Below are 143,721 nucleotides of genomic sequence, written 5' to 3'. Positions count from 1 at the left end.
TCTCCTCAGGATCTCACCTCTGACACCTGGCTCATCTGCAGCCTGCAGTCCATCACACTGAGGGGATCTGAGGGGGTCATACAACTAAGTGATGGGTGGGTCTGGAGGGGGTGACACGAGGCCATCAGGGGGCTGAAGTGTGTCGCCTGGCAGCCAAAAGGCTGATTCTGAATGGGTAGGCAGGAGATCTGGCAAAGCTCCTTGGAAAATCCCATTAGGTCCCCCCAAAACCCAAAAAAGGCACTTGTTGCCTTGGCTGAGCCCCCCCCCCCCCCCCCCCTTACAAAACCCCCCCTTGTGCCCCCGGCTACATCTCTGTCTCTTTGTCCAGTGTGTCTTTTTCTGAGATTTTATCACATTAGTTCCACTGGGAGCTGGAAATCGCCTGTAATTGCAAGTTCTGTGATGCTGGCGGGCCAAAAGGAGGGAGGGTGGGGGCAAAAAGCCAAAGGAGAAGAAGGTGAGGGGCAGAAGAGGGGAGACAGAGGGGAGAGAGAAGAGGTTGTGTTTGGCAATGAACAAAATGGGATGTGTGATTTTAGACGACTTGTGTTTTTCTGCCTCTGAATGAAACTCCACATTCTGTGTCTGTATTCAGATTATTAATACATAATAAGCTACACGATTTTAAACATTAACTGTTCGACTGAACAGACCTGGCTGAGCTGAGGGGACCTATGATTTAAACAAGCCTTAAAGAAGAAAAATATCATGACTCCGATTTTAAAGCTGTTGAGTTAGTCAAATCAGCAAGCAAACTCCTGAGATTTAGAGAAACTTTTTAAAGTTTTCTCTAGTGAATTATCAGAAAACAAATCAAAAATCAAACAAGATTAAAAGTGATTCTGTTACTGTTTCTCTATTCATCAAATACACTGGTGCAGTTCACTGAAACTACGGAAATTCTACAGGGTCTGGTGGGACATAATATATTAAAACGAAAAAAGCCAATGATGAAGAGTGCTGTGCTGAAGACGCTCTGAGGTGCAGCAGCAGGGACGGCGTGAATATGAAAGAGGCGGCTGGAGATGATCGACGAGGCATCACTTTGCATCTTTAAACGCTCTTCTTTTCTTTCTCCTTCATCACTAACAGAATCATTTGAAAGTCAGTTGTTTTAAGGGCAGCATGGTGCTGCAGGGAGCTTCCTCCCACAGCTGGAGGACAAGCAGGGGATCTTTAAATGTGAGTCAACACTTTCACTGGTTTTAGATTGGTTTATTTAGAAATCCCAGTTAATATTGAACAAAACTAAGTAGAAAAAGATAAAGAAACTGCATCAGTACAAAAAAGACCTCGTGCATGTTGACTAGAGCATGAAAAACGAATATTTCCTTTATTACTGTGGTTTTATCATTTTATAAAAGCAACAACATAATATTACAGTTCAGTAAAGTTAAAAGTACCAAATAATTCAAAGTAAACCTCTTCAGAGCACGTGCTGAAACACCTTTTGTAACGCTCGTTGTCTTATTCATACTTAGTAGATGGTGTCGCCTTTATTTTAAGTATATTCTCCTTCTCCAGTTTTTTTTTTGCTCAGGTAAAGGTGTGCTGTGTTAGATGTTTTAAACGTCTAATGAACTATGTCATCAGAACTGAGCAGCAGCTCAAAATGAAGGTGAAGCGAGCTGGATGCAGAATTTATGCCTGACAGGTGAGCCAAATTCTCCCGCTGGCTCCACCCCCACGACCCCGTGGGGAGCCGCCAATGAAACGAGCCTTTTTGTTTTTATAGATGGTGAGTTATTAGACTCCGGTGGTAATGATGACCTACAAGGACAACAACAACAACAAAAACTTTCCCTCCTTTCATGGTCATTGTGGGGCGGGCAGGAATATTTCTTCCACAGGCTGCTGCGACCTCCGACCTCTGACCTTTTCACTGTTGGTGGCCTAAGCAATGAGGCTCATTTTACTGTTTAAGGGCTTCAGTGAGAGGCCGTTTCAGAGTGTGTTGTCTTGATATTTGAGCAACAGAGGAGGCAAAAAATACTGAAGGACAGAGGGAAAGTGTGCCACTGATTAGCACTCATGGAAGAAAACAAGGATTCACAAAACTGAATTCATCAAAATAAATTAAATAAGCAGGAAAAATGTCTTTAACTGTTCTCAAGGATATGATCTGTCAGACAGTTTCTAAACGACTCAAGTTTTAAACAGCGGTTTTCACAAAATTACGTTTATATGTCCTAATTATCACAGTGTATGCATGTATTCATGTTACTCCTGCTCGACACATTTAAACTGCCTGGAATACCAGGATTATCAACAGTGGTGTGAAAAAGTGTTCACCCCCAATTTTCTTTCTTCTTTTTTTTTTTTGTATGTTTGTCAAACATAAATGTTTTAGATCATTAAAAAATGTAAATATTAGACAGGTATACATTTCAGAGCATTTCAGATGTTTAGTCTGCTCAGGGTCTTTTATTTTGGAAATATACCAGATCCTGTCTGCGAAGGTTCTTACTCGTCCAGGTCATCCGAGAAGCTGCAAAACACAAATTCAGAATCAGCAGGTGACATCACATTAGCTAGTCGTTATGTCTATGCTGATGTCACCATAAGGGCGTTTGTTAGCTATGGTTAGTGTAGGGACTGTCGCGTTATTAGGTAACGCGTTACAGTAACTACATTATTATTGTGGTAACGAGCACGGTAACTAGTTATTATGCCAAAATCAGGAATGCGTTAATCGTTACTGGGATTTAGATAGGCTTGTTATTCGTTACTTCATGTGGTGGCTATCGCGGAGCTTCCACAGATTCAGTAACATTAGCAAGTGGTGGAAGCTTTCAGGTGGATGAGGGAAAAGGGAGGCAGGAGGAGGAGAGACCCGAGGCAGCTACCGGTCCGAGAGTGTCAGGTGAACTGAACTTCAGGTAAGAAGTTATGACCTGCAGTCCATCTGGGTCAGATATAAACCAAGTCTAGGTGGAGTTTATTTTCGTTGTGCTGACTTTTTCGTACTGCGTACTAGCTAGCATGACAGAGTTTCTATACAGTTGGGTGGGTGCTATGATGTTACTGATAGTGAACTTTATTTTGTTCATACGGTTAGTTATTAGAGTTGCCAACCGTCCCGTAAAAAACGTAATCGTCTCGTATTCAGAGAAAATATTACACGTTTCGTATTGAGCTGAAAAGGAACAGTTTGTCCCGGACTTTAGCTAGAATGATAAAAGACACAAAACTGGATTTATTCTGTCTTTACGCTGTCAGCTGTCTCTTTTCCTCTCATTCTCTCCCCCTACCTCTCCTGTTGCTACTTCAATCATGAAACTGATCAATGATCAGCTGATCGGCTTTTCTCTCTTGTTTTTTTATCGCCCACTTTGCGCCAGAAAGAAGAAACCAGTGGATGTAGCACTAAACAACAGCAGCACGTTTAAGCTTGATCAGCTGTTGTTAGAATTTATTTAACATTAATATCTAGTATCAGCTGATGTTTGCTGGAGCCACAGCTGTAAAGCTGCTGGTCATGATATGGTTTGGTTATCTGGTGAGAGGGAAACATGAAGATGAAACCAGGAGATGTCCTTACTGAATCATCAGAGCTGAACAGGTGATGGAGAAACAGGTTTACCTTTTAGGTGACATGAATGAGTTGAAGGGAAGTTATGAACTGTTTCTGAGAGACAAATAACCCCAGGATCCTTTTTTTAGGTAGCTGACAGCTGGTAACTGTGCAGGGGCGGGTCTAGTAAAGTGTTGCCAGGGGGGGCAGGTAGGGCATTAACAGGGAAAGGGGGGCACAAAGAAATACTTTTCTTTCTTATTCTCATTTAAAATGTCTCGCTTTTAAAAAAAAATTATCTGAATCTTACAACAAACAATTGATAGACTGATGCATATATACCATCAAGACAGTGTACATCACTGTCACAACAGTGTTTGTTTTCATTCAAAGGCTTTATGATTTTTCCTATAATGGCGGCTGTTCTCTAGACAAAATGCCCGGGCTGACAAAACGCCCAGTCCAGCCCTGTATGCAGCTCATCTGCAGTCTGGTGTTACCTACATCTTCCTATTCAGAAGGCAGAATTTCCGAGCTCTGAGTACAATTGAAAGCACCACGACTGCAGTTTTCGTGTTGGATGTAAAAAGCGCACATGACGCTGTGACGTAGGCTAGAATCATGGCGGCGGTCAACGACGGTCCAGGCGTGGGATTTCTGTCATGGAAATACGCACATTATTTTTTCCTTTCTGTTGGTAGGTGGCACAGTGCACTTGTGGCAGGATAGTGCTAACATGTAAGCAAGCTAGAAGACTGGCACTCTTGCTGGGTATTCAGTTACGGAAGCAACACATTAACAAGAGAATTCTGAGTAAAACCAAAGTTACTTTCCTTAGTAACTAGTTACTTTGAAAGTTACGAGTAACTTGAAGTAACTGAGTTACTTTGGATAGAAGTAACTAGTAATGTAACTAAGTTACTAATTTAAAGTAACTTACCCAACACTGGCTATGGTAAAGCTAATTACACAAAATAATGACATAGAACCATTAAAAAAAACACCTCATGTATAAACATGATTAATTAACAGCAAATGACCACCTAATAAAGTTTAACTATGACTTCAAAATGTATTGGTCATAAAGTGTTGCTACAAAAAGCATCATTAAGGTGGTCCCTCGTTTGTTGTGGGAGTTACGTTCTAAAAATCACCTGCGATAGGTGAAATCTGCAAAGGAGCCAACTTCATTTTTTACAAATTAAGGCCATAAAACCCCTCACTACACACTTTATACACTTTTTGCAGACAGGCATGCACATTTTCACACTTCTCTCTTTTGTTTAAACACCCTCAAAGTTCAGACCTTCGTAGAAAATAAATTCAGTCTTAAAGAATGAAACCAAAGATCAAATCCTTTTTTCAGTTCCAGAACATGGGACTAGAGCAGCTGCAAGAGAATTCAACATTAATGAATCAATGGTACGGAAGTGGAGGAAGCAAGAAGAATGAGTTGAGTAAAGTTTGACTTATCTGACTGTTTTGTTTCACTTAATGTGCCTTATAATCCGAAAAATACAGTAACTTCTACCTTCCTTAAGGATGTCAGGAAGTCCAATGGCAGGAGAGTGATTGACAATGGTCTACAGCCAATCAGGACACAGAACACAATAAAAAAGGTTTAAAAAAAGCATGCAAGCATGCAGCGAGGCCGTGAAGGGTTAACTGCATTATAACGAGGGGTAACTGTACAGATCAAACTCATTAAAATCAAATTATTTAAATGAGCTCTTACTTTTTAATGGTTTTTGATCTTCCTGAAGGAAAGCTTCTGGAATATCTCATTGATTTAAAAAGATCTGTAGAAAAAAAAGGCTCCATTACATGTCATCTGTGTGTCTTTGAGCCGTTATTAATTGTTTTAAAATAAAAACATGTGGCCAAAGAACAAGAGCATATGAATGATTCTGCTATCCGTGTGCATAAATCAAATGAAAGCCAACATGCTGAGGTGTAAATCTGATTCCCCCCCTCCGTCCTCAGTCCTCTCTAATTGGTCCTGTGAAAACAGACACAGAATAAAAAGCAGGTCTGAAATGTCCTGCGAGGCGACCCCCCATTCAGCCCAATATGTAACTCGAGCCCGCCGTATTATTATCGAACCTGGACAACTCAAACTGCTAGTTAGAGCCCAGCCTCTGAGGTGCCACCTTCACACCGGCTCCATTGTGTGGACGCTCCAAGGCTGAGATTATGTCGTCAGGTTAGAAAACAAGAGAAAGAGCCCCCCGCCCTCCAATCCTCCCACCCCCGCGCTTTAAATGGGCTCTATACAACGACGGGAGATGGTTTTACACATTAGGGAGCAGCTCAGTGAGCTGGTCAGGTTGCTGTGGTCACCTGGAGCTGGTGCCACCCAGCGGGACTCAGTTCTTTCATCCTTTGTGGCACTGAGCAGGAAGGGGAGGGGCTTTGATTTTGCCATGCAGCTGGCAGAGCCTCCCCCTCCTCCCCCAACAATTCAGGATTACACCCAGGACAAGAAGACCAGGACACGCCTTTAGGTCTTCATCCTCCTCTGAACTTCACCTCACTTCACATCATCATCATCATCATCATCAGTGCTGTGGGGATGAGAGTGGTTACTGGACTAACTTCAGTTCAGTTCAGTTTTTTCTGTCTCGCTGGTTTACGTAACCTGCACTGGAGATTAACAGGCATGTCACTGCTGCCTGATTCGCTGGAAAACTCCTCCTCCTCTGTCCTCCTGGAAGAGCCTTCAGCCTCAGTGTGCAAATGGCATGAGGGCACAAGTTTTTAAAGACTCTGACATTCACTAAGGAGCTTAATTAAGAAACTTTATTCCCGCATTTGTTTCCTGTTTGCTTTCAACAACCCTTAAAATCTTATTTGTCTGTGTCATGGTTTGCTGTGCGGCAGGCAGGCAGGATGCAGTATCCAAACGCAGGAATCACACACAGGAAATTTAACTGAAAGCGGAAGCTTTATTGCTGGAAATATCTACTACGAATACAAAACAAAACTCAAAACTTAAACTAAGACACTAGAAGACAAACCACGAACTGGGAACTAGGAATTACATAGAAAAAGGAGGGAAGAAACATAGCAGAGTAAGGGTATGACACAACAACTAACAGAGAGAATCACAGGCCTTAAATACATTAGCAGGACATCGAGAGGATGGGGAACAGGTAGTAACACAGCTGGGACAAATCAGACCTAACGAGACAAGAGAAGCAAAACCAGACAGTGCACACAGGACATGGATTATCAAAGTAAAACAGGAAACACAGACGGAAACTCAGGACACACAAGCTTAACACAGTAACTGGGAAGACGTAGGAACATAGGTGACTAGACATGAAACTTGTTGAAGATTTCCACGTCCCTGTTATGAGGCTGTGAGACCGAAAGCTTTAATGTTTAAATGGGTCCAGTTTAAAGTTTGAGAGCACTGAAGTGCAACCATCATGTTAGAAAGGTAGAGAGTGAACTCAGGGATTAATTAACTGGAGTTAAAATGTTTATTTTGCAGCTGTTTGTGCAAAATCGACAAATTATTAATTTTTTTATGCTTAATGCATTTTTATTATCTTATTTGCAACAGTGCTGCATTTTACTTTATTTATTTATTTTTTTAAATAGAGTTTAGTCACAATTTTATCATTATCATCTGACTGTGTCTCTGATTGGAGTAGGTGGCACTCATAGGGATCGTGAAACACTCTCTTTTATGTGAGTGTGCACCGAGCCTGAAGCAGAGAACCTGGGTTAACAGAAAGTTAATAACCACCATTGTGATACCGTTATCTCTGACTGGGGCTTCAGGTTTTGTTGAGCCAGGTAATACAAAGAAAGCCCTGTTGTTTTAAACTTCATTTGTTCCACACAACTCGGGCCAAATTAACTCTGTATGTTTCTTAGGACTGTCAGCATGTGATCGTTCATCGTTTTATGTTTCCTATAATTTCCTATAATTTCTAAACTTACAGGTTAGCATGGAAAAATATTTTTCTGACTTTTTAACTTGTTGATGATACATTTTCTTTCTCTTTTCTCTAAATTATTTTATGCGAATAGTTAAATACTCTACTGATTTTCCCTACGTGGTTAAAAACTTCCAGAAATTTTTCCCACAGGCTGTGAGAAAAATAGAAGAAGACACAGCAGCATAATTTGAACATTTATTGTGAAAACTTTGATTTAAAACAGAAACATTATTTTAAATATAACGTGTTTGTGTGTAATAGCAGCGGTGTAAATGTGGGTGTGTTAGCATTGTGAAGGTTGTTTGGGAGGATAAACTTAAGTAAACTCAACAAAGGGATGTAGCATCTTGGGTGTAGTTGAATGTGGCCATCGTGCCTTAAATACCAGTTAGTCTGATCATCCCACACCAGCAGGTGTAGCTCTAAGGCCTCAATTATACACTAAAAACAGGCAGGCACATGGACATCCGCAGACTTGCAGATGCTGGAAAGTATAATCCTGGCCTGAGCTGAAGGTGTTGGGGATACTGTGTTGAGAGCTCAGAGTCTATCGGAGATGAGCGTCCTTCTGTTCATCCCTGCTTTTATAACATTGCTGCTCAATTTGGGACAATCCAAAATTACCCTCAAGCCACCAGGAAATGTCCTGATTGGCCAGCCTGCCACTGAAGATGACTTACCTGTTTGAATTTTTCATGTTCCCAACGGTTACTTGGCTTGCCAGCTCTTGAAGTCGCTAAACTTCACTGACGTGTCACAGTCTCTGGTTGCATCACTGCCGATCGTTTCTTCCTGACCACAGAAGGTCTCGTTTTTTGAAAGTCTCTTTTCCTGTCACAAATCCATCCACTGAAAGCATCACAGCTACAATCCAAAAGTGTTTTTTAATTTTAAGTGTTTAAGCTCTCTGGATTTTTGTTTCCTTTGTAAAGCTTCGACCCATCCACATTGATCAACTTTCATATTAATGCACTTGTAGCTAGATTTAGAAATAAAGACTTGAGTTATAGAGAGGATAACATCCTTCATGCAACTGCCTGACTAACGAGGAAAAACTGTCCTGGTAGTGCAGGACCCAGGTGGGAAGACAGGTGAACAGGTGGATGGATTTCTGGTTTCTGTGCAGTGAATTGTAGGATTTTCTTTGGATTGGATTCTTTGCATAATTAGCAGGTGTTTTTAACTTTGCACTCCATCTTGTTGTGGACATGGTCACTTCTGCCTTAAAAAAGAAAGCAGTTCAGAGGTGGCCAACGTCACAATTCAAGCTTCACAAACCAATGGATGGCTTCATCCATCTTTTATATACAGTCTGTGCTCATGACCCCTTCTTTCCCTCTTGTGATTCCTTGTCCTTTTAATGCTTCCCTAAAGTTCTTCTTCCTCTCACAGGGACAGTAACGATGCCATTAAGATGCATTTTAATGGTGGGAGTGATTGTTAAATTGAGGATTTAAATGAGCTAACATGTTAGTTACATGGGTGCGTATCCTCCTCCTCCTCCTCGGTCTGTAAACCGCTCTGACTCTGCTTCTCGTCCTCTAACAGCCAGTTAAAAAGCTTCGACACACTTGAAGCTTCTCAGTATCCTCAGTGAGGAGTTAACAAGCTGACCCCCCACCCTCCTCGGCCTGAAAGGAGGAGAGTCTGTCGGTTCGAGTGCTCCCTCTTTATCCTCCGTCCTTCCACTGATCACTGGAGTGTGATGTCAGCAGGACGTCGCCTGCGCTCATTGTGTGGGACACTTTTTTTTATTGGATAAGTGGAGCGGCTTCCTTTGTGCCTTGGAGCCTGAGGTGGCCTGTTGGGCTCTTAATCACCGGCCCTCTGAGGTGCGCTGCGTTCAGGGGGCAGCAGATAAAGGAGTGCCGCCTCATTCAGGCCGAGCTGTTGATCTACCAGCTCATTGTCCTCTCCTCCACACCTCGGCCGGCCAAAGGTAAACAAATGGCAAACAAAAGGCGGAGCTTCAGAGCCCAGCCGCCGCTGAGGGAGCCCCCCATGGCTACGAGTTCCCTTGAGTCTACTTTCAGAAGTTCTGTTTCTCTCCTTTGTTCATTTTGAATCCTTTTAAAGGTAGAAAACACAAAGCTCAACGGCCGTCTTTGGATTCCTGCTTATCGAGTCTTTGTTGTGAAGCCGAGCAGCGCTCTGATGTCAGCACAACCTCCACTTAGCACGTTCTGCTAAAACAGTCCTGTTTGCAGGAAAGACTTAAGCCTTCAAACTGCCTCTGCATCACCTCTTCTGGACTTTGACTATCAGAGTCACACATGTTTAACTGATATCACTTTGAAATGAGGTGAGGAGGTCTCAGTTGGTTAAAATGCCTGTTGCCTCATCTCCTCTCTTCTCGTGGCTCGTCCTCCTTTCAGATCTTTAGGAGGAACAAACGTGAAGAGAGGAGGCAAGGACACAAATGGAGGATGTATGAACTGAGAAATGAGAGAAACTAGCTACAGTTACAGAGAGGGAGAGAAGAGGCAGACCAGCTCTGCGGGAAAGCACCTGATGCCCACCTGATGAATCTCCTTAGTGACACCTCTCTGTCTTTACCCCCCAAACCTTCTCCTCCATCTGTCTGCCTTACTCTTCCTGGCAACAATAACACACTCAGAGCTTAACTTCATTATAAATCAATGTTTCGTTCATACATTGTTACTACAAACCAGTTTGTTGTAGACACTTTAGATTCAAAGTTCACAAAATAGTTTCTAATTCAATGAAAACATTTAGACTTAAATTTAATTTTTAATTACCAGGCATTCAGCTTCTCACAGTGTTTCAACCAAAGGGTTACGACTCAACTTGGGGTCAGCTGATAAACAAAAAGGGTCCTGCCTGCTTTCTAGTATGTTGATAGCTGCTTTAAAAACTTGAACCTGTCACTTTGGTTTGGGCTTTTTCTCGTTTTTAATCATCATTTGACCCCTGGGATTATTGTGGGACCTTCAGGGGGGTCCTGACCCCAAAGCTGGGATCCATGGATCTAAAGAGTTTGAGAGGATTAACTCAAATCCTGGCAAGACTTTATCTCCTTTTTCTCTCTCCTTCTGTCTTTTTTGTTGTTTTCCTGCTTTTCTTTGTTTACTTCTTCACCTGCTCATTAAAAAAATATTTAACATGTTGAACTAACCAGTCTCTCTGTGGACTTTGCTTCACCTGAGCACATTTTACAGCATCTTTAGTTTAGTTTTTACATTTTTTTCTCATTCGTTGCATCTTTTTTTCCCTGTTGAATCTTTCCAAACTTTCCCAGACATCTAATTTCTTTCTCATTCTGTGTATTTAAAACCAGATTCGCCCCCCTCACCCTCTCTTCTCACCCCTACATGCCTTTAATCCCCTCTCTATAGTCTCCCCACACTCCCTCTCTTTAACTCTATTCTTTCTCAGCCTCGCTTACTCTTTGGGGATCGGATCAGATTAGCGGTGTGATGATGAGCCATCGCTGCCGTCGTGTGACCAAACTGCAGCTTTGCTGTCGGATCGTGTGTTTAATTCAACAAGTCACATTTCTATGTTTGAAAGGTTAAAGACATTTAAAGTATCCTGATTCGACACCTTCACCTTCTGTAGCCAACAGAATACATTTTCTTTCATTGAGTAATTGCTGACTTTTGGGTCTTGCTGCTGGGAACTATTTATTGTAACTCTGATTAATTTGGAAGAGGAAAGTTTCATTTATGTGTGCTGGGATTAATCACATTTTCATCAAACGTGACTTCACTTTCAAAGAATGTAAAGTAGCAGAAATATTGATGAAAATTATCTGGCAATTCAAATATTAGTTGTCGTGTTGTTTGTAACTGGAGGAAACTATTTGTCTCAAATGTATGTGCTTGTCTTGTGTGATTGTTTTTCTTCACAGCTGTGACACTGACTTTTGTAACACAAACTAGTATTTCCTCCCCCCCGTCTCACTTCTGTACAGATGTGATATTTGATGTTTATTATTGTTGGTTTGTGTCACAGTATGCAGAAGCAGACTGTATGAATTGTGAATAGTAGACCCAAATGCAGACACAAAAGAATGAGGCAGCATGAGGTAATGAGGCAGATTTTTAAAAAGTGCAAACAAAAGGCAAGCAAACTGACGCAAAACTAAACATTAACCTAAACTGGGAGAACTAAAAAAACAATATGAAGAACCTGGACGAACCTGGACATGAAACTTGGAAACATGGCAAGAAACAACAGACAACCTGACAAGGAATGAATGAAAACAAACAGACTAAATACAGTGGGGCAAAAAAGTATTTAGTCAGCCACCGATTGTGCAAGTTCCCCCACTTAAAATGATGACAGAGGTCAGTAATTTGCACCAGAGGTACACTTCAACTGTGAGAGACAGAATGTGGAAAAAAAAATCCATGAATCCACATGGTAGGATTTGTAAAGAATTTATTCGTAAATTAGGGTGGAAAATAAGTATTTGGTCACCTCAAACAAGGAAAATCTCTGGCTCTCACAGACCTGTAACGTCTTCTGTAAGAAGCTTTTCTGTCCCCCACTCGTTACCTGTATGAATGGCACCTGTTTGAACTCATCATCTGTATAAAAGACACCTGTCCACAGCCTCAAACAGTCAGACTCCAAACTCCGCCATGGCCAAGACCAAAGAGCTTTCGAAGGACACCAGGAAAAGTATTGTAGACCTGCACCAGACTGGGAAGAGTGAATCTACAATAGGCAAGCAGCTTGGTGTGAAAAAAATCAACTGTGGGAGCAATCATCAGAAAATGGAAGACATACAAGACCACTGATAATCTCCCTCGATCTGGGGCTCCACGCAAGATCTCATCCCGTGGGGTCAAAATGATCATGAGAACGGTGAGCAAAGATCCCAGAACCACACGGGGGGACCTGGTGAATGACCTGCAGAGAGCTGGGACCAAAGTAACAAAGGTCACCATCAGTAACACACTACAACGGCAGGGAATCAAATCCCGCAGTGCCAGACGTGTTCCGCTGCTGAAGCCAGTGCATGTCCAGGCCCGTCTGAAGTTTGCCAGAGAGCACATGGATGATACAGCAGAGGATTGGGAGAATGTCATGTGGTCAGATGAAACCAAAGTAGAACTTTTTGGTATAAACTCAACTCGTCGTGTTTGGAGGAAGAAGAATACTGAGTTGCATCCCAAGAACACCATACCTACTGTGAAGCATGGGGGTGGAAACATCATGCTATGGGGCTGTTTTTCTGCCAAGGGGACAGGACGACTGATCCGTGTTAAGGACAGAATGAATGGGGCCATGTATCGTGAGATTTTGAGCCAAAACCTCCTTCCATCAGTGAGAACTTTGAAGATGAAACGAGGCTGGGTCTTCCAACATGACAATGATCCAAAACACACCGCCCGGGCAACAAAGGAGTGGCTCCGTAAGAAGCATTTGAAAGTCCTGGAGTGGCCTAGCCAGTCTCCAGACCTCAACCCCATAGAAAATCTGTGGCGGGAGTTGAAAGTCCGTGTTGCTCGGCGACAGCCCCAAAGCATCACTGCTCTCGAGAAGATCTGCATGGAGGAATGGGCCAAAATACCAGCTACTGTGTGTGCAAACCTGGTAAAGACCTATAGTAAACGTTTGACCTCTGTTATTGCCAACAAAGGTTATGTTACAAAGTATTGAGTTGTATTTTTGTTATTGACCAAATACTTATTTTCCACCCTGATTTACGAATAAATTCTTTACAAATCCTACCATGTGGATTCATGGATTTTTTTTTTTCACATTCTGTCTCTCACAGTTGAAGTGTACCTCTGGTGCAAATTACTGACCTCTGTCATCATTTTAAGTGGGGGAACTTGCACAATCGGTGGCTGACTAAATACTTTTTTGCCCCACTGTACACACAGGAGGTGATCAGCGGAAGTAGAAACACATGGTGAAACAGCTGACACAAATGAACATGAAAACGTCACCGGGGAAGAGTAAAACTAAACACAGAAACACAAGACTTTCAAAATATAACAGGAAACATGGAGCGATGAAGACACGACAAACAAGTTTGATAACATGAAACACGCAGACAAGAAACACGACATATTGACACTGAGAAGACAAGAGAAAGACTTATAAATCAGGAGTTATAAAAGTAGTAAAATTAGAATGAAACTAACAGTGGCAACACAAGAACTCAACATATTTCCAACAATATCAGGAAACAGAAATACAAAACAAACTGAAACTGCTGTGTCCCAGCCCCTGACAGATTTGTGTCTGCTGAATAAAATTAACTGCAGATAAACATGTTTGGAAAAAAGACAAAGAAATATATTTAAAAAAAAAAAACAGATTTAAAGACATTCACATGAGGCACGTCAGGCAGCTGGTGAGTGCTGAGACTCTTTCAGAGTCATCGGGTAGAACAGCAATGGAAATAACTATTTCACATTTCACTGCATGTATCTCTTGGGTATTAATGTCTCAGTTTTAGATGGGAGTTGTTTCAAAACCAGGTGTATTCCAAACTAATAGTATGTGGCACCTATGATGAATTAAAACAAAGATAATAATGACCAAAAATGATTCCCACACTCATGATTATGTAAGCTATTGTATGTGGAATATACATAATGTGCCTAAATCAAAGACAGGTAAACAAATATAAGCTTGTGACACGAACATTTCAGTGGTTTGTGTCCAAATGATGAGTTTCTGATCTCTTAATTCATCACAGAGTACATACTAGAGATGGACCGATCCGATATTACGTATCGGTATGGGTCCGATACTGACCTAAATTACTGGATCGGATATCGGAGAAAAATAAAAAATGTAATCCGATCCATTAAATATCACGAAAGCACCTCACAAAACTTGCAACACGCCGTAACTCGCCTCAGAACGTTAGCACGTTGGAGCAGTATGCATCACGTGATAGAGCGGCTGTGGTATGCGGGACCTGTCGGTGGTCTGGATAGCATGTGGAGCTTCGCTAGCAGCCCGGCATTTCATCTCCGACAAAGTTATCCCGAGAGAAGTAAAGCAAGTGTGTAAGTCCATCTCTGAATGTTTGTAAAGCATTCCTGCGTTAAGCTTAACAAACGATATATGGAGCGACTGCCTCTTCTTGCAGCTACTTCAATCATGAAACTGCTTGATGATCAGCTGATCGGCTTTTCTGTCGCGAGTCCGTCTGTCTTGTTTGTTTTTGGCCCACTTTGCACCAGAAAGAGGAAACCAGTGGATAAACAACAGCAGCACGTTTAAGCTTGATAAGCTGTTATTAGCATTTATTTAATATTAATTTCTACACCAGGATCTTTTTCTACGTAGCTGACGCTGGTAACTGTGCAGGGGCGGATCTAGCAAAGTTTAGCCAGGGGGGCCGATAGGGCATTAACAGGGAAAAGGGGGCACAAAGACATACTTTTCTTTCTTATTCTCATTTAAAATGTCTAGCTTTTAATAAATAATTATCTGACACCCAAAGTTTTAATTTGATGTAAAATATATAGAAGTCCATTACTGTATATAGTAACTATTAAGTCTAATATATATACCCTAGTAAGCTATAGTACTTTTTCCTTTGGGAAGGTACCATCTGTGCAGTCTGCAATTTTGTTGAAGAAAGATGTTGAATCTATTTAATATTTTAATATATTGAAAAATAATTGATTTCTGTGCATTTTTTTTCACACTGCATCAAATTAAGGTTGATTACGTCGATTAAGCATCATGAGGTGGAGCGTGAGGGGTGGTTCCCTATTTTTTATTTATTTATTTTTGTTGCTGGGAGTTGGAACCCTATTAGTTAGGTTGCTTAATATTTACGCTAAGTACTCTTTAAAATACCAGAATAGGGAGGATGGTGTAGGTTTGAGTTTATTAGATTGATCAGTATTGCTGAACTATGAAAATTTTTTTTGCATACAGGTATAACAGAATAGCTTTAGTGTAGTTGTTGTTTTAAACTTGAGTATGAACTTATACAAAATGCAGCAAGATATTTAAAAAACAGTTTTGTTGATTAAAAAAACACTATATCGGATTCATATCGGTATCGGCAGATATCCAAATTTATGATATCGGTATCGGACATAAAAAAGTGGTATCGTGCCATCTCTAATACATACTATTGAAAGTTAACTGGTACATTTATATTATTTGGCTAATAACAACAACAAAACTGCATTAATACTGTGTAAAAAATGTTTTATGAGCACCTTTGTCCTGCAGCTGTTATTCTGTTACACTAAGTGAACTTTAGACAACATTCATTCATCTTCAGGCTCAGAACATTCAGTCAAAACAAAACAGAGATTACACCAAAGAACTGTTTCAATTCAGCACTTGCATGAATGCAGAAGAGTACAATAATATTGAATGGGTTGCATTGTTGTATTTTGTCATGTTTCTCAGGTCTTTGTCTGAATTTCTACGAACATTATTGCTAAGGATTGTCTTATTGCATTGGAGTCACACTGGGTTAAATATGTACACTTGGGTTTTAAGGGGTATTTATTATTTTCTTCTTTTTTTGGGGTTGTATGGAAGCCCCAAACGCAATTTCATTGTTCTTGACAATGACAATAAATAAATAAATACTAATACTGTCATGCGGCGGCTGTGTGAAGGCAAGAGAGGACCCAAATGCACGGCTCTAGACACACGGGGATGAACTCAAAGGCCGGTCTTTATTAACAGGAACATAAGAAGTCATACAAAACTATACTGGGAGCAACTAAAAGCTGAGGCGCTGGGAAGACACGGAAAATGCACACAACCTAGAGGGACGACGCAACACAGAACAAAGGGACACTCTGACATAAATACACAGAAGGTAACGAGGGAAGTGGGAACACACGGGGAACACAGCTGAAGACAATTACTCATGGCCGAGCAGGGAGGACACGAAACTGACGATACTGACACCAAGATGTGGACCTTAAACACAACACAGTACACAGAGATGAGCACGGAGAGAGAGAGGCAGAGAGAGAGGCAGAGAAGAAGGATGAATACGAGGGGATGAGGAGAACACAGAACACATAGGATGGGAACACGGTACCAGAGCAAACACCACAATAAAAACATGGACACAGGGGGAATCCAAATACCAAACCAAACAATCCAATGGACATAAGAAACAAAATACAAAACTACAGAAAAACTAAGAACACTGGGTCAAAATGACCCAGGACCATGACAAATACTAAATACTAAGAGTCATGTACGGACAAGAAAGTGTCATCTCCAAAAAAGGCCACTCTCATATTTAATCGGAAATTGAAGACCTGCCATTAAAAATAACATCAATATATGTTATAATCAGCTGAGTTTATTTTTTGCATACTGCAGCTTGGTGTTGCTTTCAGCGGACAGTATGGAGATATTTCATAATGATGCATTCATGGTTCAGGTGTAAATAAAGTTTTTTAAGTTTACTGTGATCCACTATGTTGGACTGGTGCAGAGCAGACATGGTGTCCATGGTCAGTGTTAGGTTACACCAGGGGTAACACACATCAGTTTACAATGAAGCTCATGATGCTGATTAGCTTTACTCACCAAAGTCTTCCTTTTATCCTTTTTTTAAGCCAGCCGTGACAGTTTTTTCTATTTCTATTTCTTGGCGATTCTTTTCTCCACAATGCACCGTAACACTTGATCCTATGGGTTCCCTCATCTCCCACTTTAACCCCTGTAATCTACAGAAGCCATCATGTTGAGCTGCGCCGAGTCGATGTTTCACTTCTGCAGGATGTTCTGATTAAGACATGGAATAAGTGCTTTAAGTTGAAGAAGTTTGTGTTGATGTGAGGATATTATAATTACAGACCGACTTCAGGACTCTTCATGTTATCAAAGGCGTATGAAACTGAAATGCAAATCCAAAGTGCATGTGACACAAAAATTAAAGATTCAAACCACAATTAATGTATTTTTATTTTTAAAACATTGATGTAATTAACTCTAATTATCAAATGGGCTCTGTGATTTTGTTGTTTTTTAATAATCCTTGAGTGCTGTACTTTTTTTCTTTATCCTTCGTTTTCATTCAAGAGAACATTTCCTATGATTAAAATCATGTGACCTGCTGGGGTTCACCCCCTCCCATTTGCACATGTTGCACATTCATTTAACTGTGTCTGCTTTAATCCATAATGGGGCATTTATACGTCTAGATGAGGTGTGAATGACAGTTTAAGTGATGCTCTGTCTGATGTGTTGTTTCTCTGCAGCAGAGTTGAGTCAATGCTGCAGAGTAATGAGCAGTGAGCATGTTTTGTTCAATAGATTTAACCAGAGAATTATCACAACAAATGAATGGTTACACACACACACACACACACACACACACACACACACACACACACACACACACACACACACACACACACACACACACGACCTGAAAAACACCATGATGACAAACTGCACACACTGAGCCATCTGCCGCTCAGATACATCAGCACTGTTTCCAAATGTGGTCGGAGGGCCACACGAGGCCCCGCTGAGGGCTGCCTGGGGTCCTTCACACAACAAAACACACAACGGTGATGCTGAAATACAAAACCGCATGAGAGAATCATTCGAAGAAGAATTAATAGCCTTGTTGGAAAGAGACTTCCTTTGTTTTGGCTGAGTGAATTTAAGAAAGAACCAAAAACACAAAAAGACTCATTTTCAGTCATGAGCAGATTAGAAATGTCATCATCATAACAAAAACTGATATAAAAAACAGTAACAATAACAAACACACAAAAGGTTTAAAACTGCCTCCACACCAAGCCCTGGACCAGAAGGACATGTGGACCCAGATTAGTTTGTAATATTTTCAGTTTTTCTCATAAAATTGTTTTGTACTTATGAAGATGTGATGCAAATTTTGCCTGGTCTTAAAACAGTAAACAGACATTCTTCCTGACATTCCTGGACCCAGATCTGGACTGACTTCCAAGGTTGTGCCAAGCCCCACCCCTGGGAGCATTTTCATGCAAATCTGTCCTTATGTTGTAGATAAATGTTAACAAACAGGCAACCAACAGAACAAATCACAAAACTTAAAGTTAAATATAAGTTTCAGCTCGATACATCACAATTAAATATGAAACAAAACCATAGACACCACCCAGTAGTTTCTCTCCTCTGCATTTTTAAGCCTATGCCTTAGTGTTTTGATACAAACACGACTAAATTCACAGCCCAAGAAAACGGCTTTATTTATCTCTAACTAGCATAAGCTTTTCTGAGATTTCTGATCAGCAACTCAACACAATGGAAAACTGAATGCACTGAATGCCTTGTTGATACCAGCTCCAAGTTTGTATATAATAAAGTTTCAATTGACACTTTGCGCCAGCGCCTCTGTTCCTGACTGTCTGCATGGCTTCTCAATGAGATTTAGATATCGAGGAAGTTTTAAAAAGCTAGTTAAGTGCTATTCAGCTGCCCTCAAAGGGAAAGCATTGAAAAAGCCAAAACGAGAGTGTAAAGAGCGTCGCGGCGGGGGTTTGTGGAGAAGCGAAACATCGGCATTATGGCACGGATGCCATCTCCTGAGCCGCACAGAAAGCCCTCCCCAGCTGGCAGCGCAGAGTCCGTCGGCTGAAGGCTTTCACTCTGGGACAAAAGCTATCTAATTGAGAACAAACTGTCAGTGAAAGAGACGAGACCGTGACCGGAGAGGGGGCCGCTCCGGGCCGCAGGCCAGCTCCGGAGGCCCCGGGCTCAGTCTATCGCCGGGCCTCGGCCCCTTCGGGCTCCTCGGACCTCTTGTGACTGACACAAGAGGCCACGGAGGATAACACGCGCAGCGGCCCGACACAAAGGCCTTTCAGAGCAGACACAGTCCAAACTCAGCCGACTGTCAAGCGTGAAGAGGAGGAGGAGGAGGAGAGGCTGAAAGGACGTGGATACAGATAAGTGTGAGGTCTTAGGAAAAGGAGGGAGCACGCATCTCTGCAGGGTCCTGAAATCAGAGCGACTCTGCACATCTGCAGCTCATCCTCATTAAAGGAAGTAGTTTCAAGTCGATAGTGAAGGTCATACATGAAAAACCCTCAGTGATTTTTAGAGCCTGCCATAGTTTTTGTTTGAACGTTGTCCAAGAACAAAATAACTCTGGATTTTAAAAAACAAAAACACAAGGTGGTTTTATTTTGATGATTTTTTCCTCGACTGGGAGTGTGCTGAAAATAAAACAGTTTTCTGGAATGTGTGTCCAGAATAATTTGGGTTCCTGAAATTAAATATGACTCTTTTTGAACCTTAAAAACACATTTGTAATTGTATAGAGAATATTTGTAGCTCTGAAAATAACAATATTGAATTTAATGCCTGAATCGGAATCATGATAAATTGTTGTTTTAGCTCTTTTACAAACTAGACTCAACATCAAGGGTATCTGGCTAATTCTTCTTACTGTTCATTTGGGGAAAAGGGTAAATTTAACCTGTGTTTGGACACTTGTGTGACTGCAGGATTGTATTATTCAACAGGTGAATGTTCCACAGGTTTGATTCCCTGCAGTCTTGCGGTGACCCTTCTGCATTTTTACCCGTTCCTCTCCAGCTCCTTGCTGTCCTTTTACCCATGTTTTTGTGGAGGATCTTCTCTCTAGCCTCATGCTCCACTGCTGCAATGTTTGGCGTGTGAGATGAAAAGCCGCTCCACCACCAACAGAGCTGAATGGTCATTGTGAGGTTCACAAAGGCGGCTGCAGGGGAACACAAGACTCACTCGTCTCAATGGTTCACTTTGGGAGCTCAGACAAAGGCGTAAAAAACACAGATAGAGGCTCCAAAAGAGAAGCACCACTCGAATCTGAGGGACTCATCTGGGATTGTGCTCTCTGTTAAAGACGCCATCAATCACCCCATCAGTCGTGCTCCGGCTGACTTGATTTACATGTTCACACAGAAGCATCAATCATCCCAAACCTGCAGAAGTGTTCCCAAAAAGCTGAGAGGGAAAGTTTACCTCACCTGACCTGCCACCTTCACTTAGCATCATGAGGTTGTGGTGCGTTTAGGCGCTAAAATGTTGTCAGGAGCGAAGCGGACATGTCGTTCAGGATGAAAACAAATCCCACACTTTGAGTCTTGGTCAGTGTTTGCAGGAGACGGCTTGGTTAGACCTGTTGTGCATGAAAATTACAAATCTGACAGGATAAATGACAGTATTTTAAAAAAAATACAATCACAATAGATAAGGGTGGTATTTCTTATCTCCTTATGTTTTCCAGCAGAGCCCTGATGACTTCATAAGCACAGGAGACATGCACATGGAAATTTCAGGGCTGAAGAACACATTTAAGCTCCGTTTGAAACTCAAACCAAATCAATTTTACACCCACTCCAAGTCGTCTTCTTCTTCTGTTGGCTACTCTCTTTAGAGGTCGCTACAGTGGGTCATCCAGCTCACCATATCCCAGCATCCTCCTCTGTCACTCAGGCTTTAAAGCTTTTTTTAAACAATCAGCTCTGAGTGTCAGTATTACAGGATCTATCATAGCTTCAGTTAAATGCTCCAGTTTAATGTCTGTGGTGTCGTTGAACAGAAACAAACATTGATATCCTGCAAGTTTGATCTGTTTCTGATCGTTCTCTGAAGAAAACTTTAAAAAGTGCATTTTGGGTAAATTTTCAAGGCTCGTATTATCATGTTGCATAAGTAGTTGCCCACAAGAGGTTAGAGCATATGAAAGGCCTCCCTTTCACCTACATTTAGACACCAAGATCATCTAAATCCTTCTAGCTCAAAGCAATTTTCTAATAGAGTCGTTTTATGGATCATTCAGTGTCTGAGTTTGACCTATGAAAGTTGACCAAAAAGTTACATGTTTCTGCATGTGTTTGAACCCAGACTGAGATGAGATATCCCTGCTTTGGGTAGATCTCTAATGCAGTGGCTTTCATTTTATTTCCGGAGAAGTCCCACTCAAAAAGCTGACATGATGAGTGGAGAGCGAGCAGGCAGAGGAGGGGCTGGGTGGAAACCTGCAGACAGACAAACGAGGAGCACGAGTAGAGCCAGGAGGAAAGAAAAGTGTTGCCTGTGTTCAGTGAGCACATGTGCCGATCTTCAAATACTGCAGGTAAAAGACACGCCTCACAAACACAGAGGAAGCTAACCTGTGACACACTGGCCGACAGTCAAAGAAAAGTGGTTCAGGAATAAACTTTTAAAAGAAAATGTCCAGTTAAACTAAAGAAGAATCTTAAAATTTTAAATTCAGCTAAATTTTGGCTAAGTTACATGAAATTTGTGAATTAATTGGTGACACTTAAATCCCACATGCTTTGGTCTGTTAGTTTTGTTAGTTTGCTACTGGAGCTGTGTCTGTTAAGTGATGTGAAGCCAAGCGCACTTTAACCGAGCGCATGGTTCACTATTGAAGTTCAAACATTTGACCGGTGTGCTGTGGTGAGACCAACTCGACCATGTTGTGCTGAAGTTAGTGTGAAAATGGTGCAAAACGTTTTTCCAGGTTTTACTACGTTTCATGTGGCATGCAACAACCCGTGAGCTACACTTTTCTCTTCTTCTGTGGTGTATGTAAACTTACATTAATTAGGCGTTGTATGTATGACATCCTATCCACAATTATAATATATTTGAAAACAGAAAAGAATTTAAAGTTTTTATTTATTTATTTTGCTTTAGTTGTGAAGGCACCATGTGACTATCCTCCTCACTGCTGCTGATATAATGATGCTTTGCAGTGAGACTTACTGAACACATCCATGTGGTTTCAGTCCTGAACAGGTGAATCAGGTTTTGAATATTAATCAGACACTGATAATTATAATAATAAAAAATGTGAACATTTCTGAGTAGCCTTGTGACAAACCCGTCATACCGAAGACTGGAATGAATATAAAGTAAAACTAATAAACTAAGACATATTAGTAAAAACACACTGAGGAGTAAATTGAGGACAGAGGACTAAATAGAAATTATAAACAGAGACACAGGCGCACATCGATCCAACAGACAGGAAGTAAAAACTGAAAGAAGATGCACAAGAGAAAACCAACTTTGAGAGTATAACAAGTAATAGAAGCACAGAGACAGAGGGACACTGGGTAGAGGAGAGAATAAGATCCCAAAACTCAAAGCCAGGAAAAAAAAGAGTAAAATCAAAACCAGGACCACATTTTAAATTTTTAACAAAAACCCAGAAACTCATTCGTAAAGAGGTCAGACCATGAGTCGGCATGAGGGAATGAGAGTGTGTGATAAACCTGCAAACACAGGCACAGCAAAACGCATGGATAAGACCTGAGAGATCATTTTAGTTCAGCACAAAACGTTTTGTGTGTAATTATCTGAAAGAACGCGAATCTGAGGGACTCTTGGAGATTGCTCTGCTCCAGCCTGAAGTATGTTGATGTCCACCGCTTGCAGAAGCAGCGGTCGTTTGTTTTGGAAACAAACAGCACATTTTTCTTGTGCGTCCTGTCAGCAAGGACGGACGGACGGAGGAGAAGGACGAAGCAGTGATTATTCCTCCCTCAGAGTCCTCCCATCTGTCCCCGTTTCTGCTGGCCTCAGCCTCTTTCACTGCGACTGACAGGAGGGGGGTCCACCTCACCTCTCTTCCACCCCCCCCTCCCCCCCATACACACACAAACACACACACACGCATATACACACCTCATCCCACCAAACCCCACCCCGCAGACCCCCGATTGTGTTCCTGTGCACCAAAGCACTCTTCTATAGCTTTTTGATTGGCTTTCAATCCCCACACCACTGACAAGGTTCTGTATGGGAGGAGTGTGTGTGTGTGTGTGTGTGTGTGTGTGTGTGTGTGTGTGTGTGTGTGTGTGTGTGTGGTGGGCTTACTAAGGAGATTTAGTGAAGGGCAAGGGGGGCACAGAGGTGATTTTTCAGGGGGAGGAGGAGGACGAAAGTAAAAACTGGGACAGATGGGGCTGATTGTTGCTCTTTACGCAAATTAAGGAGCGAGACATCTGCAGAGAGACGGAGTGGCCGACCAAGGCAATTAAGACAGAGGAGAGAGAGTCCGTTCCACAAGTGAGAATACGTTCAGTTCACAGTCAAACCCTGAAACAAGAAAACAGCAAATTTATGCAAAAATTTAAAAAACAGCCCTGACAATTCTGAAAATGCCTTATTTGAGAGTGACTCTGAGCTTAGCTGCCTTTGACCCTTCGCAGTTTTCCTCGCTGTCCAAATAACTCATTTAGCAAAGTCTGAAATGGAATTCATTAGTGTGTGTGCAGCTTTCTTCTTCAAAGAGTCCAGAATAAAAAGAGTTTAGAGTAAAAAGTCCAACTAATGGGAAAACTTCAGAGATCACCTTAAACGACTTCCTTCAGATCACACACTTTTTTATGTGGCATCGTCCTTTTCATCACATCTAACAATCTTTTAATCATTTGTGTATCATTTTTAAAAGTTTCTTGTATAATTTTTCACTTTTAATTGCATTAAATTTAATAACCATGAAACTTGAAACTCAGATTTTAAAGGTGCTTTATGATTAAATGTATTATTATAATAACTCGATCATTTTGATATTAGATGCAATGCTTTTCTGCCCCTTTGTGTTCTTGGTGCGTGCGCACACACACACACACTCCTCCATTGTAATGTGAGCCTGATTGAATCTCTGCATCTCTCACACTTGTTGACGTTGTTCTTGCGTAATGTCTGCATGTCCTTTTTTTAAACCACAGCAACAGAAAATCCTGCTCTGTGATTGGCCGGGAGCAACAGCATCTCCTCCAGCTCAATCCAGTGAAAGGATTCAGATTCATTCATTTCATTTCAGTTTTCACAAACACACAAGCTTTGCTTCCAAGAAGAAAGCATCACAAGCTGAAATCTTGAGTTACATTTTATAAATCTTGAATGTATAAACGTGTGAAACCATGGCACCTTTTGAGCAGATTTGATAAATTAAAAACCTGCAGGAGGTTTAAGCTCAGCGTAAATCCGCAACCAAGTCGGTCTCTAAAAAGAAATTCTCAGAGCGTACAGCAGGAAATTTGTGAAAACTTTCCTTTTAACTTTTTCTGAAGCTCTGATCTCAAATTTGGGGTAAAGCTGGTGAAAACAGGATGTCCACTGAGAGATACAAAGTTGCAGCTGGCCTCAGAGCCTTCTGGAGGTGCATCTAAAGATGACCTTGATGAGGTATGATTATAATTCATAATTTTAAAGGACCTTAAAATAACTTTCAAGTTAACTCTATCACCCAGAAAATAAATGGAGTAAAATAAGTGGTCAAAAAAAACAAGCTGGAAGTGGTGGAGAGCGGAACTCCAGAAGACAATGGGAGACGAGAAAAAGGGAAGCAAGGAAAGTGATACACCAAAGCACCTGGCAAAAATGAAACACAAGACAACACAAGAAAAGAATTACTAAAAATAAAAATACCAATCAAATCTCAACGACAAGACCTTGAGATCACAGTGACTACAGAAGTTTGTCTGCTGTGTGTCAGGTGTGAGACAGGAAAACCGCCACAATGCTGTCCAGCAACAGAGTTAACATTTTTAACCGTGCTAAGTAGCATCCCAATAAAATCCCAGAATTTCAACCACAAAAACTGGAGCTCAGACTTTTTGAATGATTTGTCAATACAATTAACCTCCCAGCAGCCGTATTACTGGTCAGATAAAAGGCTCCAACAGCACAAAGGGGTCCAGAGGTCCAGTTCAGGGACTGCAATTAGCTGAGGTGAAGCCAGCAGACAGCTAGCAGCTACAGCTGGCTGTCAGTCAAAGAGGCCACGCCCCTAATATTGCAACCATTAATTGGACTCTTCCAGCTACAGTAAGTGCAGCAGAGCTGAAGCAGGAAGTTAGTGATGGTTTAATTTCCCTTTAAAGTCATGTGGTTAGACCTGCTGGTTTGTTCCTGACCTTCTTGTGAGTTCTTGTGACTCTTTCCTGTTGAACTTCCTGTTTTGTGTCAGAAAAGATGACCAAACTACTAAAAAAAGAGCTGCAAAGCTAAATGAATCAACCTGCATGTCTTGTGAAAAGAAAAGCAGAAGAGGCAGGAGGAGAGTGATGGAAGAGAGGAGCAGCTCAGCTCTCTGCAGCGATCAGTCGCAGCATAGGCGAGCAGTGTGCTGGATTTAATGTGAGCTTTCTTCCCTTTTTGTCTCTGCTTGTTTTGTTTGTTCCACTGGCGCACACACTTGGAGACCTTGTGTGACAAAGCAAGGTCATCGGCAGGATTACAGCCGTCGGACACTGCTCTTATTAGACCGTTTGGAGCTGCAGCAGCAGCGGAAGAAGAAGAAAACCTTAGCCATAGGGTAATCTTCAAAATAAAGTTTAAGCCATCAGTTATTCTGCGTGTTTTGTAATGACACTGTTTTTGTTGTAAAGTGGGTCCGACAGTCTGAACTCATGAATTCTCCTTTGTTTCATATGTAGGTTTGCAGACTGACACACGAGCGTGAACAAAGACTGAATCTCTGCTGCTGAATCGTTAATCCCAAACAAGGCCTGAGCCTCTTCATTCACTGTCAGCAGAGCAACAATACAACAGCCCCCTCCACCCCCAGAATGTCTAAACACGCACACACACTCACTTCTAAAAACACTGTAAATCATCAACTACAGCATGCCCCAGCTTTATTAGGTGCTGAGTTTTCACAATGTTGCTCTCCTAATGGGATTTTTACCATCAATCTGAACATGTAATCTAGTTACACTGGCTGTAAGGGTCACATTTTGAATGACTCTTTGACTTTTCATTTTTAACATGGCCTGTAAGTGTGATATAGACTCTCTGCTGCAGGAAGCATGCTATATTTGCAACCTGTTGCCCTTCATTTTATTAAAACAACCAAATGAAGCCCAGCTGTGAAGTTACGGCATCTCAAAATGCCTCATTCTGTTGAGGAAATCTGAACGCATTCAGATGGTGATGCACAAAAATCGGGTTATAATCGGCTGCTAACTCATATGTAGTCAGTAAATGTTTTTTCTTTTTAATCCAGTAACAAATTGAAGCAATTTCCCCGTCTCCTTCATTAGATCATCAAACAGTGACAGAGCTGAATGTAACGAGAGTCACAAACTGCAGTGTGTTTGGATTGTGAGATAAGAAAGAGACAAAGTGCAGGACGGACCGTTTCCAAAAAAGAAGAGCCAGACATAAATCTGATAAGCAAAGATTCAAAGACACGAGGAAGCCAGAAACACTACCGTATCCCTGTAGTGTACCCCAATGATAGGTGACAATCCATAAGTAAAAACCATGTTTTTTACATTATTTTTAAATATTTTAAACCATTAAACCCCTCCCACATTCTTGTAAACCCTCTCTGCACTCTTAAACACTTTTGAGACACATCCTTATGAAAAGTTATCATCCAAGTCAAGAGCCTCGACCAGGTTTCTGCTCATCACTGATTCAGATGAACCGTGGCTTTAGTTTTTGTTCGCGCTCCTGCCACCCATGCACATACCCAACGGCCCCATCTTTGCCACAATACCCTCCCGGGGAGCTCTGCTTTACCCTCAAACTCTGTTATCTGTAACTGTCACATACAGAGTAGCCCAAAGCTTTCAGTTGTTGATCAGACACAAGTGAAATGTGAAAATGGTGCATGATACTCTGCCATTCGTACTTCCTGAAAAGGCTGCAGCTGGAAAGTGATGAATGTTTGCAGATATCCAGAACTTCCTTCGCATGATCTGGATCACGATACCAAGCGCCCCCCTTCTCTCTTCCAATCTGGTGGCTTGAGCACCTCGTCTGACACATCTTTTCCCAGCAGGTCAGTCACCTCCGAGCGTGGGGACACAAAACACAAACCCTGGAGTCAAAAGGGTGTCGAGAGAGACAGAAAGAAAGGAGAGAATTCCTCCTCAGTCCAGAGATAAGAGCCCTTTGTTATCTCCGTGTTGCCTCACAGGAAGCTTTTGTGAACGGACTCAGAGGTGATATTAACTCTCCGAGCTAGGATCACTTCTCTCTCCAGACACTGTGCCATTAATCCAGAATCACAGAGAAAGATCTGGAATAAGAGCGAGCCGAGTGCAACCAAATCCGGTGGTTCACTTCTGAGTTCAGGAAACACATGAGCCCCGAATGCCTTTAACCTTTTTATTAGTTACACCTGTGAGTTTGATAGTGCAGCAGGTAATGAAAAATCATCTGCTAACACAAATTAAAAGGCTTCATTCCTGTTTACGATTAAATCTCATTGCTAAATATTTCAGTCCAGCACCGGATGCACTCAGTAATTAGCTTACTTCATGGTGATTGATAATCTATCCACTAAATAAATAATTTCAACAGATTAAACTACAAAATGTTTGTATTCTGCTGTAGATTTCTCAGTGCTTAAATAGTTTGCTAGATTTCTTAATACATTTTTTAATGCTAGACTTATTGATTAATAAAAAATACAAAATTCTTGATAGATTCAATTGACTGATTTATTAAAAAACTTCATAGACTCCTTGATCAATACACTTAAATAGATTTCTTCATAGGTGATTTTACAACAGGTTTTTTAACTAGCTTGATTTGACAATAGATCCCTTCATGCATCTTGATAGACATCTCGATCTTGATAGATTTCTTCATCGCCTTCTCGGTCGATTTCTTGATAATTAAACTTTTTGATGAACTAATTGATCAACTGGTTTCTTTGTGTGTTTATTCTTTATTTGATATTTGATAAATCAGTCTACCTATATATAAATGGATGCTTTTATATGTTAACTCTCTGAAGGTCAGTTTTTTATACTGATCCCTAAGTTTCAGTTTTTTTAAACTTTACACCTCATTCTTCTACCTGTATTGAGAACAAACCTTTTCCATTTTCAATTCTCAAAGCATTTTTTTCGTCATATGAACAAAGCTTTTGCCCCAAATTAACTGTAAATTACCAGTTTGACATGTTAAAGCCCGGGAGAGGAAAACTGATAAACCAAGCAGGTGTTTTACCACCAACGAGGTCTCTGCAGAAATGTGCTGTGGTTTAAAGAGATGAGGGGACTTTCTGGAAGCTAAATCAGCTTCACTCTGCTCAGCAGCAGCTTTAATGAATCCTTCTGGGATCCTTTCACACTTGTAAAGGAGCCGGTGGGAGCGAGGAGGTTTTAACAAGCTCTGTTTGTTCATGAAGGAGGCTCCGGCGTGATGATCTGCTCTCAGCTCGGAGATAATACCGAGGGCAAACGGCACACAGAAAGGACCGGCCTGATTGGGAGTGAAGAGCTGTTAATGAGATGGAGGCTGCTGGTGGAGAGTCGGCGTATTGTGCTGAAGGGTGGTCCGAGGACACGGAGCCGGGTTCAAGAGGCCAAGACCGTCTCACTGAGAAACCATTTTTTTTATGACCAGGAAAAACTGAACAGGTTCTACAGCAGAGACAAAGAGTAGCATCACGTCGAAGCAAAACTCTGATGGCTTAAAGAACATTTTCAAAGTCATGCTCCTCAGACGGCAAACAGCTGAGGTCACTGACGAGCTTCAGGTGCTTGGACAACTGATGGAATCAAAGAAAGAAAGACATTTACCAGAAAACCAAATAACATTAAGATAAGAAATGATTCAGGTTTACGTATATTTGATCTTCATTTAGCTCATTCTTGGAGGATTTTTGAAATCACAGAAATCTGGTGTGTAGCAGACGAGAACATGAAGAAAAATAAAGACAAATAAACCTCAAATCCATCAGAAAGCAAAGACACTGCTGATGAACTTTAAGCACTCGCACTGATCCTACTTTTAAAGACAGTGAATACATTATAATTACATTCTAAATATGTTGTTATATAACGGAGGAGTGGCCTCTTTGGCTGACAGCTGGATGGTCACGCAAGCGGCTGTAGCTGCTTGGCTTCAACTAAGCCAATTGGAGTCCCTGAACTGGACCTCTGAACCGTGTTTGTGCTGTTGGAGCCTTTTGATGCGATTATCTGACCAATAATGTGCCTGCTGGGCAGTTAATTGTACAAATAAACGTTTAAGAAGTCTGGGCTCCAGTTTTGGTGAAATTCCAGGATTTTACTTGGAGGTTACTCAGCACTTAGCATGGTGTAAAATGGTAACGCTAAGGCTAAAAATATAGAAAAATAGTGGATGGTGTTATGGTGGCTACATAGGTATTCAAATGACTACTTTTGGGATATTTTCACAGTTTTCCTTTCTCACATGTGACACACAGCACAGAAAGTCTGTAGCTGTCACAGTTTTGGGTTCTTTGGTAGAGTTTATAGAGAAATTTATTTAGATTTTAGATTTTAATTAATATTCTTTCTCGTGTTTCCTTGTTCATTTTTTCCTGGTACCTCTGGTATTTCCCTGTTTGCCTCCCACTATTTTCCATATTTCTGCCTTTTACCCCTCCACCACCTCCAGCTTGATTTTCTCACCACTTGCTTTGGTGAGTGAAATTCTAGGATTTTATTTGGATGTTACTGACGCTTAGTAACAGCATCACTCCACCCTTGCATCACTTCTGACAACAAAAATCTTACATGGTGATGTCACAAGCTCCATAGTCAAGGGTTCTGAATGTGAAGTGTCCATCTTTGATATACAGTCTGTGGGAACAGTGCACCTACTTTTTCTGGTTCTGGTTGAAATTTTGAGTTATGGATGGCAAAAACATGTTTTTTTTTTTCAGAGGTGGAAACAAGTTTCCATACTTTTCTCCCATATAAGAGTAGAGCAGAAGGTCCGGTAGCGCTTCTCCATCTTCAGTGAACCTGCTGCAAACTCTGCTGAACCTGTGAACGCAGCCGGGTGTGGACGTGAAGACGAAGCAGATTCAGTTTCAGTTTTGGCTGCAGTCTGACGCCTCAGGATGTTTCAGGGTTCACTGGACTGGATCTCTCTCTCTCTCTCTCACACACACACACACACACACACACACACACACACACACGAGTGCAGGATCTCCATCCTTATGAGGTCTTTCCATTGACTGGGCTCAGTCCTGAGGCCCCCCCCCCCCCCACGTATGTGTGTGTTTGAATTAATGTGCGCGTGAGCGAAGTGTGTTTGTGCAGATGCTTTTTCATTCAGGCTGGCAGTGAGAATGAACTTAATCCTCTAAGCTCTTGTCGGGGCTTGTCCTCGTTCTCTTCAATAAAGCAAGAAGAGAAAAAAAAACTAAAGCAGTGAAACTTTAAAAACAAAATCCCCAAAACATTTCCACAACTTTCTGAGTTACAGGCTGTTTACTGAAGGCGTGAAAGAAGACTCGAAAAGGAAATGTTGCACCTTCAGTAGCACTGAACTTAAAGTTATGGATGTCCACAAAGTCCTGTTTGGCAGCCATCTTGGAACAAATCCAGGAGGTTATTTTGAAGCCTCAGTTTAAATGCAAGCAAGTTAAGTGCAAAGTGGTTCATACTTATAGTAATAACACTCTAACACCTTGTAAAGGCTGTAACCCTGTTACTGCTGGTTTGGTTAGAAAGAGATCAGCTTTTGCTTTAATGCAAATGTAATTTCATCTCTTTGGACTCTTCTGGAGAAAAATAAACCACTACCATCCAGTGGCGTGTCTAGAAAATTTTTGTTGGGGGGGCCAGGTAGGGGCACAGATTTGGAGAAGGGTGGCAGATGTAATTGGCAGATAATGTTTAAAAAAAAAATTCTACCAACCGTTAACCATAATTCAATAATCCTATAAACCTAATAACCAAATGCACTTTTAACTCTTATTAGAATGAGATTTTAACCACTACGGTGCAAAGTTTTTAGATACTGCGTTGATAAAGTACAAGAGATACAATCAGTGCTTTGTCAGTGTTTACTCAGCAGTCAAGGACATCAATATTTGCATAGTATTTTTACTGACATATAGTGCACATATGTTTTGGGCAAAAACATTTTTGAAAATTAAAATACGAACATTTGTAACAAACAATTGACAAATTAGCCAATGCCAATGCAAAACTTTATCTGCCTGTTAAAAAAAGAAGATAATCTTCTCACAAACTGGTGTTTGATTTTGAAACAGGAAAAAAGTGGGGAAACAACTGAAAAGACTAACATTTGAATAAAACCTGAAAGCAAGTAAATACTTTCTATGCTGCCTTATGGTAAACTTTGGTAATATTGATAAAGAACAACACTGGCTGATGATAAAATACAGTCAGCTGGCATGGTGACACTGCCAGTATTAACCTGCAGGGCTGGACTGGGACAGAAAATCTGGCATTTTGACTACAGACCGACCCACCAGGTATTAAAGCCATAAAGACTTTGAATGAAAACAAATGCTGTTGTGACAGTGATGTACAGTCTTTTTGGTATATGTATGATTTCTATACATTTTACGTCAGATAAAAACTTTGGTTGTAAGATTTAGATAATTATTTAATAAAAGCGAGATATTTTAAATGAGAATAAGAAAGAAAAGTATTTCTTTGTGCCCACCTTTCCCTGTTAATGCCCTACCTGGCCCCCTGGCAAAACTTTCCTAGACCCGCCCCTGCACAGTTACCAGCTGTCAGCTACATAAAAAAGGATCCTGGTGTTATTTGTCTCTCAGAAACAGTTCATAACTTCCCTTCAACTCATTCATGTCACCTAAAAGGTAAACCTGTTTCTCCATCACCTGTTCAGCTCTGATGATTCAGTAAGGACATCTCCTGGTTTCATCTTCATGTTTCCCTCTCACCACATATCTAAACAGACATCATGACCAGCAGCTTTACAGCTGTGGCTCCAGCAAACATCAGCTGATACTAGAAATTAATATTAAATACATTCTAACAACAGCTGATCAAGCTTAAACGTGCTGCTGTTGTTTAGCGCGACATCTGCAGGTTTCCTCTTTCTGGCGCAAAGTGAGTGATAAACAAACAAGAGAGAAAAGCCGATCAGCTGATCATTGATCAGTTTTATGATTGAAGTAGAAACAGGAGAGGGAGGGGGAGAGAATGAGAGAAGAGGCAGCTGTGCAGCATAAAGACAGAATAAATCCAGCTTTGTGTCTTTTTTCCATTATAGCTAAAGTCCGGGACAAACTGCGTCTCTTCTCAGCTCAATACGAAACGTGTAATATTTTCTCTGAATGAGGGACCATCCCATTTTTTTAAGGAGCCGTTGGCAACTCTACTAACCTTATGAATAAAATAAAGTTCACTATCAGTAACATCACCCACCTAAAAACTCCATCAAGCTGGCTAGAACGCAGTACGAGTTATTGCAACTGACAGTAAAAAGTCAGCAACATGAAAATAAACTCCACCTAAACTTGGTTTATATCTGACCCAGAGAGACTGCAGGTCATAACTTCTTACCTGAAGTTCAGTTCACCTGACACTCGGACTGGCGGCTGCTTCGGGGCTCTCCTCCTGCCTCCCCTTCCCTCATCCACCTGCTGGCCTCTGTGGAAGCCCCGCCATAGACACCACCAAACAACTGAGTTATTTTTACACATCTGCCAGCATCTGGCCAGCCCACCACCTGTCATTGTTCATGCCATTACAAAAAAAATTTAAAAAAAATAAGCCACCGGGCATATGCCCGGTATGCCCGATGGCCAGTCCAGCAATGTTAACCTGCAACCAAATCTGCAGCTCCATACAGCAATGTTACGACTTAGATGATATCTTATAACTCATGACTCTTATGTTAGCTGCCCTCAGTAGCATACTGTCTGAAATATACGACGGCTGCAATAATTCTTTAAGTGTTATTTTCTCCTTGGGATTCTAATTTCACCGAAGTTTACTAAACTCAACAAACTTAATATTACTTACCGGGACATTTATTCTGTCCTCATTTTCTTTCACCGAAAAATTGTTTCCTGCAGTGCCGTCTTTCGCGCTTGGCTCTCCTACCTTTGCTAACGTGATGCGCATAGCGCAGAAGCCGATGCTGCATTCACTTACACTCGGATATCTGAGCTTCACCGTGAAAACATAATCGTACATTTGATTGAATTTTATTGTTTTACCTTTGGGGTGGCACCTGGGGTGGCCAGTCTGGTTGGGGGGGTGGCCTGTGCCCCCCCAGGCCACCCCGCTGGACACGCCATTGCTACCATCCTCCCTGAACCCAAACAAGACCTGCTGGAGTCTGAGCAGAGCCAGGAAAACTGGTCCAGAGAGGTGCAGAAGTGGCGGTTCCTCTGCAACCCCCATCATAGGGGCAGACCGTGTTTGTCCAGTACTGATCGTCTGGTAACTTCAGCATACACTAAAATCTAAAGATCAAATTAATGTTTTACCTGTTTTATTTTTGTATTTGCCCAAATACACAATGTCTTCCGATCCTACAACTTTAAATCTAGGAGAAACAGTGCAGATTTTAACTCTTTTGGTCCTCAAAAACAAAGGCATTATCACTTTTAGGTTCTTAGGAGGTACATTTAACTAACTACCTGCGGGGATAGAAATGTGTAGCACATGTGTGCCTGTGTTTCTGAGACCTGTTAGCTGATTTCCAGGATCTGATTAGAAGGGAAAACTAATGAAGCACACTGTCAGTAAAAATTTCACACATTCATTCATTAAATATGTTCTTCCTCACTTTTGGAGAAAAGACACAAAGCTTTGAATTTTTACCTACATTTATAAACCAGGATCATCTTCAAGAGCTAAAATGTCAGTCCTGAAAATGACACGCATACATCTCAAGGCTAAAAAAATGATGGAAAAATGATTTGAGTTAAAAAACTCTAAATTAACGTTGTTACTGTTGAAATTACTGAAAGTGTGGTGGAAACATTTATTGTATGGTTTCATTAAATTTACTACTCAGCTGACTGTGAGGGGGTCTGGTGGGTGGCACTGAGTTCTGATGGACCACCATTGGTTTCCCAACATGTCCTTACTCTGTTTTAGTCTCGTAAAAGCTGAAACTCAGTCTGTCTGTGTTTGACATTTGAAATGAAAAGCCTGTAAACGTGCGTTCCAGCCTCCTGACTTTGCTGACACTCGGTCATCATACTTGCTCTTGGACTTGTGTTGAACTCGACTGAGGTGGTCTGATCAGACACAGCGCTGCTCTTCGCTGCAGCTGTCCACACATCACAGACAAAGTCAGGAGTGTTTCTACCTCATCCAGCTGCCTCACAGTGTGTGTGTGTGTCACCTCAGGGCATTTTGTCACTTAAGAGTGGGACATTTGGCTGATCGGTTTTCCTCCCCCTGAAGTGCACGCTTCAAAGGCCGGATGAGCAGATTAGAGGTCAGGATGGGCTCAGGACTAACTGATTTAGGAAGGTTTAGGCTTCAGTCCGAAATCCATCCTCTTTGTTTGGCCTCATCGCCCCGCCGGCTCTGTTCCTGTTGGCAGCTTCTTCTCGCCTCTTTAATTCGTTTTTCTCTGCTTCAGTAAGCTACAGGGGCCTACACGGGACAATAATTGATCCTCATGTTCGCATGAGATCAGTAAATACATGCAGCGAAGCCCAGAGGACACAGGTAACCAATACAGGAGACTTTTCCTGCCCTGCAGAGAGAAAGTTGATTTCTTCAGTTTTACTTCTTGTTGGGGTTTTTGTTTTTACTGTGAAGATTTTAGATGTTTGACTTTTAATTCTCATACTCCTGTTTAAAGTACTGAGGTTGTTATTCTTGCACCTGTGGACAGGATCGTCTGTTGTTCTGGAGAAGCAAACCTAAAGACGCTCTGCAGAGAAACGTAAAAGTCTGCTGCCACCTGTTGTTCACTCAGAGCATCGCATCCTGTAATATCTCTTACAGGGAGATGTCATGGTTTCACAACATATAAATAACCGTTAATACAAAACAGTTATCACTAAATGGTTGTATGTTTAGTTTAGTTTCCAGAATGAGTTTTAGTTCAGTTTTTATTTGTTTCTTTATTTGTTTTATTTGTTTGTTACGAGTTTAAGTGTTCTGTAAAAACATTTGAGACAACGTAAAATCCCATTCTTAAAAATCCTTACATTTTCTTTTTTCTATTTTATTTAAGTTAATTGAAGATTTTCACACTGTTTTATAATAATGGGTTGTATTTATATAGCACTTTTCAGGACCCTCAAAGCGCTTTACAATTCCACTATTCATTCCCTCTCACATTGGTGGAGGCTACAGTTGTAGCCACAGCTGCCCAGGGGCAGACTGACAGAAGTGAGGCTGCCATATCGCGCCATCAGCCAACACCAGTAGGCTGTAGGCGAAGTGTCTTGCCCAAGGACACAATGACCAAGACAGACAGAGTTGGGGATCAAACCGGCAACCTTCCGGTTACAAGATGAGCATCCCAAGCCCCTGAACCATGGTCGCCCTTAGTGCAATTTTAAATTACTTTTCATCCATTCATCCATTCGCTACCGCTTATCCTTTTCAGGGTCGCGGGGGGTGCTGGAGCCAATCCCAGCTGTCATGGGGCGAGAGGCAGGGTACACCCTGGACAGGTCGCCAGTCTGTCGCAGGGCTAACACACAAGGACAGACAACCATTCATACTCACATTCACTCGCACATTCACACCTAGTGGCAATTTGGATTATCCAATTAACCTGTCCCCACAAGCTGCATGTCTTTGGATGGTGGGAGGAAGCCGGAGTACCCGGAGGGAACCCACACAAACACGGGGAGAACATGCAAACTCCACACAGAAAGACCCCGGCCTGATGGTGGAATTGAACTCAGGACCTTCTTGCTGTGCGGCAACAGTGCTAACCACCGTGCCACCGTGCTGCCGAATTACTTTTCATTTGTTAGAAAATCAGGTAATTCCATCATAACTACAAAAGCACAGGAGATAGCTCTATTAAAAACTACAGCCAAACTTATTTGAAGCAAATCCAAATGATCCATGCCCTTCAAGTAGTTGGAAAACATTCTTGCATGCAAAGGTTGTTTGATCAATATGATCTGTCCAGAATATTATACAGAACATGTGAATATCTCTGGTGTTTCTCTGTTTCACAATAATAATAAGATTTGCATGTATCTAGAAAAGGGTGGAGTGCCCCAAGTGGAGAAGTTTAAGAATCTCAGGGTCTTGTTCACAAGTGACGGGAGAAGGGAGCGGGAGATCAACAGACAGATTGGTGCAGCGGCTGCAGTGAGGCAGACGCTGTACCGGTCTGTTATGGTGAAGAGAGAGCAGAGTGTAAAAGCAAAGCTCTCAATTTACCAGTTGATCTACGTCCCTACCCTCACCTATGGTCACGAGCTGTGGGTAGTGACCAAAAGAATGAGATCACGGATACAAGAGGCAGAAATGGCTTCCTCCAAAGGATGGCTAGCCTCTCCCTTAGAGATAGGGTGAGTTCAGCCATCCGGGAGGGGCTCAGAGTAGAGCCGCTGCTCCTTCACATCGAAAGGAGCCAGTTGAGGTGGTTCAGGCATCTGACAAGGATGACTCCTGGGTGAAGTGTTCCGGGCATGTCCCACAGGACACGGTGGAGAGCATCTCTCGGCTGGCCTGGGAACGCCTTGGTGTTCCCCCAGACAAACTGAAGGAGGTGGCCGGGAAGAAGGAGGTCTGCGCTTCTCTGCTTAGGCTGCTGCCCCCACGACCTGGCCCCGCATAAGCAGACGAAGATGGATGGATGAAAATATGACTCAGAGCTAAAAGATAATCCTCGTGTAAAAAGGAGACCCATCATATGCTCTGACTTGTTTTGAGCTGCCATATATCTCACATGTTGATATGAGCATAGAACATTTACCTGAAAATGCACTTTCTGAAGTTTTCTTCAGTAAATCATCAGAAAATAGATCAAACATCTGGAGTACAGAGTACAGAAAAAGTGAGCATTTTGTCTTGGAATGAATGCAAAATTTACTTTCTTGCTGATTTTTAATAAAAAATAATTATGTTTTCATGTAAAATGAAGATAAAGGTAAAATTTTGTATGTCTTCATTAAATTTCTAATGCTACTGAAACAAAATTGTAGTTTGTTACTCTTGATTTTCCTGATGTAGGTGTGTTAATGTGGCGCTGTTCAGACTGAAATCAGAATCCTGTCTCAGAGTGATGCTGCAAAACCAGCTCATGCATCACTTGGACTACAGTAATTAGTTTTATGACAAAGGCAGTAAAATGCATGAGGGAGGACGTGACAAAGAACAGAGCGAGACACAGACGGAGACTAGAGCAGAATGGACGCACCTGGGAGCACAGCTGAACACAACTAACTGATGAGATAGGGGAGGCAGAGCTGAACATCACACACACGAGCCGAGGGATTGTAAAAAGTAGCACACACACACTGAGGCGTGTGAACTTGACACAGGGACCGACAACAAACAGACATGACAGACAAAGGTATGACACACAGAGAAATGATCCCGGGAACACAACTGACTTCCAAAAGAGATGCTGATGACAAGACAGAGACGAGACAAGAACTAGAAATGTGAATAACCAAATTATTCTTCCTACTGATTCTTCATGGCCACACTGGTGCTGGTGCTTTAATTCCAGGTCCAGCAGACTGAAAAGTGTGCCACCGCTTTTATTCTTCAACACAACACACTAAAACTTTGGCTGTGAATGATGAAGGTGGAGTGATCTGAATGTGGGGCTCGGACATGGACAGAAGTCATGGATAGTTAGTCATGGACTCCCTCCTCTGTGCCCTCTGTAGAACAGAATGAGCTGCTCATGCATCCTTCATCCATCATCATCAAAACCAAATAGAAACAAATCATCTAACAGCTTCCATGCAGAGGAGAAGAGCTGTTTATGCTTAAGGCTCATATCTAAGAAAACACACTTACAATGAAGAACAAAATAAATTCATGCAGCTTTGGTGCAGATGAGATCACTTCTCACTTTGTCACAGGTCTTTATACAGACAAACTAAAAACATCTCCTGATTCAGTAGCTTGTAGGACCTCCTTTAAAACCAGCAGATTGAAAGGAGATCACAGGTGTCTCAGTTACTGCCAGAACTGGATCCTGATTCCAGACTATTTTATTTTATCATTCACAGGTTTGTTTCTTAAGTTTTCTTGTGTTCCATAAAATTATGCCTGGCTCCCCATCCTCTACTGGGAAAATGGGATCTAGATAAGACTGCTTTGTGGATGCGATCCCCCACACTGTTGTTTTTCCTGCTGCCAGCAGATGGAGACAAACTTTAACTTCATGTTCTCTGTTTTTAGTCAGGCTTAGTTTCTGTAGTGGAAATAATAAGTGTGATTATATGCTATGACTATGACATGTATGCACATATGATTCGTTCGGTAAAATAAATTAAACAGTGTTCATGTTGTACCTCTCTCCTAACCCACTCCATACTTACTGGTGATTTGAACAAAATTTTTTAAAATTGGATTCATTGCTCCATCAGACCCGTTGCCACTGATCTTCAGATGAGTTTGTTGTGGAATTTGACATACTGCAGCCCCTTCTCCCTTTTCCCTTTCATTAAGAATGACTTCCTGACAGCCTGATGAGACTTCAGTGATCAGTAGATGGATTACCTGAAGTGAAGGTCAAGATGCTTCTCTCAAGTCCTGTGTCAATCTTTTTAAAGACACACTGCACACCATGCTGAGATATGCCAGTGTAACAGGGCGGCCCTTAGCGGCTGGAAACACAGTGAGATGGACCAATAAATATAGTAAGGGTGTCCTCTTCCTTACAGCCAGCTAATAGTTTTTTAGGATTCGCCTTGTCGTTTCAAAAATACAATTTTATGCTGTCAAACTGTCTAATCTTTGATATTTTTCATAGATGTAACCAAAGGAATGGAACAAATGATATATTTTATGACAGGCTGCCTAAAGACACAGTTTAAAATTAGCTCTTTGCTAAGTTGTGTGTAGACACAACACTGATTCATCTCGTTATCTGCCTTTTTTATGTTTGAATGACTCATAGGTGAGCATTGAAGTTGCTTATAAACAAACCAAAAACATTGCTCTAAAATGGTCTAGTACAGGAGGTGTACTGAAAATGAATGAAAGAGGAGCCAATGTCCAAAGAAAAGCATTGACAGTTCTTCAGAAAGTATGAAGAAATACTGCTCAAGAAGGTCTGGACGCTTGGAAGCAAAAAATAAAAAAAAATGATGGGCGGCTTAAAACTTTTTAAACAGTTCTGTAATTAGTGAAGTTAAAAAAGTGAAATAAAATATTTCAAGTGCAAGTGTTCCTAAAAAGTTCCTCGTCTAGCTATTAAGTAGCGTGAATTCTTTTGATGTTACAAAAGTACACATTATTTTGAAGATCACAGGAACTTTTCCAAAACTGGTCTTATTTTGAAATGTCTTACCGGAAGTTACGTCTTCGCTCCGTGTTGTTGGGCCGTGGCGCTGAAAGGAGCGCTCCCAGCCGCAGGGGTGGATGGCAAGGAGCCGGAAGAAAGAGAAGTCAGAATAAAAGGACGTAAAGCAGAAAAGAAGAAGAAGACTAGGAGGAGGAGAGGAACGAGGAGAGGGAGAAGTCCAGAAGAGGAGAAGAAGTGAGGAGCTGGTGGAGTGACTCAGTGTGATTTCTTTAACAGCTGCAGCGGCTGTCAGTCAAACACGAACAGACCCGCCAGGTGGGCTCAGGCCCCGCCCCTTCAGGTAAACCCTCAACTGTTTCTGCTGTTACAGAAGTCCTTAAATATCAAAGTAATAATAAGTAATCAAAGTAACAGTGGAGTTCCGCTGAGTGGAAAAATTACTTTAATGTGTGTGTAAGTATGAGCGGGAGTAGACACGTGTAGAGACTTTGTACTGAGAGGAAGGACGATTTAAAAGTATTTTTTACAGTTTTGTATGAAGTACTGCAGTAATTACCAGTGTGTGTGTGTGTGTGTGTGTGTGTGTGTGTATGTGTGTGTGTTTGTGTGAGAGAGAGAGAGAGAGAATGGGATCAGTGAGCATAAGCAGCTTTCCTAAAAGCATGAAGTATTTGCTCACTTCCTATCAGGCTGCCGGTGTTGTGCTGCATTCTGTGACCGGATCAACTGCGTTCCTGCCTGCTGCTCATGTTTCCATCACTTCATGCTCAAAAAGCAAAGTCAGTGATGCTCTTCATCAGTCAGAGATCCACCTCCAAAACGAACAAGAAAAACACATCTGATTTCAGTTATGACGAGCTGTTTGTACTAACGTCATAAAACAAAAAGTCTTTCTAGAAGACAAATGAAACAAATGTCCCGAAGTCAGAGCCAGTGTTGTGTCAAAAAGTGATTGTCTGCCAAAAACTGATTGTTTGTATTTAAACTGCTATAAATAACTTGTTGGTCTATAATATGTGAAACATATGTCAAATGTATCCCTCATGAATGATATCAAGTCATCTTAAGCAACAAACAACATTCCTGTAACAAGGTAGAAGCCGCAATCAGTTTTTGGCAGTGACTTTTTTGTATCCTTTATTTATGCAGTTAAAAAAATTCTTTTTGACTTTAAAAAGATCTCTTTCAAGAGTAATCGGGCCAAGGGGACAGCTGAAATTGCAACAAATGCAAAAATAGTTCTGTAAACATATTTTAAGTGGACAAAAGGGAGCTGATTGATTATAATGTAAGTACAATAACACAGGTATTTTTTTTTATTTTATATACACCCCTTTGTAATACCTGTTCACCAAAGTCTATTTAGCAACATATATAATGATATTACACATAAAAAAAAAACCACACGGAAACATTGGAAATCAGTTTTTGGCACAACACCTGTCTGCAGAGCATCTCAGTTGAGCATGGCTAAAAACCAGTAAACAGGCAGAATTATATTAATAAATCAACCAGCAGAGGGTGCTCTATAGGTTGGCTAAGTTTGTAGTTTTGCATTAAATTAGACAAGAGCCACTAGCACTTCTTCCTGGTGCCTTACAGTGGTTGCTAGAGGTTGCTGGCCGTTTTGGGGTGATATTGGTTGCAAACAGGGTGCTGCACCAGAAAAACTCCTTTTAATTGCTGTGGTTACTAGGAAGTTGCCATAGTCACCCATATTTTGCGTGCAAGGTTGCCACTTGTCTGCAAACACTCACTAACTAACCACTAGCAGTAGTGCAAACCAAACAGGAAACAGATAACTTTCAAAGTAAAGGTTGGGCCTCATTGCCAGACACATTCCACAAGACATGAATGACTTTTACTTTGAAGGCACAGTCTTTGTTTTAACTAACTTAGCTAGTAGCTGTCAAATGTTTGCAAACAAGATGGCATCTTCCACCCAAACTACAGGCAACTGCAGCAATCTGTCAGCAACCAAAGCAGTTTCACCTTGCAACAGCAACTTTCTGCAACCACTTGTAAATCAATCAGAGAATATTGATTCTTCCTTTGCAGCCTGGGATTGCCATGGCGTAACTGTTCACGCTGATGGATAAACATCATATACATGACTTCCACACAGAGAGGTGACAGTGTCTGTTGTTTCTGTTAGATGAAATAACATGGAGTCACTCATAAATATCTCACAGTTGTAAGTCATTACCAAAGGATAGAGCAACAGGAGTAAAATAAGCTTAATGAGTAGTAGGCTCAAACTGTCATAAACCTCTGACGTGCTTGAGGGTTTGGCTTTGGGTTGGGCCTTCGGGGGCAGTGCAGTGAGCTGTGAGAATGCCAAAACTTTTCCAAGTCAAACAAACATTTAGATAACAAGACATATTGGCCAAAGCTGCTGCCGCAAACATGAATCATTTCATGCTCACTCAGATGACAAGCAGTATGCTGTGGGACCGACACGGTGAACTCTAAAAGCGGTCACACCTGCAGCGGAGCAGCCCCAACTGAAACAAGTCACGTGCAGACCATCGCTTGTTTTTTCTTCAGCACTTAAAATGCTTGCATTACGTTCCTGGAAGCAGCGCTTAGGCTTTTAAATCAGCACTGTCTCAGCTTTTCCAGTTAGCACGCTCTGAACACACACCAATACTTAAATAGCATGAGAGGAAATACAGGCATGAGACACACCACTGCTGAAAGGAATTTGTCCTAGGTGAAGAATTTCCCATGAACGTCTTCTTTAGCATTGCTTGGATCCTTTCCCCCCCTGTTGAACACTTAATTTGATTTCAAGCAATTTTCTTTTCTCACCCTTTAGTGTCATGCAGATCTAACCTTTTCAGCTTTCTTACTCTTCCTGCCAGTCTAATATTAGCCTGGTAGTTTCATCTGGAACTGGTTCCAAAACCTGACATGTACAAAACAGCATTGAGGGAAAAGCTCCCCCCAGAAGCTAAATGTCTTTTAAAATGGCCACAGAGCACTCTTGCTTTAAATCTGTGGTTTTTAAGGGTTTCCAACCTATCTCACACTTTAGTGTTAGCCATTGTCCCATGATGACGATTGCATCAAGCACACTCTGAATCAGCGCAGTTAGATCAGTTTCCGTACAATGACCCACAAAATCCCAAGCAGGTGTTCATAAACAGCTGACACTAAGTGTGACAACACAATAGAATTTGTTTTAAAAAAAGATCTTCAGTCTGTCACAGTGATTCTCAGAAAGTTATGATAAAAAACAAACACACTATTCTGAAGCATTTTAAAAATATTACACATTAAACAAAGTGAAGTAACTTAAATGAATGGTAAGTCAACAAAAGTGAAAGTTGGGAGAATCAGGATTGTGAGAGGTGCAAGGAAGAAAAACAAAGAACTAACTCAGAGCAAGTACTAGCAACAGCTTTATAGACTGGAAAACCCAGTCAGCCCTGCCCTCCAGGTAGCTGAAACACCTACAGAGGAAAGGGAAGGCATTAAATGATGGGATCGGTCAGACTAAATTAAAGGAAAGGAAAATCTCCGAACTTAGTGCTTCTTTGAATGAATTCAAGTCTCTGGAGTGTGAATCAGCGCTGACACCAAATGCCGCACCACTGCTTACACAAACTAAATGTCAAATACCTCGAACTGGAAGCACATGCTCTACAAACACTGTCAGACAAAGGCAGAATGTGGGGAACCTTTACCATCTTCCCCTTTCAGCTGTTTGAATAAAATGAGTCTAGTAGTCAATAGAAAATTAAAGGGCAGCTGGTTTTCCTATCTGAAACCCGTTTAACTGAAAGCCAACAGTCCATACAGGACGCGGCCTCCTTCCAAACTCATTGAAGGCTGTCTGGAAAAATCCATGAATATAACAGCAGTCAGTAACATGCATGATCTGCACAGCACAGGTCTGCAGTTAAGCTGAACTCGATATTCCACAAATACGTGTGGGCTGACCTGCCACATGAGAAGGTCATGCCACGTTTACCAGTCAAGAGCCGCTACTCTAGTTTGGCTTTCCCCCTTCATATCTGTGTGTATAGAGATGCAGAGATATGGATTGTCATTTAGATGTTTTGCTTCCCTGGACCTGAACCACTTCCTGTAATTAGGTCCCATTACTTTAGAACTCATCAGATTTGTGCTTATTTTGGTGCTTTTCTTCAGTAGAAGAAGGATTCAGGTCCTCCACTGCGGGAAAAAAACACTAAAACGTGTTTTTAGAGCTTCACGCATCATGGTGCTCTGCTCCTGGACCACCAACGGGTGAATAAAGAGTCGAACACACATTTTAGACTATATACAAACACGTGACTTCAGTAAAAGAAGAAAGAATGGAAAAATAATTATTTACAGGTTTGGTCCTATTTGATTTTTATTTCTCAGTAGAGAAAAAACTTTTAGCATTCTCAGCTGAATTTTAAAATGATGATCCACAGACTGTATACCTTCATATACATATACAGTAGGCACTATACTGTACATTAAGACACTGACTACGCTTGCCATTGCACGCACAACAAAATCCACACCCAAAGCAAAGCTGATGTTTCTCTAAACAGGAAAATGTTCAACTGTCAGCCCAGCACTTAGAAATAACAATACAACTCTCTTTTTTTCTGTCCGCTTGCAGCACGCTCTTACTATTTATGGATTCTTTTCTCTGTAAATGGTTTTTAGTTTTACAAATTAAAGCATGAACTTCGAAATAGAACCAATAGAATTTCATCACCAACCCCAGGGCTTTAAAAAAAGACAGAAAAAAAATGCAGTTCTTCTAATGTCCACTAGAGGCTACAGCATAGACTCCCATGTTATTCTTGATTACAGCGTGCTTCAAAAGGGGTGTGGCCTCTTTGGCTGACCTGCAGAAAGGCTGTATCCCAATTCAGGGTCTGCAGCCTTAAAGGCCGCATTTTAAGGCCAATTACGTCACCGCGACGCGATGAAGGCTGTCCCAATTCGAAGGCTGCTCGAAATGCGTCCCTTAAATGAGATACAGCCATAGTTCACAGAAGTGGCTGCAGCTGCTAGCTGTCTGCTAGGCTTCACCTCAGCTAATTGGAGACATCAGGGCCATGTTTGTGCTGTTAGAGCCTTTTGTTGTCATTTTAATAATTATTATTATTATCTAGCCAACAATATGGCTGCTGTGTGCGTAATCGTACTAACAGACCATTCAGTAAGTCCATTTCTAAACTTAAACTTTTATTTAGATGTTACTGTGCAGTAATTAGCAGGTATGTGTCTGTGTGATGCTGTTGTACTGTTTGTGAATGCAGCTTGACAGTCAAGCTAGCTAGCATAACATAACACTCCACCCTGTCATACAGATATGGTCTATATGCTATCTCTGAGGTTGAAGACAGATACTAAAACTAATGAGTGGCATTAAGGTGGGTATAGTCATCTTTTATTTACAGTCTATATAAGGTAAACACTCAGAAAGTAAGCAAATCAATTTTAAAAAATCATTTAATAAATAAATGAGTTTGAGGAACCTTGGCTGTCCACATGATTTTACTGCATACAGGTGATATTGCATATTTCAACACAAACTGATGTGTATCTGAATGTGTAACTGGTTTACTTTGAATTTGTGTCCCTGCATTTCTTCTCCTGCTGGCTATGTTTTCTTTTTTCCAAATGCAGCCTTTATTTATACTCCTTGTCTGGAAAAAGGCACTTAGCCTGGATTTGAAATTCTCAGAATCCAGTTTGATGGTTTACCGCCAAACGTCTCCTCACAAACATCATTAAACTCAATTTCCTTCCTCCGTCTTTCTTTTTGCAGGATGAATGGAAGCGGCTCAGCAGGAAATCCCAGCTCTGCCTCGTCTTGCTCACTTCCTGCCCACGCTAACGAGGGGACGCTGAAGACAGAGTCTCCGAAGAAGGACCACCAGAGCAGAGAGTCTGCCAGTGTGCCTGGGTCACAGAAGAACCAGAGGCCAGGAGGGAACAAACAGGCTAAAGAGAAAACAGACCGGCGGGATCCTCACACGGAGAAAACCTCAGAAAATACTCCAGAGACAAACAGGCTAAAGGCTAAAGATTCAACTTCTTCAAAAAATGAATCAAAACCAGATCGACCACAACCAGAAAACCTCTTTCCAGACCAAACCGAACTAGATCCTCTTCCTGAATCAACAGATTCTGGTTTGGGGGCAGATCAGAGGAACCTTGGAGATTCTGTCAGACCAAAACATGAACAAGAACCGGGTGACTCTCAGGACTGTCAAAACCACAAAGATCTTTTTTGTGCAGATCAGAAAACTAAAGATGAGAAAAGAAACTCATTTATAACTTTGCTAACAGATGAAAAGGATGTCCAGAATAAGCTCCATATTTCTGAGTCCATAGAGGAGAAAAAACCTGAGAGGCTTCAGCATTTCCAAGATCCTCCTCACCTAAACACCCACAAGTCTCCTCCCCCTTCTCCTGCAGACCAGAAAAGACACTTGGATCCTCCAGCTAAAAGATCCGCCCTGGCTCCACCAGCTCCACCTCTCACCATTGAGGCTTTCTGTGACCAGATGCAGCCCGGCCCTGCAGGTTTTCCTTCCGGGGAGCCCAAACTGTGCGGCTTCCTGATGAAGCAGGGTGGGCCTCTGAGGGCCTGGAAGCAGCGCTGGTTCACTTACGAGGAGAAGAAGAACCAGCTGTTCTACTACCGCACACCAAACGACGTGATGCCGCTCGGGTGGGTGGAGCTCAGCGGTGCCACCTTCACCTACCCACTGAAGTCAGAGCCGGGTACCTTCCAAATTAAGACACCTGAACGGACTTTCATACTGAAGGTAGGAGGCCAAATGTTGCTTAAAGCATTTCTGGATTTGAGTCGCAAGTGTTTGGAGTCTCTTAATCCACCTGCACCCTCTCCAGGCTGTGACCGAGGAGCTGATGCTCTATTGGCTGCAGCAACTACAGGTGAAGCGCTGGCAGCACCGAATGATGTCCATGTGCTCAGACCCAACAAACAACAACAACAACACTGCAGGTGAGAAACCAGCGCGAGCTGCTGCTCGAGCTTCTACATGGAACGCTGAGACATGAACTTAACTGTTTTAAAGTTTCTCCAGGATGTAGTTACAGCGAGCAACAATAAAAGTTTATTTAAAACAAAAGCCCTGAACACTGACAGAAGATCTGCTTCGTCTAATCTTATTTTGAAAATATCAGTAAATTACAGTTTGGTGAGCTTCAACCACCGTCCACTAGAGGCTCCAGCAGACCCCATAGTGCAGGGGTGGGCAACTCCAGGCCTTGAGGGCCGGTGTCCCTGCAGGTTTTAGATGTGTCCTTGAACCAACACAGCTGATTTAAATGGCTAAATTAGCTCCTGCAGTTCTCCAGAGGCCTGGTAATGAACTAATCATGTGATTCAGGTGTGTTGACCCAAGGTGAGATCTAAAACCTGCAGGACACCGGCCCTCGGGGCCTGGAATTGCCCACCCCTGCCATAGTGAGTCACTCCTGAAAGAAAAACATGTTTACAGCCTGATTTTTAAAAAGGGGGCGTATCCGTTTATGACTGCCAGGTGGCTGTAGCTAGTAGTATTCACCTCAGCTAATTGGAGTCCCTGAACTGGACCTGTGGACTGCGTTTGTGCTGTGGGAGCCTTTTTAATGCTAACAGATATTATTAATTTCGTTAACTCATAATTTGCATCATAACTTTCGTCAGGACGAATTTGGCAGCGATCCAATCTGAATCAACTTTTGATTTAGTCTCCTAGTCTGATGATGTTCAGTTGACTAAAACTAGTGATGGGCAGATGAAGCCTCATGAAGCATTGAAGCTTTTCATCCAATTGGTTCACCCCAGCGCAAAGCTTCTTGAAGCTTCATTTGCTCTAGTAGGACACCTACTGGACGTAAAAATATTAGTTGGCATGAATTTGAAGAGTGTGGCATTTTGCACACAGCCTGTAAATGTCAACAACAAAAGGAGTGTGTAAAACATGTATATTGTATTGATGGCAGTATACTGTGTATATTTATACTGGCAGTATGGAAAATGATCATTTGGAAATGCTTAAAATGGAAATGATCATTTACTGTGAGGTGAGGTGTGGTTGGGGTGTGGACAGTGGTTGTGCTTTTGTAACGTTGAGGTATGGACAGCTACACACTGAGGCCTCAGTCCTGCCCATATTTTATTCAGTAAAAACTAAATTTTCACTGCTTTTATAACCTTTAGTGGGGAGAACATAGCTAGGATTTAATGATTTAACAAATCTTTTGAATCCTTTGTCCTCCACAATGCTAAATGGCTGGGAGTCCTCAATCACCATGCTAACCAGGTCTTCATCTATTGGAGATTGTTCTCCTGAGGAAAGACAATAAAGACAAAGCACAAATATAAATATCACACACGTAACTTATTACAGCTGTATAATATTGTTATATCATTTAGTAACATTACTGCATGCTATATTATCATGACATTTGATGGCTCACCTGGTCTTGCTCCACAATCGGTGTTCCCCTTATTCTCATGCAAAGCTCTGTTGTGCCTAAGCATGGATGAGGTGTTGTTGTTATATCCCAGCTCCCTGGCACAGAGCAAACACTTCACCTTGTACAAAAGTAAAGACAGCTTAACATATATTGTATTGCACCATCAGTATTATGAAAATACATCTTCTGTAGAAATTTACATACCTTGTTGGGAGGAATAAGATCAAAATGTTCCCACACAGGGGAGGACATCCTCCTCTTCTTAGCTGGCTCCATTCTCTCCTGACTTTCTCTCCTCACTCTCATAAACCTCCAAACTGTCTCCAAACTCTCACTAACTGCAACTCTCCATCAAACACCCACATTTTGAATGAAGTCTGAGGGGTTTATATCGCTGTCATATCTCGCGGCAAAGTTCGAACCACTTCATGAACCAGTCACGTGGTACAGCCGGGCAGCGAGGCTTCGGACGTCATCATTTTCAGCTCCTCCCATAAATGAAGCAAGCCTCGATACGCGCATCGCGGAAACGCTCCCTCCATTACTCGACACAAGCTTCGAAGCCTCGATACAGAACGTCACATCACTAACTAAAACTAAACTTTCAGCATTTGCTGTCCAAATGAGTTGTGGTCCCAGAAGAAGTCTGATCTCTGTGTCTGTGTGATGCACCTGTACAGTGTATGCCTCTCATCCACACGTGGTCACTTCTAGCTCTATTAATGTTGAGGCTTCAGAATGCAGAAGCTACAAAGCTGTGAGTTTCCCATCTCATTTTTATACCCAGTCTGTGGTTGAAACAGACTTTCAGTCTCTAACTTGCTTTTCCTGTGACTCTCACCAGAAGCTTCTTCAGACCTTTTGTCTTTATCGGCCCTCTCATGTTCATGTTTGGTCTCTCATGTTCAGGAAGTGAGTGACTGCTGTGGTTTATCTTCCTCTTCCTCCTTTGTGTCCCAGCAAGAATTGGGAAATCCTTCCATGAGGCATGGGAGGGGCTCAGACTGACTCACTGTTACCTGAAAGTCTAAAATTGCGTCAGAATAAAGGATCGAGCGAGTCATTTAGCATGCACTGACTGATTTTGTTCCTCTTTTCATAGAAATATTTCAGGTTATACTTTTGTCACAGAGAAGAAGCTGCTTTTCCTTTCATTGTGTCTTCATATATGTGGCTGTTTTTCTTTTGTTTAGGTCAGCATGAAGGAGTTTACAGGGTCTCTCTCTGTGCTTCTTACACCCTTATCATCCTAATTAGGACCTGAGTTTGGAGATGGAGATCATCAAAATCCCAGCAGGGCCATTAAAAATTAAGCAGAGGAGCAGGTGGGGAAATTCACCGCTCCCTCCCCACTGAAAGGCACTAAACATGAATCCAGTCTGGTTTTATTTCTCTGTGCATTATGTCGGGATTCACTGATCAGCTTTTAGTTGAACATCCTCTTGTACAGACAGCCTACGGTCAGTTATCCGTCAGTGTTAAGCAGGCAGAGACTAGCTGAAGCTAAGCACAGCATTCCTATGACAGCAGTGGTAAACACAGTCATGCTGTGTTTAGGTGCAATGCTGGACAGCCTCCAACTGACAGATGAGGTTAAAATTGGTGACAGTGTTCACTGACTCAAACTAATTGAAAATATTAAGCACTCTGATGAGCTCTTTCAGCCTTTTGAGTTTCTGTGTTTGATCAAATAAACCATTTTTAAATGGCCTGCATTTGTATAGCGCTTTACTTAGTCCCTAAGGATCCCAAAGCGCTTTACACTACATTCAGTCATTCACCCATTCACACACACATTCACAATGGCAAGCTACATTGTAGCCACAGCTGCCCTGGGGCGCACTGACAGAGGTGAGGCTGCCGGACACTGGCGCCACCAGGCCCTCTGAGATCACCAGTAGGCAACGGATGAAGTGTCTTGCCCAAGGACACAACGACCGAGACTGTCCAAGCCGGGGCTCGAACTGGCAATCTTCCGATTACAAAACGAACTCCCAACTCTTGAGCCACAATCGCCCATGGCTTAATCTTAAATTATACTTTTGCGGATGAAGTAAAAAGTGTGATTTTACTTCTGTTGTGTGCCTCTACTGTTGTCTATTAACAAGTAAGCGCATTAGAGGGTTAAAAAGGTTAAAAATTTAATCTTCACTTAGCAAAAATTATGCAAATGTCATTAAATGAAATCATGAATGAAGCTTGTACTAAAAAGTGTTATCAGTCCAAGTACTTCATGTAGCATGCAGTCAAATACTTCACCTCTGAAAATATTTGACTTTTAAGAGGCCATCACGGCTCATTTCACCAAATATTGGTGGTGCTCGATATGCTCTGTGATGTCGCCCTGTGGAGCTGAGGATCATTTCCTGTTATGGTTCAGTTACATCATCATCTGGACAGGAAGCGATTCTGACTGCAGATCAGCTGCATGCGACTGAATGAGAGGAAACCCCCACAGACTAAATATAAACTGGCGAGCAAACACCTGCTAGAAGGAAAAAAAAACAGAGTGGCACAGCTCAGAGCTTCATTCTTTCATTTTTTTATCGTGAGATAAAATTTGTATAAAACAAGCATTGAACCTCCTCTGTTTATCAGTCTGACTACTGGAGCAGCTCACCTGGCTCTCAGGTATTCAGTACATGTCCCAGCTTGTTCAGCACTTTTACGTCTCAGCTCAGCTCACAGAGACGGCTCCATTGTTTGTTTGTTTTTAATTATCCTTCATGTAGGTGTTCAGAGCCTAATCTGACAGCGTGGAGATCTTTCAGTGCCCCCTGCAGGGTCTTTATGACATGGCCTGGAGATCCTCCCAGACTCATCCCAATATATACAGTGAAAATCGCAAAATTTCTTAATTTCTTTCTTAAAAGAATAATTTTTTAAAATTGTTTTTATCTACGTTTGTGTTGTTTAGGCATCAGAATTACTCAACTACTCCAGTAAATCATTCCTATTATATTATAAAACACCTTTCAGGCACACACATTTCTGGATTATACCTTTTTGTAGCTGTTTCTTTTATTTATAGTCTAAACATTATTTATTACTACAATCTGCAACTCTTTCACAATTTTAGTCTTGCTTTCTACTTTTCTTTAACTTAAACGTATTTTTATTTTTTTGTTTTGTTTTATCACTGTTGTGCATATAATACCTATTTGTCGAGCTATCTTATCCATCTAACTAACTAGCTATCGTTTTATCTATCTAGCAATCTAGCTAACTATCTAGAATTCACATTAATCACATTATTGGACATCTAGTATGGAAAATTTTAAAAGAAAAAGATAATGGAGGTAGAAGTGCAAATAATTTTACATAAGGGGGACAAAAAATACACTGAACAAAAATATAAATGCAACACTTTTGTTTTTGCTCCAATTTTTCATGAGCTGAACTTAAAGATCTGAAATATTTTCTACATACACAAAGGACCCATTACTATCAAATATTGTTCACAAATCTGTCTAAACTGTGTTAGTGAGAACATCTCGTTTGCTCAGATAATCCATCCCACCTCACAGGTGTGGCATGTCAAGGTGCTGATTAGACAGCATGAATATTGCACAGGTGTGCCTTAGACTGCCCACAATAAAAAGCCACTCTGAAATATGCAGTTTAATCACACAGCACAATGATACAGAAGTCGCAAAACCCGTCAGTATCTGGTGTGGCCACCATTTGTCTCACACAGTGCAACATATAGATGTGTTGCACTGTGTGAGGCAAATGGTGCGCAATGGGCATAGAGTTGATCAGGTTGTTGATTGTGGGCTGTTGGTCCACTCTTCTTCAATACTTGTGTAAAGTTGCTGAACATTAGCAGGAACTGGAACACGCTTTCATGTGACAAACTGCTGTCATGTGACGACCTGCAGTCAGGTCCAGTCCCCGATAAGGACGACGGGCATGCAGATGAGCTTCCCTGAGATTGTTTCGGACAGTTTTCGCAAAAATTCTTTTTTATGCAAACTGATTGTTGCTGCAGCTGTCTGGGTGGCTGGTCTCCACCTGGTCGACCATCCTAGAGGTGAACGTGCTGGATGTGGAGGTTCTGGGCTGGTGTGGTTACATGTGGTCTGCGATTGTGAAGCCGGTTGGATGTACTGCCAAATTCTCTGAAACGCCTTTGAGGACGGCTTATGGCAGAGAAATTAACATTCATTTCACAGGCAAGAGTTCTGGTAGACATTCCTGCAGTCAGCATGCCAATTGCACGCTCCCTCAAAAGCTGCGACTTCTGTATCATTGTGCTGTGTGATCAAACTGCATATTTCAGAGTGTCCTTTTATTGTGGGCAATCTAAGGCACACATGTGCAATATTTATGCTGTCTAATCAGCACCTTGACATGCCACACCTGTGAGGTGGGATGGATTATCTCGGCAAACGAGAAGTTCTCACTAACACAGATTTAGGCTACGTCCACACGTACACGGATATTTTTGAAAACGGAGATTTTCCGTTTCCGTTTTAAAAAATAATCCCGTCCACACGTAAACGCAAAAGTGAAGGAAAACGCTGGTAGGAACATGCCAAAGCAACAGGTGGCGATATATTCCTAAACGTGTAGAAATGTTGGCCAATCAGAAGTCTAGAAGCCTCGGTGGGAAATAGTAAACAAAGATGGCACAAAGAAGCAGAACCTATGTGTGCAGGGATAGTAACTGTGTGTGTATGTGTAAGCATTTAAACACTGCAGAGAGTACAGTTAACAGTATTTTGTCCCCCACTGTAGAAATTAATTTCACCGAAACAATAACATGGCGCACACCTTTGACGCTGCGTTTTCTCAGTTTTCCTCATCCACAAGTAAATGCAAAAATGGAGCTTTCGAAAATATCCACCCTGGCAGGCGTTTTTAAAAAATCTCCGTTTTCAGTGACCGAAAACGCCGTTTACGTGTGGACGAAAGGTGCAAACGCACAGCAAAATCTGCGTTTTCAAAAATACCCGGGTACGTGTGGACGTAGCCTCAGACAGATTTGTGAACAATATTTGATAGTAATGGGTCCTTTGTGTATGTAGCAAATGTTTCGGATCTTTAAGTTCAGCTCATGAAAAATGGGAGCAACAAAAGTGTTGCGTTTATATTTTTGTTCAGTGTAATAATTAAACAATTTAAGACCCGTCAGTGAAGTGTGCTAAGGTTCAGACTCGTAAAACAATTAGCCTGAGCTTTTTTTCAACAGTTTTAAAAAGAGTGAACATCTTTATATTCCTGTCACCTTTCTTTTTTTGCCTGGACGCAAGAGTCATAGCTGAGCCAGTGTTGATGTGTTTTGATCTTTCCATACAACAGAACCCTTTACCAGAGATTTGGAAGTGTGCCTTTTTTTTTACTCCCCTACTGAAAACTGGTGATTCTTCAATGGTCAATAACTACAGTACAGACCAGTTTCCAAACTCTGGATCTTAGTCTGGTAAATAATCAACTTAGAGTTTCTTGGATTATAGTAGTTTTTCTTTATCTCCTTCTCTGTCTGGCTTTAGGAAATTGCAATGCTATGAAACTGCTTTCTTAAAAGTTCTTAATGATGTTTATTGAGCCTTGAAAGCCTTCAAAGAACTACTGCGCTGCTCTTTTTATTGGTTTTTCAAAAGCCTTTAGCATTATTGACCATGGCATTTTATGCCAGAGGCTACTGGTCGTAGGCCTTTCAGACCAAGCAGTTTGGTGTATTACTAATGACTTTTCTGACCATCAGCAGTGCATGTAGCTCAGTGGCCTCTCTTCCAGAGAGTGCCCCAGGGTTATGTAGTGGGGCCTGCACTATTTACTATTTATGTTAATGGCTGTGGACAAAATCTTAATGCTTCGGTTAATTTTTACACAGATGATACAATTATTTATTGTGTTTTGAATTTATACAGTCACAGCTGTGTCAGCTCAGACTGCTTTTGAATGCAGGAAAAAAAACTAGTTTATGTGAAAATTACTGAAACTGAGGCTGAAGTTGGGCTTCTTTTTCCAAAAATCAATCGTGTTTCTCTTTCACAGCAAGGAAAAGGCTCGTTGTTACCACCTGTTAACCCCTCCTGGATTACAGCGATAAAATTTAGATGAATGCCTCTGCTCTTTCTCTCCATTTCATGGACTGTTTATCACAGGGCACTAAGATTTACAAGCAGCTGTAAACCTTTGGCACGCCACTGTACTTATATTCTCTGGTTGACTGGCTCTCACTGGCCATATGCAGGATGGTTCAGTGGTATAATTTTATCTGTAAATCTATGTATGGTTTACTCCCTTCTTATTTATCAGAGTACACATCATGCAAACAGTTTAGTCATAGTCTGCAGTCTCAGGATTTTATTAGCATCAGTTCATACAGAACTCAGAAAGAAGGCATTCCTCTTTTTCTGCCCCATCTTTGTGGGATACACGATATGACATCAGCTGATGTCACTTGTAGACTTTAAAAGACGTACAAATGACTTTGTGAAATCATCCCTGGGAACTTGTTCCTGTTTTTGACATGAATGTGTAAACGTTAGACAATTTTAGCTATTCTATTGTTTCTTCTATTGCTGCGATTTTAATGTTTGTCTGACACAGGTCACTCTTGTAAATGAGACACCGAGTCTTAATGAGACTATATAAGAGAGTGTATAAGTAAAGGTCAAATAAAAAGTATTTAAACATCAAACACACATTCATTGAAAATAAGCAGCTAGAAGAAAACACACAGGCTTTGCGTGTGTGTCTGAGGTGTTGAATGTCTGTGTGTGTTTGTGCAGATGACTTCCTGCCAGTGTTGAAGAGCCCCATCGGTCTGGTCGGGGAGGGGGCCGCCAGTGTGCCGATGACGCGAATTCCCCTCGCCAACGTGTCACTCAAGCATCCGCTCATCGAGATCCAGTGAGTCCCCTCGGCCACAAATCTGAGACATTTAAACGGCTCAGACAGTCTGATGTCTTCCACTTGTTTTGTTGTTGGTCTTCATGTTTCTTCTTTCTGAGTACAGAAACTCAGTCCACTGTCTGCGTAAGAGGTCATCCCAGGACTGGAGTCAGAGCGTGTTTCATGTAGAAGCTCCTCCCTGGATTCCCCCGAACATTGCCGACACAGTCAACACCCCCAGTATGTATATACAGTACTACAGCAGTACTACAGTAACTAGCTAGAGCTTAGAGTACACCAGTAATACCATTTTTATTCATCTATGAAACCACATGACGCAAATCAGTTAAACTACAGTCATAACTTAAAGACTTGAATGATGTTAAATTTTCTCCTTTTAAATTCACACAAACTGAAGTTTTTTATTGTACGCGGCCCTAAAAACCTCAGAAACTTGGTGTCCAACCAGATCCTTATTCTGAATGGTGTTACCTTTGCCTCCAGCAGCCCTGTGAGGAGTCTCGGAGTCACTTATGTCCGTCAGTGCGCACATTAGACAAATATGTAGGCCTTTTTTGTTTCATATATGCAACATCAACAAAATTAAGAACATGGCCTCAAAGTGATGCTGAAATATTAGTTCACAGATTTCCTACTTCTAGGCTGGACTGTTGGAATTCATTGTCAGGTTGTTCTTAAAGCTCGTTGAAAAGCCTTCAGCTGTTTGAAATTCTGCAGAATATAACAGACGAGCTCCCCAGTTTGGATTCAGGAACACTCTCTACTTTTCCTATTAGATTTCTCTTTTTAATAAACCTTGTAGTTAGTGTTGTGTAGGTGACAGCTGACAGTGAACCAAACCATGTTATGAATGTTTCCACCCATATTTGGTCGAGACAGATTGCTGCCCCACTCTGATCCTGCTTCTGTTGAAGGCATCTTCTGTCATAAAGTGCTCCACATGGAGGATCATGTAATCACTGAAGTCTCTCTAATACTGTAAGGCCTTTACTTTGAGATAATAAGGCAGCATTTTTGTGATTTGGGGTTATATAGAAATAAAGTTGAGGCCTGCGGTGCCCATCAGATGTGGAAGGAAGAAGATGCATCTATAGTTACCTGTGACTTTAAATTGGACTTGAACTGGGACTTTTTCATTTTGACTTCAGACTAAACACATAAACATCAGCCTGAACTGTGACTCACCTGTACTGAGTATTTTGTACCTGATTTGGGCCATGGTCCGCTTCAGTCCTCGGGTTTTTATTAAGAGCTTGTTAGTCTGTGTTTGTCCTGTAAATTACCACCATCAGTTTCTTTACAATTCAATTTTATTTATATAGCGCCAAATCACAACAAAAGTCGCCTCAAGGCGCTTCATAGATACAGAGAAAAACCCAACAATCATATGACCCCCTATGAGCAAGCACTTTGGCGACAGTGGGAAGGAAAAACTCCCTTTTAACAGAAAGAAACCTCCGGCAGAACCAGGCTCAGGGAGGGGCGGGGCCATCTGCTGCGACCAGTTGGGGTGAGAGAAGGAAGACTGAATAAAAGACATGCTGTGGAAGAGAGACAGAGGTTAATAACGGATGACTCAATGCAGAGAGGTCTGTTAATACATAGTGAGTGAGAAAGGTGACTGGAAAGGAAAAACTCAATGCATCATGGGAATCCCCGGCAGCCTACGTCTATTGCAGCATAACTAAGGGAGGATTCAGGGTCACCTGGTCCAGCCCTAACTATATGCTTTAGCAAAAAGGAAAGTTTTAAGCTTAATCTTAAAAGTAGAGATAGTGTCTGTCTCCCGAATCCAAACTGAAGGCTGGTTCCACAGAAGAGGGGCCTGAAAACTGAAGGCTCTCCCTCCCATTCTACTTTTAAATACTCTAGGAACAACAAGTAAGCCTGCAGAGCGAGAGCGAAGTCCTCTAATAGGGTGATATGGTACTACAAGGTCATTAAGATAAGATGGGGCCTGATTATTTAAGACCTTGTATGTGAGGAGCAGGATTTTGAATTCAATTCTGGATTTAACAGGAAGCCAATGAAGGGAAGCCAAAACAGGAGAAATATGCTCTCTCTTTCTAGTCCCTGTCAGTACTCTTGCTGCAGCATTTTGGATCAGCTGAAGGCTTTTCAGTGAGTTTTTAGGACTTCCTGATAATAATGAATTGCAGTAGTCCAGCCTGGAAGTAATAACTAGTTTTTCAGCGTCACTCTGAGACAGGATATTTCTAACGTTAGAGATGTTGCGCAAATGGAAGAACGCAGTCTTACATATTTGTTTAATATGTGCGTTGAAGGACATGTCCTGGTCAAAAATCACACCAAGGTTCCTCACAGCGTTACTGGAGGCCAAGGTAATGCCATCCAGAGTAAGAATCTGGTTAGATACCATATTTCTAAGATTTTCAGGGCCGAGTACAATAACCTCAGTTTTATCTGAATTAAGAAGCAGAAAGTTAGCGGCCATCCAGGTCTTTATGTCTTTAAGACATTCCTGCAGTTTAACTAATTGGTGTGTGTTATCTGGCTTCATGGATAGATAGAGCTGGGTGTCATCTGCATAGCAGTGAAAATGTATGCTATGTCTTCTAATGATACTGCCTAAGGGAAGCATGTATAATGTAAACAGAATTGGTCCTAGCACTGAACCCTGTGGCACTAAGGTCTAGCAGGACAAGCACAGAGATGAGTTCACTGTCAGAGGCCATAAGAAGATCATTTGTAACCTTCACTAAAGCTGTTTCTGCGCTGTGATGAACTCTGAAACCTGACTGAAACTCTTCAAATAAACCATTCCTCTGCAGATGATCGGTTAGCTGTTTGACAACTACTCTTTCAAGGATGTTTGATATGAAAGGAAGGTTGGAGATTGCCCTATAATTAGCTAAGACTGCTGGGTCTAGAGATGGCTTTTTGAGTAAAGGTTTAACTACAGCCAGCTTGAAGGCCTGTGGTACACAGCCGATTATTAGAGATAGGTTGATCATATTTAAGACTGAATAATTAATAAATGGCAGGACTTCTTTGAGCAGTTTTGTAGGAATCGGGTCTAAAAGACACATTGATGGTTTGGAGGAAGTAATTATTGAAGTTAACTCAGAAAGATCAATTGGAGAAAAAGAGTCTAACTTAACATCAATGGTACTAAAAGTAGCTGTAGATAATATTACATCTGTAGGATGATTATTGGTAATTTTTTCTCTAATGATAAAAATTTTATTTGTGAAGAAGTTTACCCGCTTCAGCATCCAGGCGTGTGACTTCTTTTAATCCTTCTCTGTCACTTCTCAGCTTCTCCAACCCTCAGCACTCCCTCTGAATCCCCGAGCCTCTCCCCTCCCCTACCATTGCTCAATGCCGCTGATCAGGCGCCCCCTACAGATGGCAGGGAGTCACCATCACTGTTTGAGAGTTGCAGCCGCAGGGTGAAGGCTCGCAGCGCGTCCACCTTGCCTGTCCGCCGCAGAGACATGGCGTCTCAGTCCTCAGACCGGATAGGCCGCTTGCAGCAGGAGAAAGAGATGCTGATGGAGGAGGTCAAAGCTCAGAAGGTGATCAGTCGTTCAGTAATCATAAAGTTTTATTGATCTCTGCTGCCACTGAAAAAAGTGACAAACACAGCGCCTCCTGCAGGAGCTGGTGTGGATCCTCCACAAAGCGCTGGAGGCTTCTCAGCTGGAGAAGCGAACCTGTGCCGAGTTTTTGGCAGAGGAGGATGAGCAGGAACGTCTGGAGCTGCTCCGACACCGCGAGCGGCAGGCGGCCGACCTCCGGGGGCGGCTCGACGAGGCCAAGATGGAGGTGGAGGTGGTGAAGAAGAGTCTGGCTGAGAAGGCCATGCAGGTCGCCGAGCTGCAGCACAACAACAGGATGCTGAAGGAGAAGAACAACGCCAAACAGGAGGTGAGGACAAACCAGAGGTTGCTGTCAGACTGACCTCTGGTTGGTCACGTTAAAATAAACTGTGCACGTTTGTTTCCATGACTGAAAGTTTCTCTGAGATCTGGAGCTGTTCCTGGAGCTGCTGCTGGCTCAGGAAAAAAAAAAAAAAAAAAAAAAAAAGCACAAAACAAACCGAATGTGGGTGGATGTTGATTAGATCAGACAGAGGGCCTCTCCTGTGCATTCAACGCTTCACCTAAATGACCAGCCCAGATGATGGATGTGCCATGTGATTCGTTGGAAAACTGAGAATTGTAGCCAAAAGAACAAAAAAGGGGAACGTTTAAGGAAGATCACAGAGCAAAATGCTCATTGAGCGAGCTCCGTGTCTTCACTTTTAAAGAGCGGTTGGCAGGTTGGTGTTCTGTGATGTTACTTAGGTCTCTTCAGGAGGTGTTTTTTTTTGTTTTTTTTTTTAATATTTTCTGATTCTTCAAGTTTGTGCCTCCTTATTTGGACCGTCCGCCTACCTTTGACCTGGATTTGAATTGTTGTACGCCACACTGAAACATCTCAATTCCTAAAATTCATCAGGAGGAGAGAGGAGGCTGCAGGAGTTATGACTGACGATAAAAAAAATTAAAAAAAAACGTGCTGAGAGTAGGGTTCTTTAGGTAGCTCGTCCTTCATAATCATGAGTTGTTTCAGTTATTTAAAATGATCAGCTGTGTCAGTTTGAGTGCCACATACACTGCAGTTTGATCTCAAATTCGTGAAATTAGTTTACTGCAGATTTCTGAATCCAAGACAAATATTTAGAAAGAAATTATGTCTTTTTAAGTCCAAACACATTCTGAAAAGGTTCATGTTTAATATGCTGCGAGCTGCTTACGAAGTCTAAAACAGACAACTTCACTCAGTTTTCTGCTGTCGCAGGTTTAAATAGCATTTCGTTATCATTCAAGCACAGGAGCAGTCTTCTGCTCCTGTGCTGGCTTTCTCACACCGCGAGTAGGAGATGATTTTATTTTCCAGATATCTGAACTTTTAAATTTTCACTTCATTCAAAGCCACCCAAGACTGCACTGGGACCTTTGGTGGGCCTAATCCGGCCTCCGGGCTGCATATTTGACTCTGTCAGGGTTTCATTTTAATTCTGTTTTATGTGTGGCGTGCATTATGACCATATAGCTCAATCAACTGCTCCACCCAGTGGTCACGTATCGTATCTAGGCAGTAACTGGCTCTGTGACTCAGCTTCTTCTTCCTGCCTGAACCAAAACAGGACGCACCCACGCAACATGAGAACGGCTGAAATGAAGTTGAACGATTCTTTATTCTAGTTTTGTGTTGTTGAATCACCGCCTGCAGCTGGCAGACAAATAGAAAGTGCTTAGAGTTACAAGCACTTCTACTTGAGTAAATGTACTCATTTACTTTTTCTTGCTTCCTGTGAGCTTTGTGTGACAGTAAAACATGAAGTCTATCTGCAGCTGTACTCACTGTGCGACTGTTTCCTGTCAGGTGATCATAAAGCTGTCCGATCAGGTGACAGCGTGTCTGTCAGAACCGCGGCGCCCCGACTCGTCCTCTGCCGGCCGCATCAACTCTCAGACTCTCAGACAGCTTCGGCAGGAGAACAACAACCTCAAGGTGAAGCACAGTGATAACTTACAGCGAATTACAGTTTTACTTGAAGGTACAGAGTGTAAGTGATTGTGTTTTAAAGAAAGTTTAAAAACCTTCCAAAATGAGCTGAAGCTATCAACAGTAAAGAAACAGCCGATATTACGTTACTGAGTCTAAAACCTCTTAAACCTCCCAGGTTGTCTGTGTTTGTGTCTGCAGGATGACATCGAGGCATATAAGACTCAGAACAAGTTTCTGAACTCTGAGATCTACCAGCTGACCAAACTGTGGAGGAAAAGCTCAGAGCAGGAGAAAACCCTGATGGTGAAGGTTGGTCTGATGCCATTTCTGTTCATTTAAACACTCCACCACCACACAGAGCTGCTATGGGCCAGCTACAGCCCACAGCCTACAGCACAGTGATTAATGCCTTTTCCTGCCCTCTGATTGGCTGCAGTGTGCTTTCCTGGAGGCCACTAACTGTCAGGTGGAGAGCCGTTACCTGGGAGTCCTGCGGAGGCTGCAGGAGATCAAATCTCTGCATCCGGCCCAGCGGGAGGCCGTGCAGAAAATGATCGAGGACGCTCTGAAGGGAGAGCTGAAGAGAGTCACGAAGCTCAGTGTGCACAGGTACGAGCACCTGAACAGCAGGGTAGACAAAATAACAGACACAACCTGCTTCTTTCTCATTCAAGAGTCACTTGACATGACAATTAAAAACTCAGAAGAAGAAACTCTAAATAGATCAAATTTTTCACTGTTTACTCCAGACCTGATGAATGTGTTAAACATCTGCTGTGTCCTCAGGGATCATGATGAGTACGGCTTTAAGATCATCCCAGACTACGAGGTAGAGGACATGAAGCTGTTGGCAAAGATCCAGGCACTGGAGATTCGCTCCCACAACCTGCTGCACCAGGTCCGAGAAATCAAAGCTTACAGCCGCTCATCCGGGGGAGGTTAAATAAACTCAGTGCGACACCCCCCCAGCAGGCTAGCAGGGCCTGCTGTCACTAATCAGGGCTAAAAAATAAATAAATCAGCCCAAACCTTCTTTCAGCTGCTCCCTTTAAGGGGGTTGCCAGAGCCAATCATCTGTCTCCACCTGTCTGTAATGCGGTTAAAGGACCAGGGCGCCTGACTGCAGCCTCATAGACAATGAGCTATCAGAATAAGGTTCGACTGTGGAGCCTGAGGGGGTGTGAATAAAACACAGGAAATCAAAGTTGAGCTCAAAAAAAAAAAAAAAAAAAAAAAAAAAAAAAAAAAAATATATATATATATATATATATATATATATATATATATATATATATATATATATATATTGAACTACCAGAAGGCAACATTGCAGACATAGAGGACAGTTACAAGTACCTGGGGATCCCGCAGGCGAATGGGAACCATGAAGAGGCCGCTAGAAAAGCTGCAACCACCAAGTACCTGCAGAGGGTCAGGCAAGTCCTGAGGAGTCAGCTGAATGGTAAGAACAAGATCCGGGCCATCAACACGTACGCCCTGCCCATGATCAGGTACCCTGCTGGGGTAATAGGCTGGCCAAAGGAGGAGATAGAAGCCACTGACATAAAGACAAGAAAGCTCCTTACCATGCATGGAGGGTTTCACCCCAAGTCCAGCACCCTGAGGCTGTACGCTAAGCGGAAGGAAGGGGGCCGGGGACTGGTGAGTGTCAGCACCACAGTCCAGGATGAGACAACGAACATCCAAGAATACATTGGGAAGATGGCCCCAACTGACCGAGTGCTCAGTGAATACCTCAGGCAACAGAAACCCAAGAAAGAGGAGGGAGACGAGGAACCATCATGGAAGGACAGGCCCTTGCACGGTATGTACCACCGGCAGATAGAGGAGGTGGCTGATATCCAGAAATCCTACCAGTGGCTGGACAAAGCTGGACTGAAAGACAGCACAGAGGCACTAATCATGGCAGCACAAGAACAAGCTCTGAGCACAAGATCCATAGAGGCTGGGGTCTATCACACCAGGCAAGACCCCAGGTGCAGGCTGTGTAAAGATGCCCCAGAGACAATCCAGCACATAACAGCAGGGTGCAAGATGCTAGCAGGCAAGGCATACATGGAACGCCATAACCAAGTGGCCGGCATAGTGTACAGGAACATCTGTGCCGAGTATAACCTGGAAGTCCCGAGGTCAAAATGGGAGATGCCCCCAAGGGTGGTGGAGAATGACCGAGCTAAGATCCTGTGGGACTTCCAGATACAGACGGACAAAATGGTGGTGGCTAACCAACCGGACATAGTGGTGGTAGACAAACAGAAGAAGACGGCCGTAGTGATCGATGTAGCAGTTCCGAATGACAGCAATATCAGGAAGAAGGAACACGAGAAGCTGGAGAAATACCAAGGGCTCAGAGAAGAGCTCGAGAGGATGTTGAGGGTGAAGGTAACGGTGGTCCCCGTGGTAATCGGAGCACTAGGTGCGGTGACTCCCAAGCTAGGCGAGTGGCTCCAGCAGATCCCGGGAACAACATCGGAGATCTCTGTCCAGAAGAGCGCAGTCCTGGGAACAGCTAAGATACTGCGCAGGACCCTCAAGCTCCCAGACCTCTGGTAGAGGACCCGAGCTTGAAGGATAAAACCGCCCGCATGGGCGTGCTGGGTGTGTGTGTGTATATGTATATATATATATATATATATATATATATATATATATATATATATATATATATATATATATATATATATATAATGTTTGTTATGAGAAATGTATAGACGGATGTACAAAAAAAAAAAAAGAATATGCATATATATCACAACCAAAAATAATGTTGACAATACAAAACAGCTTATTAGGTTCCAAAAGGAGGTTGAATGAGGTGTAGTCCAGTATGTGATTTATTTTAGTTCCATGGACCTGTGATAGGTCATGTGTCAACAGTTTGATTCAGTGATTCAGTCCATAGGTTCACAATTCCTACCGCAACGTAGCGGTGGTCGGGTGGCTCGCCATCTTGCGCTGATCAGGGCTGATCGCGGGAGAAAAAAAAAAAAACCTGACCTAAACAAGGTCAAAAACATAAATTATCATTCACAGAAGAAAATGAAACAGCATTCTACTGCTGTGACAAAATAAATACATATATCCATAAATAACAAAGACAAGTAATTAATGCCATGTTCCACACAACAATCAACAAACCATCATCTCTTATAATGAATTTCATTCAAAATACTATTATAGAAAAACATTCTCATGGGTCCCATCAAAGTATATCAGCCATAAAGCTAATAAACATTATCCAAAGTTAATCAAATATATTTACAAAACTCATTTAATCACAGATGTTGCGCAACAGATTCAATAATCTAAATGGAATTTACCTCAATGCAAAATCTCATAGGCCGCTTTGGCATTTCATCAGAAAAGTAACAAAAAACATCCAAAACGGACAAAACTACAAAAATCAAATCACTCGTTCAACTCTAGATACGTTAAGTCAACATTCGGCCATAATGGAATAAACAAAAACAACAATATTCAATAAATAAAACTAGTAATTGCACTTACTGTCGCTAGCCTAGCATTAGCTTACCGGCGTTTTAGGATGTGCGATCGCGGCTCCGCATTTTCATTAATTGTGACAAAACAAACAAATAACTCACCGTTGAGTCGATTGTGAGGTAGTGTAAAGATGAATGAATCGGCCGGGTTATTGCACGCTGTCAACTGGTCTGTAGTGTAAAATTTGTCGATATCTGACAAGTACGCCAACCACAGGGACAACAGCAGCCAGAGGAGCAGGGACATGCAGCTGATTGACCCGGAACTTATACAGGGTTCATTCCCGCCACAATTAAGGGACTGGCGGAAGTGGGGTCAGAAGTTACCGTGGTTACACTCTCCCCCCCAATCTCATGGACGTCCTCGTACATGGACTAGGCTGGCACCGAATGACTGGTTGGCTGAGGTGTGAAGGCATCGTCTCCTCTTCTTCATCGTCTTGAAGAGCGAAGGAGAAGACAGAACTTAACCCATGCAGAAAGGTCTGAACGCTCTTTAACAGAAGCTTACCAGGCTTGATGTATTGCAGCCGATCAGGAGGATTCCTGGCGCGGGTTGAATGCCTCAAGAGTGGTTCTGCCTCAGGACTGAGAGGCTCTGATTCAGTAGGTGAGTGTTGTGACAAGTTACCTCTGGATGCTTCCGAATCAGAAGACAGACTTTCTTCATCGTGAGAAGTTTCTGCAAGATCAACTGGCTCAAAGCCAGCTTCCAAGGTTCCGTTAGCAATAACTTGTTCCTCTTCAACAGGTACAGGTTCCTCTGGGAGAATAGCATTCTCTTACTCTGTAGCCAATACTACGGGGACATCTGGCTGGTTGATAAGTGGAACAGGTTGCGGAGTATTGGGTAAGTCAATGGTTGTTGTGAAGGTGACCGGTTCAGCAGAGAAAGGAACAGGTAGGTATGAGACGAGTTCCTCTTCGTCATTGTCATCAGCATCATCAGCACGTACAGGAGACACGGGTAAGACAAGCATTTTTCTCTTCTGCTTAGTAAGCCTTTCCTTTTCAGAAGGTGGTAAATACCCACAGGGCAATAGGAGGTCTCGATGTAAAGTTCTCAGGGGCTTGTCTTGGCCTTCGGGTCGAACTGTATACACAGGAAGAGTGCCGGCTTTCTTCACTACAATGTACACAGATGACTCCCATTTATCTGCAAGCTTGTGTTTGCCTCTTAGCCGCACGTTCCTCACAAGAACTCTGTCTCCAACATTCAGCTGTGATGCAGTGGCATTTTTATCAAATCTGTTTTTGTTACGTTTCATCACCTTTTCAGAGTTTTCGATGGCCAGCTTGTAACTTTCTTCTAGGTGGGACTTTAGTTTTTCCACATATTGTCTGTGGGATGTTGATCCTTCTTTGGCAAGGGGTAGTCCAAAGGCCAAGTCCACCGGTAAGCGAGGTTGGCGGCCAAACATAAGCTCATATGGTGAGAAACCTGTAACATCATTTCTTGTGCAATTGTATGCATGCACCAGGGGTTTTACGAAATCTTTCCAATGGGATTTCTGTTGAGCTGTGAGTGTTCCTAGCATATCCAGTAATGTTCGGTTAAACCGTTCAACAGGATTGCTTCTTGGATGGTATGGAGTGGTTCTTATTTTGTGGATCCCAGCCATTTCACAAAGCTCTCGGATGATTCTGGATTCAAAGTCAGGGCCTTGGTCACTGTGCAAGCGTTCTGGGATACCATAATGCACAAGAAAGTTGTCCCATAAACATTTGGCAACAGTCCTGGCTTTCTGGTTTGGTGTTGGCACAGCAATGGCATATTTTGTGAAATGGTCAGTTATGACAAGTATGTCTTTGACTCCACGATCTGGTTCCACAGAGAGAAAATCCACACACACCAGTTCCATGGGATGAGAGGTGCGGCTCGTTCAGATAGAGATTTGCATCTCACGCATCTTTCACAGTGTCTTATTTTATTGACCACATCACTCGTCATCTTAGGCCAATAAAACCGGGAACGGACCAAGTCCAGCGTTCTGTCAATTCCCATGTGACCCATTTGATCATGTAGGTGGTGTAGTACAACTGGTCGATATTCCTCGGGTAGCACTAGCTGGTATGTGAAGTCACTTCCCACTTGTCTCTTCCTGACGAGAAGGGTGTTATGGAGCTCCAGTTTATTTACTTCTCGCAGTAATAGAGGTAGATCGGGAAGTTCTTCCCTCAGGAATGGTGGTGGTGACTCTCCTTGCTCATCCTGAGCTATGACATGCCGGATGACAGGGTCAAGGCGTTGTTTGGCTGCAAGGTCAGCTGTTGAGATTTGGGGGAGTACCATGGAGGTGAACTGGATGTCGTCCGTGAAACTGTCAGGCAGACTGTTGACATTGACAGACATGGATAACACCAGAGCAAGATCAGGATCAGTGCTTGAACTGTACACCAGATGACAGTCACAAACTGCTTTGATGGTATGCTGGTCAATAGAGACATGATCTGGTTCATTGAGATGTCGCCATGCAGATCTCCAGATTCGCTCACGTTCTTTCTGTGACAGAGGATCATCAGACAGTTCACCATGAGGTCGGCGAGACAAACCATCAGCATCCGAGTTCTGCTTTCCTGCTCTGTAGATTAATTTGAAGGTGAAAGTGGACAAAGCTGAAAGCCATCTGTAACCGGTAGCATCAAGTTTTGCTGATGATAAGAGGTATGTTAATGGGTTGCTGTCTGTCACAACTGTAAACTGAGCACCATAAAGATAGTCGTGGAATTTTTCAGTCACCGCCCATTTCAAAGCAAGAAACTCCAATTTGTGGGCGGGATACTTTGACTCACTCCGGGAAAGACCTCTGCTGGCATATGCTACGACTCTGTTTTTTCCATCCTGCTCTTGATACAGCACCGCACCAAGACCTGTGGCACTGGCATCAGTGTGGAGTGTGTATGGTTTCCGGGGATCAGCAAATGCCAGAACTGGCGCAGAAGTAAGTTTGTCAATAATGGACTCAAAAGCTTGTTGACACATTTGCGCCCATCGTCCTCCAAATGGCTCTTTGGGGTTGAGGTAATTCTCTGGCTTTGCAGTTCGTCTCAGTTTCCTCTGGGAAGGTGGATAACCAGCAGTGAGATCATGCAACGGCTTGACAATGGCCGAATATCCCTGGACAAAACGTCTGTAGTACCCAGCAAAACCAAGGAAAGATCTTAATTCCTTCAAGTTTTTTGGCACTGGCCAAGAAGTGAGTGTGGAACTCTTGTCCGGATCAGTTTCAACACCAGCCTGGGACACTACATGGCCCAGATACTTCACAGATGTCTGGAAGAACATGCATTTCTCAAGTGAAAGCTTCAAGCCAAACTCTTTGAGTCTGGTGAGAACTTTCAGCAGGCGAGCTTCATGTTCCTCAAGAGTTGGTGCAAAAACAATGAGATCGTCAATGAAAACCAGGACTTCTTTTAGATTTAATTCTCCCATGCATCAGCCGTTGGAATGTGCTTGGTGCATTGGTAATCCCTTGTGGCATCCGATTAAATTCCCAAAATCCTAATGGGCAGACAAAGGCAGTCTTTGTCTTATCCTTCTCCTCCATTTCAATTTGGTAGTAACCTGACTTGCGGTCTAGCACCGTGAACCACTTTGATCCTACAAGTGCGGAGAAGATGTCTTCCAGTTTAGGCAGAGCATAAGCATCTTTGATTGTTTGCAGATTGAGTTTGCGGTAGTCAATACAAAGACGTACACTCCCGTTCTTTTTGCGTGCAACCACAATTGGAGAGGCAAATGGTGAGTCGGATTCTCTGATAATGCCAGAGTCAAGAAGTTCTTGCAGGTGTTTCCTTACAGCATCAAGATCTTGAGGGTGAATTGGTCGGGGTCTTTGCTTGAAAGGAGTTGGATCGGACAATTTGATTTGGTGTTTAACTTTGTCGGTCCTGCCGAAATCCAGATCGTGTTTGGCAAATACTTCAGGAATACTGTTGAGTTTTTGAACAATGCGTTCTTTCCAGTCTGGAGTTAAAGGGGAATCTCCAAAGTTGTATTGTGGTTGAGATGGAGGTAACGACTCTATAGACTGGTCTGAATACTGGATATGTTGCTCTTTGGAAATGACTTCCTGGAAGGCACTGATTTCTGCAATAATAGCTCGAGCTGGAATGTGGATTTCATGGTCAGACTCATTACTCACTACAACAGGCAGAAAACATGGCTGATGTTTAGGTAAGTCCACAAGGCAGGTTTTTACTAGGAGTCCACCAGGCAGAGAACTGGAGGTGGGGTGTTCCAGAATAACTGCTTTCTCACCTTGGAATAGCCTTGTGACCAGGCATCCCTCAAGGACAGTGGTTTGGCCGGCAGTAATGGTATGTGGTTGGTCTGACTTCAAGGAGCATACTGGTCATTCAAATTCTGGACGTGGCGACACTGGAGGATTTTATAAACTGCAATGTAACCGGAACCAGTTGGCAGGAATGACTGCTCAGAGAGGGTATCACAGTGTTTGCTGTACGCAACGTCAAGAGTGTTGGTACCAACAAGTATCATTGGGGGTGATTGCTGGACGTCAGGCACGACAAGAGCAAGTGTATCAACATTAATGGATGAACCAAGAAAATCAGCTGGGAACGTCATGTTAATCTCAATGTATCCCGGGTAAGGTACGGCTTGTCCATTTGCTCCTTCTACTTCCAACAGATCATTCAGTGGTTTGATTGGATGGTCTGAAAGATAGGTGTTATAGAAGGAATAAGGAATGGTAGTAACCTGAGAGCCAGAATCAAGAAGACAGTTGAAATGGTTGCCCTTGATTTGAATTTGTCCTGTGCTTTTGGTCCCCACAAGCCCTTTTGGCAGCAATGGAAATTTTTTGTGGTTTCTGGGACTGTTAGTGCACGCAGCTCCTGTGTGTCCCACCGCAGAAGCTCCTTCTACTTTAAAGATGAAGTATTTCTAGCGTCCCACTCTTGCTGTTTTTTCCTTAATTGGTTCTTTTTCTGTTCAACAAGACTGGAGTTTGCTCTGTTGTTGCAGGTGGAAGAAACATGGCCATCTTCTCCACAGTTAAGACAGTACCATGGCTTGGGTTTGGTATTTGACTGAGGTGAAGAATGACTGGACTTGTTTTGTCATGGCTTAAACTTTGACTCGGTTGGACTTTTTCGGGACAAAAGTTGGGACATTTGCTGTTGGAGGGTTTGGAGTTGTTTTTTCATTTCTTTTAGCTCTTCATTGGCTGTAGAATGCCAACAAGAACAAGTGCTTTGGGATTGGATGTTGGCTTTTTGTTTTGATGAACCGATGTATTTTTTCATAAGTGACTCCTTAGCAATTTGTCTGTCTTCTTCTGTCCGTAACGACAACAATAAGTCAGAGAAAGGTGGTGGGTTGTCCTTTTGCCGTTCTAATTGTAACTTGGTTAGTATAGTGTTATCCCAACACCCACGACAAAACTGCTTCAGCAGATGTTTATTCATGTCAGCAGCTGCAAGTCCTCCTTGCTTTACAACAGTGCTGAGGGTTAGCTGCAATCTTTGGAGGTAAGCGGATGGTCGTTCACCTGGATTTTGAAGAATATTTAAGTATTGAGCATACAATTCTTCACCATCTTGAACTGTTCCAAAAGCGGAGTCAAGTACACTTAGTATGACTGAAGGCAATGTGTTGGGACTTAGACCTTTAACCAAATCAGCAGCAGGTGACAACAGGCTCTCTATAATACGTCTGGCGACGTATAGAGCTGACAAACTGGGGTCGGCAAGCAGTAGATCAATTTGGGAACGCCATGATTCAAAATCTGCTTCACTACTTGGCTTAGGAATCCTTCCTGAAAAAGCACGGAGACGTAGTGAAGTTGTGGTGCCTATGTCTGGGTTTCGGACCACATGCTCAACAACAACCCTTTGTATTTGTGGTGGGTTGAGATCATGGGCTGTGAGTTATACTCTTGGAGTTGGTCCAGTCTGGCTTTGACGCGGTCGTGCCCCTTGCTGGTCAGTGGAAACCTGTCCGGCAGGAGGTGAAGACCTCGTCGATTGTAAGGTAGTGTAAAGATGGATGAATCGGCCGGGTTATTGCACGCTGTCAACTGGTCTGTAGTGTAAAATTTGTCGATATCTGACAAGTACGCCAACCACAGGGACAACAGCAGCCAGAGGAGCAGGGACATGCAGCTGATTGACCCGGAACTTATACAGGGTTCATTCCCGCCACAATAAAGGGACTGGCGGAAGTGGGGTCAGAAGTTACCGTGGTTACATGTCCCCTATTAAAGATTTAGTCTTTATAGTCATAATCAACATTATTTTGTATGTTTAATGCTATTTATTAATTATGTTTTATATTATTTGCCCATCATGTCCTGTTCAGAGCCGACCGACAGTCCAAAACCGGAAAGCAGTTTCCTACAAAGAAACTTTTTCCAGTTTTGATCAAGAGCTACGATGTTCAGTAACTGGCGATCTCGTTTGTCCCTGTAGGAGTGTCTAGAGCACCCCCTGCTGAGCCGCTGGGCTCAGTACCTTGCAGGCAGGTCCAACGATGACTTCATCATCACACCTGAGCTCAAAATTCTGGTGCGTGAAGGCGTCCCTCGGGAGTATCGGCAGAGAGTGTGGCGCTGTTTGGTCCGAGCCAGAACTTTGACAAGCCAAGAGCGCCACCCGCATCGCTATCAGCAGGTACAGCTGTAGAGAGAGAGAGTGCTTTATCCGCACCTGAGCACAGGTGGCTCCTCCTTCTTCCTGTTGGGAATGCTGGCGAGCACTCAGTAATCCTGTTCTGTTTCCAGCTGTGTGAGAAGAGTCGGACAGCTCCTAATCCTGCCTCCAGGCAGGTCCAGCTGGACCTTCACCGAACCCTGACGACCAATCAGCACTTCTCTTCGCCGTCCAGCCCCGCCCTCCAGCAGCTCCGCCGCATCCTTCTGGCCTTCTCCTGGCATAACCCTGCCATTGGCTACTGCCAGGGACTAAACAGGTCAGAACAAAAATATAAATTTTATATCTGAGTTCTTATGTGGACCCGCCTTCCAGGCAGAACCTCACCTTCCATGAATGTCCACAGGTTAGCGGCCCTCGCTCTGCTGGTCCTCCAAAGTGAAGAAGATGCCTTCTGGTGTCTGGTGGCAGTGGTGGAAGCCATCATGCCTCAGGACTACTACACCAAGAATCTGGTGGCCTCTCAGGTCAGCAGACACACTCACCTGCTTGCCTGCTGTGATCTGTTTTAGTGATCAGTGAGGCTGATCTCTGTGAGTCTTTGTGCTCAGGCGGACCAGCGCGTGCTGAAGGACTTCATGGCGGAGAAGCTTCCTCGCCTGGCATCTCACTTTGAGGATCACAACATTGACGTCTCTCTGGTCACCTTCAACTGGTTCCTGGTGGTTTTTGTGGAGAGTCTGCCCAGCGACATCCTGATGCCTCTGTGGGACGCCTTCCTGTATGAGGGTACCAAGGTACCATATACCCGAACACACCATGACAGAAATGCAGACAACACTTGAATGCACCACAGTAGTGTCCATGGAAACAAAAATGATTTTGTTTTGACCTTTAGATGTCTTTATTTACATTTTAGGAGTAATAAGACATTGTTTACTAAGCATGGGGAACTGTCATGTGACATGAAATAGGAGTGGGAAAGCAGATCATTCTAGTAACGACCTCACAGTCTACCACAAGCAGCGTAAATCCAGACGATGAGCGGGACAATGGCTTTGGGCTTGTTTCTGCAATGTGACAAATGCAGCACAGCTTTTACATCGTTTGTCTCAGGAAATAAAATCACAGTTCAGACACAGAAATATATACCACACAGGGATAAATGCTGACAACAGCTTCAGCCACGTAGATCCAACCCAAAAGTTTAATTTAAACTTAAAGCTCAACTACCAAGTAAGTTAATATTATCTGGCAACTGAGGAACCAAGTGGCTTATTGGAAATCGATCAGAGCTGTAATGAGTAAAGGGCCCAACTGCACCACAACTGAAAGAGTAATTTTATGACTCACCTCCTCAAAGTTTCCAATTAATTGTGTGGCGTGAGTGTCCTGTTATGAAATGCGTGTCTGTGCTGCAGGTGATCTTCAGATACACTCTGGCTCTGTTCAAATACAAAGAGGACGACATCCTGAAGATTCACGACAGCGTGGAGATCTACCAGTACCTACGCTTCTTCACAAAGACCGTCTCCAATGCCAGGTACGCACTCGCCTCTACCCGCCTTAATCTACGAGCTGTTACACTCTCAGAAGTGAAGCGGATGTAGCTGTTGAATCTTTGAGCTTCAAACCCTTTTTACTGAAATTTTGTGAGAAGTTTAAATTTGCGAGTGAATGTGAGTATGAATGGTTGTCTGTCCTTGTGTGTTAGCCCTGCGACAGACTGGCGACCTGTCCAGGGTGTACCCCGCCTCTTGCCCTATGACAGCTGGGATAGGCTCCAGCGCCCCCCGCGACCCTGAAAAGGATAAGCGGTAGCGAATGGATGGATGGATGGATGGAAGTTTAAATTTCCCTGATCACAGTAACAACGATTTAAAGATTTTTAAGTATCTGCAGCTCTCGGATACATGTGGTCCAGTCAGTCCAGTATTTCCTGCTCAAACTGCAGTACCTGAAGTATCAAGCAGCATAAAACAGAAACACTCAAGCTGATCAGTTTCCAGTTCCTCTGTGTTGGTGATCGAGTCCTTTCCACCTGCGTGTGTCCATGCAGGAAGCTGACCAGCATCGCCTTCAACGACATGAACCCATTCCCCAGCCGGCTGCTGAGGAACCGGCGAGTGCTCCACCTGGAGCGCCTGCAGGCGGAGCTGCGTGAGCTGGAGGAGCAGCAGAAGGAGTTCATCACCGAGAGCGTCGTACGGAAAGACAAAGAGCTCGACGTCATGGTGAGCGAGGACGACGAGGACCTCTGATCACACGGGACGCTTCAGCTGCTCACTTCGAGACGACGATGAGTTTTCCATGTGTTCAAGAGAATTTCACTAAACCGGCTGTTAACTGGTTTCCTTCACACCAAACACAGGATTGTGTCAGGTTCACCATCTCTACTAACACTACAAGGAAACAGACGCATACAGATTTAACTGCATCACATCTCTGAAACAAGCTTGCAGTAAACAAATGTGTACTGTGTTCACGTGTGTAATAAGTCAGGCTGCAGAAATGTGCAGATGTATTTCAGTGAATTCATTTGGATTAATATGTGATAGCTTATTTATTTCATTGCATCTTTTGCTTTATACCTAAAAATGCGTGACATTTCTAAATGTAGTCACATCCCTATGAAACATGGTTGATTATCAGCTGTAGTCACAGCTGGTGATAAAGTAATTAAAATGTCCAGCTATTCAAAAATAGGGCATTCTGCACAATGAGTACTTTTTGGTACTTGAAGTATATTTTGATTGTGCATTGTGCAGAAATGACAGCATGATAGTCACATGATAAAACTGACTTTTCTTTTTTTTTTTAATTTTACTGGGTGTGCATCTTGTTCAAATGTCTTTTTCAGCATTTGTACATAAATATTCTGTATATAAATATTTGATTTTCATTTATTTTACAGAGTCCTTTATTTTGTTTCACAAATATGACATTCATGTCAAATGACATCTGCAGACTTTATAATGACCAGCAGGGGGCAGTGTATTGCAGTCTATGAGAACATTTACTGAGACCTGTTTCATGCACTAGTTTCATGTCTCATTGAATCCAACATGATGTTGATTTTGTAAATTAAGGTCACATGTTCATCACATCTAATTTCAAAACACTGATCAATTTAAAAAAAAAATGAATTCCATACCAATTACAGGAATAAAATAGGAATAAATAACAAACGAGAAATACATACAAAACAAGAGAAAGGCACACATGAGAGAACAGGTCACATGACAGCACAGCATTATCTACCCACAATTTGAACTAAATAACAGATAGCACAGGCAATGAAAACAAACGGAAATCAGAATAAATTTAAAAACTTTTATTGATGTTAACTTGAAGTGCTGAATTAGCCCTGTTGTCAGTTCAAATCACTTTAAGGTCTTTAGACCTTAAAAAGTAATACACTGCAAGGTAAGCTTGCAGCATCTTACTTTAAGGTCAACTGTGAAACTTTGTGGAAAGCCTGAGACAAGTTGATGAGTCAGTGAAGCGCACTTCCTTCTGATGACGGCTATACTGAGGTGAGTTTTTAAGCATATCCTGAACTTTATTCATTATTAGACTTCTGACACCTGGCAAATAAACTCTCATGCGATATGAGAACATAACAGCAAAAAGCCAGTAGCTGGTACATGAATGGATAAAAATTGGATCCCTCAGGGAGGCGCCACCACTTGATCTTCTCCACCGTCGTGGTTGGTGGTCTTCGTCGTCGTTGGCCAAGGTTGAGTCGGAGATCCATCACAAGTAGCCGATATTGAGGGCCAATATTGGTTGATGGTATGACTTTTACGTTCGTGACTAGGCTGAGATGGGGTCTTCGGACTAGCCAGTAGTCGATTTGGGTGTCTCTGCCGCCGCTGGAGTACGTGATGAGGTGTGCCGGCTTCTTTTTGAAGAAGGTGTTGGTCACGGCAAGATCGTGGGCCTCTGCGTAGTCCAGTACCCGGCAACCCTCGTCGTTTCTGGTCCCAAATCCTTGGCCGCCATGGAATCGGTGATATCCGTCTCTCCCCTTGCCTACATGTCCATTTAGGTCGCCGCCTACCGCCACGTGTTCCTCAGGGCTAATCGTTTGCAGGTGGTCGTCGAGGGCGCGCCAGAATTCTGTCTTCTCCTCGTCGGGGCAGTTGGTCTGTGGTGCATAGCAGGAGATAATCCGTAGGACGGTCGGGTCGGCGTCGATCTTCACTGACATGATGCGATCCGATATGCGGGTAACTTCGACCACGTTGTGCCGGAGCTTTATTATTAGACTTCTGACACCTGGCAAATAAACTCTCACGCGATATGAGAACATAACAGCAAAAAGCCAGTAGCTGGTACATGAATGGATAAAAATTGGATCCCTCTTAGATTGAATTGGTTGCCCTCTTATATTACGTTGTTTTGAACCTAACCGCATCCACTGAATTAATGCAGTTTTCAGGACAGTAAAAACAGAGAACTCTGATATACACAATTTCTGATTGCTGATAGTGTTTCTTAATGCAAAATGGGCTTCCATTTAAAATGCAATTGCTTTATGTTCGATCTTTAGCGAAGAAGGGTCATTTTTGATTCTGTGGACAAGGGATGCAAATGGAATGTGAAGGCAACAGGTAGTAGGGTGAATTAGGGTTTCGTGTGGTCTTCAGTGCATGAATTTTATTGCCACTTTATTTCAACTTTTTATTAATGTACTCAAAAGAAAAACAAGAACCACAAAGGAGATTCTTGTGATTCTTGTTTGTGCTATCTGTTTGTGAAAGAAAGCACATTTTACCACATCATACTGTGTTTGCTGCCATTTATTTTACTCGTCCTGCCTGAGTGTCTGGGCTGCGTTTGTCTGTGCACCTTTGTTCTGGCCTTCTGCTGATGGGTTTCACATGCTGGGCTTTCCCTCTTGGTCCACACCCAGCAGCCTGCTGCTGACCACACACAGCCTACAAACTGATCCATCCATGCATCCATCCATGCATGCATGGCCTGGTTATTGTTGAGTTATCACCTCCAGCTCCTTGCTCATAACCAGGTAGATACTGGGCTGGGCCTGATCTCTGAGCTCAATAACAATGACAAAAATGCCAAACACTTTACTCTTCATGGTAAAAAATGTTTATAATACAGTAAAAACTGGATGTAGCCAAAATCAGTGTTTCATATACAGTGTAAGTGAACAACATTGCTACACTGCTGGTGTTTGATTGATAGAGGCTTTCTTTATAAGAACTATGATATCATTTCTTTTGCTGATTAACAGTTTTTATATAATTTTTATATCATATATAGCTTTCAAGAAGCCAAAGATCACTGGACGAAAAGACTACAGACCTGTGGCTCTGACATCTGGTCAGGAAGTCTTTTGAGCGCCTGGTTCTCTCCTATCTTAAGACCCTCACGGCCCCCCTCCTGGACCCCCTGCAGTTTGCATACAGAGCCAACAGGTCTGTAGACGATGCCATCAACATGGCCCTACACTTTGTCCTGCAGAATCTATGCTAGGATCCTGTTTGTGGACTTCAGCTCTACCTTCAACACCATCCTTTCAGACCTTCTTCAAGGATTGCTTTCCCAGATGAATGTGCCTGATCCCATCTGCCGGTGGATCACTGACTTCCTGACGGACAGGAAGCAACCAGTGAGGCTGGGGAAGAATGTCTTGGACTCTCGGACCATCAGCACGAGCTCCCCTCAGGGCTGTGTTCTTTCTTCTATGCCCTTCTCCCTGTACACCAACTGCCGCACCTCCAACCACCAGTCTGTCAAATTAATTAAGCTTGCAGATGACACCACCATTATTGGACTCCTCTCAGACGGGGATAAGTCTGCCTACAGGATGGAGGCTGAACATCTGGTGTCCTGATGCAGCCGCAACAACCAGGTGCTGAATAAGTGTTATTTTCATTTACCACTGGCCCAAGTACATTTTTATTGGCTTGTGAACAAAGCTGTAGTTTTTGTATTTTTAAATATTAACGCAATTTAATTGAGACATTATTTATATTATTTCACTTTCAATGTGAAAAATGCTGTAAAAACGTTGAAAATAATGGTCACCCCTGTTCGCTGCAATGTAAAATAGTACAACTGCTGTCAGCCTTCATTAAGTTGCATCATTTAAACATTTGCATATTTTTATTCAACTTCTGCAGGATGCTTTGATGAAAGACTCCCTTTTCCCAAGTAGAGGCTTTACTAGAGGTCACAGGAACAGCGCTGCTGTTTTGGATGCGGAAAAATGTTGTCTTTCACTCTACCTGAGCTCAGTGTCTCAGTAAGGGCTCCGCCTCATTGTAGCTGACGCTGAAATGTTTGTGTGGGTTGCCATGACAACACCAGAAGTGCATCTGAGATCGTGTCCAAATTCATGGGCTGCATCCTCCTGAGGACTCGGTGTTCTGACAAAACGTCTTACTTTGGCAAAACGTCCTACCGTAAGTAGTTCATGCGTTCTCGGCGGCTCTAGTGACCCTCGAACTCTCGGCTAGCTATCGAGGTGGTGGATAACATACGTCTCCCCCACAAGAGCACGAACCTACAACTTTTCTACTACTGGTTTTACAAGGCGTACACGGTAAAAACATTATGCTGTTATTTGTTAAGCACTTGTGCACCTTGTGAAAAGAAATAAGTGGCTGAGATGGATGTCATATGTGCTATTGATATTATTTTACTCGTTTCTAGTTTTCACGGTGCTCCATGATTGTGAGAGGAATAAAAAAGAATTGTGGACATCAGTACGAAGCATGGATTCTTTTGACCAGAGTAGATACACTGGTCCCTTGAATATACTAATCTTTTTGAGGTGGGTGACTGTTCCTGTGTATTTACAGAAACAATGGTTGTGATAACCTCAGCTGTTTCAGAGGGTGACTGTTCGTTGCTTTGCGCACTTTTAAATCTGTATACAATGGTTTGTTCCCTTTTTGTGTTCTGAGGTTTAAACAAAGATGTACTAGATGTATTATACCGGTCCCTCGAATCTACAAATCTTTTAGATGTGGATGACTGTTCATTTTCATCTGTGTTTACAGAAACACTGGGTGTTGGAACCTCAGTAGTTTCTTTTTGGCTGACAGACTCTGGAGCTGTACAAGAGGAATAAAGAGTTGCAATGCTTTTGTGAACCTGACCTGGGAAGGGAGAGAAATATATTTTTGTTTTGTTTTTGTTTGTCTTCTTGGTTTTTTTTTTTGGTTTTTTTTATTCATATTTTGGATGGACAGAAACGTTAACAAATATACAACTGGAATAATCATACTGTCAGTTCTCTGTCCGTTTCTTAACAACAACCAACAAATAAGGACTAACAGTAACTAAGACAAACAGACAAACAAACAAACAAACAAACAAAAAAACAAACAAAAAAAAAACAAACAAAAAAACCCAGGAGAAACAAAATGATATACCGCCTCCTGGGAAACATCAGCAAAAACAAAAGTAATGGGAGCAAAACACCCAGGTGCCTAAAAACAAAACATAACCTTGACCACTGATGACATTAAGACAATTTCTTCCCTCTACTGACTTTCAAAGTAAAAAAGAAAAAAAAGAAAAAAAAAGACAACAACAAAAATACCAATGACACATGAACCCCCCCCCCCCCCCCCCCCCCAAAAGAACATTTATCATAATATCTAGGAGACATTGTCGATGTACACCAAAAAAGGACCCCAGACCTGCTCAAAAATGTCTTCTCTCCCCTTAATTCTGTACATAACCCGTTCATATGATGCCATCTTAGACATTTGTTCAGTCCATTCCCTGAGAGAACAGGGGCTGGATGACTTCCAGTGCCTAAGTATTATCCTGCATCCAGTTATGAAAGCCAGACGCATCCACAATCTCTGTTTTTTTGAAAGGATAATTTGTCTTCTTGTTTTATTTGATTCCTTGTGGGATTTGGATCCAACAAGTAAAGTATGCATATTATGCACACACACAAACACACATGCAGCTATTACCATTTCTTGTATTCTTGAATAAAGACATTGATCTGACACATTTAAAATGCAGCCAATTGTTTTTATTGTTATATTATTAAGAAAAAAGAAAAGGTGGGGGTGGGGGGATGTAAAGAAGAGCTTAAAGGAAAGGGCTAGAGGAGAGAAAACCCCAACAATTAGCAGGGCATTTTTTTACTTGGACAAATTGTTAATAAAGTTTCCATATCTGTAACAATGATGACAGTATAATTGTTTATAAACAATTATATTGACAATTATATGTGTCCAGTATGTTGGCTCATTTTCTTTTACTTTTTGCATTTGAAAATAAAAGTTGGGCTGATTTTGACACCATTACAAGAAGTGTTGTTAATGATTCTTTTTGAATTAAAATCAGGTTACCACAAATTGTTTTTGAATTTAATTTCATTTGAAATGTTTGTCAGTGGGTAAACAATTCGTAATGCAAAGTCAGAAACATCGAGTTATTCTTGTACTGCATGCTTGCAATAAATAAGTTGTCCTAACAGTCAGTCAAAGGAGCTTGGAAAGAAAAGCGTCTGGACTTCTTTCAGTTGAAGTGACTGATATATATATTTTTTGTCTGTTTGTTTTGTTGGTTTTTGTTTTTTGCCCTTTATTACCATTCCTCTTCCCTGCTGTTTTTCTTTCCCTCTTTCTTTCTCCCCTTTCTTTCCCCCAGTCATGTCTGTCCTATGTGTAGCAAGTGAAAATAAAATAAACAATAAAAACAAAGGTGAATCAAATAGACCAATACGGCAAGGCCGGGATGGTCCATTTGGTAAAGTAAATCCGTTAGTTATATTTAACATAATGTTAAATGGCAACATTCTGTTTACAATGTTACCATTTTACATTGTGTTAAATGGTAACATTCTTTTTACAATGTTACCATTTTACATTGTGTTAAATGGTAACATTCTGTTTACAATGTTACCATTTTACATTATGTTAAATGGTAACATTATGTTTACAATGTTACCATTTACATTATGTTAAATGGTAACATTATATTTATGATGTTACCATTTTACATTATGTTAAATTGTCAGTAGGCCTGGTACCGGAACCGGTACTGGACCCCCTTTTACTTTCAGCCATCAGAAGAGGGTACACTGTGGTCATAACAATACTCAGACTGTAGCATTTAAAGGTCCCAAAGTGTACCAGGAAAATATCCCCCGCACGATTACACCAGCAGCCTGAATTGTGAATGTGAGGGAGGATGGATCCATGCTTTCATGTTGTTCACTCCAGGCTGATATAAAAATGATATAACTAATACTACTTCTACTAATAATGACAATAACAACAAAATAATAATAATAATGTCAAAAATACCAGTAATAATAATAACAATAACAACATAAACAACAACATTACTACTAATAATAATAAAGATAAACAAATGTATTAAAAAATTAATAATGATAATAATAATAATAAAACTGATCATAACAGTAACAATATCAATCATAACAACAACAGTACTAACAACAATAATAACAATAACAATGAAGGTGTTGCTGCAGATCTGAGTCCCGACTCTGCTGCCTTTCTAGTGCGGCAAAGAAAGTAAGAAATAGAAAAAGAAAAACACAAATAAACTGAGTGTGAGGGTTTTTCTACAAGTTACACTGAATATTTGCACAGACATGCTGACTGTTTGCTGGGAGACGTCACCTGTCTTTTATAGAATAGCAGGTAAGCTGTTCTCTGCCGCTGCTCACACACAGACTCACACGTGGTCTGGCAGACCAACTCGTCATCGTACGTGAGCCGGCTGTCTGTGACGTCGTCTCTTCCGCTCATCTGGTGAACGCCGTCACAGACTTAATGTCCTGAGAGGAGAAGGCGCACTTATTAACGTCTCATAAACTTTCAAAGCTGACCTGCATTCAGCACATGTGTCTGAAAGCACCCACTCACCGCTGTAAGCTGAGGAGCCCAAACGACTGATCACGCTGACCAACAAATAGCGAGCAGTTTACTGGGAGAGGGCAGCGGCACCACCCGTTAGCTTAGAAATGGGCTCCATCCATACTTGAAATGAACGGTGTGCCTTTTCCCTTACCTCTTCAGTAAAGGCTGTGTCCTGGCTGATCACCAGCTGCTGTGTCAGAACAATGGGGCTGTTCTTCTTCTCCACGGTGAACGATGGAGTGAACGTAAACCACTTCAGCTGGAGGATCAGCACACTGAAAGAGATGAGACAAAGAGGAGAGGCTCAAAGGAAGACGCAAGGAGGACATGACATGAACAAAACTGACACCGACTGAACTGTGGTGGTTTGAGGCCTTTGGGGACCGATTTGAGGTTACTCACTTTGGCAGGTTCAAGAACAACAGCTCCTCTTTGATCTTCTTAGCTCCGCACTGGCATTCGTAGTCCAACAGGCCGCCCTGCAGCAGGGAGCAGGAGGAACAGGTGCATTAGAGTTAAACTCTTTTACAGATGAATTCACATATTCGTGGGAGCAAGCCTGTTCACAGAATAGAGTCTAAACGAGCTCTTACTTTCAGACTCCAGCCCCGCCCTTCAGCAGCATCCTGCTGGCTGGCACAACCTTGCCATTGGCTGCTGCCAGGGACTCAACAGGTTAGAACAAAAATATAAATATTATATCTGAGTTCTTATGTGGACCCGCCTTCCAGACACAACGTCACCTTCCATGAATGTCCACAGGTTAGCGGCCCTCGCTCTGCTGGTCCTCCAAAGTAAGAAAAAATGAGAAAAAATAAGGAGCAGACCAAGCAAAAGAGGGTATTTAAAGAGACAGTGCTCTTAAGGTTCATTTTTGGCGAGTTTTATTATCTAAATGTCATTGTGTCACTTTCTTATGAGGCTTCAGTGAACTGAAAAAGCTTCTGGGATGAGAAGCGAAACGTCTTCAAAAAAGTTAAAGAAGTCCGGTTGCTTTTTTCCCCCAAGCTCCTTAGAGTTCTCTGAAAATGGTCAGGTAGAAGGACTGGACTGAAAATGAGTAAAAAAGCAGCCAAAGCCCAAGGAAGTTGAAAGATTGGAAACTATTGCTGAGGTCATGTCAGTGTAAAAAGTTACCTACAAGTCTGGCACCTTGGAAGCAAAACATAAAGAAATAAGGTGTAAGGCCAAATGTTTGGTCCTGCAGCCAACCGGACCATGAAATATAGAGCACAGGTGAACAAAGTGAGGCAGCAGTTTGCTGATTTCCACCTTGTGCCTTTCATGTTGATCAGCTTAGTAGTTTGCCAGCTTTCTAGCTGTTAAAGACTTTTGGCGAGAGGTTATTCATATTTGAACTCTAATTGAACCCCTCTTTTTTACTGTTTTTTTGTTTGTTTGTTTTTGGGGTTTTTTGTTGTCTTAGATGGCCTGACTCAGCAGGTGGGGGCAGTTTCTGAGTTCACCTTCGTTCAAACAGTGCAGAAATGGTTTCGCTATGCTCCAGACCGGATGGGTGGTGCAGGACGCCCGATATCCAGCCCCGTCATGGAGTAAACTAAAAACAGTAAATAATACATTTAACAAACAAGCAAGCTCTAAATTCAAGCGGAGAGACTGCAGACGTAGCCGCACCATTCCAGGGATTTTTGGTTAGCATGAGGGGTCTAGCCAGGACCCTTACTGGATACTGGGTGGGAATCGAACGTGCGACTCCAAAGATGTGTAGTATTACCACTACACTATCCAGCTGCGCTACACTATCCAACAAAAAAAGTTTTTAGAAAATTTGATAAAGTCTGATGCTTAATATTGTAGGGATATTAATATCCCTACAATATTAATACGGATTAATAACACAGAGAAGTCATACTTCTGTTATGACAGAATTAATTGGGTAAATTATATTTACAATTGTAACATTGTAAACTTAATGTTATGATTTTACATTATATTAAATTGTAACATGATGTAAAATCGTAACATTGTAAACTTAACGTTACAATTTTACATTATGTTGCAATTTAACATAATGTGAAATTGTAACATTGTAAACATAATGTTACAATTGGAACATCAGTCCATCTATCCATGCATCTTCATCCCTTTATCCGAGGCCGGGTCGCGGGGGCAGCAGCCTAAGCAAAGAGGCCCAGACCCAACACGCTGTGTACTCACCTTTGCTAAGTACATGTGAGATCTTGAATAAAAAAAACAAAACAAAACACACTTTTCTTTTCTGTTTTATTGAAAGCACTTTACAGAAAGTGTAATTGTTTGTAATGAAGAAAGAAGTAGGTAGGTTTGCATGTGTAATTAGTGTGTTATTGCAGAAGAAGCTTAATGTGTAGTTTGGAAAAACGATGAGAAAAAAAGATGGTTGAAGAAGAAAAGATAAATGTCCTTTTTTTTAAGTATTCCCTTGGCCGGTCGTTTGGCTTATGACATGTGGCGGGGACTCTGTTACAGAACTCCGCCAGTTCGAACCCGCCACGGCCCTGCGCGGAGGGCGGGGAAACGCACTCGCATTTCCTTTTTTGCTTTTTCCTGCTTGAGCCAAGTCCTCCGCCCGCTCTTCATCTCTCTCATTACCCCTTATTACCTTACACTCATGCCTTTGCCTTTCACCACTTCAAAACGAAGCCTACTTCAATATTACCTTCATACGCTCTCTTTGCTTTTGGCTTTCCTCATGCTGTGTACTCACCTTTGCTAAGTACATGTGAACAGATCTTGAATAAAAAAAACAAAACAAAACACACTTTTCTTTTCTGTTTTATTGAAAGCACTTTACAGAAAGTGTAATTGTTTGTAATGAAGAAAGAAGTAGGTAGGTTTCCATGTGTAATTAGTGTGTGATAATGCTGCAGAAGAAGCTTAATGTGTACTTTGGAAAAACAATGGGGGAAAAAGCTGGCTGAAGAAGAAAAGATAAATGTCCTTTTTTTTCAAGCCTTCTCTGGCCAGCCGTTTCAGTGCCACGGCCCTTGCTTGGGGGGCGGGAAGACGTGCACTGGCGTTTCCTTTTTGCTTTTTCCTGCTCTCGCCAAGTCCTCCGCCCGCTCTACATCTCTCTTATTAGCTTTTATTACCCGAAAATCACAATCAAGAGATGTTGAATAAAAAAAAGAAAAGAAAAGAAAAGCTACTTTTGTTTTGTGTTTTATTGAAAGCACTTTACAGAAAGTGTAATTGTTTGTAATGAAGAAAGAAGTAGGTAGGTTTGCATGTGTAATTAGTGTGTTATTGCAGAAGAAGCTTAATGTGTAGTTTGCAAAAACAATGGGAAAAAAAGGTGGCCGAAGAAGAAAAGATAAATGTCCTTTTTTTTAAGTATTCCCTCGGCCGGTCGTTTGGCTTATGACATGTGGCGAGGACTCTGCTACAGAACTCCGCCAGTTCGAACCCCCCACGAACTCACTGCCACGGCCCTGCGTGGGGGGCGGGGAAACGCACTCGCATTTCCTTTTTGCCTTTTCCTGCTCGAGCCAAGTCCTCGCCCGCTCTTCATCTCTCTCATTACCCCTTATTACCTTACACTCATGCCTTGCCTTTCACCACTTCAAAACGAAGCCTACTTCAATATTACCTTCGTCTTTGCTTTTGGCTTTCCTCATGCTGTGTACTCACCTTTGCTAAGTACATGTGAACAGATCTTGAATAAAAAAACAAAACAAAACACACTTTTCTTTTCTGTTTTATTGAAAGCACTTTACAGAAAGTGTAATTGTTTATGATGAAGAAAGAAGTAGGTAGGTTTCCATGTGTAATTAGTGTGTGATAATGCTGCAGAAGAAGCTTAATGTGTACTTTGGAAAAACGATGAGAAAAAAAGCTGGCTGAAGAAGAAATGATAAATGTCCTTTTTTTTCAAGCCTTCTCTCAGCCGGCAGTTTCAGTGCCACGGCCCTTGCTTGGGGGGTGGGGAGACGTGCCCCCCAAGGAGACCTGCTAGATTGTTCAGAAGGTTGTTCTCATCCATCCAGATGGAGGATCACTAACAGGAGCGTGGAAGACTCCAGAATCCACTCTGGCTGGAATCCGGTGGATATGCAGTGTGTACAGGTACAGGACCATTTAAACGGACAGCATTTATAGAATGACTATTAAAAGTCAGCGAGTGTCAGTAATGTTAATGTGGTTATGTTAGTAATACACCGAGTGCTAATATAAGAGCTTTAAGATGCATTTGTAGATATTATTACGTGTTTTACCGTCTTTATGGTGCTAGCTTAAAGTTACGGTGTAAACGTTAGCTTATATTGGAGGAAAGCTGTTACTGGTTAAACGATGTTAGCACAGAAATATTAGCTTCTGTCATGACTGATGAAGTTACTAGTTAATAAAGTTTTCAGTAAAGTGATTAATCGCAGCCACAGGTTGACAGCAAATATCTCGATTAGCTTCAGTGCATCTGTAATAAATATGTGCAAGTTTCAGTGCTTCGTTTAAACTGTATGATACTTATACTGACCCAGGGTCAGTGTAAAATACAATCCTAGCTGTGTGAACAAAGCCACTGTAAATTTAATCCTGCATGACAAACCTCAGGATGCAGATTATTATTACTCTTTCCTGCTGGCACACCTGAGAGTCAGCTAGAAACTTATAGTGACGTGGACATCATGCAAAGACTGCCAGACTCTGTAATACTGCAAATGATCAGTGACTCAGGTTAACACTAAACTTCAAACGGTACCTCTGTGTGCTGAACATCTAGGATTGAGTCAGGCTGCATTGACTGTGGGACTTTAATGTGTTAAAAGCAGGTTGAAGACGGCTCAGAAACATTTGAAGATTAAAATTTAGCATTATGGCTGCTGGTGGTTTGTAATATCTACTCAGCTGTATTTTTGTTACTAATTTATGTTTGTTGTTGTTTAACACAGATTTCAGAAGAGCAAATATGCTTAATAGTTTAACTAGATTTCATTTGTCAGTGTTTGACTGCTGAGTCACCGGAAGAACTCATTTCATTCATTCTCCATATGATGTTAATTTACAGAAATGTTTCACAGGAACTGATTTCTCCCAAAGGTTGAACTAGTGTGTTTCCATAGATTACCTCTGTATGAATGTACTTCTTAAATGAAGGCAAGTGTTTGTCCTTTTTTGTTCCTCAGGTACAGTACGTGATATCAAGGGCAGGTGGTCAACACTGGGGACAAGAAGCAGACATACTTCCAAGAGGGAGCTGCAGTGAGGTCAGAGGTCAGAATCTGAAACAGCTCAGGTTTATATTTTAGAGGTTATAAAAAATCAAAATGTATTTATAAAGAAACCTTTAAATAATAGTCATAATTATGATTATTATAAGAAATATCAAACATTTAAGTGGATTTTCTGTTACACATATTGTGTTAGCCCTGCGATAAACTGGCAGCCTGTCTTTGTCCTGTATCAGCTGGGATAGGCTTCATCCTCCCGCAACCTTGAATTGGATACATTTTATTCCAATTATGTAATCTGATCATTTACAAACTCAAGGTATCTAATCAAAATGTAAGTAATAATTATAAAATGGGAAAGCAGAAATAAGTGTGACATAAATGTAAATGTGTGAGCTGACATAGAGCTACATGCAGTCTGAAAAACCTTTGTTGTCAAGTTTGCAGGTATATCAGCACGAGACATTCTTACATAGAAGAGACATTAAAGTCTCTAACTCAGTGAAGCATTATTGGTCCCGTCTGTTTGGATAAATATAGTAAGTTGATGTATGTCCATTTATTGACACATTTTCTTAAGTGCTTATCCAGTTCAGGATCACAGTGGAGCTGCAGCTGGATATGTTCACTAAATAAACCTTACAAAAGTTAACAATAAACCTGCATCCATGTACGTTGTTGTCCACAGGATGAGAAAATCAAACTGGAACACTGTGGAACATGTTAATAAATGTTTGTGTGTTTATGCCTGTGTCTTTCACAGGAGGCGCTGGAAGGTTTCCCTAATAGTTCCTGGTGAATCAAAGCAGAACCATAAAGGTTGCTGGACTGCATGATGGCCTTACCCCTGAGCAGTCATCCTGTTAAAGGATGAACCAGTTAGAAGCTGTTTTCAAAGTAGCTGAGCAGATTTCATCTCAAGTAAGCGATTAACTGTTTGTTCATCTGTTCCGCCACTTAAAGAGCATTTAAGGACGTCTTTTGAGTGTCCAGTTGAATTAATTCTACTGGCTCTCATGGTCATTTGTTATTATAGTCATATTTTTCATCCAGCTATTTAGTAAATTCTATCTATTTCGTAATATCCGTCAGCTATAAAATGTAATATAAATATAAAAATATCTAAATATCTCCTGCCCTTTATGTTTTAATGATGTAAGTCTGTTATCGTGTTACATTAGCATTCCTCACATATCAATGAGATGCGGTACAGTACAATCCTACTGACACAGCAGAGGGATAACGACAGCTATTCAACATCGTTACACGACACATTCGAGCTGCATGACGCAGACAAAGTGACTAAATCATCTTTTTGTGGTTTATTGTCTTCAAACCAGCAGACAAAGCCGATGGCAGAAGATGTCAGAGAAGAACTTCAGGCCGTGGACTGAAAAGGTATTTTTTTCTTGTTATCAAAAGACATTTGGAGTGGCAGCTTCTACAACTGGTTGTGCTAAAGTAAAGCTTACAGTCTAAGAAATCACAGTGTTGATATTCAGCACAAAGAGAAAAGCTCACTTGTTTGAATTTATTTACAATCATAGTTTTATAAATTCTGACTGTAAACAGCTTTTACAGCTTTGATATTGTTTGACACTCGATATCAGGTGATAGGGTTTAATTTAAAGGTTTCTGTGTCCCAATGAGCCATTTACACTGATCAGTGTCAGTTTAACTGTAACACATTCATTATTTAGATTCAACAAAGAAATAACTGAATGTAAAAAATGGCAGCCCTCAGGCAGGTTTATAGAGATACATGCATGCATTATGAAATTTATGTATCCCAGATAATTGTTATTCATCTAGTCATGGCAGACCTACCTCTTCCTCCCAAGTTAACTGCAACCCAAAATAACTAGTGGGGCTATTTACACACTCACAACCAGTGTGGGGTAAAAAGAGCCACCAAAAAACTGTCAGCCACAGATGTGCTAGAAGAGTTAGAAGCTCTACTTATGGAGAAACTTTCTAAGTCTAACAGGGGACAGGAACTCCTGCCCAAGTAACATGATATAAGCCCACATACAGCCCAGCCATAAAGTGAACCAAGTTAAAGACAGCATGGGACCAAATGCATGTAACCAGCCTGCACCCACCTGACATTTCTTCCTCCTGAATTAAATGAATGAAGGGATGAAAGTTAAATGACTACAAACCTAAAGCCACTAGTTCCCACACTGGAGCTCCCTGACACTGTGTGTTAACTGTATTTAGCTTGTATCAACAGTTGTAACAGGCTAAGCCACCTGAGACACTGCATTGAATTTGTTCCTGTCTTACTGGTTTCAGCTGACTGGTTTCAACTCAGATATTCTGCTTTTTCCTTTCAGTAGATCAAAGCAGCTCGTGCTCCTTCTGCTTCCAATTTAGAAGAAGAAGAAGAAGGCGAAGGCTTCAGCGAAGTGGCGTTCATGGTCTCAGTGAACAGTCACGGTCACACACTGCATGTGGTTTTAAAAGCAACATGTCTGTTCACCACAACAATGGAGATGTGTAATATTAGTGCAGCTATGGTTTGTTCTTGAACATCAGTTCTGTTTTCTACTTTGATCACTCAGACCAAAAAAGTGTTGTTTTCAGATTCTTTCTTTTAAATCTATAAAGCACCTGTTCATTTTTTTTATTACAATTAGTTTCACATAAATGTTAGTGTTTCCTTTTATGATCTTTTAATGCTTACACTACACTGTACATGAAATCAAACCTAATAATGAGGCAGATAACATTCCTGTTACGATCCAGACTAGTGGTCTTACTGGGGCCGGTGAACAGGACTGTAAGCTTGCCATTGTGCCAGTTAAAGTAAAATCAAAGAGAGGTCAAAGAATAGTGGAAACGTATGCCTTTCTGGACCAAGGGAGTTCAGCATCCTTTTGTACAGCGGGTCTTATGGACAAGCTGAATATTGCTGGGAGGAGGACAAAGATTCTCCTGCGCACCATGGGACAGGAGAAAGTGGTGGACAGTTTCATTGTACCTGAACTTGAAGTTGCTGGATTGGACAGTGACATGTACTGTGATATGCCTAACCTCTTCACTCAGCATAAAATGCCTGTAGATATTGGTAACATCCCAAATCAACAGGACCTGGTTGACTGGCCACATTTGAAGCATGTTCATTTGCCAGAAATTAAGGCCAATGTTGAGCTTTTGATTGGCATGAATATGCCCAGAGCTCTAGAACCTTTGGAGGTCATCCGGAGTGTAGGTGATGGACCCTTTGCCATTAGGACTGTGCTCGGCTGGACTGTGAATGGGCCACTTAATCGAGAATGCTGTGGAAGGCCAGGATGTTTGGCAACAGTTACCGCCAACAGAGTTTCTGCTGTCACACTGGACAAGCTATGGAAACAGCAGTTCAAGATGGATTTTCCTGAGAGCAGCAATGATGAACAGATGGGGCTGTCAAAGGAAGACTTGAAGTTCCTGGAATTGGCCAGCAAGATGGTGACTTTGGGGGATTGGCACTACAGCATTGCCCTGCCACTAAAAGACCGAGACATAAGAATGCCTGACAACTGTGCAATTGAGCAACGAGCCTTAGGTTTGAAGAAAAGGTTCATCAGAGATAAAGACTTTCATAAAGACTACACTGCCTTCATGACAGATCTTATATCTAGAGGATATGCAAAGAGAGTCCCAGTCACAGAATTAGAGCGCCAGAAATGGGGAAGGATTAAACGTAACTTTGTTCCTGGAGATGTGGTCCTTATAGTGGATGATTCTGCACCTCGTGGTTCTTGGCTCATTGGGAGAGTCACCGGAGCTGCACCAGATGAAAGGGGGCTTGTGCGTCAGGTCTGGATTAAGACCCCAACCAGCCATGTGTGCAGACCCATCACAAAGATATGCCTTCTTCAGGAGGCCTCTGACCCATGACTATGACATTTTTGACACAGTGTGACATAACTAACTTTGAATTGACTTTAATGTTATGAGATGTACATCAGACTGACTATATTTAGGCTAAGTGCTGGTAACCTCTGGCCTATGACTGACTGACCATGTGCAGACAGAAGAAAAGAAGAGAAGACATGAGAAAATAACTTTGGTGGACTTTTGAGTATGTTATGTTGTCTCACTGGGTGTCTGTGATATGATGAAGTGTGTGTTGTGAGTTATGGTGTTGGATGTGTAATTATTACTGTAAAAATGTAATAATTAGGGGCCGGAATGTTGTGGATAGGCGTAGCTTTGGGTCACGTGGTGTCAGTAATAGTGATTGCTATATCACCTGTTCACGGCCCGAGGGAAATTTTGTGAATGAGTGGGTGATGGGGGAAGTCGACTTTTGCTGACCGCTCAAGCGTCCCAAGGCGTTCCCAGGCCAGCCGAGAGATATAATCTCTCCAGCGTGTCCTGGGTCTGCCCCGGGGCCTGCTCCCGGTGGGACATGCCTGGAACACCTCACCCAGGAGGCGCCCAGGGGGCATCCTTGTCAGATGCCCGAACCACCTCAGCTGGCTCCTTTCGATGTGGAGCAGCAGCTGCTCTACTCTGAGCCCCTCCCGGACGGCCGAACTTCTCACCCTATCTCTAAGGGAGAGGCCAGCCACCCTTCGGAGGAAGCTCATTTCTGCCGCTTGTATACGCGATCTCGTTCTTTCGGTCACTACCCACAGCTCGTGGCCATAGGTGAGGGTAGGGATTGTAACATTGTAAACATAATACAATTTTACATTATGTTACTGTCAGAGTCGGACGGTGCCCCGACCGGTCGACCTGTGTGTGTGTGTTTTTTTGTTCTCCTCTCTCGCTCCGCTTTTTCTCCGCTGCGATTGTTACCTCCGACCCGTAAGTGCTGCCACTCTGAGCTGCCTAATAAGCCTGGACGCGATCGAGACGGAGAGACGGAAGGGGACACTTCACTGATTCTAGGGAGTTTTGTGGACACACGAGGGGAGACGGGGAGAGGAGCACTGAAGGGACTTGCACTGTGGATAACTGTGGATTGATTTTGGCTTCACTGTAAATAAAGACACTGTTCAACTTAAACGAGAAGTCCGCGTCTAGGTTCGCTAACTCACCACCCTTAACAGCTACAATTTAACATCATGTAAAATTGTAACATCATGTTTACAATGTTACAATTTGTAAATTGTAACATTGTAAACATAATGTTACAATTTTATATGATGTTAAACTGTAACATAATGTAAAATTGTAACATTATGTTTACAATGTTACAATTTGTAAATTGTAACATTGTAAACATAATGTTACAATTTTATATGATGTTAAACTGTAACATAATGTAAAATTGTAACATTATGTTTACAATGTTACAATTTTACATTATAATGCTTAACAGATAATGGTTATCCTCTTTTTATATCATACATCATTGTCTCTGTAGGAGGGTCTGGAGCACCCCCTGCTGAGCCGCTGGGCTCAGTACCTTGCAGGCAGGTCCGACGATGACTTCATCATCTCACCTGAGCTCAAAATTCTGGTGCGTGAAGGCGTCCCTCGGGAGTATCGGCAGAGAGTGTGGCGCTGTTTGGTCCGAGCCAGAACTTTGACAAGCCAAGAGTGCCACATGCAACGCTATCAGCAGGTACAGCTGTAGAGAGAGAGAGTGCTTTATCCGCACCTGAGCACAGGTGGCTCCTCCTTCTTCCTGTTGGGAATGCTGGCGAGCACTCAGTAATCCTGTTCTGTTTCCAGCTGTGTGAGAAGAGTCGGACAGCTCCTAATCCTGCCTCCAGGCAGGTCCAGCTGGACCTTCACCGAACCCTGACGACCAATCAGCATTCTCCTCGCCGTCCAGCCCCGCCCTCCAGCCCTGCCCTCCAGCAGCTCCGCCGCATCCTTCTGGCCTTCTCCGGGCATAACCCTGCCATTGGCTACTGCCAGGTACTCAACAGGTCAGAACAGATATAAATTTTATATCTGAGTTCTTATGTGGACCCGCCTTCCAGGCAGAACCTCACCTTCCATGAATGTCCACAGGTTAGCGGCCCTCGCTCTGCTGGTCCTCCAAAGTGACGAAGACGCCTTCTGGTGTCTGGTGGTAGTGGTGGAAGCCATCATGCCTCAGGACTACTACACCAAGAATCTGGTGGCCTCTCAGGTCAGCAGACACACTCACCTGCTTGCCTGCTGTGATCTGTTTTAGTGATCAGTGAGGCTGATCTCTGTGAGTCTTTGTGCTCAGGCGGACCAGCGCGTGCTGAAGGACTTCATGGCGGAGAAGCTTCCTCGCCTGGCATCTCACTTTGAGGATCACAACATTGACGTCTCTCTGGTCACCTTCAACTGGTTCCTGGTGGTTTTTGTGGAGAGTCTGCCCAGCGACATCCTGATGCCTCTGTGGGACGCCTTCCTGTATGAGGGTACCAAGGTACCATACACCCGAACACACCATGACAGAAATGCAGACAACACTTGAATGCACCACAGTAGTGTCCATGGAAACAAAAATGATTTTGTTTTGACCTTTAGATGTCTTTATTTACATTTTAGGAGTAATAAGACATTGTTTACTAAGCATGGGGAACTGTCATGTGACATGAAATAGGAGTGGGAAAGCAGATCATTCTAGTAACGACCTCACAGTCTACCACAAGCAGCGTAAATCCAGACGATGAGCGGGACAATGGCTTTGGGCTTGTTTCTGCAATGTGACAAATGCAGCACAGCTTTTACATCGTTTGTCTCAGGAAATAAAATCACAGTTCAGACACAGAAATATATACCACACAGGGATAAATGCTGACAACAGCTTCAGCCACGTAGATCCAACCCAAAAGTTTAATTTAAACTTAAAGCTCAACTACCAAGTAAGTTAATATTATCTGGCAACTGAGGAACCAAGTGGCTTATTGGAAATCGATCAGAGCTGTAATGAGTAAAGGGCCCAACTGCACCACAACTGAAAGAGTAATTTTATGACTCACCTCCTCAAAGTTTCCAATTAATTGTGTGGCGTGAGTGTCCTGTTATGAAATGCGTGTCTGTGCTGCAGGTGATCTTCAGATACACTCTGGCTCTGTTCAAATACAAAGAGGACGACATCCTGAAGATTCACGACAGCGTGGAGATCTACCAGTACCTACGCTTCTTCACAAAGACCGTCTCCAATGCCAGGTACGCACTCGCCTCCACCCGCCTTAATCTACGAGCTGTTACACTCTCAGAAGTGTAGCGGATGTAGCTGTTGAATCTTTGAGCTTCAAACCCTTTTTACTGAAATTTTGTGAGAAGTTTAAATTTCCCTGATCACAGTAACAACGATTTAAAGATTTTTAAGTATCTGCAGCTCTCGGATACATGTGGTCCAGTCAGTCCAGTATTTCCTGCTCAAACTGCAGTACCTGAAGTATCAAGCAGCATAAAACAGAAACACTCAAGCTGATCAGTTTCCAGTTCCTCTGTGTTGGTGATCGAGTCCTTTCCACCTGCGTGTGTCCATGCAGGAAGCTGACCAGCATCGCCTTCAACGACATGAACCCATTCCCCAGCCGGCTGCTGAGGAACCGGCGAGTGCTCCACCTGGAGCGCCTGCAGGCGGAGCTGCGTGAGCTGGAGGAGCAGCACAAGGAGTTCATCACCGAGAGCGTCGTACGGAAAGACAAAGAGCTCGACGTCATGGTGAGCGAGGACGACGAGGACCTCTGATCACACGGGACGCTTCAGCTGCTCACTTCGAGACGACGATGAGTTTTCCATGAGTTCAACAGAATTTTACTAAACCGGCTGTTAACTGGTTTCCTTCACACCAAACACAGGATTGTGTCAGGTTCACCATCTCTACTAACACTACAAGGAAACAGACGCATACAGATTTAACTGCATCACATCTCTGAAACAAGCTTGCAGTAAACAAATGTGTACTGTGTTCACGTGTGTAATAAGTCAGGCTGCAGAAATGTGCAGATGTATTTCAGTGAATTCATTTGGATTAATATGTGATAGCTTATTTATTTCATTGTATCTTTTGCTTTATACCTAAAAATGCGTGACATTTCTAAATGTAGTCACATCCCTATGAAACATGGTTGATTATCAGCTGTAGTCACAGCTGGTGATAAAGTAATTAAATGTCCAGCTATTCAAAAATAGGGCATTCTGCACAATGAGTACTTTTTGGTACTTGAAGTATATTTTGATGCTGATGCTTCAGGGCATTGTGCTGCATTGTCGAAGCTCTCTGGGCTTCCGGTTAGAACGACCTCACCTGTGTTTTATTTTGATCTGGTGTAAAGTGCATTGTGCAGAAATGACAGCATGATAGTCACATGATAAAACTGACTTTTCTTTTTTTTTTTAAATTTTACTGGGTGTGCATCTTGTTCAAATGTCTTTTTCAGCATTTGTACATAAATATTCTGTATATAAATATTTGATTTTCATTTATTTTACAGAGTCCTTTATTTTGTTTCACAAATATGACATTCATGTCAAATGACATCTGCAGACTTTATAATGACCAGCAGGGGGCAGTGTATTGCAGTCTATGAGAACATTTACTGAGACCTGTTTCATGCACTAGTTTCATGTCTCATTGAATCCAACATGATGTTGATTTTGTAAATTAAGGTCACATCTTCATCACATCTAATTTCAAAACACTGATCAATTTTTTTAAAAAATGAATTCCATACCAATTGCAGGAATAAAATAGGAATAAATAACAAACGAGAAATACATACAAAACAAGAGAAAGGCACACATGAGAGAACAGGTCACATGACAGCACAGCATTATCTACCCACAATTTGAACTAAATAACAGATAGCACAGGCAATGAAAACAAACGGAAATCAGAATAAATTTAAAAACTTTTATTGATGTTAACTTGAAGTGCTGAATTAGCCCCGTTGTCAGTTCAAATCACTTCAATCTATAGCGCACTTTAAGGTCTTTAGACCTTAAAAAGGAATACACTGCAAGGTAAGCTTGCAGCATCTTACTTTAAGGTCAACTGTGAAACTTTGTGGAAAGCCTGAGACAAGTTGATGAGTCAGTGAAGCGCACTTCCTTCTGATGACGGCTATACTGAGGTGAGTTTTTAAGCATATCCTGAACTTTATTCATTATTAGACTTCTGACACCTGGCAAATAAACTCTCACGCGATATGAGAACATAACAGCAAAAAGCCAGTAGCTGGTACATGAATGGATAAAAATTGGATCCCTCTTAGATTGAATTGGTTGCCCTCTTATATTACGTTGTTTTGAACCTAACCGCATCCACTGAATTAATGCAGTTTTCAGGACAGTAAAAACAGAGAACTCTGATATACACAATTTCTGATTGCTGATAGTGTTTCTTAATGCAAAATGGGCTTCCATTTAAAATGCAATTGCTTTATGTTCGATCTTTAGCGAAGAAGGGTCATTTTTGATTCTGTGGACAAGGGATGCAAATGGAATGTGAAGGCAACAGGTAGTAGGGTGAATTAGGGTTTCGTGTGGTCTTCAGTGCATGAATTTTATTGCCACTTTATTTCAACTTTTTATTAATGTACTCAAAAGAAAAACAAGAACCACAAAGGAGATTCTTGTGATTCTTGTTTGTGCTATCTGTTTGTGAAAGAAAGCACATTTTACCACATCATACTGTGTTTGCTGCCATTTATTTTACTCGTCCTGCCTGAGTGTCTGGGCTGCGTTTGTCTGTGCACCTTTGTTCTGGCCTTCTGCTGATGGGTTTCACATGCTGGGCTTTCCCTCTTGGTCCACACCCAGCAGCCTGCTGCTGACCACACACAGCCTACAAACTGATCCATCCATGCATCCATCCATGCATGCATGGCCTGGTTATTGTTGAGTTATCACCTCCAGCTCCTTGCTCATAACCAGGTAGATACTGGGCTGGGCCTGATCTCTGAGCTCAATAACAATGACAAAAATGCCAAACACTTTACTCTTCATGGTAAAAAATGTTTATAATACAGTAAAAACTGGATGTAGCCAAAATCAGTGTTTCATATACAGTGTAAGTGAACAACATTGCTACACTGCTGGTGTTTGATTGATAGAGGCTTTCTTTATAAGAACTATGATATCATTTCTTTTGCTGATTAACAGTTTTTATATAATTTTATATCATATATAGCTTTCAAGAAGCCAAAGATCACTGGACGAAAAGACTACAGACCTGTGGCTCTGACATCTGGTCAGGAAGTCTTTTGAGCGCCTGGTTCTCTCCTATCTTAAGACCCTCACGGCCCCCCTCCTGGACCCCCTGCAGTTTGCATACAGAGCCAACAGGTCTGTAGACGATGCCATCAACATGGCCCTACACTTTGTCCTGCAGAATCTATGCTAGGATCCTGTTTGTGGACTTCAGCTCTACCTTCAACACCATCCTTTCAGACCTTCTTCAAGGATTGCTTTCCCAGATGAATGTGCCTGATCCCATCTGCCGGTGGATCACTGACTTCCTGACGGACAGGAAGCAACCAGTGAGGCTGGGGAAGAATGTCTTGGACTCCCGGACCATCAGCACGAGCTCCCCTCAGGGCTGTGTTCTTTCTTCTATGCCCTTCTCCCTGTACACCAACTGCCGCACCTCCAACCACCAGTCTGTCAAATTAATTAAGCTTGCAGATGACACCACCATTATTGGACTCCTCTCAGACGGGGATAAGTCTGCCTACAGGATGGAGGCTGAACATCTGGTGTCCTGATGCAGCCGCAACAACCAGGTGCTGAATAAGTGTTATTTTCATTTACCACTGGCCCAAGTACATTTTTATTGGCTTGTGAACAAAGCTGTAGTTTTTGTATTTTTAAATATTAACGCAATTTAATTGAGACATTATTTACATTATTTCACTTTCAATGTGAAAAATGCTGTAAAAACGTTGAAAATAATGGTCACCCCTGTTCGCTGCAATGTAAAATAGTACAACTGCTGTCAGCCTTCATTAAGTTGCATCATTTAAACATTTGCATATTTTTATTCAACTTCTGCAGGATGCTTTGATGAAAGACTCCCTTTTCCCAAGTAGAGGCTTTACTAGAGGTCACAGGAACAGCGCTGCTGTTTTGGATGCGGAAAAATGTTGTCTTTCACTCTACCTGAGCTCAGTGTCCCAGTAAGGGCTCCGCCTCATTGTAGCTGACGCTGAAATGTTTGTGTGGGTTGCCATGACAACACCAGAAGTGCATCTGAGATCGTGTCCAAATTCATGGGCTGCATCCTCCTGAGGACTCGGTGTTCTGACAAAACGTCTTACTTTGGCAAAACGTCCTACCGTAAGTAGTTCATGCGTTCTCGGCGGCTCTAGTGACCCTCGAACTCTCGGCTAGCTATCGAGGTGGTGGATAACATACGTCTCCCCCACAAGAGCACGAACCTACAACTTTTCTACTACTGTTTTTACAAGGCGTACACGGTAAAAACATTATGCTGTTATTTGTTAAGCACTTGTGCATCTTGTGAAAAGAAATAAGTGGCTGAGATGGATGTCATATGTGCTATTGATATTATTTTACTCGTTTCTAGTTTTCACGGTGCTCCATGATTGTGAGAGGAATAAAAAAGAATTGTGGACATCAGTACGAAGCATGGATTCTTTTGACCAGAGTAGATACACTGGTCCCTTGAATATACTAATCTTTTTGAGGTGGGTGACTGTTCCTGTGTATTTACAGAAACAATGGTTGTGATAACCTCAGCTGTTTCAGAGGGTGACTGTTCGTTGCTTTGCGCACTTTTAAATCTGTATACAATGGTTTGTTCCCTTTTTGTGTTCTGAGGTTTAAACAAAGATGTACTAGATGTATTATACCGGTCCCTCGAATCTACAAATCTTTTAGATGTGGATGACTGTTCATTTTCATCTGTGTTTACAGAAACACTGGGTGTTGGAACCTCAGTAGTTTCTTTTTGGCTGACAGACTCTGGAGCTGTACAAGAGGAATAAAGAGCTGCAATGCTTTTGTGAACCTGACCTGGGAAGGGAGAGAAATATATTTTTGTTTTGTTTTTGTTTGTCTTCTTGTTTTATTTGATTCCTTGTGGGATTTGGATCCAACAAGTAAAGTATGCATATTATGCACACACACAAACACACATGCAGCTATTACCATTTCTTGTATTCTTGAATAAAGACATTGATCTGACACATTTAAAATGCAGCCAATTGTTTTTATTGTTATATTATTAAGAAAAAAGAAAAGGTGGGGGTGGGGGGATGTAAAGAAGAGCTTAAAGGAAAGGGCTAGAGGAGAGAAAACCCCAACAATTAGCAGGGCATTTTTTTACTTGGACAAATTGTTAATAAAGTTTCCATATCTGTAACAATGATGACAGTATAATTGTTTATAAACAATTATATTGACAATTATATGTGTCCAGTATGTTGGCTCATTTTCTTTTACTTTTTGCATTTGAAAATAAAAGTTGGGCTGATTTTGACACCATTACAAGAAGTGTTGTTAATGATTCTTTTTGAATTAAAATCAGGTTACCACAAATTGTTTTTTAATTTAATTTCATTTGAAATGTTTGTCAGTGGGTAAACAATTCGTAATGCAAAGTCAGAAACATCGAGTTATTCTTGTACTGCATGCTTGCAATAAATAAGTTGTCCTAACAGTCAGTCAAAGGAGCTTGGAAAGAAAAGCGTCTGGACTTCTTTGAGTTGAAGTGACTGATATATATATTTTCTGTCTGGTTGTTTTGTTGGTTTTTGTTTTTTGCCCTTTATCACCATTCCTCTTCCCTGCTGTTTTTCTTTCCCTCTTTCTTTCTCCCCTTTCTTTCCCCCAGTCATGTCTGTCCTATGTGTAGCAAGTGAAAATAAAATAAACAAGAAAAACAAAGGTGAATCAAATAGACCAATACGGCAAGGCCGGGATGGTCCATTTGGTAAAGTAAATCCGTTAGTTATATTTAACATAATGTTAAATGGCAACATTCTGTTTACAATGTTACCATTTCACATTATGTTAAATGGTAACATTCTGTTTACAATGTTACCATTTTACATTATGTTAAATGGTAACATTCTGTTTACAATGTTACCATTTTACATTGTGTTAAATGGTAACATTCTGTTTACAATGTTACCATTTTACATTATGTTAAATGGTAACATTCTGTTTACAATGTTACCATTTTACATTGTGTTAAATGGTAACATTCTTTTTACAATGTTACCATTTTACATTGTGTTAAATGGTAACATTCTGTTTACAATGTTACCATTTAACATTATGTTAAATGGTAACATTCTGTTTACAATGTTACCATTTCACATTGTGTTAAATGGTAACATTCTGTTTACAATGTTACCATTTAACATTATGTTAAATGGTAACATTGTAAACAGAATGTTACCATTTCACATTGTGTTAAATGGTAATATTCTGTTTACAATGTTACCATTTTACATTATGTTAAATGGTAACATTCTGTTTACAATGTTACCATTTACATTATGTTAAATTGTAACATTATGTTTACGATGTTACCATTTTACATTATGTTAAATTGTCAGTAGGCCTGGTACCGGAACCGGTACTGGACCCCCTTTTACTTTCAGCCATCAGAAGAGGGTACACTGTGGTCATAACAATACTCAGACTGTAGCATTTAAAGGTCCCAAAGTGTACCAGGAAAATATCCCCCGCACGATTACACCAGCAGCCTGAATTGTGAATGTGAGGGAGGATGGATCCATGCTTTCATGTTGTTCACTCCAGGCTGATATAAAAATGATATAACTAATACTACTTCTACTAATAATGACAATAACAACAAAATAATAATAATAATGTCAAAAATACCAGTAATAATAATAACAATAACAACATAAACAACAACATTACTACTAATAATAATAAAGATAAACAAATGTATTAAAAAATTAATAATGATAATAATAATAATAAAACTGATCATAACAGTAACAATATCAATCATAACAACAACAGTACTAACAACAATAATAACAATAACAATGAAGGTGTTGCTGCAGATCTGAGTCCCGACTCTGCTGCCTTTCTAGTGCGGCAAAGAAAGTAAGAAATAGAAAAAGAAAAACACAAATAAACTGAGTGTGAGGGTTTTTCTACAAGTTACACTGAATATTTGCACAGACATGCTGACTGTTTGCTGGGAGACGTCACCTGTCTTTTATAGAATAGCAGGTAAGCTGTTCTCTGCCGCTGCTCACACACAGACTCACACGTGGTCTGGCAGACCAACTCGTCATCGTACGTGAGCCGGCTGTCTGTGACGTCGTCTCTTCCGCTCATCTGGTGAACGCCGTCACAGACGTAATGTCCTGAGAGGAGAAGGCGCACTTATTAACGTCTCATAAACTTTCAAAGCTGACCTGCATTCAGCACATGTGTCTGAAAGCACCCACTCACCGCTGTAAGCTGAGGAGCCCAAACGACTGATCACGCTGACCAACAAATAGCGAGCAGTTTACTGGGAGAGGGCAGCGGCACCACCCGTTAGCTTAGAAATGGGCTCCATCCATACTTGAAATGAACGGTGTGCCTTTTCCCTTACCTCTTCAGTAAAGGCTGTGTCCTGGCTGATCACCAGCTGCTGTGTCAGAACAATGGGGCTGTTCTTCTTCTCCACGGTGAACGATGGAGTGAACGTAAACCACTTCAGCTGGAGGATCAGCACACTGAAAGAGATGAGACAAAGAGGAGAGGCTCAAAGGAAGACGCAAGGAGGACATGACATGAACAAAACTGACACCGACTGAACTGTGGTGGTTTGAGGCCTTTGGGGACCGATTTGAGGTTACTCACTTTGGCAGGTTCAAGAACAACAGCTTCTCTTTGATCTTCTTAGCTCCGCACTGGCATTCGTAGTCCAACAGGCCGCCCTGCAGCAGGGAGCAGGAGGAACAGGTGCATTAGAGTTAAACTCTTTTACAGATGAATTCACATATTCGTGGGAGCAAGCCTGTTCACAGAATAGAGTCTAAACGAGCTCTTACTTTCAGACTCCAGCCCCGCCCTTCAGCAGCATCCTGCTGGCTGGCACAACCTTGCCATTGGCTGCTGCCAGGGACTCAACAGGTTAGAACAAAAATATAAATATTATATCTGAGTTCTTATGTGGACCCGCCTTCCAGACACAACGTCACCTTCCATGAATGTCCACAGGTTAGCGGCCCTCGCTCTGCTGGTCTTCCAAAGTAAGAAAAAATGAGAAAAAATAAGGAGCAGACCAAGCAAAAGAGGGTATTTAAAGAGACAGTGCTCTTAAGGTGCATTTTTGGCGAGTTTTATTATCTAAATGTCATTGTGTCACTTTCTTATGAGGCTTCAGTGAACTGAAAAAGCTTCTGGGATGAGAAGCGAAACGTCTTCAAAAAAGTTAAAGAAGTCCGGTTGCTTTTTTCCCCCAAGCTCCTTAGAGTTCTCTGAAAATGGTCAGGTAGAAGGACTGGACTGAAAATGAGTAAAAAAGCAGCCAAAGCCCAAGGAAGTTGAAAGACTGGAAACTATTGCTGAGGTCATGTCAGTGTAAAAAGTTACCTACAAGTCTGGCACCTTGGAAGCAAAACATAAAGAAATAAGGTGTAAGGCCAAATGTTTGGTCCTGCAGCCAACCGGACCATGAAATATAGAGCACAGGTGAACAAAGTGAGGCAGCAGTTTGCTGATTTCCACCTTGTGCCTTTCATGTTGATCAGCTTAGTAGTTTGCCAGCTTTCTAGCTGTTAAAGACTTTTGGCGAGAGGTTATTCATATTTGAACTCTAATTGAACCCCTCTTTTTTACTGTTTTTTTGTTTGTTTGTTTTTGGGGGTTTTTGTTGTCTTAGATGGCCTGACTCAGCAGGTGGGGGCAGTTTCTGAGTTCACCTTCGTTCAAACAGTGCAGAAATGGTTTCGCTATGCTCCAGACCGGATGGGTGGTGCAGGACGCCCGATATCCAGCCCCGTCATGGAGTAAACTAAAAACAGTAAATAATACATTTAACAAACAAGCAAGCTCTAAATTCAAGCGGAGAGACTGCAGACGTAGCCGCACCATTCCAGGGATTTTTGGTTAGCATGAGGGGTCTAGCCAGGACCCTTACTGGATACTGGGTGGGAATCGAACGTGCGACTCCAAAGATGTGTAGTATTACCACTACACTACACTACACTATCCAGCTGCGCTACACTATCCATCAAAAAAAGTTTTTAGAAAATTTGATAAAGTCTGATGCTTAATATTGTAGGGATATTAATCTCCCTACAATATTAATACGGATTAATAACACAGAGAAGTCATACTTCTGTTATGACAGAATTAATTGGGTAAATTATATTTACAATTGTAACATTGTAAACTTAATGTTATGATTTTACATTATATTAAATTGTAACATGATGTAAAATCGTAACATTGTAAACTTAACGTTACAATTTTACATTATGTTGCAATTTAACATAATGTGAAATTGTAACATTGTAAACATAATGTTACAATTGGAACATCAGTCCATCTATCCATGCATCTTCATCCGCTTTATCCGAGGCCGGGTCTCGGGGGCAGCAGCCTAAGCAAAGAGGCCCAGACCCAACACGCTGTGTACTCACCTTTGCTAAGTACATGTGAGATCTTGAATAAAAAAAACAAAACAAAACACACTTTTCTTTTCTGTTTTATTGAAAGCACTTTACAGAAAGTGTAATTGTTTGTAATGAAGAAAGAAGTAGGTAGGTTTGCATGTGTAATTAGTGTGTTATTGCAGAAGAAGCTTAATGTGTAGTCTGCAAAAACAATGGGAAAAAAAGGTGGCCGAAGAAGAAAAGATAAATGTCCTTTTTTTTAAGTATTCCCTCGGCCGGTCGTTTGGCTTATGACATGTGGCGGGGACTCTGCTACAGAACTCCGCCAGTTCGAACCCCCCACGAACTCACTGCCACGGCCCTGCGCGGGGGGCGGGGAAACGCACTCGCATTTGCTTTTTCCTGCTTGAGCCAAGTCCTCCGCCCGCTCTTCATCTCTCTCATTACCCCTTATTACCTTACACTCATGCCTTTGCCTTTCACCACTTCAAAACGAAGCCTACTTCAATATTACCTTCATACGCTCTCTTTGCTTTTGGCTTTCCTCATGCTGTGTACTCACCTTTGCTAAGTACATGTGAACAGATCTTGAATAAAAAAAACAAAACAAAACACTTTTCTTTTCTGTTTTATTGAAAGCACTTTACAGAAAGTGTAATTGTTTGTGATGAAGAAAGAAGTAGGTAGGTTTCCATGTGTAATTAGTGTGTTATTGCAGAAGAAGCTTAATGTGTACTTTGGAAAAACAATGGGGGAAAAAGCTGGCTGAAGAAGAAATGATAAATGTCCTTTTTTTTCAAGCCTTCTCTCAGCCGGCAGTTTCAGTGCCACGGCCCTCGCTTGGGGGGTGGGGAGACGTGCCCCCCAAGGAGACCTGCTAGATTGTTCAGAAGGTTGTTCTCATCCATCCAGATGGAGGATCACTAACAGGAGCGTGGAAGACTCCAGAATCCACTCTGGCTGGAATCCGGTGGATATGCAGTGTGTACAGGTACAGGACCATTTAAACGGACAGCATTTATAGAATGACTATTAAAAGTCAGCGAGTGTCAGTAATGTTAATGTGGTTATGTTAGTAATACACCGAGTGCTAATATAACAGCTTTAAGATGCATTTGTAGATATTATTACGTGTTTTACCGTCTTTATGGTGCTAGCTTAAAGTTACGGTGTAAACGTTAGCTTATATTGGAGGAAAGCTGTTACTGGTTAAACGATGTTAGCACAGAAATATTAGCTTCTGTCATGACTGATGAAGTTACTAGTTAATAAAGTTTTCAGTAAAGTGATTAATCGCAGCCACAGGTTGACAGCAAATATCTCGATTAGCTTCAGTGCATCTGTAATAAATATGTGCAAGTTTCAGTGCTTCGTTTAAACTGTATGATACTTATACTGACCCAGGGTCAGTGTAAAATACAATCCTAGCTGTGTGAACAAAGCCACTGTAAATTTAATCCTGCATGACAAACCTCAGGATGCAGATTATTATTACTCTTTCCTGCTGGCACACCTGAGAGTCAGCTAGAAACTTATAGTGACGTGGACATCATGCAAAGACTGCCAGACTCTGTAATACTGCAAATGATCAGTGACTCAGGTTAACACTAAACTTCAAACGGTACCTCTGTGTGCTGAACATCTAGGATTGAGTCAGGCTGCATTGACTGTGGGACTTTAATGTGTTAAAAGCAGGTTGAAGACGGCTCAGAAACATTTGAAGATTAAAATTTAGCATTATGGCTGCTGGTGGTTTGTAATATCTACTCAGCTGTATTTTTGTTACTAATTTATGTTTGTTGTTGTTTAACACAGATTTCAGAAGAGCAAATATGCTTAATAGTTTAACTAGATTTCATTTGTCAGTGTTTGACTGCTGAGTCACCGGAAGAACTCATTTCATTCATTCTCCATATGATGTTAATTTACAGAAATGTTTCACAGGAACTGATTTCTCCCAAAGGTTGAACTAGTGTGTTTCCATAGATTACCTCTGTATGAATGTACTTCTTAAATGAAGGCAAGTGTTTGTCCTTTTTTGTTCCTCAGGTACAGTACGTGATATCAAGGGCAGGTGGTCAACACTGGGGACAAGAAGCAGACATACTTCCAAGAGGGAGCTGCAGTGAGGTCAGAGGTCAGAATCTGAAACAGCTCAGGTTTATATTTTAGAGGTTATAAAAAATCAAAATGTATTTATAAAGAAACCTTTAAATAATAGTCATAATTATGATTATTATAAGAAATATCAAACATTTAAGTGGATTTTCTGTTACACATATTGTGTTAGCCCTGCGATAAACTGGCAGCCTGTCTTTGTCCTGTATCAGCTGGGATAGGCTTCATCCTCCCGCAACCTTGAATTGGATACATTTTATTCCAATTATGTAATCGGATCATTTACAAACTCAAGGTATCTAATCAAAATTAGTGCTGTCAAGAGATTAAAAAAAATAGAGATTAATTAATTATGATTTTTAATTAATTGATCTAATTAATCTCTTTTTTAATCTCACCTAAAAATAGCTGAGGAAAGCCTTCAACTTATTGTGGCAGACCAAAAGACTGATATAACAAAGAAAGTGACTTTATAAAGTCATTTATTGTTTAACAAACGTTAAACAGATGCAACCATTTACATACTGTTGTATTCTTTTGTAAAATAAGTGGAAAAATAAATACAAATAAAATCAAATAAATTAAGTGCTGCAAGTTAGCACATCAAAGTATTCTTCCATCACAAAAAAAAGTGCTGAACATCAAGCAATCTATTCTAGTAGGCTACAAATGACACAGCAGCTATGCTGACCACATGTGTCTCATTTCTTCTTCCTCAGCCAGTCGCTAAGACACACCAGCCTGGTAACATTTTCTGGAAGCAAGGCTGCCCTTTTCTTTTGCACTATGTGGCCTGCAAGGCTAAAGAGTCTCTCACAGGGTACAGAGGTAGCTGGGGAGGCCAGGTACTTTTGTGCTAGGACTGACAGCTTTTCATAGACTCCTGAGTGAGCATACACCACTGCAGGGGACAGTCATCAATACTGATGCTGGGTTCTGCTCTGTAGCGCTGCAGCTCTCCAGACTCAATTCCATCTTCTGAGTCAGAGTCAGACCCCAGAAGGAGTTCGCTCCTCCTCTTCTTCTGAGCTGGTCCATCATCCTCTGTGGAGGGCTGGAGACTATCTGCTCTTCTGGGCTCTGCTGCCTGGAGCATATTCTCCAGAATGGTCCACACCTGAATGAATGAATGAATGAATGAATGAATGAATGAATGAATGATTGTGATTAAAACTAAGTGCTTTTTTTTTTATTTTATTTAATCTTGTAAAGAACTTTGTGTTCCATATAATAAATAAAAGTTTGATTTGATAATGAACTGGACTCATTAGTCCAGCTTAACCTTATTGTCCTACCTGTTCCCTCTTTTCTCTTGGAAGACATTTCAAATCCTTAAACCGTGGATCCAATGCTGTGGCCACCTCGAACCATATCTCGTTGCCATTAGCTCGTCGTGCTGCCAGATCCTTCTGGAAGGCATTCTTGAACTTCACCACGTAGGCAGGATCATCATCAGTAATGTCCATGACACGGTACAGATGGCGAAAAGCAGGCAGCACTACAGAGCAAGAGACGTAGGCCTCACCACCCAGCAGCTCTGTCACATACCTGCAGAGGTGGAGAGGTTTGCTAAATAAACCTAGCTGGATTCATTTAAATCAAAGTGTAACTGATTTCCAATTTAATTGTCCTTAAAAGTTCCTTGTTATGTTCATTAATTTTGATTTTACACATGTAACAGTAGTTTATATAATTAAAATGGGAAGGTGTTTATTTGAACTTACTTGCATGGTTCAAGCAGGAGCTCCAGCCTCTGCAGTTTCGCCCACTCAGCTTCGGTTGGCAAGACCAACCTGTGGTTCTGTTGGTCCAACGTAGCCTGGACAGCCTCTCGGTTACATAGGAGGCGTGAGACCATTGCGAGAGTCGAGTTCCACCTGGTGGGTACATCCTGTATAAGTTGATCGCTCTTCTTTCCGAGTGCTACTTGTTGTTGGTTAAGTTCTGTGGTACTCGCAGGGCTTTGTTTAAAATGACCAACAATCTTGCGGCACTTTGCCAGTACACCGACAAAACCACTGCTATCGAGACATACCGTGATGGTCCTCTGGAGAATGTGAGCATTGCAGGCGATGTGCTCATATGGAAGTGCTCTCATAGCAGCCAGCATGTTTGCTGCGCTGTCTGTGCCAATGGTGGATATCTTGTTTTCAATACCCCAGTCATTTGCTACCTTGAGGAACTGTTCGGCGCATTTATCAGCAAAGTGCCTGGTTTCTGTTCTCATGACGGTCAGTGCAAATGAGTTGAGGTTCCACTCACTATCAATAAAGTGTCCAGTCACCCCAAAATAGCTGTGGTTGCCAGCTGAGGTCCAGTGATCTCCGGTTATAGCAACACAGTTGGGAGAATCCTCCGCCAAAATCTCAAGTTTGTTTTTCTTTTCGCCGTCGTACATTTTGCTGATTTTGGTCGTTACTGTAGTCCTGCACGGCGGCTTGTATGACGGGTCATTGGACGCAATTTGCAACACCTCTGTCAATCCTTCGTCCTCTACTATATTTATCGGCCTACAGTTCATCGCTATCCACTTGGCAATAACATTAGTCAGCCTGTCGGTCGCAGACTTGCTCATACGAGGGGTATTCTCTAGTTTTGTTTGGCGAAAAGCTTTGCTCTGGCTTGCTATATTGCTAACGTCTTCACTGCTAGCTGTTGCTGCACTCGCGGCTGGGTGCTTTGCGTTGAGGTGATAGGCCAAACTTGAGCTGCTTCGGTGGTAAGCAAACTCCTTCTTACACTCTAGGCAGACCACTTTACCTTTGTCAATGGTGCCGTCGGGGCGTTTATGAAATACAAATTTCCCGTTCATTGGGCCAACAACTCTCAGATGCGCCTCCATATCCACACTGTAAGCTAATCACCACTTCTCACCTTGACCTCACGACGTGACTCCACCCCCAACAAGTCAAGCACAAGGAGCCCAGCACATAAAAACGGATTTTATAACATAGCAACTCTCATACAAAATCAATGACGTCAAGAGATTAAAAATTAGATTAACGAGATTAAAAAACATAACGCGCTAAATAGCATTGTAATTAATTAATCGCAATTAACGCGATAATTTGACACCCCTAATCAAAATGTAAGTAATAATTATAAAATGGGAAAGCAGAAATAAGTGTGACATAAATGTAAATGTGTGAGCTGACATAGAGCTACATGCAGTCTGAAAAACCTTTGTTGTCAAGTTTGCAGGTATATCAGCACGAGACATTCTTACATAGAAGAGACATTAAAGTCTCTAACTCAGTGAAGCATTATTGGTCCCGTCTGTTTGGATAAATATAGTAAGTTGATGTATGTCCATTTATTGACACATTTTCTTAAGTGCTTATCCAGTTCAGGATCACAGTGGAGCTGCAGCTGGATATGTTCACTAAATAAACCTTACAAAAGTTAACAATAAACCTGCATCCATGTACGTTGTTGTCCACAGGATGAGAAAATCAAACTGGAACACTGTGGAACATGTTAATAAATGTTTGTGTGTTTATGCCTGTGTCTTTCACAGGAGGCGCTGGAAGGTTTCCCTAATAGTTCCTGGTGAATCAAAGCAGAACCATAAAGGTTGCTGGACTGCATGATGGCCTTACCCCTGAGCAGTCATCCTGTTAAAGGATGAACCAGTTAGAAGCTGTTTTCAAAGTAGCTGAGCAGATTTCATCTCAAGTAAGCGATTAACTGTTTGTTCATCTGTTCCGCCACTTAAAGAGCATTTAAGGACGTCTTTTGAGTGTCCAGTTGAATTAATTCTACTGGCTCTCATGGTCATTTGTTATTATAGTCATATTTTTCATGTTCATCCAGCTATTTAGTAAATTCTATCTATTTCGTAATATCCGTCAGCTATAAAATGTAATATAAATATAAAAATATCTAAATATCTCCTGCCCTTTATGTTTTAATGATGTAAGTCTGTTATCGTGTTACATTAGCATTCCTCACATATCAATGAGATGCTGTACAGTACAATCCTACTGACACAGCAGAGGGATAACGACAGCTATTCAACATCGTTACACGACACATTCGAGCTGCATGACGCAGACAAAGTGACTAAATCATCTTTTTGTGGTTTATTGTCTTCAAACCAGCAGACAAAGCCGATGGCAGAAGATGTCGGAGAAGAACTTCAGGCCGTGGACTGAAAAGGTATTTTTTTCTTGTTATCAAAAGACATTTGGAGTGGCAGCTTCTACAACTGGTTGTGCTAAAGTAAAGCTTACAGTCTAAGAAATCACAGTGTTGATATTCAGCACAAAGAGAAAAGCTCACTTGTTTGAATTTATTTACAATCATAGTTTTATAAATTCTGACTGTAAACAGCTTTTACAGCTTTGATATTGTTTGACACTCGATATCAGGTGATAGGGTTTAATTTAAAGGTTTCTGTGTCCCAATGAGCCATTTACACTGATCAGTGTCAGTTTAACTGTAACACATTCATTATTTAGATTCAACAAAGAAATAACTGAATGTAAAAAATGGCAGCCCTCAGGCAGGTTTATAGAGATACATGCATGCATTATGAAATTTATGTATCCCAGATAATTGTTATTCATCTAGTCATGGCAGACCTACCTCTTCCTCCCAAGTTAACTGCAACCCAAAATAACTAGTGGGGCTATTTACACACTCACAACCAGTGTGGGGTAAAAAGAGCCACCAAAAAACTGTCAGCCACAGATGTGCTAGAAGAGTTAGAAGCTCTACTTATGGAGAAACTTTCTAAGTCTAACAGGGGACAGGAACTCCTGCCCAAGTAACATGATATAAGCCCACATACAGCCCAGCCATAAAGTGAACCAAGTTAAAGACAGCATGGGACCAAATGCATGTAACCAGCCTGCACCCACCTGACATTTCTTCCTCCTGAATTAAATGAATGAATGGATGAAAGTTAAATGACTACAAACCTAAAGCCACTAGTTCCCACACTGGAGCTCCCTGACACTGTGTGTTAACTGTATTTAGCTTGTATCAACAGTTGTAACAGGCTAAGCCACCTGAGACACTGCATTGAATTTGTTCCTGTCTTACTGGTTTCAGCTGACTGGTTTCAACTCAGATATTCTGCTTTTTCCTTTCAGTAGATCAAAGCAGCTCGTGCTCCTTCTGCTTCCAATTTAGAAGAAGAAGAAGAAGGCGAAGGCTTCAGCGAAGTGGCGTTCATGGTCTCAGTGAACAGTCACGGTCACACACTGCATGTGGTTTTAAAAGCAACATGTCTGTTCACCACAACAATGGAGATGTGTAATATTAGTGCAGCTATGGTTTGTTCTTGAACATCAGTTCTGTTTTCTACTTTGATCACTCAGACCAAAAAAGTGTTGTTTTCAGATTCTTTCTTTTAAATCTATAAAGCACCTGTTCATTTTTTTATTACAATTAGTTTCACATAAATGTTAGTGTTTCCTTTTATGATCTTTTAATGCTTACACTACACTGTACATGAAATCAAACCTAATAATGAGGCAGATAACATTCCTGTTACGATCCAGACTAGTGGTCTTACTGGGGCCGGTGAACAGGACTGTAAGCTTGCCATTGTGCCAGTTAAAGTAAAATCAAAGAGAGGTCAAAGAATAGTGGAAACGTATGCCTTTCTGGACCAAGGGAGTTCAGCATCCTTTTGTACAGCGGGTCTTATGGACAAGCTGAATATTGCTGGGAGGAGGACAAAGATTCTCCTGCGCACCATGGGACAGGAGAAAGTGGTGGACAGTTTCATTGTACCTGAACTTGAAGTTGCTGGATTGGACAGTGACATGTACTGTGATATGCCTAACCTCTTCACTCAGCATAAAATGCCTGTAGATATTGGTAACATCTCAAATCAACAGGACCTGGTTGACTGGCCACATTTGAAGCATGTTCATTTGCCAGAAATTAAGGCCAATGTTGAGCTTTTGATTGGCATGAATATGCCCAGAGCTCTAGAACCTTTGGAGGTCATCCGGAGTGTAGGTGATGGACCCTTTGCCATTAGGACTGTGCTCGGCTGGACTGTGAATGGGCCACTTAATCGAGAATGCTGTGGAAGGCCAGGATGTTTGGCAACAGTTACCGCCAACAGAGTTTCTGCTGTCACACTGGACAAGCTATGGAAACAGCAGTTCAAGATGGATTTTCCTGAGAGCAGCAATGATGAACAGATGGGGCTGTCAAAGGAAGACTTGAAGTTCCTGGAATTGGCCAGCAAGATGGTGACTTTGGGGGATTGGCACTACAGCATTGCCCTGCCACTAAAAGACCGAGACATAAGAATGCCTGACAACTGTGCAATTGAGCAACGAGCCTTAGGTTTGAAGAAAAGGTTCATCAGAGATAAAGACTTTCATAAAGACTACACTGCCTTCATGACAGATCTTATATCTAGAGGATATGCAAAGAGAGTCCCAGTCACAGAATTAGAGCGCCAGAAATGGGGAAGGATTAAACGTAACTTTGTTCCTGGAGATGTGGTCCTTATAGTGGATGATTCTGCACCTCGTGGTTCTTGGCTCATTGGGAGAGTCACCGGAGCTGCACCAGATGAAAGGGGGCTTGTGCGTCAGGTCTGGATTAAGACCCCAACCAGCCATGTGTGCAGACCCATCACAAAGATATGCCTTCTTCAGGAGGCCTCTGACCCATGACTATGACATTTTTGACACAGTGTGACATAACTAACTTTGAATTGACTTTAATGTTATGAGATGTACATCAGACTGACTATATTTAGGCTAAGTGCTGGTAACCTCTGGCCTATGACTGACTGACCATGTGCAGACAGAAGAAAAGAAGAGAAGACATGAGAAAATAACTTTGGTGGACTTTTGAGTATGTTATGTTGTCTCACTGGGTGTCTGTGATATGATGAAGTGTGTGTTGTGAGTTATGGTGTTGGATGTATAATTATTACTGTAAAAATGTAATAATTAGGGGCCGGAATGTTGTGGATAGGCGTAGCTTTGGGTCACGTGGTGTCAGTAATAGTGATTGCTATATCACCTGTTCACGGCCCGAGGGAAATTTTGTGAATGAGTGGGTGATGGGGGAAGTCGACTTTTGCTGACCGCTCAAGCGTCCCAAGGCGTTCCCAGGCCAGCCGAGAGATATAATCTCTCCAGCGTGTCCTGGGTCTGCCCCGGGGCCTGCTCCCGGTGGGACATGCCTGGAACACCTCACCCAGGAGGCGCCCAGGGGGCATCCTTGTCAGATGCCCGAACCACCTCAGCTGGCTCCTTTCGATGTGGAGCAGCAGCTGCTCTACTCTGAGCCCCTCCCGGACGGCTGAACTTCTCACCCTATCTCTAAGGGAGAGGCCAGCCACGCTTCGGAGGAAGCTCATTTCTGCCGCTTGTATACGCGATCTCGTTCTTTCGGTCACTACCCACAGCTCGTGGCCATAGGTGAGGGTAGGGATTGTAACATTGTAAACATAATACAATTTTACATTATGTTACTGTCAGAGTCGGACGGTGCCCCGACCGGTCGACCTGTGTGTGTGTGTTTTTCTGTTCTCCTCTCTCGCTCCGCTTTTTCTCCGCTGCGATTGTTACCTCCGACCCGTAAGTGCTGCCACTCTGAGCTGCCTAATAAGCCTGGACGCGATCGAGACGGAGAGACGGAAGGGGACACTTCACTGATTCTAGGGAGTTTTGTGGACACACGAGGGGAGACGGGGAGAGGAGCACTGAAGGGACTTGCACTGTGGATAACTGTGGATTGATTTTGGCTTCACTGTAAATAAAGACACTGTTCAACTTAAACGAGAGGTCCGCGTCTAGGTTCGCTAACTCACCACCCTTAACAGCTACAATTTAACATCATGTAAAATTGTAACATTATGTTTACAATGTTACAATTTGTAAATTGTAACATTGTAAACATAATGTTACAATTTTATATGATGTTAAACTGTAACATAATGTAAAATTGTAACATTATGTTTACAATGTTACAATTTGTAAATTGTAACATTGTAAACATAATGTTACAATTTTATATGATGTTAAACTGTAACATAATGTAAAATTGTAACATTATGTTTACAATGTTACAATTTTACATTATGTTAAATTGTAACATAATGCTTAACAGATAATGGTTATCCTCTTTTTATATCATACATCATTGTCTCTGTAGGAGGGTCTGGAGCACCCCCTGCTGAGCCGCTGCGCTCAGTACCTTGCAGGCAGGTCCGACGATGACTTCATCATCTCACCTGAGCTCAAAATTCTGGTGCGTGAAGGCGTCCCTCGGGAGTATCGGCAGAGTGTGGCGCTGTTTGGTCCGAGCCAGAACTTTGACAAGCCAAGAGTGCCACACGCAACGCTATCAGCAGGTACAGCTGTAGAGAGAGAGAGTGCTTTATCCGCACCTGAGCACAGGTGGCTCCTCCTCCTTCCTGTTGGGAATGCTGGCGAGCACTCAGTAATCCTGTTCTGTTTCCAGCTGTGTGAGAAGAGTCGGACAGCTCCTAATCCTGCCTCCAGGCAGGTCCAGCTGGACCTTCACCGAACCCTGACGACCAATCAGCACTTCTCCTCGCCGTCCAGCCCCGCCCTCCAGCCCCGCCCTCCAGCAGCTCCGCCGCATCCTTCTGGCCTTCTCCAGGCATAACCCTGCCATTGGCTACTGCCAGGTACTCAACAGGTCAGAACAAAAGTATAAATTTTATATCTGAGTTCTTATGTGGACCCGCCTTCCAGGCAGAACCTCACCTTCCATCAATGTCCACAGGTTAGCGGCCCTCGCTCTGCTGGTCCTCCAAAGTGACGAAGACGCCTTCTGGTGTCTGGTGGCAGTGGTGGAAGCCATCATGCCTCAGGACTACTACACCAAGAATCTGGTGGCCTCTCAGGTCAGCAGACACACTCACCTGCTTGCCTGCTGTGATCTGTTTTAGTGATCAGTGAGGCTGATCTCTGTGAGTCTTTGTGCTCAGGCGGACCAGCGCGTGCTGAAGGACTTCATGGCGGAGAAGCTTCCTCGCCTGGCATCTCACTTTGAGGATCACAACATTGACGTCTCTCTGGTCACCTTCAACTGGTTCCTGGTGGTTTTTGTGGAGAGTCTGCCCAGCGACATCCTGATGCCTCTGTGGGACGCCTTCCTGTATGAGGGTACCAAGGTACCATACACCCGAACACACCATGACAGAAATGCAGACAACACTTGAATGCACCACAGTAGTGTCCATGGAAACAAAAATGATTTTGTTTTCACCTTTAGATGTCTTTATTTACATTTTAGGAGTAATAAGACATTGTTTACTAAGCATGGGGAACTGTCATGTGACATGAAATAGGAGTGGGAAAGCAGATCATTCTAGTAACGACCTCACAGTCTACCACAAGCAGCGTAAATCCAGACGATGAGCGGGACAATGGCTTTGGGCTTGTTTCTGCAATGTGACAAATGCAGCACAGCTTTTACATCGTTTGTCTCAGGAAATAAAATCACAGTTCAGACACAGAAATATATACCACACAGGGATAAATGCTGACAACAGCTTCAGCCACGTAGATCCAACCCAAAAGTTTAATTTAAACTTAAAGCTCAACTACCAAGTAAGTTAATATTATCTGGCAACTGAGGAACCAAGTGGCTTATTGGAAATCGATCAGAGCTGTAATGAGTAAAGGGCCCAACTGCACCACAACTGAAAGAGTAATTTTATGACTCACCTCCTCAAAGTTTCCAATTAATTGTGTGGCGTGAGTGTCCTGTTATGAAATGCGTGTCTGTGCTGCAGGTGATCTTCAGATACACTCTGGCTCTGTTCAAATACAAAGAGGACGACATCCTGAAGATTCACGACAGCGTGGAGATCTACCAGTACCTACGCTTCTTCACAAAGACCGTCTCCAATGCCAGGTACGCACTCGCCTCCACCCGCCTTAATCTACGAGCTGTTACACTCTCAGAAGTGTAGCGGATGTAGCTGTTGAATCTTTGAGCTTCAAACCCTTTTTACTGAAATTTTGTGAGAAGTTTAAATTTCCCTGATCACAGTAACAACGATTTAAAGATTTTTAAGTATCTGCAGCTCTCGGATACATGTGGTCCAGTCAGTCCAGTATTTCCTGCTCAAACTGCAGTACCTGAAGTATCAAGCAGCATAAAACAGAAACACTCAAGCTGATCAGTTTCCAGTTCCTCTGTGTTGGTGATCGAGTCCTTTCCACCTGCGTGTGTCCATGCAGGAAGCTGACCAGCATCGCCTTCAACGACATGAACCCATTCCCCAGCCGGCTGCTGAGGAACCGGCGAGTGCTCCACCTGGAGCGCCTGCAGGCGGAGCTGCGTGAGCTGGAGGAGCAGCACAAGGAGTTCATCACCGAGAGCGTCGTACGGAAAGACAAAGAGCTCGACGTCATGGTGAGCGAGGACGACGAGGACCTCTGATCACACGGGACGCTTCAGCTGCTCACTTCGAGACGACGATGAGTTTTCCATGAGTTCAAGAGAATTTTACTAAACCGGCTGTTAACTGGTTTCCTTCACACCAAACACAGGATTGTGTCAGGTTCACCATCTCTACTAACACTACAAGGAAACAGACGCATACAGATTTAACTGCATCACATCTCTGAAACAAGCTTGCAGTAAACAAATGTGTACTGTGTTCACGTGTGTAATAAGTCAGGCTGCAGAAATGTGCAGATGTATTTCAATGAATTCATTTGGATTAATATGTGATAGCTTATTTATTTCATTGCATCTTTTGCTTTATACCTAAAAATGCGTGACATTTCTAAATGTAGTCACATCCCTATGAAACATGGTTGATTATCAGCTGTAGTCACAGCTGGTGATAAAGTAATTAAAATGTCCAGCTATTCAAAAATAGGGCATTCTGCACAATGAGTACTTTTTGGTACTTGAAGTATATTTTGATGCTGATGCTTCAGGGCATTGTGCTGCATTGTCGAAGCTCTCTGGGCTTCCGGTTAGAACGACCTCACAGTGTTTTATTTTGATCTGGTGTAAAGTGCATTGTGCGGAAATGACAGCATGATAGTCACATGATAAAACTGACTTTTCTTTTTTTTTTTAAATTTTACTGGGTGTGCATCTTGTTCAAATGTCTTTTTCAGCATTTGTACATAAATATTCTGTATATAAATATTTGATTTTCATTTATTTTACAGAGTCCTTTATTTTGTTTCACAAATATGACATTCATGTCAAATGACATCTGCAGACTTTATAATGACCAGCAGGGGGCAGTGTATTGCAGTCTATGAGAACATTTACTGAGACCTGTTTCATGCACTAGTTTCATGTCTCATTGAATCCAACATGATGTTGATTTTGTAAATTAAGGTCACATCTTCATCACATCTAATTTCAAAACACTGATCAATTAAAAAAAAAAGAATTCCATACCAATTGCAGGAATAAAATAGGAATAAATAACAAACGAGAAATACATACAAAACAAGAGAAAGGCACACATGAGAGAACAGGTCACATGACAGCACAGCATTATCTACCCACAATTTGAACTAAATAACAGATAGCACAGGCAATGAAAACAAACGGAAATCAGAATAAATTTAAAAACTTTTATTGATGTTAACTTGAAGTGCTGAATTAGCCCTGTTGTCAGTTCAAATCACTTCAATCTATAGCGCACTTTAAGGTCTTTAGACCTTAAAAAGTAATACACTGCAAGGTAAGCTTGCAGCATCTTACTTTAAGGTCAACTGTGAAACTTTGTGGAAAGCCTGAGACAAGTTGATGAGTCAGTGAAGCGCACTTCCTTCTGATGACGGCTATACTGAGGTGAGTTTTTAAGCATATCCTGAACTTTATTCATTATTAGACTTCTGACACCTGGCAAATAAACTCTCACGCGATATGAGAACATAACAGCAAAAAGCCAGTAGCTGGTACATGAATGGATAAAAATTGGATCCCTCAGGGAGGCGCCACCACTTGATCTTCTCCACCGTCGTGGTTGGTGTTCTTCGTCGTCGTTGGCCAAGGTTGAGTCGGAGATCCATCACAAGTAGCCGATGTTGAGGGCCAATATTGGTTGATGGTATGACTTTTACGTTCGTGACTAGGCTGAGATGGGGTCTTCGGACTAGCCAGTAGTCGATTTGGGTGTCTCTGCCGCCGCTGGAGTACGTGATGAGGTGTGCCGGCTTCTTTTTGAAGAAGGTGTTGGTCACGGCAAGATCGTGGGCCTCTGCGTAGTCCAGTACCCGGCAACCCTCGTCGTTTCTGGTCCCAAATCCTTGGCCGCCATGGAATCGGTGATATCCGTCTCTCCCCTTGCCTACATGTCCATTTAGGTCGCCGCCTACCGCCACGTGTTCCTCAGGGCTAATCGTTTGCAGGTGGTCGTCGAGGGCGCGCCAGAATTCTGTCTTCTCCTCGTCGGGGCAGTTGGTCTGTGGTGCATAGCAGGAGATCAGGGGGGGGCTAGAGGGGCTTGAGCACCCGCCCCTTTCCTGATGAGTGCCCAAAGTGCCCTTTTGTTGAGGCAACTTTTAAATTTTTTTTATTTATTTATTTATTTATTTTATGTGTGTGTGCGTGCGGAGTCCTGTCTGTGGCCCTCAACAATAATATTTAACTATTAATCATAGTTTTGCTAAATAAAAGGATCTGGCTTGCATCAGTCACATGATCACATTTAACCAATGATCGCCCTCGACGGCAGAACGCGCTGGTTACGAGCCGGGAACGAGCTCACAAAGAGCACGCGCATTTGTTGCGGTCCGGAGCTGTAGGAGAAACACAAGTTAACTCAGAGACACAGACTGATGCGACAAACCCAGTAAGTAGGTGTACAGCGCACACTGTAGTGTATAGCACACAGGAGTATCAGCTTATTACGTACACGTTGGTAAGCTGTCTTGTTGCAACTGACGAACTGAAACAAACGAGCGTGCTGTGTGTGCAACAGCGCGACAAACATTACCTGTCCTTTTATTAACTGCACAAGTAGTGCTGGTCACAGCTGCTGGCTACCTGTGTAAGGCTGTCATGGGTCTGTAGCTCTGTCACCGTTTTAGGGAACATATTTAGTTTTAAAGTAAGTTTCTGGGCATTTCCTGCCTTTCTGGAGGGATTATATTTCACTAAAAAACCATCTAATATGCATGTCCACATAATAATTATTATAATTATAATATATTAAAAAACACACGCTGTATTTTAAAGAACATACATTAAGAAGCAGATTATATTAGATTTATATTTTAAATAAGACAAAAGTTGGATTTTACAGCAGTAAAATGATTGTATCTCTACAGTTTAAAAATGTAATAAGCTTTGCCCTGCACAGAGTGGATAGTGAAACAAATGGAATCATCATAAATACATTATTTCATATTTATTACTTCCCCCTCCTCATTGCTTTATTATTGTAGCTCTAGTAATAAATAATAATGTAAGGATGCCCATAGTATATACAGTATTCTGAAGAAGGTCTAAAATGTCACTGTGTGTGCATGTGTGTGTTTTATTTAGCTGGATTTAAAAAAATATTACTCATGATATAACATTGTGCAGACATGGCTGGTAAGGACATGAGGAGGAAACAGTAGGAGCTGTATGAGGCTACTAAAGGCAGGGCTATAACATTTTGCTGTCATCATTTTATTATAGATTAAGTGCAAGAGTTGTTAGGTGTGGATAATTAGATTATAGTTTATTGCAATAGCAAGTTGTGCCTTGTTCTCAGATAGACAGCAAGTGGAGAGTGATATATGAAATGATGGGAAGGAAGGAAGAAGAGAAGCAAAGAGTGATTCACAGGCAGAGCCGAGTTTATGTCACAGTTTTTCGTTGCCTTATGGTTCCAAGCGCTGTCACCAATCTTTGCATTTTGTTATTATCTCATGACACTTGTTTAATCAGCTACCATCTCTCCTGTGGACTTTTTAATGTCTACAGTCTCAGATCAACACAGCCCTGCCCTTCCCATATTAGATTCTTGATGAATGTGTGTTGTTGTTATTCAGCATGGTTCAATGTGCCCCTTTTTAACTTTGAGCACCCGCCCCTTTAAACCTCTCTGCACGTCCCTGATAGAGACAGGTTTTAAAGACTAGAAATGAAAACATGTGAGTCCTGTCTTTAAATAAAAATATATAATTCCCTATATTCCTATCTATTCTTGACATTGAAGCTTTACTCTTCTTGATATTGTGACAAAATACTCTTGGGTTAACCACGAGCTTTCTAAAAACTTGCATATAACAATTGTGCACCATTCATTCCTCATCTTTGCTGCCCATCATTACAACTTTGCTAATGATGGGCAGCAGGTTAGTGTCATGATGTCACCTCAGACATAGTTAAAAGCCCTGTTAACGTAGCTGCTTCTCGCCGGGTGCGGTGGCGCGTGCCTGTAATCCAAGCTACCGGGAGGCTGAGGTTGGAGGATCGTTTGAGCTCACGAGCTCTGAGCTGCAGCAGGCTATGTCGATTAACACAAAATAATTATCCTCATTCAAAAGTCATGTAAGAACCTCATTGGCTTACGGAATGTTGATGTTATTTAAAAAATTCATACAAAAACATGACCTCATTCTAGAATGTCATGTGACAACCTCATTGGCTTATGGAATTGTGATGTCACAGGCTTCTGAATCCATAAATAGGGGTGAGGAGGTACAACTTTCAGTCCGTTATTTGCAGCACTTATGTTAGCAGCATTCAAACGTTCACCAGTAAAGCATTTTCAAACATCTGGATACTTTTCGTACTCACGGTATACAGACTCCAACATGTCTCAGAAAGAGCAAGAAAGACAAGAAGCTGACCCCAGCTCTATTCCATGGTATGAGTCCCTAGACCCTTACATCAGCTCTCTTCCTTGGGATGAACAGGTGGAATTAGAGGAAAAGCGATTGGAAGAAATGGAGAAGGAAAATCTCATGAACAGAGAAAAGATTAAGATCCTGACAGAAGAAAATGAGAGAAAGAGCGCTGAATTAGAAAAATTATCCTACCAGCTTCAGGAAAGGGAAGGTATTATTGAGGAGAAACAATGGGCTCTCCAAGATAAGAAGAATCACGAGCTCCAAGAAAAGCTTGATGAAGCTCTAGAAAAAATTAAAGATCTGCTCCAAAATGAGAAAAAAGAGAGCATTAAAGGGGATAAAATGCTCAAGAAGAATCAGGAGCTCCAAGAAAAGCTTGATGGAGCTCTGGAAAAAAATAAAGATCTGCTCCAAAAGGAGAAAAAAGAGAGCATAAAACAGGAAAACATGGTCAAGAAGAATCAGGAGCTCCAAGAGAAGCTTGACGAAGCTCTGGAAAAACTGAAGGAAATCCACCAAGAAGAGAAGCAACAGTCCACACAGCAGAGAGACATGCAGAGCAAACTCCAAGCCATGGAGGAAAAATACAAAGCGCTGCAGGTGAAACATGACAAAACTCTGCACAAAAGTCAACAGTTGCTTCAAGACAAGAAGCAAATGGAAATGAAACAGAAGGAAATGGACTCCAAGCTTGACGAGATGGAGGAAAAACACAGATCGCTCCAAATCAAGCTTGAGAAAACAGTGCACAGAAATAAAGAGTTCATTCAAGAGAGAGAGCAACAAGAAATGCTGGAGAAAGAAACAGACTCCCAGCTTGAAGTCTTGGAGGAAAAACTGAAAATGCTGCAACTAACTCTTGAGGAAACACTGCTCAAAAATAAAGAGCTGCTTCAAGAAAAAGACCAACAGAAAATACATCAGGAAGAAATGGATTGCAAGCTGAGGAACATCGAGAAACAAAATGAAGGCTTGCAAGTGATGCTTGATGAAGCTCTGGAGAGAAATAAAGAGTTTCTGCACGAGAAAGACCAACAGAAAATAAAAAAGGAAGAAATGGATTGCAAGCTGAGGCACATCAAGAAACAGAATGAAGGCTTGCAAGTGATGCTTGATGAAGCTCTGGAGAGAAATAAAGAGTTTCTTCACAAGATAGACCAACAGAAAATAAAAAAGGAAGAAATGGATTGCAAGCTGAGGAACATTGAGAAACAAAATGAAGGCTTGCGAGTAATGCTTGATGAAGCTCTGGAGAGAAATAAGGAGAACCTCCAAGAAAAGAAACAAGAGCCCGTAGAGCAGAGAGACCTGCAGAGCAAACTCCAAGCCATGGAGGAAAAATACAAAGCGCTGCAGGTGAAACATGACAAAACTCTGCACAAAAGTCAACAGTTGCTTCAAGACAAGAAGCAAATGGAAATGAAACAGAAGGAAATGGACTCCAAGCTTGACGAGATGGAGGAAAAACACAGATCGCTCCAAATCAGGCTTGATAAAAAAGTGCACGGAAATAAAGAGCTTCTTCAAGAAAAAGACCAACAGAAAATACAACAGGAAGAAGAAAAACTTCATCTCCAGAGGAAAAATCAAGCACTCCAAGAATTGTATAACGAAACAAAGTACAAATCAACTGTACTGGAAGAAGAAAAGAAAAAGCTGGAAAAACAATGCTCAGCGATGCAGAGTAGCATCAATGAGATGCTGAGAAAAAATACCGAACTTGAGGAACTTTCTAAGACCTTGAAGTACAAAAACACTGAAATCCAGGCGCAAAAGCAAGAACAACAGAAAACACATAAAGACCTGCAGTGTAGACTTCAAGAAATCCAGAAGAGAAACCAGCAGCTGGAAGACATGCACACAGATGTGCACAAGGCAAAGCGAATAGAGGAGGCAACAGTTAAAGAACTGAAAGACAAGCTTAAAGAAAAACAAGAACAATTAGAAGACATGGTGAAAAGATGCAACAAACTTGAGAAAGAAAACGCAGAAACAATCGATGAGCTGAAAACCCTCATCATTGAGAAAAAAGTGCTGGTGGAAGAGTATCTGAAAAAGAAGAAAAAACGCTTCCACTGGTTCTGGAGGAGGGGCACTGCTGCTTCTCACCTGATGTAACCTCGTCTTCCTCCACCTCTATTCCGTCTTCATTTCCCCCCTTCCCCTCCCTCCTTTTTCTTTTTTCACCCTCACCCCCCGACCAGTCCCGGCAGTTGACTGCCCCCTCCTGAGCCTGGTTCTGCCATAGGTTTCTCCTTTAGGTGTCTTTCACTTTAAAAGGAGTTTTTCCTATCCACTGTCGCCTGCTGCTTGCTCAGAGGGGATTGTTGGGGTTTTCTCTCATCTCTCTCTTTCATTCTTTCTATCCTTTCCCCCCCTTCTGCCTTTTCCTTTACCCAATAAACACAATTGCCCACATTTTACATTTGTTTGAAAAATGTCTTCATTCAACAATAATTCATCTTAGGTATAAAAACAAGAAATAGGTAATAGCTGCATGTGTGTTTGTGTGTGTGCATAATATACATACTTGTTTCCCAGAAAGATTTAATACTAGATGGATAGAGACCAGGGACGTGCAGAGGGGGGGGGCTAGAGGGGCTTGAGCACCCGCCCCTTTCCTGATGAGTGCCCAAAGTGCCCTTTTGTTGAGGCAACTTTTAAATTTTTTTAATTTATTTATTTATTTATTTATTTTATGTGTGTGTGCGTGCGGAGTCCTGTCTGTGCCCCTCAACAATAATATTTAACTATTAATCATAGTTTTGCTAAATAAAAGGATCTGGCTTGCATCAGTCACATGATCACATTTAACCAATGATCGCCCTCGACGGCAGAACGCGCTGGTTACGAGCCGGGAACGAGCTCACAAAGAGCACGCGCATTTGTTGCGGTCCGGAGCTGTAGGAGAAACACAAGTTAACTCAGAGACACAGACTGATGCGACAAACCCAGTAAGTAGGTGTACAGCGCACACTGTAGTGTGTAGCACACAGGAGTATTAGCTTATTACGTACACGTTGGTAAGCTGTCTTGTTGCAACTGACGAACTGAAACAAACGAGCGTGCTGTGTGTGCAACAGCGCGACAAACATTACCTGTCCTTTTATTAACTGCACAAGTAGTGCTGGTCATAGCTGCTGGCTACCTGTGTAAGGCTGTCATGGGTCTGTAGCTCTGTCACCGTTTTAGGGAACATATTTAGTTTTAAAGTAAGTTTCTGGGCATTTCCTGCCTTTCTGGAGGGATTATATTTCACTAAAAAACCATCTAATATGCATGTCCACATAATAATTATTATAATTATAATATATTAAAAAACACACGCTGTATTTTAAAGAACATACATTAAGAAGCAGATTATATTAGATTTATATTTTAAATAAGACAAAAGTTGGATTTTACAGCAGTAAAATGATTGTATCTCTACAGTTTAAAAATGTAATAAGCTTTGCCCTGCACAGAGTGGATAGTGAAACAAATGGAATCATCATAAATACATTATTTCATATTTATTACTTCCCCCTCCTCATTGCTTTATTATTGTAGCTCTAGTAATAAATAATAATGTAAGGATGCCCATAGTATATACAGTATTCTGAAGAAGGTCTAAAATGTCACTGTGTGTGCATGTGTGTGTTTTATTTAGCTGGATTTAAAAAAATATTACTCATGATATAACATTGTGCAGACATGGCTGGTAAGGACATGAGGAGGAAACAGTAGGAGCTGTATGAGGCTACTAAAGGCAGGGCTATAACATTTTGCTGTCATTATTTTATTATAGATTAAGTGCAAGAGTTGTTAGGTGTGGATAATTAGATTATAGTTTATTGCAATAGCAAGTTGTGCCTTGTTCTCAGATAGACAGCAAGTGGAGAGTGATATATGAAATGATGGGAAGGAAGGAAGAAGAGAAGCAAAGAGTGATTCACAGGCAGAGCCGAGTTTATGTCACAGTTTTTCGTTGCCTTATGGTTCCAAGCGCTGTCACCAATCTTTGCATTTTGTTATTATCTCATGAAACTTGTTTAATCAGCTACCATCTCTCCTGTGGACTTTTTAATGTCTACAGTCTCAGATCAACACAGCCCTGCCCTTCCCATATTAGATTCTTGATGAATGTGTGTTGTTGTTATTCAGCATGGTTCAATGTGCCCCTTTTTAACTTTGAGCACCCGCCCCTTTAAACCTCTCTGCACGTCCCTGCAGGAGATAATCCGTAGGACGGTCGGGTCGGCGTCGATCTTCACTGACATGATGCGATCCGATATGCGGGTAACTTCGACCACGTTGTGCCGGAGCTTTATTATTAGACTTCTGACACCTGGCAAATAAACTCTCACGCGATATGAGAACATAACAGCAAAAAGCCAGTAGCTGGTACATGAATGGATAAAAATTGGATCCCTCTTAGATTGAATTGGTTGCCCTCTTATATTACGTTGTTTTGAACCTAACCGCATCCACTGAATTAATGCAGTTTTCAGGACAGTAAAAACAGAGAACTCTGATATACACAATTTCTGATTGCTGATAGTGTTTCTTAATGCAAAATGGGCTTCCATTTAAAATGCAATTGCTTTATGTTCGATCTTTAGTGAAGAAGGGTCATTTTTGATTCTGTGGACAAGGGATGCAAATGGAATGTGAAGGCAACAGGTAGTAGGGTGAATTAGGGTTTCGTGTGGTCTTCAGTGCATGAATTTTATTGCCACTTTATTTCAACTTTTTATTAATGTACTCAAAAGAAAAACAAGAACCACAAAGGAGATTCTTGTGATTCTTGTTTGTGCTATCTGTTTGTGAAAGAAAGCACATTTTACCACATCATACTGTGTTTGCTGCCATTTATTTTACTCGTCCTGCCTGAGTGTCTGGGCTGCGTTTGTCTGTGCACCTTTGTTCTGGCCTTCTGCTGATGGGTTTCACATGCTGGGCTTTCCCTCTTGGTCCACACCCAGCAGCCTGCTGCTGACCACACACAGCCTACAAACTGATCCATCCATGCATCCATCCATGCATGCATGGCCTGGTTATTGTTGAGTTATCACCTCCAGCTCCTTGCTCATAACCAGGTAGATACTGGGCTGGGCCTGATCTCTGAGCTCAATAACAATGACAAAAATGCCAAACACTTTACTCTTCATGGTAAAAAATGTTTATAATACAGTAAAAACTGGATGTAGCCAAAATCAGTGTTTTATATACAGTGTAAGTGAACAACATTGCTACACTGCTGGTGTTTGATTGATAGAGGCTTTCTTTATAAGAACTATGATATCATTTCTTTTGCTGATTAACAGTTTTTATATAATTTTTATATCATATATAGCTTTCAAGAAGCCAAAGATCACTGGACGAAAAGACTACAGACCTGTGGCTCTGACATCTGGTCAGGAAGTCTTTTGAGCGCCTGGTTCTCTCCTATCTTAAGACCCTCACGGCCCCCCTCCTGGACCCCCTGCAGTTTGCATACAGAGCCAACAGGTCTGTAGACGATGCCATCAACATGGCCCTACACTTTGTCCTGCAGAATCTATGCTAGGATCCTGTTTGTGGACTTCAGCTCTACCTTCAACACCATCCTTTCAGACCTTCTTCAAGGATTGCTTTCCCAGATGAATGTGCCTGATCCCATCTGCCGGTGGATCACTGACTTCCTGACGGACAGGAAGCAACCAGTGAGGCTGGGGAAGAATGTCTTGGACTCCCGGACCATCAGCACGAGCTCCCCTCAGGGCTGTGTTCTTTCTTCTATGCCCTTCTCCCTGTACACCAACTGCCGCACCTCCAACCACCAGTCTGTCAAATTAATTAAGCTTGCAGATGACACCACCATTATTGGACTCCTCTCAGACGGGGATAAGTCTGCCTACAGGATGGAGGCTGAACATCTGGTGTCCTGATGCAGCCGCAACAACCAGGTGCTGAATAAGTGTTATTTTCATTTACCACTGGCCCAAGTACATTTTTATTGGCTTGTGAACAAAGCTGTAGTTTTTGTATTTTTAAATATTAACGCAATTTAATTGAGACATTATTTATATTATTTCACTTTCAATGTGAAAAATGCTGTAAAAACGTTGAAAATAATGGTCACCCCTGTTCGCTGCAATGTAAAATAGTACAACTGCTGTCAGCCTTCATTAAGTTGCATCATTTAAACATTTGCATATTTTTATTCAACTTCTGCAGGATGCTTTGATGAAAGACTCCCTTTTCCCAAGTAGAGGCTTTACTAGAGGTCACAGGAACAGCGCTGCTGTTTTGGATGCGGAAAAATGTTGTCTTTCACTCTACCTGAGCTCAGTGTTTCAGTAAGGGCTCCGCCTCATTGTAGCTGACGCTGAAATGTTTGTGTGGGTTGCCATGACAACACCAGAAGTGCATCTGAGATCGTGTCCAAATTCATGGGCTGCATCCTCCTGAGGACTCGGTGTTCTGACAAAACGTCTTACTTTGGCAAAACGTCCTACCGTAAGTAGTTCATGCGTTCTCGGCGGCTCTAGTGACCCTCGAACTCTCGGCTAGCTATCGAGGTGGTGGATAACATACGTCTCCCCCACAAGAGCACGAACCTACAACTTTTCTACTACTGGTTTTACAAGGCGTACACGGTAAAAACATTATGCTGTTATTTGTTAAGCACTTGTGCATCTTGTGAAAAGAAATAAGTGGCTGAGATGGATGTCATATGTGCTATTGATATTATTTTACTTGTTTCTAGTTTTCACGGTGCTCCATGATTGTGAGAGGAATAAAAAAGAATTGTGGACATCAGTACGAAGCATGGATTCTTTTGACCAGAGTAGATACACTGGTCCCTTGAATATACTAATCTTTTTGAGGTGGGTGACTGTTCCTGTGTATTTACAGAAACAATGGTTGTGATAACCTCAGCTGTTTCAGAGGGTGACTGTTCGTTGCTTTGCGCACTTTTAAATCTGTATACAATGGTTTGTTCCCTTTTTGTGTTCTGAGGTTTAAACAAAGATGTACTAGATGTATTATACCGGTCCCTCGAATCTACAAATCTTTTAGATGTGGATGACTGTTCATTTTCATCTGTGTTTACAGAAACACTGGGTGTTGGAACCTCAGTAGTTTCTTTTTGGCTGACAGACTCTGGAGCTGTACAAGAGGAATAAAGAGCTGCAATGCTTTTGTGAACCTGACCTGGGAAGGGAGAGAAATATATTTTTGTTTTGTTTTTGTTTGTCTTCTTGTTTTATTTGATTCCTTGTGGGATTTGGATCCAACAAGTAAAGTATGCATATTATGCACACACACAAACACACATGCAGCTATTACCATTTCTTGTATTCTTGAATAAAGACATTGATCTGACACATTTAAAATGCAGCCAATTGTTTTTATTGTTATATTATTAAGAAAAAAGAAAAGGTGGGGGTGGGGGGATGTAAAGAAGAGCTTAAAGGAAAGGGCTAGAGGAGAGAAAACCCCAACAATTAGCAGGGCATTTTTTTACTTGGACAAATTGTTAATAAAGTTTCCATATCTGTAACAATGATGACAGTATAATTGTTTATAAACAATTATATTGACAATTATATGTGTCCAGTATGTTGGCTCATTTTCTTTTACTTTTTTCATTTGAAAATAAAAGTTGGGCTGATTTTGACACCATTACAAGAAGTGTTGTTAATGATTCTTTTTGAATTAAAATCAGGTTACCACAAATTGTTTTTTAATTTAATTTCATTTGAAATGTTTGTCAGTGGGTAAACAATTCGTAATGCAAAGTCAGAAACATCGAGTTATTCTTGTACTGCATGCTTGCAATAAATAAGTTGTCCTAACAGTCAGTCAAAGGAGCTTGGAAAGAAAAGCGTCTGGACTTCTTTGAGTTGAAGTGACTGATATATATATTTTTTGTCTGTTTGTTTTGTTGGTTTTTGTTTTTTGCCCTTTATCACCATTCCTCTTCCCTGCTGTTTTTCTTTCCCTCTTTCTTTCTCCCCTTTCTTTCCCCCAGTCATGTCTGTCCTATGTGTAGCAAGTGAAAATAAAATAAACAATAAAAACAAAGGTGAATCAAATAGACCAATACGGCAAGGCCGGGATGGTCCATTTGGTAAAGTAAATCCGTTAGTTATATTTAACATAATGTTAAATGGCAACATTCTGTTTACAATGTTACCATTTTACATTGTGTTAAATGGTAACATTCTGTTTACAATGTTACCATTTTACATTATGTTAAATGGTAACATTCTGTTTACAATGTTACCATTTTACATTGTGTTAAATGGTAACATTCTGTTTACTATGTTACCATTTTACATTGTGTTAAATGGTAACATTCTGTTTACAATGTTACCATTTCACATTGTGTTAAATGGTAACATTCTGTTTACAATGTTACCATTTTACATTATGTTAAATGGTAACATTCTGTTTACAATGTTACCATTTTACATTGTGTTAAATGGTAACATTCTGTTTACAATGTTACCATTTCACATTGTGTTAAATGGTAACATTCTGTTTACAATGTTACCATTTCACATTGTGTTAAATGGTAACATTCTGTTTACAATGTTACCATTTTACATTGTGTTAAATGGTAACATTATGTTTACAATGTTACCATTTTACATTATGTTAAATGGTAACATTATGTTTACAATGTCACCACCTGGGTCTGGGTGCAGTTCCCCCCTCCAGGGGCGGGGGCACCTAGACCCGGTTTGTAGAGTACGCTTGGGGAGTGTGATCGTGTGTACAGCGTCTCTTTATGTCTGTCTCCACGTTGGTTGAGTGTGGAGTAAGTGCATATGAGAGCATGAGGGTGGGAATGGATGTTTGTATCTGTGTGTGCCTGTATGTCTGTGTCTATATGTCAGGTTGGGTGTCAGGCGCCACCTCTCTGGGGACATCTCAGGCCCTCCAAGGTTTGGAGGCCTATCTCCCCCTACCACCACTTCCCCTGCCAGTGGCGGACCCCCTCAGACATCGGTGCGTTGGTGGTTCTTTGTGTCCGGGGATGGGCGTCCAGGTACACACCGGCTCACTCCTTGGCGGCCGCTTATCGGGGCCTGGAGCCTGGGGCTCGCTCGGGCCACTTCGGAGGTGGGGTGCCCCCGGCCTCTCGGCCTGGGGCTCGGTCACTCAGGCGCAGCTGGCTGTCGGCGGAGCTCACGGGCGCGTCACTGCAACTCCCCCTGGCTTCTGCTCCGCGGCTGCTGAGTGAGCCCTCATCTGGGACTCTCCTCAGCTCTTTCCGGGACAGTGGCGCAGCTGCCCCTCTGTTGGTCTTCCTTGGTCTCTTGTGTTCTGCGGGCCTCTGGATGTCTGGAGTTTTGATCTCCTCCACACCTGCTTCACGCCCTGGAGGACGGGGCTGTGGCCCCCCCACACCCTCTAGCAGATTATTACATGAAGGAACCTTTTAAAAAAAACAAAAAAAAAAACAAGCGCGTCCATGCTCACAGGTGTACACACGGGTGATCACACCCACAAACTACACCCTTTTTGGCTCCTACCTCAAAGCACACTGTGTTCTGTTGATCTTATGTGCTGCACAATAATGTTTAACATTTAGTATTTACTGTCATATTCCCATATATCATTGTGATGTTGTTTATTCTATTACTCTTGTTCTCTTCTGCTTGCTTTCTTTTTTCTTTCTCAGCAGGTGATCCAGGTGATTGATATATGCATTTTTTTTCTCTGCCCGTTCTGTTGGTTTTTGTCTTTTGCCCTTCTCCCCCGTCCCTCTTCTCAGCTGTTTCTCTTTCCCTCTTTCTTTCTCCCCTTCTTTCCCCCAGTCAAGTCTGTCCCGTATTCAGTAAGTGAAAATAAAATAAACAATAAAAGGTGAATCAAATGGACCATTACGGCAAGGCTGGGATGGTCAGTTTGGTAAAGTAAATCCGTTGGGCATCTTTCTTTGCCTTTAGACAACAATTCTGATGGCAAAAGAGCCAAACGGGACAGGCCAAAAAAAAAAAAAACAAACATTCTGTTTACAATGTTACCATTTCACATTATGTTAAATGGTAACATTCTGTTTACAATGTTACCATTTACATTGTGTTAAATGGTAACATTCTGTTTACAATGTTACCATTTTACATTGTGTTAAATGGTAACATTCTGTTTACAATGTTACCATTTTACATTATGTTAAATGGTAACATTCTGTTTACAATGTTACCATTTTACATTGTGTTAAATGGTAACATTCTGTTTACTATGTTACCATTTTACATTGTGTTAAATGGTAACATTCTGTTTACTATGTTACCATTTTACATTGTGTTAAATGGTAACATTCTGTTTACAATGTTACCATTTCACATTATGTTAAATGGTAACATTCTGTTTACAATGTTACCATTTTACATTATGTTAAATGGTAACATTATGTTTACAATGTTACCATTTTACATTATGTTAAATTGTCAGTAGGCCTGGTACCGGAACCGGTACTGGACCCCCTTTTACTTTCAGCCATCAGAAGAGGGTACACTGTGGTCATAACAATACTCAGACTGTAGCATTTAAAGGTCCCAAAGTGTACCAGGAAAATATCCCCCGCACGATTACACCAGCAGCCTGAATTGTGAATGTGAGGGAGGATGGATCCATGCTTTCATGTTGTTCACTCCAGGCTGATATAAAAATGATATAACTAATACTACTTCTACTAATAATGTCACGGTCTGGCTGGCAGATCGTGGGGAGATGGGGAAATAGGACCCAAACGCTGGACTTAATGGAATGAACAGTGGGTTTATTTATAGTGAGGTAATTGTACACCACACATTGAATCTCCAAAAGTGCTCCCTCGACTCCCGTGACGTGTCTTCTCCCAAGTGCTGGTATCCCGTGCTCTCTGCCCCTGTGCCTTCACACACCCCGTGTGTCTTGCCGTCCTGTGTTCCGCTGTCCTCCTGGGGAAAAACACAGACACAGCCGTTATGGCACCAACTCCGGCAGGCATACACTTTAACAACACTAGAAACACTGACATGGAGTCTAACTCAACGATCCTGCACCGGAGGAAGCTCCGTCGCTCTGTTAAGTAGCTCCCCCGACGATCCTGATCAGAAGCAGGTGTGTGGTAAGCTAGGCGTGACCAGCAGCTGGCAGGGCCACACCCATCAGGCCTGCAGGTGGCTGTCCTTCATCCTCCAGCCTCACACACATACACACACCAGCATTGAACACAAGAACACAGTGCAGCAAACATACATCCAATACACTAATAACAATAAAGGTCCACACTGTTCACGAACCCCGAGTCCCCGGAACCGGGTCCGTGACAGTACCCCCCCTCTAAGGGTCGACTCCCGACGACCCCAAAACAAAACCACAGAACAACCAACCCAGGGCGGGTGGCGGGGGGTCCAGGACGGAGGGCCCCAAAACCCCAGTTCAAATGTCCAACCACTGCCATGGTGGGAACAACAGTTCTTGCGGCCGACCCAGTGGACCGCAAGCAGGCAAAACCCGCTACGGGTCAGGCAGTGGTGGGAAAACAGTTCGGGCGGCCTACCTCCAACCCCATGATGGAAGCGGAACGCTTCAGGCGGCCTGCCACGGATCCGGTGGTGGCGGCGCTGCTCCTCCGGCGGCCTGCCACGGGTCCGGTGGCGGCGGAACGGTTCTGGTGGCCTGCCACGAGTCCGGTGGCGGCGGCGCTGCTCCTCCGGCGGCCTGCCACGGGTCCGGTGGCAACGGCGTTGCTGCTCCGGCGGGCGGCCACGGGTCCGGTGGCGGCGGCGTTGCTGCTCCGGCGGGCGGCCACGGGTCCGGTGGCGGCGGCGTTGCTGCTCCCGCCTCAGCACCACCCACGATTCCCGACGTGGCGGCCGGGCTGCAGGACGTGGCGGCCGGGCTGCAGGACGTGGCGGCCCCTCCGGCACGCAGACCTCCAGCTCTGGCTCAGCGGATCCCTCCGGACCTCCGAGCTCCTCCGGTGGCAGCGCGGGCTCACCAAGCTCGCTGAGCTCCTCTGCTGGCAACGCCGATCCCTCCGGCTCGTTGAGGTCCGCCAGCAGCGGTGCGGGCTTCTCAGTGGGTGGCTCGCTGGGCTGCTCCGGCTCACAGTGCTCCTCCGGCTCGCCGAGCTCCTCCGGCATTAGCTCGCTGGGCTGCTCCGGCTCACAGTGCTCCTCCGGCTCGCCGAGCTCCTCCGGCATTAGCTCGCTGGGCTGCTCCGGCTCACTGAGCTGCTCCGGCTCTGGCGACGCGGGCTCCTCCTGCTCGCTGAGCTCCTGCTCGGGCATGCTGAGCTCCTGCTCGGGCATGCTGAGCTCCTCCGGCTCGCTGAGCTGCTCCCGCTCGCTGAGCTGCTCCTCCGGCTCGCTGAGCTGCTCCTCCGGCTCGCTGAGCCGCTGCTCCGGCTCGCTGAGCTCCTGCTCGGGTATGCTGAGCTCCTGCTCGGGTATGCTGAGCTCCTCCGGCTCGCAGAGCTGCTCCGGCTCGCTGAGCTGCTCCTCCGGCTGCGACGCGGGTATAGATGGTCGTTGATCCGGAGGTGAAGATGGCGATGCGGAAGCTGCAGGTGGCGAAGATGACGGTCGAGCGGGTGATGTGGATGGTGAAGTCGAGAGTTCTGCGGTCGCTGCAGTCTGATGGGACGCTGGTGGAGAAGTAGCTGCAAAGGGCGGAGGTGATAATGGTGCGGCAGCTACTCGTGGTAGACTGGACAGCGATGTAGAAACAACAGGCGGGTGACATAATGGCAGGGTAGTTCCAGCAGGCATATCAGCCTCCAACTGAGGATGAAGACGAGAGGCTGACTGGACTGGCTGTGCTACGGCTACAGGCTGGGCAGCTGGCTGTGCTACGGCTACAGGCTGGGCAGCTGGCTGTGCTACGGCTACAGGCTGGGCAGCTGGCTGTATAAACATAGCCCCAGAATAAACAGTTCTAGACGAAACGGTCCTAACTCCTGGGTCCGAAGGAACATCAGGAGCACAGTCTCTTGAACCAGGAGGAAAAAACTCGTTCTCAAAACTAACATTGTCATCCTCCCAAACAGGAGAAACACGAGCTCTAGGGTTCACGGAGCTGGCATTCACAGCCTTGGGGGAAACAGTCTGTTTATCCCTAGGCACGAAAGGTGAATGAAGGGAGACTCTGTCACTCACCCTAGGCGGTTGTTTGAGCCGAATCCCTGGCTCCTGCTGGAGCTGTGAGTGCTGGCTGCGTGTTCGCTGCCTCCCTGTTGAAGAGGGAGCGTCGCTGGCGGAATGTGACGAGGGCGGATTCTGAAGTGGCTGCTCCTGCTGTGATGTGGAAATGCTGGGTGAGTCAGGTGGCACGATGATAATTCCTAACATTTTGTAAAAAGCTTGTGCAGGTGTAAGCAGATTGCTGGCAGGCTCGTAGTAATCCTCCCGGGACCGGCTGGACCGGCTGGACCGGCTGGAGCGTCTTCTGCGAGACCGAGGCGTCCGCGGGGAGGAAACAGACGAGTGGGCCGACGGGTAGGCTGCCAGCGAGGAACGGCAGCACGGAGGCCCTCCAAGCACTAGTCGGGTCCCGTCAAAACGGGAGCTGCGCTTCCGCGGTGAGTCCGCTGGGTCCATAGTGGCAGGATCGTTCTGTCACGGTCTGGCTGGCAGATCGTGGGGAGATGGGGAAATAGGACCCAAACGCTGGACTTAATGGAATGAACAGTGGGTTTATTTATAGTGAGGTAATTGTACACCACACATTGTGTAACAAACCTTTTGGGTTATAGCACCACTAGGGGGGGTTGCCCAACTATTGTAGTAGCTGTGGGGGTCTCCTAGTGGGTGTGTGAGTTGTTAGCGGCAGCCATTTCATGCTGCTCATGTTCCATGCTCCAAGAAAGCACCTTACTTACTGTTGTGACAAGCTGGCGCTGGTGGTACCAATCCCCGCGCATGTAGGTTCGGACGAGTACAGCCGAGGAGACCTGGCTTATAAAGTGTAATGTTGCTGACGGCGAATAAAGGTCTGTTATTGGATTTAACCGACTGGTTCCGTGTTATCCGGCTAACCTCCACACCACATGCCCGCTGGACCGGCTAGCCGCTCCTTCCTCGCCAGACTGCTGTTACAAAGTGGCGCCCGAACATTGTTCTCTGGATCTTCATCGTCATCCGGACCGACAGACGGTGGGCTCGGATGTTTTTCCCGTGTTTTTCAACGATCGACACTTCGGCTGAGGTGGCGTGTTTTTTTTTCTCTTCGTCTGGCTGTATTGGCCGGGCCGATAGGACCCCGTGAAGGAGCCGACCCCCCGGGATTTCAACGACATTTGCAGGCATGGAAGAGCGCCGACACATCGCTTGACACGCTCGCCTGCGAGGGGGAGTACTCCGTGAGTAACTGTACGGTCCGTCGGACCGCTAACTCAGTGCTATTGGACCGTTACGACATCGGCGGTGCTAAAGCTAAGGCTAACGCTACAGTGACTTTGACTCAGTGTTCATCCAGAGGGACGTTTTGTTTTGTGTGAAGCATCAGAGTGTGCACGGACGCTCTCTGTCTGATGGATATTAACGCTTAGGTACTCTGTGGGAACGCTCTTTCACTTTGCCATAACTTTTGTGAGAGAGAGAGTGGTTTCGGCCATACTTTTGAAATGGTGTCCCACCCAGACACAGGCAGCGAGGGAGACTGCTGCGACTCAGATGCTGAAGCTCCCAGCCTGACTAAGTACATCATCCCTCGCTCTACCCCTCATGACCTCAATCTTAAGGTGGAAAGCTTGCAAGAAGAGGTGGAGAAACTGCGAGTCTGCTTGCACGATTCGCTGGAGCTACAAAAGAGCCTTCTGAAGCACTTGGATGGTGGCGCGAGAGGGGAACCGGGGGAGCAAACACCTCCTCAGAGAACCCCCAACCCAGTGGCTTTTTCCACGCCATTCACGCAGAAAGGGATTAACACAGAGCCCCCTCCGCTTCTCCAGCGTCAGTCGGCGGAACTCTGCAATACATCGAGGATGATCGCCGCAGCGCTGCACCAGGCCAAGCTGGAGCCCCCAGTGTTCGCTGGTGACGGCGGAGTGTCACCAGAGGAGTGGCTCCAATCAGTGGATAGCTACAGATCGTCGCTGCGCCTAACCGACTCGCAGGTTCTGAGTGAGCTCCCTCACTTCCTCAAGGGAGAGCCCAGTAAATGGTTTAGGGCCCTCAGCTCTCACATTACTACATGGGCACATTTTTACCAACTTTTTGAATCAGTGTTTGTGTCAGCTGATAACCAAGAGCATGTTTGGCGGGGCATCCTCGATCGCGTCCAATCACTAGAGGAGCCCCTCCCAACGTTTGTAGCTCACATGCTCGGTGAGTTTAATAAGCTAAGGTGCCCGCCGCCGGAGCATGAACAGATCGAGCTCATATGTAAACATTCATTGGAGAAATATCGGGTTGCGTTGTACGGTACGCCGGTCCCGTCGGTTATGGACCTACTGCTTCGCGCGCACGAGCTCCACACAGCCTTAGGTCCAGTTGGCCGCTCAACCCCTACTTCATCTCCTAGTGTTGCAAGCGCGAGAGAACCACATTGTTTTAAATGCTCCCGCCCAGGGTTTACCACACGCACGTGCCCAAGTTGCACCTGGGTTGCCCCAAAAGAACGAGGTGCTGCCAGACCCAGGGCAACCTCCCACCGACCTCTTCCAGGACCACCACCGGGCCTGGAACTGGCCGATGCTGAGGGGCTGGATTCACTGCCGGCAGCTCGTGCGGCCAGTCAGCAGTCGGGAAACCCCCGGGGGGGGGAGGACATTTTAATGAGGCAGCCCTCCCCCCATTCACAAACTATGCCTCGCCCGCATGATGCCCACCAGATTGTGCAAGGCATTGTGGGGCACATGGAAGATGTAGAGTCTGGAGCACACTGGAACACCCCACTGAAAGCCAAAATTAACTTCAACTCAGTGGCAGTGAACGCTACGCTAGATACAGGGGCATCCCTGTCTGCTGTGCGGGCTGAACTCATTTTGGAGAACAACTTGTCTCCCAGCAGGACCCACCAGTGGATGGGTCCACCGGTGAGCCTAGTAGACGGTGCTCGCTGTCTCCCGGAGGGTGTTACATGGCTGCCCATAGGGTTCTTGAACAAAAGGTTTTATCACCGGTTTGCTGTCATCCGCAACTTGTCGTCCCCCTTTGTCTTAGGGATGGACTTTATGAGCAGGGCCTCTTTGACAATCCACATCCCCTCGAGAACCGTAGTTATGGACGACAGTCCATGCCCAGGCGCGGATGAAGAGGAGGGTTGCTCAGTTGATCTGTTGAGCGATGATAATGTCATTATGACGCTTGACATGGTAGAGCCCTCGCTGGAGACCAAAGCTCTGGAGGCAAACCTAACAGATAGTCAGAGAGAACTATTAGTTGTCCTCCTTGAACAATTTAGCTGCATGTTTGATGGTCATTTGGGCCGCACGTCTTTAACTGAACATGTGATCGACACGGGAGATGCGAGGCCTATTAACCTCCCCCCATACCGCACCTCCCCTGCAAAGAAACAACTCATTGAAGAGCAGGTCCAGAAAATGCTGGAAGATGGCATAATTGAACCGTCCATGAGCCCCTGGGCCGCACCTGTCGTGATCGTTAACAGGTTGGGCGCTGACCCACGGTTCTGTGTGGACTTTAGGGGGCTGAACCAGGTGACTCGGAAGGACTCATACCCCTTACCGCGGGTCGATGAGTCTCTCGACTTCCTAGCAAGAGGTCGATTCATTTCAACATTGGACCTGGCGAGGGGTTACTGGCAGGTGCCGGTCTCAGGGGACTCACGTCCTAAAACAGCCTTTGTTTCCCATTGTGGGCTGTTTCAGTTTCGCGTGCTCCCTTTCGGCCTCTGCAACGCACCAGCCACCTTTCAGAGGCTGATGCACAACGTCCTCAGCGGCCTTGTTTACAAGACATGTGCTGTATATCTAGACGACATTGTGGTTGTGTCCCCTACCTTCGAACAGCATTTGTTGGACCTGCGGGAGGTCCTTGAGAGACTTAGGTCTGCGGGTCTCTCATTGAAGCTTAAGAAATGCCAGTTCTGCCTAAAGGAGCTCACCTTCCTGGGCTACCGGGTTACCCCGGATGGCATTAAACCGGACGATGACAAAATCAAGGCTGTGATGCAGTTCAGAACTCCGTCCTCAATGAAACAGGTGCGGCAGTTTCTCGGTCTGACGGGATACTACCGCAGATTCGTAAAGGAATATGCTCGCCATGCAGAACCTCTGCACGCCCTGACAAGGAAGGATGTTACCTTTCAGTGGGATGACAGGTGTCAGGAGTCCATGGACTTCCTGAAACAGAGCATTGCGACAGCGCCTGTCCTGTCACTCCCTGACTTTTCCCGGCCTTTCTTCATCCATACGGATGCATGTGACCTTGGCTTGGGGGCGGCCTTAATGCAGAAGGATGCAGAGGGTAGGGAAGTAGCGGTCGCTTACGCAAGTCGAGCTCTTCACAAGGCAGAGAAACCATACCCTACGCCAGAAAAGGAGTGTCTGGCTGTGATTTGGGCTTTAGAACACTTTCGTCCCTATGTGGAAGGGCTTCATGTGACGGTCTTGACTGACCACAACAGCCTTAAGTGGCTGATGTCACGCCCAAACCCTACTGGCCGGTTGGCGCGGTGGTCCCTGCGCTTGCAGGACTTTGACTTTACCATCGTACACAAGGTGGGGGTACACAACAGGGTGCCAGACGCTCTGTCTCGCAACCCACTGCCTGCACCAGAGGGTCCTCCTATTGAAATCTTGCCGGAGCATGCTGTCATGTGGGGCATGGATCTTCGTGCCCAGCCTCCCCTTTTGTTAGAGGACCGAACACAACTAAGGCAGCTGCAGTTAGATGACCCAGGTGCAGGTCCAAGGCTCCGAGACCTGGAGTGTTCCCCCAATCTGGGTTCGGACGCCAGTCCTTCACCGTCCTTGGTGGTCAATGACGGCCTACTCTATTACCGAGGCCCGAAACATAAGCGCAGTCTTCGGCCCCAGGAGGAGCTGAAGCTGTATGCTCCTACGGCTCTCCGGGGTACCCTGTGCGGTTATTATCATGACCACCCTACAGCAGGTCACCTGGGGATTGCTAAGACACTAGCGAGAATGCAGTCTAGGTTTTACTGGCCCAAGATGGCATCGGAAGTTAAACGCTACGTCTTGTCGTGCCCAGTATGTCAACTCACAAAACCCAGTCAAAGAAAGCCAGCGGGCTTCATGGTCCCCATTTCGCCCCAGCGACCCTGGGAATACGCAGGGGTCGATTTTGTCGGACCACTACCTCGCACCGCTTCGGGGAACTCGTACATACTGGTCTTCGTAGACTATTTCTCGAAGTGGATCGAAGTGTGTGCGGTTCGGGATGCGACGGCTCGAGTGGCAGCCAGTAAGTTCATTAACGAGGTATTTGCTAGGCATGGGGCCCCTAGGTACCTTATTTCGGACAGGGGCTCACCTTTTGTCAGTGAGCTGTTTGATTCTGTTCTCTCCACTCTTGGGTCCACCCACCGCCTCACAACGGCGTATCATCCGCAAACTAATGCGACCGAAAGAGTGAACAGAACTCTCAAAACGGCCATCCGTGCATACGTGGGCGATAAGCACGCGTCGTGGGATAAGTTCATGTCCCAAATCTGTTTCGCGCTGCGCTCAGCCCCCCATGAGAGTACAGGACTCAGCCCTGCTATGATGTTGTATGGTAGGGAGCTGGAGACACCCCTTGACTTGCTTACTAAGCCGTCTGGAGAGAGCGAGGAGTCATCCATGCCCTATCCGGAGACCCTTAAAGCGTCGCTTCAGGAGGCCCACGATCGAGCCAGGGAGACACTGGCTCGCAGCCATGCTAGGCAGAAACGCTACTACGACCTGAGACGCCGGCCGATGACCTATGCAGTCGGAGACTTGGTGAAAGTCAAAGCTCATCATCGATCGGACGCTCAATCTTGCTTCACGGCCAAGCTGGCACCCTTGTTTACAGGGCCCCTCCGGGTTACTCAGAAGCTTGGGGAGGTCAACTACAGATTAGCCAAGATTGACACTGGTGAAGACGCAGGAGTCTTCCACGTCGTGAACGTTCAGCCATTTTACTCCTGGGACTCCACATCTCCTTCAGGGCACCGGACTTCGTCCCAGGAGAGCCTGGATGAGACTGAAACGGGGGAACAGCCCTCATTCCCGAGTTCAGGGGATATCGGAGCAGGCGGGCACCCCGCTGAGGGCGCCTCTGAGTCGCCACCGGCCAAGGGGGAACAATATCATTTGAGACCCCGCCGGTGTCCCAGAATCACTGAGGGTTGGACTGCTACCAGGTGGACTAACCGTCATCATACGGACAGACTCAATGTTGACTGAGGGTTGGTTTCATACATGTACATGCTGTAATTGTTCTGTTCATAAGGGGTGATTACTTGTTCTGTTCCACTGAGCCCTGGTAATCGTGGCCCGTGAGAGCCTTTGTTTGGTTTTCTGTTATACTGATTTGAGTGACCGGTTGTGTTGTATGTCTGACTGTTTCCCTTGTCTATGACCATCTCTGGAAGATGGATTGGCAGTAATACTGCATGTTCTATATTGTTTGCTTCAAGCACTAATTTTGTTTATTGACTGTACCAATGCTATAAGGTAAGGGTGTCTAACAATTCCTCCACAACCTGCTTAGTACCTAATGTAACTATGTATAGTGAAGAAGGGTAGCGGGAGGAGGGTCACCTGGGTCCGGCTGAGGACAGCCTGCGAATTGCCGGGGGGGTGATGTAACAAACCTTTTGGGTTATAGCACCACTAGGGGGGGTTGCCCAACTATTGTAGTAGCTGTGGGGGTCTCGTAGTGGGTGTGTGAGTTGTTAGCGGCAGCCATTTCATGCTGCTCATGTTCCATGCTCCAAGAAAGCACCTTACTTACTGTTGTGACAAGCTGGCGCTGGTGGTACCAATCCCCGCGCATGTAGGTTCGGACGAGTACAGCCGAGGAGACCTGGCTTATAAAGTGTAATGTTGCTGACGGCGAATAAAGGTCTGTTATTGGATTTAACCGACTGGTTCCGTGTTATCCGGCTAACCTCCACACCACATGCCCGCTGGACCGGCTAGCCGCTCCTTCCTCGCCAGACTGCTGTTACAATTGAATCTCCAAAAGTGCTCCCTCGACTCCCGTGACGTGTCTTCTCCCAAGTGCTGGTATCCCGTGCTCTCTGCCCCTGTGCCTTCACACACCCCGTGTGTCTTGCCGTCCTGTGTTCCGCTGTCCTCCTGGGGAAAAACACAGACACAGCCGTTATGGCACCAACTCCGGCAGGCATACACTTTAACAACACTAGAAACACTGACATGGAGTCTAACTCAACGATCCTGCACCGGAGGAAGCTCCGTCGCTCTGTTAAGTAGCTCCCCCGACGATCCTGATCAGAAGCAGGTGTGTGGTAAGCTAGGCGTGACCAGCAGCTGGCAGGGCCACACCCATCAGGCCTGCAGGTGGCTGTCCTTCATCCTCCAGCCTCACACACATACACACACCAGCATTGAACACAAGAACACAGTGCAGCAAACATACATCCAATACACTAATAACAATAAAGGTCCACACTGTTCACGAACCCCGAGTCCCCGGAACCGGGTCCGTGACAAATAATGACAATAACAACAAAATAATAATAATAATGTCAAAAATACCAGTAATAATAATAACAATAACAACATAAACAACAACATTACTACTAATAATAATAAAGATAAACAAATGTATTAAAAAATTAATAATGATAATAATAATAATAAAACTGATCATAACAGTAACAATATCAATCATAATAACAACAGTACTAACAACAATAATAACAATAACAATGAAGGTGTTGCTGCAGATCTGAGTCCCGACTCTGCTGCCTTTCTAGTGCGGCAAAGAAAGTAAGAAATAGAAAAAGAAAAACACAAATAAACTGAGTGTGAGGGTTTTTCTACAAGTTACACTGAATATTTGCACAGACATGCTGACTGTTTGCTGGGAGACGTCACCTGTCTTTTATAGAATAGCAGGTAAGCTGTTCTCTGCCGCTGCTCACACACAGACTCACACGTGGTCTGGCAGACCAACTCGTCATCGTACGTGAGCCGGCTGTCTGTGACGTCGTCTCTTCCGCTCATCTGGTGAACGCCGTCACAGACGTAATGTCCTGAGAGGAGAAGGCGCACTTATTAACGTCTCATAAACTTTCAAAGCTGACCTGCATTCAGCACATGTGTCTGAAAGCACCCACTCACCGCTGTAAGCTGAGGAGCCCAAACGACTGATCACGCTGACCAACAAATAGCGAGCAGTTTACTGGGAGAGGGCAGCGGCACCACCCGTTAGCTTAGAAATGGGCTCCATCCATACTTGAAATGAACGGTGTGCCTTTTCCCTTACCTCTTCAGTAAAGGCTGTGTCCTGGCTGATCACCAGCTGCTGTGTCAGAACAATGGGGCTGTTCTTCTTCTCCACGGTGAACGATGGAGTGAACGTAAACCACTTCAGCTGGAGGATCAGCACACTGAAAGAGATGAGACAAAGAGGAGAGGCTCAAAGGAAGACACAAGGAGGACATGACATGAACAAAACTGACACCGACTGAACTGTGGTGGTTTGAGGCCTTTGGGGACCGATTTGAGGTTACTCACTTTGGCAGGTTCAAGAACAACAGCTCCTCTTTGATCTTCTTAGCTCCGCACTGGCATTCGTAGTCCAACAGGCCGCCCTGCAGCAGGGAGCAGGAGGAGCAGGTGCATTAGAGTTAAACTCTTTTACAGATGAATTCACATATTCGTGGGAGCAAGCCTGTTCACAGAATAGAGTCTAAACGAGCTCTTACTTTCAGACTCCAGCCCCGCCCTTCAGCAGCTCCGCAGCATCCTGCTGGCTGGCACAACCTTGCCATTGGCTGCTGCCAGGGACTCAACAGGTTAGAACAAAAATATAAATATTATATCTGAGTTCTTATGTGGACCCGCCTTCCAGGCAGAACCTCACCTTCCATCAATGTCCACAGGTTAGCGGCCCTCGCTCTGTTGGTCCTCCAAAGTGACGAAGACGCCTTCTGGTGTCTGGTGGCAGTGGTGGAAGCCATCATGCCTCAGGACTACTACACCAAGAATCTGGTTGGCCTCTCAGGTCAGCAGACACACTCACCTGCTTGCCTGCTGTGATCTGTTTTAGTGATCAGTGAGGCTGATCTCTGTGAGTCTTTGTGCTCAGGCGGACCAGCGCGTGCTGAAGGACTTCATGGCGGAGAAGCTTCCTCGCCTGGCATCTCACTTTGAGGATCACAACATTGACGTCTCTCTGGTCACCTTCAACTGGTTCCTGGTGGTTTTTGTGGAGAGTCTGCCCAGCGACATCCTGATGCCTCTGTGGGACGCCTTCCTGTATGAGGGTACCAAGGTACCATACACCCGAACACACCATGACAGAAATGCAGACAACACTTGAATGCACCACAGTAGTGTCCATGGAAACAAAAATGATTTTGTTTTCACCTTTAGATGTCTTTATTTACATTTTAGGAGTAATAAGACATTGTTTACTAAGCATGGGGAACTGTCATGTGACATGAAATAGGAGTGGGAAAGCAGATCATTCTAGTAACGACCTCACAGTCTACCACAAGCAGCGTAAATCCAGACGATGAGCGGGACAATGGCTTTGGGCTTGTTTCTGCAATGTGACAAATGCAGCACAGCTTTTACATCGTTTGTCTCAGGAAATAAAATCACAGTTCAGACACAGAAATATATACCACACAGGGATAAATGCTGACAACAGCTTCAGCCACGTAGATCCAACCCAAAAGTTTAATTTAAACTTAAAGCTCAACTACCAAGTAAGTTAATATTATCTGGCAACTGAGGAACCAAGTGGCTTATTGGAAATCGATCAGAGCTGTAATGAGTAAAGGGCCCAACTGCACCACAACTGAAAGAGTAATTTTATGACTCACCTCCTCAAAGTTTCCAATTAATTGTGTGGCGTGAGTGTCCTGTTATGAAATGCGTGTCTGTGCTGCAGGTGATCTTCAGATACACTCTGGCTCTGTTCAAATACAAAGAGGACGACATCCTGAAGATTCACGACAGCGTGGAGATCTACCAGTACCTACGCTTCTTCACAAAGACCGTCTCCAATGCCAGGTACGCACTCGCCTCCACCCGCCTTAATCTACGAGCTGTTACACTCTCAGAAGTGTAGCGGATGTAGCTGTTGAATCTTTGAGCTTCAAACCCTTTTTACTGAAATTTTGTGAGAAGTTTAAATTTCCCTGATCACAGTAACAACGATTTAAAGATTTTTAAGTATCTGCAGCTCTCGGATACATGTGGTCCAGTCAGTCCAGTATTTCCTGCTCAAACTGCAGTACCTGAAGTATCAAGCAGCATAAAACAGAAACACTCAAGCTGATCAGTTTCCAGTTCCTCTGTGTTGGTGATCGAGTCCTTTCCACCTGCGTGTGTCCATGCAGGAAGCTGACCAGCATCGCCTTCAACGACATGAACCCACTCCCCAGCCGGCTGCTGAGGAACCGGCGAGTGCTCCACCTGGAGCGCCTGCAGGCGGAGCTGCGTGAGCTGGAGGAGCAGCACAAGGAGTTCATCACAGAGAGCGTCGTACGGAAAGACAAAGAGCTCGACGTCATGGTGAGCGAGGACGACGAGGATCTCTGATCACACGGGACGCTTCAGCTGCTCACTTCGAGACGACGATGAGTTTTCCATGAGTTCAAGAGAATTTCACTAAACCGGCTGTTAACTGGTTTCCTTCACACTAAACACAGGATTGTGTCAGGTTCACCATCTCTACTAACACTACAAGGAAACAGACGCATACAGATTTAACTGCATCACATCTCTGAAACAAGCTTGCAGTAAACAAATGTGTACTGTGTTCACGTGTGTAATAAGTCAGGCTGCAGAAATGTGCAGATGTATTTCAGTGAATTCATTTGGATTAATATGTGATAGCTTATTTATTTCATTGCATCTTTTGCTTTATACCTAAAAATGCGTGACATTTCTAAATGTAGTCACATCCCTATGAAACATGGTTGATTATCAGCTGTAGTCACAGCTGGTGATAAAGTAATTAAAATGTCCAGCTATTCAAAAATAGGGCATTCTGCACAATGAGTACTTTTTGGTACTTGAAGTATATTTTGATGCTGATGCTTCAGGGCATTGTGCTGCATTGTCGAAGCTCTCTGGGCTTCCGGTTAGAACGACCTCACAGTGTTTTATTTTGATCTGGTGTAAAGTGCATTGTGCAGAAATGACAGCATGATAGTCACATGATAAAACTGACTTTTCTTTTTTTTTTTAATTTTACTGGGTGTGCATCTTGTTCAAATGTCTTTTTCAGCATTTGTACATAAATATTCTGTATATAAATATTTGATTTTCATTTATTTTACAGAGTCCTTTATTTTGTTTCACAAATATGACATTCATGTCAAATGACATCTGCAGACTTTATAATGACCAGCAGGGGGCAGTGTATTGCAGTCTATGAGAACATTTACTGAGACCTGTTTCATGCACTAGTTTCATGTCTCATTGAATCCAACATGATGTTGATTTTGTAAATTAAGGTCACATCTTCATCACATCTAATTTCAAAACACTGATCAATTTTTTTAAAAAATGAATTCCATACCAATTGCAGGAATAAAATAGGAATAAATAACAAACGAGAAATACATACAAAACAAGAGAAAGGCACACATGAGAGAACAGGTCACATGACAGCACAGCA

The 143,721-nt window shown here is 42.9% G+C and overlaps 8 protein-coding genes and 1 pseudogene across 12 annotated transcripts; 7 read left to right on the top strand and 2 right to left on the bottom strand.

Moving 5' to 3' along the window:
• The first annotated feature begins 39,629 nt into the window (after nucleotides 1-39,629).
• LOC146717015 (TBC1 domain family member 2A-like) lies at nucleotides 39,630-72,784 on the top strand. Its single transcript, XM_085435030.1, has 17 exons — nucleotides 39,630-39,892; nucleotides 45,335-46,340; nucleotides 46,426-46,540; nucleotides 54,747-54,867; nucleotides 54,974-55,089; nucleotides 58,150-58,409; nucleotides 58,492-58,761; nucleotides 60,265-60,393; nucleotides 60,589-60,699; nucleotides 60,827-60,999; nucleotides 61,177-61,288; nucleotides 70,344-70,544; nucleotides 70,655-70,842; nucleotides 70,930-71,050; nucleotides 71,135-71,320; nucleotides 71,945-72,066; nucleotides 72,583-72,784. Exons 2-17 carry the CDS (start codon nucleotides 45,336-45,338, stop codon nucleotides 72,782-72,784), a joined length of 3,432 nt encoding a protein of 1,143 aa, XP_085291156.1. The 5' UTR covers nucleotides 39,630-39,892; nucleotide 45,335.
• An 11,548-nt stretch (nucleotides 72,785-84,332) lies between these two features.
• LOC146717014 (uncharacterized) lies at nucleotides 84,333-90,640 on the top strand. Of its 3 annotated transcripts, none has more exons than XM_085470922.1 (5): nucleotides 84,333-84,478; nucleotides 85,537-85,617; nucleotides 86,345-86,502; nucleotides 86,922-86,979; nucleotides 87,918-90,640. In XM_085470922.1, the coding sequence occupies exon 5, from the start codon at nucleotides 88,477-88,479 to the stop codon at nucleotides 89,464-89,466; it is 990 nt and encodes a 329-aa protein (XP_085327048.1). In that variant the 5' UTR covers nucleotides 84,333-84,478; nucleotides 85,537-85,617; nucleotides 86,345-86,502; nucleotides 86,922-86,979; nucleotides 87,918-88,476; the 3' UTR covers nucleotides 89,467-90,640. The 3 variants fall into 3 exon arrangements, with proteins under 3 accessions (XP_085327048.1, XP_085327057.1, XP_085327038.1); XM_085470931.1 differs by having other exon boundaries at nucleotides 85,537-85,624; nucleotides 86,925-86,979; XM_085470912.1 differs by having other exon boundaries at nucleotides 85,537-85,624.
• Nucleotides 89,761-93,207, top strand: LOC146717013 (TBC1 domain family member 2A-like). The gene is made up of 7 exons (XM_085435023.1): nucleotides 89,761-89,799; nucleotides 90,944-91,144; nucleotides 91,255-91,454; nucleotides 91,540-91,660; nucleotides 91,745-91,930; nucleotides 92,555-92,676; nucleotides 93,006-93,207. The coding sequence occupies exons 1-7, from the start codon at nucleotides 89,761-89,763 to the stop codon at nucleotides 93,205-93,207; spliced, it is 1,071 nt and encodes a 356-aa protein (XP_085291149.1).
• An 11,453-nt stretch (nucleotides 93,208-104,660) lies between these two features.
• Nucleotides 104,661-107,270, bottom strand: LOC146717012 (E3 SUMO-protein ligase ZBED1-like; annotated as a pseudogene).
• A 19-nt stretch (nucleotides 107,271-107,289) lies between these two features.
• LOC146717011 (uncharacterized) lies at nucleotides 107,290-112,013 on the top strand. 3 transcript variants are annotated; one of them, XM_085470900.1, is made up of 3 exons: nucleotides 107,290-107,870; nucleotides 108,299-108,353; nucleotides 109,292-112,013. In XM_085470900.1, the coding sequence occupies exon 3, from the start codon at nucleotides 109,850-109,852 to the stop codon at nucleotides 110,837-110,839; it is 990 nt and encodes a 329-aa protein (XP_085327026.1). In that variant the 5' UTR covers nucleotides 107,290-107,870; nucleotides 108,299-108,353; nucleotides 109,292-109,849; the 3' UTR covers nucleotides 110,840-112,013. The 3 variants fall into 3 exon arrangements, with proteins under 3 accessions (XP_085327026.1, XP_085327010.1, XP_085327018.1); XM_085470884.1 differs by having other exon boundaries at nucleotides 108,296-108,353; XM_085470892.1 differs by having other exon boundaries at nucleotides 108,296-112,013.
• An 865-nt stretch (nucleotides 112,014-112,878) lies between these two features.
• Nucleotides 112,879-114,596, top strand: LOC146717010 (TBC1 domain family member 2A-like). Its single transcript, XM_085435623.1, has 4 exons — nucleotides 112,879-113,049; nucleotides 113,134-113,319; nucleotides 113,944-114,065; nucleotides 114,395-114,596. Exons 1-4 carry the CDS (start codon nucleotides 112,879-112,881, stop codon nucleotides 114,594-114,596), a joined length of 681 nt encoding a protein of 226 aa, XP_085291749.1.
• Nucleotides 114,597-118,547: 3,951 nt separating this feature from the next.
• Nucleotides 118,548-121,398, top strand: LOC146717009 (uncharacterized). The gene has a single exon (XM_085470779.1). It carries the CDS (start codon nucleotides 118,856-118,858, stop codon nucleotides 121,091-121,093), a length of 2,238 nt encoding a protein of 745 aa, XP_085326905.1. The 5' UTR covers nucleotides 118,548-118,855; the 3' UTR covers nucleotides 121,094-121,398.
• Nucleotides 121,399-129,997: 8,599 nt separating this feature from the next.
• On the bottom strand, nucleotides 129,998-132,543 carry LOC146717008 (uncharacterized). Its single transcript, XM_085435010.1, has one exon. It carries the CDS (start codon nucleotides 132,541-132,543, stop codon nucleotides 130,144-130,146), a length of 2,400 nt encoding a protein of 799 aa, XP_085291136.1. The 3' UTR covers nucleotides 129,998-130,143.
• Nucleotides 132,544-140,918: 8,375 nt separating this feature from the next.
• On the top strand, nucleotides 140,919-142,637 carry LOC146717007 (TBC1 domain family member 2A-like). Its single transcript, XM_085470861.1, has 4 exons — nucleotides 140,919-141,078; nucleotides 141,164-141,360; nucleotides 141,985-142,106; nucleotides 142,436-142,637. Exons 1-4 carry the CDS (start codon nucleotides 140,919-140,921, stop codon nucleotides 142,635-142,637), a joined length of 681 nt encoding a protein of 226 aa, XP_085326987.1.
• Nucleotides 142,638-143,721: the final 1,084 nt, after the last annotated feature.

This window comes from Copadichromis virginalis, linkage group LG2 (assembly GCF_057382275.1).
Source record: "Copadichromis virginalis isolate Kocher_CV1m ecotype Utaka linkage group LG2, C_Virginalis_male_GT1.1, whole genome shotgun sequence".
NCBI classification, from domain to species: Eukaryota; Metazoa; Chordata; class Actinopteri; order Cichliformes; family Cichlidae; genus Copadichromis; species Copadichromis virginalis.
The sequence above is the reverse complement of the archived record's forward strand: the minus strand, read 5'-3'. Positions and strand labels throughout refer to the sequence as shown.

Coding starts and splice junctions, on each gene's coding strand:
- LOC146717007 (XM_085470861.1), top strand. CDS start 140,919: ATGTGGACCCGCCTTCCAGGCAGAACCTCACCTTCCATCAATGTCCAC. Junction 141,079..141,163: donor CTACTACACCAAGAATCTGG/TTGGCCTCTCAG, acceptor TCTCTGTGAGTC/TTTGTGCTCAGGCGGACCAG. Junction 141,361..141,984: donor TCCTGTATGAGGGTACCAAG/GTACCATACACC, acceptor TCTGTGCTGCAG/GTGATCTTCAGATACACTCT.
- LOC146717014 (XM_085470922.1), top strand. CDS start 88,477: ATGGACAAGCTGAATATTGCTGGGAGGAGGACAAAGATTCTCCTGCGC.
- LOC146717008 (XM_085435010.1), bottom strand. CDS start 132,543: ATGGACCCAGCGGACTCACCGCGGAAGCGCAGCTCCCGTTTTGACGGG.
- LOC146717013 (XM_085435023.1), top strand. CDS start 89,761: ATGTTGTGGATAGGCGTAGCTTTGGGTCACGTGGTGTCA. Junction 91,931..92,554: donor TCCTGTATGAGGGTACCAAG/GTACCATACACC, acceptor TCTGTGCTGCAG/GTGATCTTCAGATACACTCT. Junction 92,677..93,005: donor AAGACCGTCTCCAATGCCAG/GTACGCACTCGC, acceptor GTGTCCATGCAG/GAAGCTGACCAGCATCGCCT.
- LOC146717015 (XM_085435030.1), top strand. CDS start 45,336: ATGAATGGAAGCGGCTCAGCAGGAAATCCCAGCTCTGCCTCGTCTTGC. Junction 60,394..60,588: donor AGGAGAACAACAACCTCAAG/GTGAAGCACAGT, acceptor TTGTGTCTGCAG/GATGACATCGAGGCATATAA. Junction 72,067..72,582: donor AAGACCGTCTCCAATGCCAG/GTACGCACTCGC, acceptor GTGTCCATGCAG/GAAGCTGACCAGCATCGCCT.
- LOC146717009 (XM_085470779.1), top strand. CDS start 118,856: ATGTTAGCAGCATTCAAACGTTCACCAGTAAAGCATTTTCAAACATCT.
- LOC146717011 (XM_085470900.1), top strand. CDS start 109,850: ATGGACAAGCTGAATATTGCTGGGAGGAGGACAAAGATTCTCCTGCGC.
- LOC146717010 (XM_085435623.1), top strand. CDS start 112,879: ATGTGGACCCGCCTTCCAGGCAGAACCTCACCTTCCATCAATGTCCAC. Junction 113,050..113,133: donor AGAATCTGGTGGCCTCTCAG/GTCAGCAGACAC, acceptor CTTTGTGCTCAG/GCGGACCAGCGCGTGCTGAA. Junction 114,066..114,394: donor AAGACCGTCTCCAATGCCAG/GTACGCACTCGC, acceptor GTGTCCATGCAG/GAAGCTGACCAGCATCGCCT.